The sequence below is a fragment of the Phodopus roborovskii genome, unplaced genomic scaffold, assembly GCF_943737965.1.
Source record: "Phodopus roborovskii unplaced genomic scaffold, PHOROB, whole genome shotgun sequence".
In the NCBI taxonomy this organism is placed as follows: Eukaryota; Metazoa; Chordata; class Mammalia; order Rodentia; family Cricetidae; genus Phodopus; species Phodopus roborovskii.
Window position 1 is genome coordinate 10579371 of NW_026125059.1, and position 142366 is coordinate 10721736.

Consider the following 142366-nt stretch of genomic DNA (forward strand, 5'->3'; position numbering starts at 1 on the left):
CCAGGCTGGCCTTGAACCTAGAGATCTACCTACCTCTGCCTCCTGAGTGCTGGGATTAAAGGCAAGCGCCACCACCGCCTGGTCTTGTTATTATATCCTATTTTATTTTCTTATTCTTCTTGTGTGCATATATATGTGTGTGTTCATGCCACAGTGGACATGTGGAGGTGAGGGGACAACTTTCTGAGTGGATTCTCTTTGACCTTTGTGTGGGCTCTGGAGGTCAAATTCAGGTTCCAGGGTTTGTGCCGTCAAAGGTCTCTGCAGAGCTCAGCTAGCCTGGAGCTCTTGATAATCCCTCTGCCTCACCGCTGCTCCTGGCTTCTTGTTGAGCCTTAAGAGAATAAAGGAGGAAGCCTGGGAGATGGATGGGTGCCTTGTGGCCTGACAGGGCATGGCTATTCCATCTCAAAAGTAGGGAAGCCAAAGCCTAGATTGGGCTTCACCCCACCTCCATCCCAGGGGAAGAATGTGACAAACCCAAGCCAGACCCACTCCCCAGAGGCAGCTCCTGACCCTCCACCCTTGGCAGGAAGTGGACATGGGGTGAGCTTGTGTCCCTCCGTGGCAGAGCCCTCGTGCATTTCTGACATTTTTGCGTCTTGGGACAAAGGGTGAAAAAACTCAGATGAACCGGACTGCTTCCTGGTGGAAAAACACTGCGGACCCCGGTGGGGATCTTCCAGCATCGAGCCCGGTCTCACCTCCGACTCCTTCTGCCCCTGCTGCTGCTCGCTGGAAGGATGATAGAAAATTCAGGCTTGGGGACCCAGATGTTGGGGCTCAGGGACTCAAAAACTGAGTGTATAGAGTAGGCCATCCATGTTAGCTTCACCTTTGCTATCAGAATCCTGGAGTGAATATAGGTGAATTGATGTGTTGGAGCATTTGGCCACTGTCCCTGCCCAGATCCCACGGTGACTCCTAACACCACCGCCAAGGTTGCCCAAAGTAACCTGACATAGGCCCAAGAGTCAGACAGACCTGGCTGTGACACCAGTCTTAGCCTGCTTCCTTATCCTTGGGACGTCAACAGGGAGCCTGTCACCACAAGGTCTGCATGAGAAAGTGGCTGCTGGCTTGGTGCACACAGCTGGCTCTTGGAGGTTTTTCTGGCCAGATAGTCTAAATAAATACAAATTTAGTTTCAACTATGAGTCCCGTCATCCCCTCTGCAAACTGGAATGGGTGGCTTTGTATACATGTCTATTGGCATATGAATCACACATAAATAATAGTGGGTTTTATTTTATTTTATTTTGGTTTTTCGAGACAGGGTTTCTCTGTATTGCTTTAGAGCCTGTCCTGGAACTCTCTCTGTAGACCAGGTTGGCCTCGAACTCGCAGAGATCTGCCTGCCTCTGCCTCCTGTGTGCTGGGACTAAAGGCGTGCGCCACCACCGCCCGGCAATAGTGTTTTATTATGGCATTTTCATTTTCACTGTATACAATGTGTTTTGTTCATAGTCTGTCCCCTTCCACTCTTGCTAACCTTTCCTACCTAGCTCTCTGTTTCATTTTCATATCTTTGTTTGTTGTTGTTTGTTTGTTTTTGTTTTTGGCTCAATGTGCTCATTATGTGCGTGACCTCCTTATGAGCGGCTACCCCAGTGAAGAAGATGTCTTCTTCCTCAGCAGCTGAGAGCTGCCACAGATCATCAGGGAGGGACCTTGTGACTCCCTCCCCTGGGTCTCCTTGTGTAGTCCTGGGTGGCCTAGGGCCTGGAACTTGCTATGTAGACCAGGCTGTTCTGAAAATTAGCTGCTGTGTCAGCAGGGAGAGCAGTGGCAGGCTGGAGGCCCCTAAAGAGATGAGGGTTTCCCAAGGGCTTTGCCAGGGCCACCTGGCAAGTGGGTCAGAAGCCAGCCACATGGCTGGGTATGAATCCAGCCAGCTGGGCCTTTGGGAACTGTGGGATTCCATGAGCTGAAGCCCCCCTCCCCACACCCCCAGTGAGATCTCATTAAAGATTAGCTGCTGTTATCGTGGTGGCAAAGGCTGTGGTGACAGAGTGAGGAAGCCTGTGACACGCCTCAGAGGGCATCTGGGAGTCCCTCAGTACTCAGCCCAGCAGCCGTGGACCTCACATGAGATCAGACCAGCTGAGGCAGTGGGCCTGTGAGGAAGTCCACAGGTCTTTCCACCACCACCCCCCACCACCCCCCACCCCCCACCCCACCCCCCACCCCCACTGCAGCCAATCCCACATCTGGAAGCCTGTGTAGAAGGGGCGTTGCCACCAGGTCCTTGGACCCTTCTTCCCACGGGAAGGTAGGAAGACAGATGTGCACTTCTGAGGTCTGTCCCTGTAGGTCGTAGACCGCAGAGGGGTTGACTTGAGGCCTCTGATGCACAGGTAGAGAGCTTGGTGGTTTCAGCCCAGATTTGGGGGTCACGGAGACTCTGTTCCTGGAACCCCTGCACAATTAGGGAACCTCGACTGCACCATGCAACCTGGGCCAGTTAGCGCTGATGCTGGAGGTGGCTTGAATGAGGTGGGGTTCCCAAAGGCTCGCATATTTGAATCTTTTGTTCCCAGTTGTTGGCTGTTTAGGAGATATTAGGAGGTGTGGCCTTGCTGGACAAGGTGTGGCCTTGCTGGAGATGGTGTGTCACTGGGGGTGGAGGTTTCAAAAGCCCACACCAGGCCCAGTCTCTTTATCTATCTGCAACTCGGATCAGATGTGAGCTCTCAGCTACTTCTCCAGCACCATGTCTGCCTTCCCGCCACCAAGCTCCCTGCCGTGAGGATACCGACTCATCCTCTGAAACTGTAAGCAAGCCCCCAGCTAAACGATTTCTTTTATAAGTTGCCTTGGTCATGGTGTCTCTTCATAGCAATGGAATAATGGAAGAGTAAGGAAGATATACTCTCATGAGGGTGAGTTTTTAGCTATACAATGCTGTTGATTTGTTTGTCTTTACCAAGCCAAGTGCAGACTGTGGGCCACAGTAGGCCCCAGGCCAATCATGCAGGGCGAAGGCAGAGCCCAGGAAGGAGGAGCACTTGGACACACCCCCTCCATGCCCTCCTACAGGCCTCTGGGCTAACCCTGGCCACGGGCAGATTTAGCCACTGGTTCTCTGAGGCCATAAGAGCTTGTCCAGTGGAGTGAGAATGTGGACTTCTTTCTCTTGTGGGCCTGGAGCTCAGTGAATAGGCTAGGCACGCTGGCCAGCGACCCCAGGAATCTTTCCACCTCTGCCTCACCGGCCGTGGGATTACAAGTGTCGGCCACATGTGGCTTTCACACGGGTGCTGGGAATCAAGCCTAGCCCCCTGCCAGTTCTCTACGGACGGAGCCATCTCCCCAGCCATGACAGGTCTTTTCTGTGAGAAAAGGTCTCAGGATGTAGCCTAGGCTGGCCTCAAACTCACAATCCTCTTGTACAGGGATGACAGAGTGACGGTGTGCCAGCACACCATGAAATATCGTGTAATGTTCATCGAAATGACGTGGGACTAAGAAAATGCTCAGCTCTAACAGTGAGCCTATAGTGCAGGAGGTGCTTACGCCTTGCCCAGTTTAACTTTTGTTTTGCGGGGTTGAGAATGGAACCCAGGGCTGTGATCATGTTGAGAGCGCATACTTCCGCTGAGCTACAGCCCCTGCCCAATTTTAGATGAGGTGACACAGTCAGAAATCAAGCAGGCAGCTGGTCCAGTGGTTATGAATTAATGAGGGTGTGTGTCTTCCACTGAATACCAGATGACCCCACAATTGGTGGGTTTGGGCACACATTTATTATCTCATGCTTTCTGTGGGGCAAGGACAGTGCCCCTGGGTGTGGTACTTCAGGGACTATCAGGGAACAGGGGTCAGTAGAGGCTGCTCCCCAGCTCTCTTGAGGGAGGGTTGGGGTTACATTTTCTGCCACTATGATAAAATACCCTTACAAAGGCAATTTAAAGAGGGAAGGGTCCATTCTGGCTCACAGTTCCGGGTACACTCCTTCATGGTGGGAAAGTCCTGGTGGCAGTGTGTGAGGCAGCCAGTCACAGTGTCATCCACAGCCAGGAAGCAAAGAGAGAGGGAGAGAATGCTGTCCTCAGCCTTTTATTCAGTCGGGCCCTGGCCCCTGGGAGGGCGTCCTACATTTAGGATGGATCTTCCTACCTCCTAACCTAAATAAGATGGCCACTCACAGGCATGCCAGAGGCTTGCCTCATGGGTGGCCTTGGATCCAGTCAAGTGACAATGTTAGTTTTCTGTAGGCTGCAGGTGCTATTAGTGTGTTGCCCTCAGGGTATCTTCAGCATGGCGGCCTTTGTTCTATTGAGCAAGCCTAGGAGAAGGAGGCAGGTAGGGATGAAGGGAGAGGGAAGGTGCTGTGTCACACCTGGTTCAACTTTTGTGGGGTTGGGAATGGAACCCAGGGTTTGAGCATGCTAAGCACCCACCCCCACCCCACACACCCACACCCACACACACACACCCACACCCACACACACACACACACACACACACCTCCTGAGCTATAGGTCAGCAGGGAGATTACCATCTCACGTCTCTCAGTACTGAGTAGACTCAGGGCTTTGCCCTAGGCACACACTTTATCTCTGAGGACATCTGCGGCCTTACATCTTTATAGATAAGTATCTTACTTTGTAACTCATGCTGGCCTCTGATTTTCAATCCTCCTGCCTCAGCCTCCAAAGTAAATGGGTTATCGGTATGTGCAGCTGCACCCTGATAGAAACTCGCTGCTTCTTCTGTGCTAACTTGGCAATGTTCTAGCTGTTAGGTGCCCCCCCCACACACACACATCAGGAAGCCACTCACTGGGGGCAGAGCCCAGGTTCAGAGTGGTTTGACTTCAATGCCTGTTCTCTGTGGAAGCTGAGGCTGCTGGTCCTCATCTGTGGACACGCTGTCCAGCTCGACACAGTGCTTGGCAGACCAACTGTTGAGGACCCGCACTGGGCCTTGAGTTTAGTCGGCTACCGCAGGGATGTGCAGAGAAAGCTATCTGCTACCTTCCTGCCTTCCTTTCTCTCTCCTCGCTTTCTTCCCTGCAACCATCTGGCATTTCTCAGATGCCAGCGAAGAACAAGGAACAGGGAGACTATATCCAGTGTGGCTAATTTCACCCTTTGGCTCAGGCAATGCTCTGTTCCAAACTCCCCTTTGCTCCTTGTAGCCCTCCCTTAGGTGGCCGTGTGTCTCAAGTGGGGAATTGGCACTTCATGGCAGGTGGCAGCTGGGAGAGAGGTCCCCTGGCTGCTGGGGAGGTGTCAGGGGTCACACCTGGTGGTGACAGCTCAGTTCACTGGTAGCAAAACGCACTAGAGTGTCTGAGGGTCTTTCTTTCTGGAAACTTCCGCCAGGCAGGTGGTGCCTGGGTCCCCAGAAAAGCCAGAGGGAGGACAGTAGGTGTTTAAACTTACCTGTCATAGAGGCTGTCATGTGTATAGTCCGCCATAATCCTGTTCCTTGTGTGTGACAGTGGACATCTACCATAGTCCAGGGGTGGAGAGGTGAACCTGAGCCAGGGGCCCTCGGGGGCCAAATGAGCAGTGGATAGCTGATGAGGCTAGCATGCGTTTACATGCCTATCAATGTTCGGAGTGCATCCATATATATGAGCACTAGTGTGTTGACACATGTGCACACGTGCTCCTGGGTGCATATAGGTGTGAGTATTTGCACTCCGGTGAGCATTCACCTGTCTTGCATGTGTTCCTGTGTACATGTGTGAACAAATGTGTTTGTGTGTACTCTTGTGAGTATTCACACGTGTGTCTGTAAGGCCTCATTGGCTCCCAGGTTCAAGGCAGTCCATCCCCAGCATGCCTGGGGAGCCCCACCATGAAGAGCAGGAGGAAGCAGATCAAAGGAGGAAAGGACAACAGGGAACCCTCTGAGAGAAGGCCTGGCCGCCGCCGCCTTGGTCCTGGAGACACACAGCAAGGGGGTAGACTGACAGGGGAGGCTGGCAGGGGCAGGGAGGAAACTCTAAGGAGCTAAAGGTGGAGCCGCTATCCACTCCTTAGAATGCCTTTCCCTCTGTCTGGGCAGCCTCAGTGCTGAGGTCCAGGATGCTGTGGCCAGAAACCTCCGTCAAATGACTATAGGGACTAGGCAAATGCCCAGCCTCAGTTTCCCCACCTGTGTACTGGGGAGAACGAGATACTCAACCTGTGGGACTGACAGGGACTGACAGGGTGAGTCCCAAACTGAGGGTGGCAGTTGCTGAGGACGTCATGGCAGAATGAAGAAGTTAAGGTCTCAAACACTTCCCCTCCCCATCACCCTAGTCTAAGACCATCTAAGGGAGAAGCCAGCACACCAATGCTTGGCTGCCATGCACTGTGGCTGGCATCCTTGGACAGTCGACATGGTGGGCAATGTCGGTGTCCCCAATTTCACAGAATAGTGAGAATAAGCTCAGAGAGGTTAAGCGACTTGTCAATGGTCACAAAGCAATAAAGTGGCAGGCTGGGCTTGTTTCAGGTCTGACCCAGGAAGCCCTGCTGTCCTGGTCCCCCTGGAGAGGGCATCTCTTAGAGCCAGACATCAGGCATTCTGTGGCTGACTGCTGGAATCAGAGCTGAGCCTGGCCCTCACATTGTCTGAGTAGGAGCTAATGTAGAAAGCTGGGAAGTAGCTCCGGGTGGGGGGTGAGGGGGTGACAGTCCCCTCGAGAGATGGGTGGGTGGGAGAAGACTTTGTCTACTGATGGTTCTTTATGGCCCAGAAGCCAAGGGTAAAAACCACTGGTAAAAGTTTTTTGGGGGGAGGTAGGGTGAACGCATGGAAGATTCCATACTTTGTTTCTTAGACTCTTCACGAGAGCAGGGGTCATTTGACCACAGAAGACTGTGAGATGTTCAGGTGTGACAGCACAGACCTGTGATTCCAGCATTGAGAGGAAGACAGAGGCAGGAGAATGGCCAGTCTGAGGTTAAGCTGGGCTACACGATGAGCTTTTAAAACATAGACAAAACAACAGCAAGCAACAAACATCCAGAATGTTCTCTTCTGCATTCCAAGAAACGGATGTCCTTTTAAATATGCATCCTAGGCCTCTGGGCTTGTCAGATTAAAGGGAAAATCCACAAAGCTGTGACCATTAGCTCGACCCTCTCTCAGTCACTGTCCTGGAGCCAGACTTGCTATTACAAGCTAGGAAACCCAGAATCATACTGGAGAGGGGGGGGGGGAAGGGAGAGATGGAGGAGAGAGGGGCTGCAAAGTGGGGTCTTTTATCCTAAGAATTCTTATCTATTAAAAGAAAGGTTATGCCAGGCATAGTAGTTCGCTCTGAGGCAGGAGGATTGCCCTGAGTTGAAAACCAGGCTGACCTACATACTGAGCTCTTGGCCAGTCTAGGTTATAAAGCAAGACTCTCAAAATCAAAAACAAAAACAACAGCCCCTTCGTAGTAGGTATTACAATGGAACACAGAACCCCTTACAAACCCAAACCCAGAGCCTATCTCAGCACTAACGACCTGAAGTAACAGTCTTCGCCAGCTGGTACAGCAACCTGAACCAAAATCTCTCTGTGATCCTATGAGCCTGTGAGGGTAGAAGACTGTAGACGAGAGTTCGGTGGGTTGCACAATCCCAACCTCGGCCTGTCCACGTTTTAAGAGTTGAGATAACAGGAAGTCAGGGCTCCGGGGCTGCTGGTGCTCAGAACAGGCCAGCACACCTCAGAACAAGTGTTCAGACTCCAGGATGCACAGACATCCACAGGGCACATTGGTGTCCTCTTTCACTGTGAGGGTATGAACACAGGCAGTCAGCTGGGCAGACCCCCACTCTCAAGCGGGCAACGTGGCAGCTCTTCCATCGAAGAGAAATCGGCTTTCTTGGAGGGAAAACAAATTGCTGGGATCCCTGGGACTCCTATTCTTCTCCTCAAGTATCCCCCAACCAGAGGGTAACAGAAGGGGTCCCCACTCAGCTGCCCTATGACCTGTGCTGGAGGGAAGGTGGTCACAGTGGACCACTGCTGAGCTAGCGCTCTCTCTCTCTCTCTCTCTCTCTCACACACACACACATACACACACACACACACACACACACACTGATGAGAGTGTAAGAGACAAGGGGAACCCTGTGGACGGGCTGCCGACCCACGGGCCTGGGGGGAGTCTTGGTGCCTGACCCCGCCCCTTGACTACTGTGTCTACTACACTGACCCCGCCCCTTGACTACTATGTCTACTACACTGACCCCGCCCCTTGACTACTATGTCTACTACACTGACCCCACCCCTTGACTACTGTGTCTACTACACTGACCCCGCCCCTTGACTACTGTGTCATCTACACTGACCCCGCCCCTTGACTACTGTGTCATCTACACTGACCCCGCCCCTTGACTACTGTGTCTACTACACTGACCCCGCCTCTTGACTACTATGTCTACTACACTGACCCCGCCCCTTGACTACTGTGTCATCTACACTGACCCCGCCCCTTGACTACTGTGTCATCTACACTGACCCCGCCCCTTGACTACTGTGTCTACTACACTGACCCCGCCCCTTGACTACTATGTCTACTACACTGACCCCGCCCCTTGACTACTGTGTCTACTACACTGACCCCGCCCCTTGACTACTGTGTCATCTACACTGACCCCGCCCCTTGACTACTGTGTCTACTACACTGACCCCGCCCCTTGACTACTGTGTCTACTACACTGACCCCGCCCCTTGACTACTGTGTCTACTACACTGACCCCGCCCCTTGACTACTGTGTCATCTACACTGACCCCGCCCCTTGACTACTGTGTCATCTACACTGACCCCGCCCCTTGACTACTGTGTCCACTACATGCGCATCACCGTGGGTGAGGAAGAGGACAGCCAGAGAAAATCCGTGACACCTGGGCTGACAGCAGCCTTGTATGACATGCTGAGTGTGAGGTCCAAGAGCAGACGGGGCATCCCCAGGAGAGATAGGGTACACTTGTAAAGTCAGGACTGCAGAGGCCCAATCACACAGAAACAGATCCTGGCCAGGATCTGTTGCCTTCACATCTCACTGAAGCCAAGTCTTCACGACATGGATGACAACCTTGAGGCTCAGGGAGGGGAATTAACTATACTCAAATCACACAACCAGGGAACTGTGGGGGCCAGGGTGAGAAGTCCACCTGGGAGCTTGTGCTATTGACCCCGTGGAAGCCCATGAGGGACACTGTGAGCAGGGGTGCATCTAGGAGAAGAGCCCAGTGAGCAGAGATGTGTCCAAAAGAAGCTGGAGAAATGCAAGGTGAGGGTTCTTATTGCTGGAGGCAGCATGCCCCAAGGATGGGAGGAGATTATAACCCTACCGGTGAAGCTAATACCCAGGCTTAAGCCCAGGGGTGACCCAAGTGTGGCCTAGCAGCTTCCAGAGTCTTGGCACACCCCTCTGAGCCACACTGAGAGCCACGTGGAATTCTAGTACAGCCTGGTGCCTGGTACGAACACCCTGATTTTACTGGTGTGGCCAGTGGTGATGATTATTGATTGCACGCGGAACTTTACTTTTCTTCTTTTTGTGGGGCTGGAGCTGGAAGCTGAGGCCCTGCTGCGCTGTGTCTTCTGAACTGGGCTGTGACCCCAGGTCTAGGAAGTTTATTTGCAAATCTATTTGGTTTCTCTTTTCTTTCCTGAATGTTCTGTCTTTGGGGCATCTGATGACCAAAGCAGCTGCTCCTGGGTTGTTTGGGATCCACCCACGCTTCCCTGGGGTCTAGAAGAGGCAGGAGAAGGGTCAAGATTGTGGCTGATCCTTTTCCGCCCCCACAGTCAGCTTCAGGAGCCTCCTAAACTGTCAAGTCTGCCGGGACCGCTGATGGGAGAAGCAGGTGGAAGAGTAAGCCAAGGATGGATGGAAGGACGTGGTTCCATGGAGGCCTGGCAGGCAGGAGACCAGGGCAGTGTGTAGTGAAAGGGGCCATGCAGGGGCCCGGCAGACCCAGGACCCAGTTCTAGCACCAGGGTTCCCCCGCTGAATTTCACTCTAGTGAAATTCAGTGCAAGCTCATTGCCTTTCAGAGTTTTCACCACACGGGCCTCGCCATGGACCACAGCTGTGCTGCATGAGCCCCAGGGAAGGGTAGATACACCTCTGCCTGCACCCTGCTTTCCCCCTACCCACCTCTTCCATCCCCTCCCCCCCCATTGCCCTGTGATCGCCATTTCACACTCTGTCCTGGGTTTTCAGAGACAATGATAACAGAGGTTCTGAGTCTGAGGAGGACAGCATGTTCCTAAAGCTCTTTGTCTCTCCAAGTGTCTTCAGTAGGGGGAGGGTCAGGTCACTTAGGACACACAGGGAACATCTTCTGGCTTCAGTGAGGTTTGTTTGTATTCCATGAGTCAGAAATTCACTCAAACAAAATTCTCACCCCTGTGGGTCACCCCTGTGGGTCACACCTGTCAATGCCAGCACTTGGGAAGTACAGACAGGAGGATCAGGAGCTCAGGCTTGGCCTGTGTTCTGTGAAGCCTTGTCTCAAAATAAAATAATAATAATAATAATAAATAACAAAACAACAAAAACAAGGTCTGGAGAGATGGCTCAGCAGCTAAAGGCATTGGCTGCTCCTGCAGACACCCGGGATTTGATTTCCAGCACCCACTTGGCAGCTTGCAACTTCAGTTTCAAGGGATCTGACACCCTCTTCTGGCCACTGCGGGCATCTGCACACACATGGTGTGCATATACAAAGAATCGTACATACACACAAATGAATACAAAAAAAAAAAAAAAAAAAAAAAAAAATCAAAACCCAAAACTAAAATTTAGGCTAAGAAGGGAAGAAGGGCTACATTTATTCCACGGAGCTATAAATATTTCTTTGGGATAGAGAAGACATTGAAAGCCCAAAACCTCAGCAGAGTTCATCAGAAGAACAGGTAGTTGGTTCAAGCAGCTGGGGGCGTCTAGGCGTAGGGCAGGTGTGTTGGTCAGTTTAACTGTCACCTTGACACAATCTAGAGTCACCTGGGAAGGGAGTCTTGGTAAATTATCTAGGTCAGGTTGGCTGGTGGGCATGTCTGTCGGGACTATATCCATTGTTAATTGAAAGACTCAGCCCACTGTGGGTGGCACTGTGCCCTAGGCAGAGAGGGTCCTAAGCATAACAAAAGAGGAGAAAGCTACCCGTGCAAACAAAGCAAGGGTCTGTGGCGTGTTCTCCCGCTGCTCTCCACCGTGGCTGTGGTGCCTTGAGTTCCTGTCTGGACTTCCTGCAATATCCTGGAATGTAAACCAACTACACCCGTTCTTCCCTGTGCTGAACCTCCTCAGGGTGTTTGTCACGGCAAAAGGAACGAGACAGTGGGTTTTGAGGGAGGCTTCCTCAAGCCACTTGTAGCTCACTGGAACCCGGAGTCCCACAGTACTCTCTCCTTTTGTGTGTTCCAGAGTGGCCACCGCATCCTCAAACCCTGGGCTTTTGTCTCAGGGATGGACTCAGTTGGTATGCCCTTACATTTAACAAGTCTTTGTCCCGCCAGCTCCCAAAAAATGACATGGAAACTTTTTATTTATTAATTATGAAAGCTCAGCCTATAGCTTGGGCTTGTTCCTAACTGGTTCTTATAACTAAAATTAACCCATTTATATTAATCTACATTCTGCCATGTGGCTTGTGGCTGTTACCTCTCCCTCTGCACATCCTGCTTGTTCTACATCTCATGTGGCATCTCTACCTTTCTCTTCCCAGAAGTTCTGCCTATACCTCCTGTCTAGCTATTGGCCATTCAGCTTTTTATTACACTAAGCACAGCAATACATCTTCACACAGTGTACAAACATCCCACCACACTTTCCTGACTCCAGAGCCACATTTTTGAGGGAGGAAGCTAGACATCTAATGCCATGTTTGTGAGCAGTGAGCACATGGCCTCTACTGGGTCCAGTGACTACAGAGTGTTCAGTTGCTGGTGACAGAATGAGAGGGACATTTGCTGCTTCATAGTGGAGGCTTTGAGTAGGGGTGCTGGCAGGTCAGTCCCCCTCAGCCAGTGAGTCCCCAAGGACCCTGAGATGCTTACCTGCCTTGTGGTCCCCCAGGATTGTCTTCTTCCTCGATTGTAGGAAAAGTTTAAGCTCGGTTTTGTTTAGAATGTTGACTTACAGGTGGCCAGTAATCCCAGCACTCAAGAGGCAGAGGCAGGCAGATCTCTGTGAGTTCAAGGCCAGCCTGATCAACAGAGTGAGTTTCTGGACAGCCAGGACTACACAGAAAAACTGTTTCAAAACAAACAAACTAATAGAACTGACTCCTGGGTAGTCCTAAGGGTTCTTTCCTTCTCATTCACTGTTTTGAGACCTCATTTCACTCTTAGTCCAGGTTGGCCTCAAGCCCTTGTGTCAATCCTCCTGCCTCAGTTCCCTGAGTGTTGGGATTGCAGGCATGAGCTGGCATATCCAGGTCTCAAATATTTATCTCTGGTTCACACACAAGTGCCATTTAGACTCTGGTTCAGGAAATGTTTTAATCACTATCCTCGAAAAGGCAGTCAATAAGCACACGCCCATCATCACTAGGACGGGCCGAGGGTCCATGTCAGATGGCGGTCAGCAGGCTGGCTTCTGCAAACAGCCACATTCTTTTATTACTTCCACACCAGGAAAAAGGTTTGATCCTGTAATAGTGTACTCGCGTCATCAATTGGGCTGGAAGAACTTGTTTGGCTAAATTTAGAACCCACAAGGAGGTCAGAGTGGATACATTAAGAGCCTGACTTTGATCCACTATAGCTCCTCCTGGTGAACTTGTCTGTGAGGGCCCTGGAGTCCATGAGTGCAGCGTAGAATAGGATCTTGTCTCCTCTACCCGTGGGGACTCTGCTGGGGAGTTTGGCTCCCACCCTAGCTCTGTTACTTTCAAAGACTGGAAAGGACAATAAGAACTGTCCATAGGACGATGGCCAGACACATTTCTATTTATTTATTTGAGTATATGTGAGTGTGTGTGTGTGTGTATGAGTATGTGTGTATGGGAGAGTGTGTGAGAATGTGTGTGTGATAGAGTTGTGAGAGTGTGTGTGTTTGGGTGTGTGTGAGCGTATGTGTGTGTGTGTGAATGTGTCTGCCATGGCTCTAATGGAGACCAGAGGATAACTTCAGGTATCAGTTCTTTTCTCCTATCAGGTCACCAGACTTGGTGGCAAAGTGCCTTTGCCCTCTGAATCTTGCCAGCCTCAGACTTTTTCTTTCTTTATACTTATTTTATGTGTATGGATGTTTTGTCTGTGTGTATGTCTGTGTATCATATGCATGTAGTGCTTATAGAGGCCAGAAGATGGCATCAGATTCTCTGGACCTGGAGTTATGGATGGTTGTGAGTCACTTCCTGGGTGATGAGATTCGAACCCTGGTCCCCTACAAGAACAAGCACTCTTAACTGCTGAGTCATCTCTCCAGTTCCCCAGACCTTTCCTTTTAAGACAAGGTTTTGATAACAGTGCAGTGTGGTGATATATTGTTTATGATCTAATAAAGCTTGCCTGGAGATCAGAATGCAAAGCTAGTCACAGCCATAGAAGCTGGGCAATGGTAGCACACAACTTTAATCCCAGGACTCAGGAGACAAAGGCAGATGGAGCTCTGTGAGTTCAAGGTCACTCAGGGCTGCATGAGAGTGAATAGGTCTAAGAGAGAAACAGAGCTCACACCTTTAATCCCAGCACTAGAGAGAACATAGAGAGCTCAGTGCAGTCTCAGGAGCAGTCTGAGATGTGGTGAGGAGCAGTGCAGTCTGGAGATGCAGTCCGGGTTGGGTGGGTCTCCCCTTCTGTCTGAGCTTTGTTAGAGGTGAGAGCTCTCTGGTGGCTTGGCCACTTTGCTGCTCTGGTCTTCAGTTTGAACCCCAATATTTGTCTCTGGGCTTATATTATTTGAGCTACAATGCAGGCCTGTCATGACTTCCCCATCCTCTTGCCCCAGGCTCCTGAGTGCTGGATTTTATTTATTTGCTTATTTATCTCTTTTAGTTTTTCTAGACAGGGTTTCTCTGTGTAACCTTGGCCATCCAGGAACTCACTTTGTAGATCAGGCTGGCCTTGAACTCAGAGAGGTCTGCCTACCTCTGCTTCCTGTGTTCTGGGACTAAAGGTGTCCCTGTTGTGTTGGATTATAGATGTGTGAATCTGGCCCTGTTTTTTACTTACTTCCCCATGCTTGCCTGCTTTTCTGTTTTGTTTTTGTTGGTGTTGATTTGGGATAGGGTCTTATTATGCAAGCCGGACAGGCTTCTAGACCAGGCTGGCCTCAAACTCACAGACTTGTCTAACTCTGCATTACAAGGGCTGGGATTAAAGGCATGTGCCACCAAGCCCAGCTGTACTTTTCCCCCATCAAACCTGGGAAAGGACAGAAAGCAGAAAGCGGGGTATTAGGTCAAAAGAAAAGGCAAGGGTAACCTAACTCCTCCACAACATCTGAGGACATTTCAGCAGGGCCATGGCTAAGCCACTCTTGTTTCCTGGCTGCAGGCTCTGACTGTCCTCTAGCTGATAGCTTACTAGTGGGAGTGTGCTCTGTGGATGAACACACACACACACACACACACACACACACACACACAGAGCCCACGCAGACAGAGACCGCAGGCAGACAAAACCCAGCCATAGCCAAAACTCTGCTAAATCGATGTATGCTGTTACAGCCACAGCTTTCCAAAAAGCAGAGCTCAGTGAAATAAATATTTTTCCTGTGAGAAGAGGCTCAATTCTGTGAGTTCAACAACCCAACTCGTTCCAGACTTGCTCCCAGCAGCTGGCGTCAGTGTGCCCATCTTGATGTACTTAAAGTGCCCGGGCGAGCACAGAGCATTGCTTCTGTGCTCTCCCTCTCTCCACCACGTTTCGGGGGCACTGGGTGGGACAAGAGTTGCTCCTGGGGTGTGATGTCTAAGCCTTTTATGCTCCTTGCCATTTCTTGGGGTCCTGACACCCTTTTCCTGATCAGTCTGCACTCAGTTTTTCTTTTCAAGATAGATAGGTTCTCAAGTGATCCAGGCTTGCCCGGGATAATCCGGAACTCCTAATTCTCCTATGTCCACTTCTTGAATGCTAGCATTGAAGGTGTGCGCCACCACACCCGGGATGAAATGCTGGCCACACTATCCAGGGCTTTGTGCATGCTGGGCAAGCACTCTACTAACCTAGCTCTACCTCCAACCCACCCCTACCAATTACAACAGAGGCTTGGGCAGGTGAGGTGACTCGGTCGGTAAAGCTGCCACCCCTGACGACCCCTGATGACCCCTGACAACCTGGGTCCAATGGAATTCAATACTAGGGGAAATTAAATTAGGGACATAGAGCCAGGCATGGTGCTCACCTGTTAACCAACCCCCACACCTGAGTTCAAGGCCAGCCAGGGCCACATAGTGAGACTTCGTCACATAAAACAAAGCAAGCACACCAAAAAAAAAAAAATTAGGAACAGACAGGGTGGGACAGGGTGGTGACACCTTTAGATAAGGGACTGGGAAGGCTCATGAGAAAGTGGTAGTTAAGTCACATACTTCAAGAGAGATGGGAAGGTATTAATTATCAGTGACTCACCGCCCCCTAAGTCTCTTTCCCAAGGATCCTTCAGGGTTGATCGTGCTGGTTCGAAAGTCTCTTTGTGGTTCCTGTGACTGCAGATACCCATGGTGGCTGGTGTGTGCTGGATGCACTCTCTCGGTGTCCAGGGCTTGCTGTGAGAAGATGCTCACCCAGCAGCGACACCTAGCCTTCCAGGTCACATTTATCTGGGGAAAGGGAGCTGACATTGGGAGCCATGTTGACCTGGTAGTGCTAGACTCGTGAATGTGTCATGTGAGTGACTGCTGGGGCTCCTTCAGGTAGCTACAGGCCTGCTGGTTCTCAGCCTGGCTCAGGAGTGAAAGTGATGGGTGTGGCCAGTACCCCTGTCAGAAAGGCTGGGAGGAGAGCTCTGCCCCTGCTCTGACAGGACAGAGGCTGCCTCTGGGACTCATCTCTGAGGAGTTTGTACTGTCACAGGTGAAAGCTGTGCCTGGGCATGGTGACCCACAATAGGAATCTTGGTATTGGGGATGCTGAGGCAGGAGGATTACTGAGAGTATGAGGCTAGGCTGGGTCTACAGAGTGAGACCCCATCTCACAAAACTAAAGGGGAGCAACAAGGGGATCACGCAGCCCCTTACAGATGGAGAAGCAGCATGAGCTGAGATGGGGTGAAAGGTCAGGGGGCACAAGGTCAATGGTGAAAGGTAAGGAGTCAAATTCAGGGGTAAAGGTCAGGGGGACAAAGTCGGAAGGTATGAAATAATACCTTAAACTTCTTGTTTTGTTGAGACAGGCAGGGAGGCTTTCTCAGTGTAACAGCGCCGTTTGTCCTGGAACTGGCTCTGTAGATCAGGCTGGTCTTGAACTCACAGAGATCCACCTGTCTCTGCCTCCCAAGTGCTGGGATTAAAAATGTGCACCACCACTGCCTGCTTACATTAAACATTTTTAAAAGAACCGCCCACCAGTTAAAAAAAAAAACCTTTATTTAAAAAATGGAGATGTGGGCTGGAGAGATGGCTCAGTGGTTAAGAGCACTGGCTGCTCTTGCAGAGGACCTGGGTTCAATTCCCAGCACCCACATGGCCGCTCACAACTGTCTGTAACTCCAGTTCCAGAGGACCTGACACATGTGGCAAAACATCAATGCATATAAAGATAAATAAACTTTAAAAAATGGAGACGGACACCAGTGCACGGTTGGTTGGTTGGTTGGTACCCGTTCCCGAGTGTCTCCATCACACCAGTGCACGGTTGGTTGGTTGGTACCAGTTCCCGAGTGTCTCCATCACACCAGTGCACGGTTGGTTGGTTGGTACCAGTTCCCGAGTGTCTCCATCACCCATTGACACTTTCACCTCCACGCCCTCTTACAGTCACTGTCTCGTTTCTTCCCTGCTTTCCCAGGCATCACTCACCTTTTTCTGTCCCCATGCTGGAGCTGTTACAAGTAGTTTTCCCACCAGCCTGGTCCTGCAGCTGCATCAGCCCCAAATAACTCACAGAGATGCTGTATTAGATACAAAGCTGTTGGCCTGTTACTAGAGTTTCTTATTGGCTAGCTCTGTCTTAAATATTAACCCATTTCTATCAATCTAAGTGTTTCCACGTGGTCTTATCTTACCAGAGAGAGGGCCCAGACCTTCCTTCCCTAAAGTCTCTACATCTTGAATCTCCTCTACTACATCTCCTAAAATCCTCCTTGTCTCCTAGTCCCACCCATCTTGCTTTCCTATTGGCCAACAGAGCTTTATTCATTAACCAATAAGAGAAACATATTTACAGAATGACATCTCCCATCAGGGGGCCTCTCATGTAAACATATGACCAGCTTGCCTTTTGTGTCTGCTTCAAATGCTCAGGGTTTTACAAGGTCCCCCTGCTATTTGAGTCACAAGTTTAACACTTGGTTCCTCAGTGGGTGCAGAGTATTTGGGGTATAGGGCTGGGCTATCAGAAATGGTTCCCTCAGGGCACGGCTTGTGAGTTACAGCTGCCTGATCCACCAAGATGTGAACAAACTGTACAGCAAGCTGCTGTCACCATGGACCTGACACCAGCCACTGTGATGGACTGTACCCCACACCATGGTCGGTCTCTCACTGATTCAGCTAGGCTAGGTCAGTGAGCTCTAGGGACCCACCTGTCTCTTCCCCTCCGGTACTGGGAACCCAGAATGCATTGCTAGAACCAGCTTTTTATGTGGGTGCTGGGGATCCAAGCTAGGGCACAGGAACGTCACTGACAGCCACGTCCTCAGTCAGTCCTGCTGCAGCATCTGTTGTCTATTCCGTTACACAGCTGAACCTTGGCCCGGAGTGTAGACAGTCTACACTGTCTTATCCATCTGCAGCTGAGGAACATCTGTGTCCTTTTCGTCTTGGATGCTGTGGACGTTTGCTGGAGTGTGAATTCTACTTGGTCTTAATAACAAAACCCGGAGTTAGATATAGGGGTTAATGCCGCTAGTTCTTACCGCTACCGAATGGTCAGACCATTGGGCGATCCTGTCCCTAGGAATCCTCAGACTGGATGCAATGGGTTCCTCTCCTCCTGTCTTATGGTCCTCTCTCTCTCAGTCATGTCCCTCCTGTCTCCATCTCCCAAGCACTGGGAGTAAAGGTGGGAGCCACCACCACCTGGCCTCTATGGCTAATTAGTGCTTGCTCTGCAATCTGGTCTTCAGGCAAACTTTCTTTGTTAAAGCACAAACAAAACATCACCACAGTTTGTGTCTCTTTGGCGCATCCCTACTGGGACAGCTGGGGTCAGATGGTTGCTCTGAGTTGCCTGGATTCCAGCCTTGGTCCTGTGTTTGTCTCTCCAGAGGTGTTTTAGGATTCTCATGGCTCTTCATTCTTGAAGCACTTTCTATACCCAGTTTTAAACACGGGTGGGCCTGGTGATTGTTGTCTCCCATAGAGGGAGAAAGAGGGGTCAGGAAGACCTCAGAGTGTGAAGCCTGAAAGAAGTCAGGGGTGTGAGGGGCCTGGGGAGGCTGCATGCAGGAAAGAGCTGGGAGACTGGGCTGTGCTACATGTTCCAGGGTCAGCCTCTGCCTCCAGGGGCCTCAGACAGGCCGCAGTCTAAGGAGGTTTGGCTGCAGAATGCTGCAAACTCAGTGTTCCAAGGACAGTTGGTGTAAAGGGGCCAGCGGTGGGCACCGGGCTGGGGCTGTGTTGATGGACTCTGAGTGGTGCTGATCTTATGTGCTCACTCAGGACACTGACCATGGCCATACTTTCTGTTCCCCCCAGGAGGGAACACTTCTGCCCTGCTTCCCTGTCAGGCTGTGGCTCTCTGTGTGGGCAGCCATGCCCAGCTCTGCCTCCCATATGACCTTCTCAGGTGGTTTTTAAAATTTTGCAAAAATTTATGCCAAGAAGTAGTGGTGCACACCTTTGGTCCCAGCACTCAGGAGGCAGAGGCAGGTGGATCTCTGAGTTTGAGACCAGCTCGGTCTACAGAGTGAGTTCCAGGACAGGCTCCAAAGCTACAGAGAAACCCTGTTTCGAAAAACAAAAAACAAAACAAAAAAAAAAATTAAAATTATTTTGTGTGTGTGGGTGTTTGTTTTGCCTGCATGTGTACCAAATGCCTATTGCCCCTGGAGGCCAGAAGAGGGAGTCAGATCCCTTGAAATCGGAGTTAAAGACAGTTGAGCCATTGTGTGCATGCTGGAAACCAAATCCAGGTCTCTGAAAGAGCAGAGTGCTCTCACCTGATGAACCATCTCGCTGGCCCCTGAGTAGAGATCTTGCTTTCTTGTTTGCGCCACCGCTGCCCGGCTACTGAGTAGAGATCTTAATTTTGGAACTGTCTGTACTTGTGGGCCTGCAGGCTGGCCCACTATGGGTTACACCACGCCCTAGGCAGGGGGTCCTGAAGTGAATGGGCGGGGAAACTGAGCTGAACACAAGCATGCCTGTACTCCTGTGCGCCTGACTGGATGGGATGTGACTAGCTGTTCCAAGTTCCCGCCTTGATGTCCCCACATGGATGGGCTGTAGCCAGGAATTGTAAGTCAAACAAACCCTTTCTTCCCTAAGTTGCTTTTTGTTGGAGTGTCCTGCTTGTCACAGGAGAAGAAATGGAACTGGCATGGTCCCCATCACCTCCATAGTAGTCCCCATCATCTCCGTAGTAATCCCCATCACCACCATGGTAGTCCCCACACTCTATAGTAGTCCCCATCACCCCCATAGTAGTCCTCATCACTTCCATTGTAGTCTCCATCGTCTCCATAGCAGTCTCCATCATCTCCACAGTAGTCCCCATCACTCCCATAGTAGTCCTCATCATCTCCATAGTTGTCCCAATCACCTCCATAGTAGTCTCCATCATCTCCATTGTAGTCTCCATCATCTCCATAGTCATCCTCATCACCTCCAAAGTAGTCCTTCAGCTTTTGGAGGCTCCCATATCCTTGACAGGTGCCCCTGGGTCTCCAAGGAAGTCCCTCTCATCCATGGAACCACTGTCTGGCTTGTGTTCTTTTCCTGTAGCGTGGTTTCCATGCTGTGTCTAGAAGGGATAGTCTCAGGCACAGCACACAGCACAGCAGTGGGGATCAGGGACTTCTTTTACTTGCTCAGAACTTTGTAGAATCAGATGAGCTCTACATCGGTGCGTCGTCCTGAGGTCCCAGTTCATAAGCTGATGTCCTCACTCTCTAGGGTGGTGACAGTGCTAGGACAGGGGCTCTTTGGAGGTGATGAGGGCTGGAGGGTGGGGTCTCCCTGAATGGAACCAGTGTCGTGAAAAGAGAGGTCCCAGAGAGATGCCCCCAACTACACACACACACACACACACACACACACACACACACACGCGCACACGTATACATGTACACACACATACACACATACATACACACATACACACACACATACATACATACACATACATACACATACATACATACATACACATACATACATACACACACACATACATACATACATACATGTTTTTCCGAGACAGGGTTTTTCCTGTAGCTTTGGAGCCTGTCCTGGAACTAGCTCTGTAGACCAGGCTAGCCTCGAACTCCCAGAGATCCACCTGCCTCTGGCTCCCAAGCACTGGGATTAAAGGCATGTGCCACCAACACCCAGCTTATTTATATATACTTTTGATCAGTAGGACTGCAAGTGTTGGTGCAACTTCCTAGCCTATCACCTGGCTGGTGATGTGCATAAAGTAAGATGACACATTTGAATTTTTTTAAAATTTTACTTTCCTTTTTCCATATGTTGCAAATGTTTTTCCCTTGGATTTACTTTTTCCTTAAATAGTTCATTCATTTTTATTTTACATAGCTTGAGTGTTTCGGCTGCATGTATGTATGTGCTTAGCAAGGCTAGCCTGGAATTCATTACATGGCTGAAGTTGAAATTCTGATCCTCCAGCCTCCGCTTCCATAGTACTGAAGTTACGGGCATGAGTCTGGGCTTTGTGTGTGTGCGTGCGTGTGTGTGTGTGTGCGCGTGTGTGTACATGTGTGTGCACTTTCATGTGGAGGCCAGAGGTCTACCTCGGGTGTTCTTCAGCTGTCCCTGTATCTTTCTGTCCTGGAGCTCATTGGTTGGACGAGGCTGGGTGGCCACTAAGCCCTGGTGAGCAGATCCCACTTCCTGAGCATCCAGATTATAAGGACACTGCCACCACACCTGGCAACACCACCACCACCACCACCACCAAACCCATGTCTTCTAGGGATCAAATTCAGGCCAGGAGTAACTTACCCACTGAACCATCTATCTCCCCAAGTCCCCCACCCCCTGTCCCCTACCATGTAGCCCCTCCTGGCTGGCTTTAGTCCTCCTGCTGCAGCCTCTGAGTGCTGGGATTGCATGCATGCACCCCCACACTGGTTCCTCCAGAGAATTCTTTCATTGTCTCTCTACTGCTTGACAAGCATGTGAGCCCAAAGGCCACACTTTGTCTCCTAGAACCCACCCTATTGGGCTCTGGTCTATCATTGGTTCAGGATCCATCCAGCCTGGGATGCTCCAGCCTCGGGAGGCTGCGGCTGAGCCTTGGCCTGTGGTGAGGCTTATGCTTCTGTCCCCAGTTCACCTTCTAGGAGCACAGCTCTGACAGGCAGGCGGAGTGAGCCAGTGGAGCCCACATCTGCAGGCCCCTGGCCAGGGCTCTTGGCACCCACAGCAGCCCTGCCTCCCGTTAGAAGCCAGGCCCTCATTGCTCTCTCTGGAAGGGAAGGGTCCACCTCCTGCCAGCGGAGGAGGAGGGGCTGGAGGGCATCCATCCCTTGAAAGGCATCCAGGAGATGGCCAGACTCCAGCTCTCAGCTCAGCATTTGCAGGAGCTGCCACTGGGCCAAGGGGATCCATCTCCTGAGGCAGGAAAAGCAACAGAGTCCAGGGTATGGGATCCAAACAGCATGTGGTGGGCAGGAAGGGAGGGGGTGTGGGCTTGGCACGGGTGTGGCCCAAGCAAGGGTCCTTACTTGCCAGAGGGAGCCATCAGGACAGCTCAGTGATCACATGTCTGTGTGTGCCACACTCCAGAGCTGGCACACAGCTGCCTAGCTCCCGAGTCTCCCATACCCAGCAAATGGAAACATGACCCCCTTCTGATTCCTTTATTTGTTCCTTTTTCTTTCTTTTCTTTTGTTTCTTTCTCTTCTTCTAATTGGTGCTTTTGTTGTTGTTTGTTTTGAGACAGGTCTCATGTAGCTCAGGCTGGCCTTGAACTAAGCATGTAGCTGAGGCTGGCCTTGAATTCTTCATCCTATTAACAGGCATGTGCCACAAGGCCTGGCTACCACTAAGGTCTCATGTATGCTAGACATTCTGCCACTAAGATATGGAGACTCATAGCCACCCACCTTTTAATTTTTATCCTGGGACAGGGTCATCCTACATTTCCCAAACTGTTGAATCCTCCTGTCTCAGCCTCCAGAGTAGCTTGGATTAAAGGGTGGGCAACAGACCCAGTTTGACTTGTTAATCTGTTGTTGTTGAGACAAAAATCTCACTCTATAACTCAGCCTGGCCCCAAACTCATGAAAATCCTCCTGCCTCAGCCTCCCAAGGGCTGGGATCATAGAATATGTGTGTGTGTGTGTGTGTGTGTGTGTGTGTGTGTGTGTGTGTGTGTGTGTGAGTTTTGAGACAGAGTTTCTCTATGTAACAGTCCTAGCAGTCCTGGAACTTACTTTGTAGACCAGGCTGGCTTTGAACTCACAGAGATCTGCCTGCCTCTGCCTCCTGAGCGCCGGGATTAAAGGCGTGCACCAGCACCACTCAGCCATTTATTATAATCTTATTATTTTAATGTGTGTAGATGAGTGTATATTCACACACAGCATGGTTTACTTAGTGAGTTCCAGGCCAGCCATGACTTCTTAGTAAGATCTTATCTAAAAACCCAAACCCAAACAAAACCCTTAACTCTGCTCACTTGGCTCCCTCCACCTCCTGCCCACCCGGACCTACTCCATTTCTTCACATTTCCTGAAGTTTTGCTGGCACAGGACTGCAGGGACAGTGGCCCCCAGGTGGGTGGGCTGGGAGTCATTATGAAAGATTTTGCTCTAACCCAGGGGTACAGCCCATGGTGGGTGAGGGAGGCATATGCCTGTCTCGTGAGTCATTAGCTGTCTTCAAGAGCCCCAAATTCTAGTTTGTTCCCAGATGTCATTTTTCTTTTCCACAGAAACTCAAATCTTAGTAACAGGGCTGAGGAAATGGCGTTGTAGGTTAAGCATATACAAGGATGGAGACCCTAGCTGGGAGCCTCAGAATCCAAGTCAAGTCAGACATGGCAGGGTTCTTCCTTGGTCATGTCAGTGTTCCTGTGGGGAGATGGGAGCTGGTGAGCCAGCTGGTACATGGCAGCCATGAGACCCTTTCTCAGACAGAGTGGAAGGGGAGGAATGGAACCCGAGGTTGCCCCTTGACCTCCACACTCTCTTGTACTCTCTCTCTCTCCTGAATGGATATATCTCTTCCAGTCGGTGGCTGTTCCTCTGCGAGCGAACCATTGTCTTCTGCTGATTGCCATGCAGCTGCCATGCATTCCCGACCAAACCATCTCCCAGGAGACCCAGGCAAGAATGTTTGGCAAACAGGGGACTAATTGATAAACAGTTCGTGGTCCACATTCTAGCGTCCTTAGAATGTTCTGCAATACTTTGGAAATTCCAGGATTATGAATTCAGTCCAGGCTGCTCAGCCACATACATCTGTCCCGCTCTTGGGACCCACCAACCTCACTCTGGGCGTGGGAACAGAGCGTCATCCTTTGGCTGGGCATTTCTCCCTGCTGGTGAAGCAAGGATGCAATACTGAAGGTGACCAGTAGGGGTCTCCCTTGATGGAGAAGAGGTTTGCGCTCTAAGGACTGGGGAGATAGATAGCCTGAGCGTTTGCCCAGCAGATGTAAGGTTCTAGGTTCCAACTCTTGCACTCCAAAAACAACACCCACCCACACACAGGGAGAGAACGCTGAGTTCTATAAAATATTCTGTCCCTTTGGGAGGAAGTCACCCTGTTGGGGAGGTGAGTTGACCATCTGGCGTAGTCTCTGAGAAGGAAACGAGAGGAGAGGAGGAAGACTCTGCTGTCCCCACTTCCAGGGCGGCTCTTGGGCTAGGATCCAGGTCCTGGACCGGCCCCTGTTCCTTCAGGAGCCAGGATGAGAGAGAAACATCTCACTGGACTTGAAAGCCAGAGCAGGCTGTCTGCAGCTCTCGTGACTTGTTTATTATGGAGCGACCAGATGGCTCATCTCTGGTTGAACCCTTGGCTGCTTCCCGGGCTGTGAAACAGTCTTGGTCAGCAAACAAGCAGGTTGGCTGGGGAGCTCTGGGCTCCGGAGTGTGGGGACGCGGGGCACTGGGGCACTGATGGCTGGCACAGGAGAGTGAGGATGAGGAACAGCCAGGCCCCGCTCCCTATGGAGGTCCTTGTCCACTCTGACCCCCTAGCACAAACCCACTCAGATGGTACCTCTTCAGGCTGGGTGGGGATGTGAGCCCACGGGCTGAGTCCCGCTGGCCTCACAGTGGCTAGTGTCTGCAGAAATGGTTGTCTGTCAGTCTTTTAATTACTGTGGCAGGACCTGGTGGTAACTTCACATGTGAGGATGTGTGTGTGCACATGCACATGTGTGTTCGTGTATGAGTGCAGGCATGCATATGCCATAGCCCGTGTGTAGAGGTCAGAAGACACCCTCAGAGGTGGCTTTCGCTGTTGTTCCTTGCTGTGCGAGCCTGGCTTCTGAAATTCCAGGGATTTGCCTGACTCAGCAATCCCTCTCACTGCAGGAGGTCACCGCCACTGTAGCCAGGTTTATGTGTGTTCTGGGGACCCGGGCTCAGGTCCCCACACTTCCACAGAGCACACCACGTGCACTGAGCCATCTCCTCAGGACTGGTGACTTATATCTGAGAAGCAGAAAGGGACATAGGTCAGTGGTAGGTACTGAGCTCCTGACTGTCCTGTCCTGCTCCTCCATGAGTCGCTGTAGAAGCTGGCCTTTCATGGAGGAGCTGCCAGCCCTGATTTTGATTTTGCAAACTTTTTCTCCTACTCTTCCTCTTCCATTTTTCCGTCTCCTTCTCTTCTTTGAGATGAGGTTACATGTAACCCAGGCTGATCTAACTTGCTGGAAGTTCCCATCTGTCTCTGTCTCACAAGTGAAGGGATCACAGGCTGGTGTGCATCACTACATTTGGCTCACAACTTCCTATAATAAGAAATAGCAATCAAAGGCTGGGCGTGGTATCACACACCATTGATCCCAGCACTCGGGAGGCAGAGGCAGGTGGGTCTACAAAGGTCTCCATGAGTTTGAAGCCAGCCTGGTCTACAAAGCTAGCTTCAGGACGGCCAGGCCATTACATAGAAAAACCCTGTTTCAAAAAACCAACCAACCAAACAAACAAACAAAAACAAAAACAGCAAAATGGGGGAAAAAAGTACCTAACCAATGTACTTTATCTATTAACATATTAACCAATTAATATCCTCTGCCATGAACACTTAGTGTACATACCCATGTTGTCCCATCTCATGCCCTGACAAAACCCGGGGAGGGGGAGGGACGGTGATTATTTCTTTGCACAGGAAAAGACTCGAAGAATTGTATTTTTTTTTTCTTTAGAAAAACAGATGTAAAATATCACATTCCTAGTGTCTAAAGTGTTCCTTGGGAACTTTTGAAAAAGCAATGTCTTATTTTGTATGTAGCTACATGTCACTGTACCGAGATAACCTCATCTAGAGTTTAATATTTTTCCAATTATTATTACTGCAGGCGTGGCACACATACATGGGGTGTGTGTGTGGTTAGAGGACAAATTCGTGAGTCAGTTCTCTCGTTCCTTTATGTGAGTTCCAGGTGAAGTTCAGGTCGCCAGGCTTGGGTAGCAAGCACCTTTACCCCCTGAACCATCTTGCCTGCCCACATTCAAGGCTTTCCTTTGTTTTCCGTGTTGATACTGGAAACCCAGGGTCTTGCAGATTCCAGACAGTATGCTGAGCTAGCCCCTAGCCCTATTTTGGCTTATTTTTAGTCACTCTTGTGCTCCTGTTTGTAGTCCAACACTTAAAGCATGAAGGATGGAGCCCAGTGTGGTGGCATACACCTTTAACCCCAGCATCCTGAGGCAGGAGCAGGTGGATGTCTGTGATTGGAGACCAGTCAGGTCTACATAGCAAGCTCCAAGACAGCCAGGACTACATAGAGTGAACCTGTCTCAAAATACCCCTTACAAGCTGGGTAGTGGTGGTGCATGCCTTTAATCCCAGCACTCAGGAGGCAGAGGCTGGAGGATCTCAGTAAGTTTGAGTCCAGCCTGGTCTCTACAAAGTGAGTTTGGTTCAGAATAGCCAGGGCTACACAGAGAAAGCCTGTCTCAAAAGACCAAAACAACAACAACAACAAAACCAAACAAACAAAAAAGCAAAGCCACCATCACCACCACCACCACTACCAAACAAATATAAGATAGAATGGGCGAGGGGGTGGCCTGGAGAGCTGGCTCAGCGGTTAGAGCACTGGCTGTATCAGAGGGGCCGGGTTTGACTTTCAGGCCCACAGGTGGCTCAGTAACTTCAGTCCCAAGGGATCTGATGTCTTCTGACCTCTCTGGACACAAGGTGTCCACAGTGTACAGAAAAAAAATGTGCAAAGCACTCATACGTGTAAAATAAAAAGGAAGTTTCAAGGGCTGGGACTGGACCGGCCTCCTTCTGCTGCTCCAGTGCACACCCTGGAGGTGTTCCCTGGGATTTCCACCTTGGGTGATGATGCTCTGCAGGTAACTGCTTTCTAAGCAATGACAGAATTTACAAACATCACCCCCTTATCAAGGAGGGTGTGGCAGCGGTGTGCATCACAGTCTGAGGGCCATCATCACCTGGGGAGCTACCAGGATTCCTGTTAAGATTACCAGGAAGCCTCTTGCCCAGAGTGTGTGTAGTAAGCCTGGTGGATGGTTTTATCTATATCTTCTGTTGTTCTGCTTTCGATCTTATGTGACTTGGTTTATCTGTGCGGTACTGGGACTGGAACCCAGAGCACTCTGCTTCTGAGCTACATTCCCAGCTAGTGTCTACAGTCGCATCGGCTACTGGGTGGCTCAGGGTGAGGGGTGACAGACTGGGACTTTAGTGAGTCTGAGAAGAGGGGACTCTCTGGATGTGATTTCTTGCAGGGGACAGGAGGTAGGAGACTGCTGGCTACAAAGTTAGAAGGAGATGTAGGTTTTGCCAGGGTACTCTGCCTCTGTGGCCCACAGGGAAGAAGCTTGTCCACTCTAAAACACGGGAGGGAACAAGGGGGAGCTTGGTCACCTGTGTCTTTTTTAGGCTTGTGCACATTCATGTTCATATGGATGTGTTTGCACCTGTGCACGTGTGTGTGCGCACACACGTGCACATGCGCGGGAGTCCAGAGGTTGACCTTAGAAGTCTTCTTCAATGTCTCCACTACGGCAGTGAGGACTGAACCTCCACGTATTCAAGACAAGCACTGGACCACAGAGCTACCACCCCACTCCACTCCGCATCTTTAACCCGAACACTTCCTTCTGGCCTCGGCCATCCCTCTACACCACATTCCAAGGATCCCATGCTTTTCCTCTTCAGGGACACGCAGGGGCTGGCTGTTCCCTTTCCCATGCTTGGCCATGAATGGCTGTGCTCATACTCCGTAAAGTGGGCAAGACGCTGTGGTAGCCACTGAGGGGGCCCACCCGTCCACCCCTTAGTGAGTCTGTGAGTTTTTGAGTCAAGGGTCGGGCACAGACTGAGCAGGACAGAAAAGGTGTCAGAGCTGTGGGCTGTGCTGGGCAGAGGAACCCTCCCTGGTCCTTCCTCCCATGACTGCCATCCTGGAGGGCAATGCAGTCAGGGGCAAGGCTGAGACAGGAGCTCTGCTCTGCTCCAGCCAACACCTGTGTTTAACACCTGCCAGACACAAACACACACGCAGTCTGCTTTAAACAGGAATTATTTCCTTAAAATAATTCAGCAACCGGGTGTGGTGGCACAGGCTTGCCACCTCGGCATTCAGGAGCCAGAAGCACAGGAGGACAGCGAGTTAGAGGCCAGTGGACACTGGATCAAAAAACAAAACAAAACAAACAAACAAACAAAAGCCAACAAAATCAAGCCACTGCCACCCCAAAACTCAACAAAACCACCAGTGAAGCCAGCCTTTCTCTCTGTGAGCTTGACCCCCAGAAGCTAGGCTTGGCAGCATGAAGCTGTGACCCCAATTCTGGCAAGGCAGAGACAGGAGGACTTCTGGGGTTCACTGGCTACTTAGTCTGGTAGAATTGGCAAGCCTACTACAACTGTATGCCCGGGGCCTGCATACAGTAGGTACTCAGTACATGCTGACTGTGGAGGTTTGAATAGCTGTGGTCTCCATATGTGTTTGAATGTGTGGCCCCTAGGGAGTGGCACTATTAGGAGGTGTGGCCTTGTTGGAGGAAGTGTGTCACTGTGGGGGTGGGCTTTGAAGTCTTACAAGCTCAAGTCTGGTGACACAGTTCACTTCCTGTTGCCTGTGGACTGAGATGAGGGACTCTCAGCATCTTCTCCAGCACCACGTCTGTCTGCACGCCACCATGTCCCACCATGATGCTAATGGACTGAACGTCTGAAACTGTAAGCCAGCCTCAATTAAACGTTTTCCTTTATAAGAGTTGCTGTAGTCATGGTGTCACTTCACAGCAATAGAAACCTAAGACACTGAGCAAGTAGGTGGAAGGAGAAATCTCGGAAATATCCTTCAATTTTTCATTAAATCACTACTAGGCCATGCCCAGAGGTGTGCATGGAACGGGAACGGTCCAGGCTGGGAGCAGAAATTCTTGTGAAGGATGCAATGAACCCTGACCTACAGATAGCCAGATAGCCAGAGTCCTCAGTAGTGCTCAGGCAGAATGGGGGATGAGGCATCTCCAGCCAGGGCTCGCTTAAGAGTGTCTCTGGAAAGAAGTGGCCTCAGCCAGGAGACCTGAAGGCTTAGAGGAGGCTTCAAGGGGAGACTCTGGGGAGGAGGGAGCTGGCAGAAGGGAGTGCAAAAGCCCAGAGGCTGCCCCAGTGGAGGGCTTTGATGGAGCAGTGGCCCCACTCAGCTGGGGAGGAGTTCAATTCTTCCTTTTTGCTCTTCCAGGCAAGTCATGTGAGCATGCGGTAAAATGAGAGGCTGGTTCCCTCGGGCCCCCTCTGGGTCAGACAGTCTGGTTCCAGGGTGTTGTGCTGGGTCATCCATGGCTCTTGTTTAGGCTCATTCCCATCCGGGTCTGATTTACCAGTTCCTCTCAGGCTGTACCAAGGGAGCTATTTCAGAAACTCCCAAAGGCAATTCAAGCCCTGGCCATCATTTAGGGGAGGAAGAAAAGAGCCACAAGTGAGGGGCTCAGTCATAAAGGCCGCCCAGCCCCACAAGCCTGCCACGCTAAATATAGCCAGTTTACCTCGAAATGAGGTGAAATTGCAGGTTTCTGGTGGGTGGTGACGGTGTGTGTGTGTGTGTGTGTGTGTGTGTGTGGTGGCTGTGGACAGAAGTTCTGCTTCCTTCCTCTGGCTTTACCTGAGGGCAGAGGCCCAGGACTGTCCCCAGGGTCTCACAGAGTTGGAGAAAGCAGGTCCACGTGAAGCTGCCTTCAACTTGTCTGCAGGGTCCAGCGGAACCGGCTGCCAACCTGAGCCAGGCAGCAAGGGGCAGGACGGAGGAGGTTACCCTGTGTGCCAGCAAAGGTTTGGGAACTGTGGCTGCTGCGCCTGCTCCTCTGCTCAGGGGTCCCGTGGGTCCTGGCTGCTCACCTTGCCTCCTGCAGACAGCTGGCTGCCCAGGGCGGCTCAGAGCCACCCAAAGGTCCTTCTGCATAACCAGGGCCTCCCTGTTTCCAAGCAGCAGCTTTGGGGTTAATGCCAGCCACAACAGAGGGAGTTGGATGGCCAAGGGATCTCCAGGGGTCTCCAGGGCTCCCAGCCACCCACCTTGCTTCTCGTTTTTGGTGCCCCTGTGTGTAGTGTGCAGTGCCCGATGCAAGCATCAGGGGTTCTAGAACATTCCTTGGGGTTTGTCAGCATCTCCTTATGCATTCTGAGCTGACCCATCCTAGTCCAGGGAGCCCAAACCCACTCCTCCCTCTCCCCCTTGGGGGATTGGGGAATAGCCTTGCCTGGCTGGCCAGGAGGGGATGCTGCTGGGTACACAGCTCAGTTGCTATGTGTCCAGGGCCCTTCCCGGTCCTTCCTCGGTTCAGGTTCTCCCTCCCCTTGGCTGCTGGGTCCTGTGTGGAGGGCTCTTCAGGGCACTTGGGAGGTGAGTACAGCCCCTCTCCTGTGTAAGGCCCTGTCTCAGCTCCGGGGTTTTCTGTCAGCAAAGGAGGCGTTCTTTCTTTTCTGTTGTTGGTTTGAGACAGTGTCTCAATCTGTAGCTTTGTCTTGCCTGGAAGTCACAGCAATCCTTCTGCCTCAGCTTCCCAGGTGATAGAATGACAACTTCAGTTTCTTTTCATTTTAAAGGTTTATTTACGTGTACGTATGTGTGCGCGCCTGAGTGCATGTGTGTGCACCATGTGTATGCAGGAGCCCTTAGAGGTCAGTGAGAAGAGGACGGTGGGTACCCTGAAACTGGGGTTACAGGCGATTGCGAGCTGCCATGGGGTTCTCTGCGAGAGCAGCAAGCGCTCTTAACTGTTGAGCCATCTCTCCAGCCCAGGCTGTTTCTTTATCTAAGAGAACTCGTCTTGGGATAATGGACCAAGCTGGTCCAGCACAGGCAGGGGAGCAGGCTGTGAGGCCTGTGGTGTATGGGAGTCACAGGGGCATGTCTGCAGCAGGGCTGGGGATTGTCATCCAGTGGACGCTGGTTCTGTGACAGTGTCCTTGGTGGCTGGGGATGTGCCCTGGTGGGCGGAGTGTTTGCCCAGCATCTCTGTGGCCTCAGGCTCCGGCACCACATCAATTGGGTGTGTGGTGATGTAATCTCAGGAGGTAGAGGTGGGAGGGTTAGCCTTAATTACATCGGAAGTCTGAGGCTAGCCTGGGCTACATGAAACCCAATTTCAAAATGGGTAAAATGAATAAGGTGTCCTAAACACAAGCACACCCTTTCAGCTCCATTAGTGCTGAAGTGGCTGAGCTGGGCGAAGGTGACAGATGCATGTGGTCAGAAAGACACATGACCCCATCTAGTCCTCCGTCTGCCCTTTGCCTACGTTGCCTGCTGGTTGTTGTTCTAGGGGGCTGCTGGGGCAATAGGCGATAGGCTGAGCTTGTCTTGTGTGTCTCAATCCCCTGAGGATGAACTGGGGTCTTCCTGGTGCACTGAACCCCCATAGCCACTTGAGGGAGCCTCATCTCAGACAAGGCAAGTCTATGGTTCATCTGTGATGACTGCAGGATCCAAGGATTCTGGGGACAAAGGGTTCTGACAACAGCCCCGACCTAGAGACCCCAAATAGGAGACACCCAAGAAGGCTGCCCCAGAGAGGTGGCCAGGGGCAGAGGGGAGAACTGGCCAGGAAGCCAGCCCATAGGGCCAACACACAGGTCTCTGAGCTGCTGTCCCTGTCACAGGGAGATGAGTGGGGTCCTAGGGCCTAATATGCTGATCTGTAGGGAGCCCCCTCAGGGGGACAGTGGAGTGGCTGTCATTGGCCTATAGGGACCCCAGCCTCCCTAGCCCTCAGGGGGACAATGGCTGTCGCTGTCAGAGACCAGGAGTGTTCAGCATCTGGACAGAACTGGAATGAGGCTTTGAGGACCCCAGGGTGGCCCCCTCCTGACTTCCTCTTTCCCTGGCCCAGCATTGGGAGAAGGTGGCAGCCCCTCTGGACTGGGCTGAGGGCAGGAGCCTTGGTGGGTTGTTGGCACTCAGCAGAAGGAGAGGCAGTCTAAGCTGGAGTGTTCATAATTCCCACTGAAAGCCAGGAAGGGATACCAGTGACTCAAATGCCCCCCTGGACTATCACAAGTCAATGGCGGGGGCAGGCTGCGTCCCCAGTGATGGCACCTGGACGCCAGGTGAGACACATACACTTCTGGGCTCCAAGCCTTGCAGATCCCCCACTGGGGACACAGAAAGTCTTCGCTGCCCTCTGACCCTCAGTTTCCCCTACCTGTGGAGATGAGCCATCAGTTGCTTCTGCTCCTTAGGAGGTAGCGCGGATTGACTAAGGGGGGTTATCTGCTGCATTTATCACAGGGCTCCACGCCTCCTCATATTGCCTCAACTTCCCCATTTGTGGACAGGAAGCACAGTGGCCCCCGGCAGCCAGCAGGGACTGAGCAGACATGACTGCATGTCCCCTTCATCAGTGCAAGAAGTTGTTCCCTCCGTCCTTTCAGGAGGACTCTCGTCCCCCCCCCCCCCCCAGTACATGCACAGGCACAGGCGCACACCCTTGTACACGGGGAACTCCCAGCACACCTTGTTCTTGGTTCCTCCGAGAACCTCTGAGCCCATTTTATAGTTGTGACTACCAAGGCCCAGGGCCAGGCTTTGATTGGAGCTGAGACTAGCTTTGAGCTTCAGATGCCTTCCTGTACACTGTGCCATGGGGTGGCGCCGTGGGATAGGAGGCAGACAGGGACGGTCTGTAGAACTGCACGGGCGTGCGGAGGCGCAGCACGGGCATGCAGAGGTGTAACATGGACGTGCAGAGGCGTGGCACGGGGGCCTCTGAACCCAAGAGGGATAGGCTCTACACAAGATGCAAGACCAACGCTGGCAGCCGTGGGAGCCGTGCACAGGGGCTGCGGCATGCCGGCGTGTGGAAGTGGAAGAGAGACCGAGGGATAGAGCCTCCGTGGGTGGAGACGATCGTAGGTTGTGTGTGGGCATTGGAGTCCCTGGAATCCTCAGACTGGCACCGTCCTGGCTAAGGAGCAAAGTATGAAACAGCAGCAGCAGATATTTAGGTTAGATACGAAGAAGTTTCCGACTGTCCATGCTAGAAGATGCCGGCTCGCCGTGCTGTGCTCCCCAGGGATGTGGTGCATTTTTCCATCTGGAGACGGTTTGGAAAAAAGAGAAGGTAGCCGGTACTCTGTGGGCTGGCCTCACTGTAGCCTGGATCTGAGATAGGAGATGAACCCACGTTCAAAGCAGCTCTTGATGTCTTTGTCTCTGTTGCTTCAAATCCACCCCGGTTCCCTGCTACCTCTCCCCAGCTGGGAGGCCAAAGTCCTCGCTAGGGGACCCGACTCTCCAGGGACCTGTGTCTGCAGCCCCTCCAGCTCTACTAGGGGTGGCAGCCCTGCCCTATTTCTGGGTTGCAGCTGGTCCTCTGGTGCCACAGGTCCTTTGCCCACGCTGCTACTGTCTGTCTGTGCACTGAGTGTGTCCAGTACAAAGCCTGCGTAGAGTAGGTGCCTAGTGCTGGCTCTGCATGTGGGGGAAGGGAGAGCAGAAGGCTGGTGGGCTCTGCATTAAGATGGCCAGAGGCCGGGCTTTGAACCCCACAACTGTCACTTGCTCCAGGCTGCCCCAACACCCCCGTCCCCGTGCAGCTGCAGCCAGGTCCTATATGAGTGGAGGCAGGGCCCACGTGTGCTCTCTAAGCTGTCGAAAACTGTCGGGTCACTGACTCTCCCGTCCTTTCCTCTCAGGTGACAGCCATGTCTGTGAGGTTGCGCTTCCTGTCTCCTGGGGATGCCGGGGCTGTGGGGAACGTGGGCCGCAGTGCCTCCTTCGCTGGCTTCAGCGCACAAAGCCGGAGGGTCTCGTAAGTGTCATGGGGATGGAGGGCGGGGTGGGGGTGAGCACAGAGCTCAGCCTGGGACATCTAACTGTGTGGGGTATGCCTGTCCCTGGAGGAGCTTGCCATTTCCCACGAGCCTGATCTGTATTGTCTTGCTTCCATAGTCAACCTGCTGAGCTCATCACCACTTGGCAAATGAGAAAACAAGCTCAGAGAGGTAGCACCACTACTCCAGGGTCACACAGCAAAATGTCTTCCCAGTTGGCCTTAGCCTCTTAGGGGTGGGGTATGAAGGAATGTTCTTCCTGTTTAGTAGCCTGGATGATGGGGCCACCTGTCCTGGCTGTGACCTCAGGCAAGTGACTTCACCTCTCTGAGCGCAGGTTTCCTCACTTTTGAACATGGGAGGGGTGTGGCTGCTGTTGTGAAGGGGAGTTGACACTGGGCAGGCTGCTGGCCCCAGTGGCTGCACTGGGGACTGGGGGTGACTTCTGATGACAGCAGCTGGCTTAGCACTGTGGGCTGGCCTTGAGGACTAGGCCGTGCCTGCCACTCCACCCAGTCCCCCCTCCTCTCCCGATGAGTCCCTTCTGCCACATGAGCTCAGGCCCGCCAGCCCAGGTTCCATGGTCTTAGTTGAACACTGAACAATCCCCAGGGCCCAACCTCCCGGCTGGACGTGCCACGGCCAAAGGCCCCAAACAACACCTGAGCAGACGGTGGACAGGTCCCCACCAGAGTGGGCACAGAGCCTGGCTGATTGGTCAGCTCATCCATAGCCAATTTCCACGATGCCACACACCTAAGCTTGTACTTAAAGATCTCAGCAGCCCCTCAGACCTCGAGGCCTGGGTTAGCTCAGCCTATGTTCCAGCCACTCTGGCCTCTCCTGGACCCTAACACATGCTGTGTCCCAGCCGAATATTCCTCCCTGGCCGGTTCCTGCTGTCACAGCATGTCCTAGGGAGGACCCCAGGCCCAGCCCATCAGGTGCCTCACACCCACCCAACAGCCACCCTGTGAGGCCACCTACAGGTTACCCTCTGTCCCTGGCCTGCCCCATCTGAACTCTACCCGGAGGAGTTCGCTGCCAAGGCTGTGACACCTGTCTCAGCGGGTCCCCGAGAAGCCCTCCTTCCTCAGCAGACATCAGTGGGGAGGGACCCTGGCCCTGCCCTGCTTGATTCTCCATCAGGGGAACAAAAGCAAACAATTCAGCCATGGCTAGTGCTGTGCTGGACCTAGGAGAGGGAGGGTGCAGAGGGGAACATGTCTCCTGAGGGCCTGAGGGCCAGGGATGGAGAAGACAGCAAATGCAAAGGTTCTGAGGTGGTGAGGGGCAGCAAGCAGAGAGGGAGGGGACACTGAGGGACACATCCTCAGTGTCAGGGATCAGTGAAGGCTTAACAGAACTTCTGGGTGGGAGAGAGTTCGGCAAAGACCTATGGTGATAGGTCCTAGTCACTGGCGATGAGCCTTGGAGAGGAGAGTGGGTGCCTCTGTGAGGAAGACACACAGTAGGTGCTACATAAATGCTGCGGAGGGAGCATGCAAACCAGAGGAAACCTCGTGACACTCACATGTCATATTTCCACACCCAGAATGCCCCACATCCATGGGAAGTGTCCCCTCAAGCCCCATGAGGACTTCTGTCCAAAAGTCCCAAGGGATCCCCAATGGGGCTGCCCCTGGAGAGCTGGAAGGTGGGGGTGATTCAGTCCCGTTAGGATACCTGGGCTCACAGCCATCGGCCAGGTAGCTGCAGTGTCCGTGTGTGAACTAGAGAAGTGAACTCTGATGCTGTGAGGTCCTGGGTTCCAAGGCTGCTTGGGCCCGAACTATTGCGGTCCTGGGTAGCCCCCATCCAGCCTCAGCCTGGGCAGTCCCGTTTAAGATGCATAAGGTTGACCATGGTAATAGTGAAGAGGCATAGCTGGGTTTCTTGTTTGTTTTAGACTTTTTTATGTTCCAGTGTTTTGCCCGAGAGAGAGAGAGAGAGAGAGAGTGAGAGTGTGTGTGTGTGTGTGTGTGTGTGTGTGTGTGTGTGTGTGTAGTATCAATCCATGCAATGTCCATGGAGGCCAGAAGAGGGCGCGGCATCCCCTGGAACTGGCCTTACAAACAATTAAGAGCCCCTGTGTGGTTGCTGGGAATCCAACCCAGGTTTTCTGTAAGAGCAGCCAGTGCTCTTTATTAACTGCTGAGTGGGGTCTCTAGCGCCTGCATGGTTGTTGGGTTTGTGTTTTTTCTTTTTTCTTTTGTTTGTTTGTTTTGTTTTTTGTTTTTGAGATGGTTTCTCTGTGGAACAGTCCTAGCTGTCCTGGAAATCACTCTGTAGACTAGGCTGGCCTCGAACTCACAGAGATCCACCTGCCTCTGCCTCCCAAACGCTGGGATCAAAGGCCATGTGCCACCACCACCGCCAGGCCTGCATGGTTATTTTTAACTTCCTTTCTCTGTCCATCTCCCTGGTGTCTGACACTGGTTCGACCTGGATTGGGCTGCAGGCTTAACCTCTGCCTTTGGTTCTCAGATTTCTCACCAGGCTGAGGCACAACCACAGAGGTGAGGGACTGCATGAGGGTGGGTGAGGCAAAATGACCCTGGGCAGCCTGGCAGGTGTCACTCAGGGTCGGACACCCCTCTGCATTACCCCTACCCTGCCCCGGCCCTTTGACTAGCCAAGGCTTTCTACCCACAGACACAGAATTCACTTGTGGAAGTTAACTGATAGAATTGCGTACTAAGGTATGAATGGTTGCTATAATAAAGCCATTTCCCTTCTCTGTGGGTGGGACAGCTGTATCAGGCGCCCACAGTGGCCCAGTAGTTTCCACCAGCAGGCGCAGCAGCAGCTTGGCATCCAGGGCTGTCCTCCCCGGGACTGTCGGGCAGACGCCTCTGAAGCCAAGAGCTGGGTGGGTCATCAAACTTGATTTTAAACCACCCCTGGTATCAAAAGTGGGACAGTTGGTCTGAAGCTTGCAGAGTTGAGCCCTAGCATGGTGAGGCTGTCACTGTCCTTCGCCACAGGTCACCGGGCACAGGACCGTGGCCAGCCTGGTTGACGGGCATGCAGTCAGTAGTCTACGTGGTCAGTCCAGGGACTGCCCTGCCTGGAGGCTGGGGTAGGTTCAGCATGTGACCAGACCCTGCCCAGGCATGGTCAGCACAAGGCTGGGGACAGTCATGACAGGCAGAAGCTGCCTGATTGATGGTGAGTGCTGGGTACTAGGCTGCACGTGCCTGGAAGCCTGTCTGGCAGGCCTGGGGCTGTTTAATATTTACTGAGTCCTCCTGGAGCAGGTGACACATCCACCCCCAGAGGCTGCTCCCAGCCCTGTGACACCAGCCAGCCATGTAGCATGTAGTCTCATTTCAGCATCCAGGCTGCGCTGTGCCAGCCCTCGGAGCCACTGTCCTCAGAGGCTCAGAGACAGTGCTGGGCTTGGAACCTCAAGAGCCCAAGGCAGGGGGAAGGGGTGGGCGGAGGGGCACACCTCCGGGGACTGTGGACCCCTGAAGTGAGCTGCAGCTCCTCCCAGAGCCACCTCCCGCCTCACTGCCCTCTGGCTGCCTGGACTCTCATCTGTCTGTCAGAGGCCTGCTTGTCCCCTTGCTGCAGTGTGGCCTGTCTGTGCCTGAGATGGCAACTTTGTGGAGGGCCCGGTCCAAGAGGTGGGTGATGTGGCCTTGGGGGAGGGGGAGGGGAGGGGGAGGGGAGGGGCTTACAAAGGTTATTCGACTACAGTCTGTGAATACCAGCACTACAGCAATGGTGGCGTACCCTCTCCTAGCCACTATGGGGGAGTTGCCCCTCCCTGCCCACTTTGCTTTCTCTTTTCTTCTTTCTCAGCATCGGGTTCTATCCGATAGGCTCGTTCCAAACTTATCTCTTCAACTTTGGCACACATGTGGTGCCTGCTGTTTACCAGGCACTGCCTGGCGTCCTTTGTATTAATCAGCCTGTGGAGTGAGCCCTCTCCTGGCAATCCCAGCCCTGGACCCCATTTCACAGAGAGACAACCGAAACCCAGAGAGACTCTGTCACTTACCTAGGGCCACACAGCTTGGTCGTGGGAGAGCCAGACCCTAATCACACCAGCTGGCCTGTATCTCTCAGGGTGGGCGTTTGTTTGTCTTGTTACTGCTCTGCCCTGTCCTAGCCCCTGGAATGGTGGTCACCGTATAGCAAACGCCTGCTAAGTGATGGCCATGACAAGTCACGGGGCTTCTTACCTTCCCTCTAGGAAACTGAGGCTGAGTGGGTTAAATGCCCAGAGCTGCAGGGCTGGGGTTTGAACACAGGGGCTGAGTACAGGCACAGGCCCCAGCGGGTTGGTATGTGCTGGGCTTCAGGGATTCCGGGCGTGGGTTGGTCCCAAATCAGGGTGACAAGCAGACCTGGCTTGAGTAAGCTGCGTGTCTGTGTTGTGTCTCCCACATGTGGAATGCTCAGCATCTCACCCAGCCGGAACAAGCCTAGTGGCTTTTCTCAGGGCTGAGGAAAGCCCAGAGCCATGTCCCTGTACCTCGCCCCTGCCTGGCTCACTGGCTCACCACCCCCTGCCTCCAGCAGTAGACTGTGACTCTCAGGGGGACCCAGATCACCAGGGGCTGGCTGCTCAGTGAGCTCCTATCTGGACAGGCAAGTCCTGAGCTCCTGGTTTCTAAAAGTGCTCTTGCGATACTGAGGCAGGAGGATTGCTGTGAGCCTGAGGCCAGTCTGGGTGACAGAGTGACACCCTATTTAAAAAAGAAAGAACAATGAGAAAAGGCTCAAGGACTTCAGAAAGACCCTTAGAAAGGCTGTCTTCAGTGTGTGGGTGACTCCCAGAAGTCCAGAGCCAGCAAGCCACAGAGGCAGACGGCCATATGTATGCATTTCTAATAAATGAACCCAACTGTTTATTTTACAATTATGCAGACAAGCTGCCATGTGGCTGGGGCTGGCCTTGAACTCTATGTTGCTAATGACTCCCTTGGCCTTCCGAGCCTCCTGCTTCTACCTCCCCATGCTGGGATTAGAGGTCTGTACCCCAGGCCTGGCTGTACCTCTGTTAAGGCAGGGTCTCATGTGGGCTTTATACTCCTGGCTCCCTAGTTAGGGTCACAGGTGTGTACTTCCATCCTCAGCGAGGAGGGTTTGCAGTCTGGCTGACCAGTCTGTAGTGAGGGACCATCTTGTACCCCATGCCTCGCATCCCATGCTCTGTGCTCTACCTCCTGCTGGGCCCTCCTGTCCTGGAGCAGGGTTTGGGATGTGGCCCTTCCACCCACATCTCTGTCCTCCAGCCTTTGTGGCCCTGGCCTTCCCTGCTTCGTTCGGTGCGGCCACTGTTAGCTGAGCATCTGTTGCCCAGGCTGCCAGTGCAGGAGAGCCTTGGCCAGGATGCAGTTGTCCCATCAGCTCGCATATAAAAAGAACCTACTAATGACTGGCCAACACGAGACAGTCACAGGCGACAAAGCAGAGGCTGGAGCACACGCTAGCACCCAGGGAAGCTGCTTTGACTAAAGGCAGAAGCTTAAATAAGTTATAACTGCTCAGGCACCCACGGCCGTGAGTGATGGGTCTGAAAGGGGGATGCGGTCTTCCCTTCCAGGCTGCCCAGGACCTTGCTTCTCTGCCCTCACGATGCTCAGCCAATGGCCACTCCCTGTCCCTGGAGTGGGTGGAGCTGTGGAGACAGCCTAGTGGCTTCCCTCTGAGAACCAACTTTGGTTTTTTTCTTTATGTGTGAGTGCTCTGCATGTCTGCCTGCAGGCCAGAAGAAGGCACCAGATCTCATTACAGATGGTTGTGAGCCACCATGTGGGTGCTGGGAATTGAACTCAGGACCTCTGGAAGAGCAGCCAGTGCTCTGAAGCGCTGAGCCATCTCTCCAGCCCCAAGAACCAACCTTGTGGTGGTTTCATCAGGTTTCCTCTAAGATTGAAGCCCCGAAGCCGCCACAGTGAAAACCACCAGGAAAAGTCCAAGGAGGGCTGGACGCAAAACTGAAGCCTGCACGCCTGCTCCTCCAGCCTCAGGAAGAGAAAGCGCACACGCACGTGTGCAGACACACACTGTCCTGGCTGATTTTGTCACGGAGATAACATAGACTTCCTTATAAAGAGAAATGTATTCGGCTCACAGCCCCAAGTCACAGGAGGGAAGTCCAGGCAGGAACCTAAGGCAGCTGGTCACATGACTTCTGTAATCAAGAGCGGAGAGAAAGGAATGAGTGCATATTGTCTGCCAAGCCTTCTCTACCACAGTACAGGGCCCAAAACTAGGGAATGGTGCCGCCCACTTTCCGGCTGGCTCTTCCCACATCAGTGAAGGCCACCAAGACAACATACCCACTGACAACCTGGTCTGGGCAAGCCCTCGCCGAGACTCAGCTATCTGGTGCTCATACATGATGTCGCTTTGACAGTTACAACTACCCATCGCTGTCGTCACTCTCTCTAAAATCCACAAGTGAAGGAGCAGATGTGGGGGCTGCCCTGGGGAGGGGCCACAGGGGAGGTTGGAGCTGAGCAGGCAGCTGCACCCTGCAGGAGCCCTGGGGCTGGGATTCAGCCCCTCGGTGCTTGCTGTTTGTGTACTTGGAGTCTGCCATCATCACTACACCCTCCCTGGAAGCTCCCTTCTCTTTTCTCCTTCTCCTTCTTCTTCTTCTTCTTCTCCTTCCTCCTCCTCCTTCCTTCCTTCCTTTCTTCTTCCTTCCTTCCTTTTTTTTTTTTTTTTTTTTTTTTTTTTTGAGAAAGTGTTTCTCTGTGTAACAGCCTGGCCATCCTAGAATCCACTCTGTAGATCAGGCTGGCGTCGAACTCACAGAGATCCACCTGCCCCTGTTTCCTGAGTGCTGGGATTAAAGGCATGAGCCACCACTGCCCAGCAGGAGCTTGTTTTTGATTCTAAGGTTTGTGACTGTCCTCTTCATCTTCAAACCCAGGCCTCCCATTTTCCAGATGGAGAAACTGAGGCTCCAAGAACCTCAGCTTTCTGAAGAGCACACAGCTTGGAGGTGATGGACGTGGAACCCAGCCAGCTGTCCTGACTCTCTGTCCCCTCCCACAGAAAGTCCATCAACAGGAACTCTGTGAGATCACGGCTGCCGGCCAAGTCCTCCAAGGCTTACGGGACACTGCGCAAGGGCTTGCTCTGTCTGGACCCCCGGCCACAGCAAGTGAAGAAGATCTTTGATGCTCTGAAGAGAGGCCTCAGGTGAGTGGGGAGAGACAGCGGGCAGGCAGGCAGATGCACTGAGATGTCAGTGGCGTAGGCACAACAGTCAGCCATGGTCCTAATGGGACTGCTTTGCACTGCCTCGGCCACAGCAGCCACAGGGCAGGAAGTAAGTTCCTTGGGGATAACGGGAAGGCCAGAGGCCTCCAACTTCAGGGACCCTAGGACAAGAGAAGCAGGGCCACAGCGTGACATGGAAGGGGCAAAGGGGCAGTGCTGCAGGGCCATGTGAGCTGTGGAGGCCTTCGCTGGCCATCTTGAGAGAGCTGGGAGCCATGGAAGGTCCTGTGGGCTCTGTGGTGAGGGAGAAGGCTCCACGCTTTCGGCTCTGGGCCTCAAGACCCACACTCGGACTGTTGGGGCTGGTGGTGGGCTTGTTGCATGTGTGTGGGAGGGTGAGAAGGAGACAGGATTGGTTTGGGTCACACTGGGAAGGATGTGGGGTTCAGGCGTGGGAAGGAGAGAGAGGAGGGGGTTCCAGACACGACAGACAGCAGCAGAGATTTGTCTTTATTCTGAGCAGGGGTAGGTGGATGTCCCTGGGCTCCAGCCCTGTGAGTGCTGAGTGTGGCCTGAAGGAGGTGCTGGTGTTCCAGCTAGGAGAACACAGGCCAAGTCAGAAGGGAAATGAACAAGCCCATGTGGGTCCCTCCTCTGTTGAGGCAGCTAATGTCACTGTCAGTCAGAAAACTGACCTTGATAAGATAAACAAGGGGAGGGGTGGTCCACGCTGTGGATGCGGCAGGACGCGGCAGCTGGAGGGACACACCTTGGCCCCACAAGAGAATGGCCTCTGGAGGCATTTTCCACATATAGTGGCACTAAGTCCCCAAATGTCAGAGTGGAGGGCCACACCCACTTCACCCTGTCTAGAGCCCGCCCTGGCCCAGGAGCCAGGAGATAGACGGTGCCGTGAAAGGAGAAGGTTTTCAAAACTCTCTCTGGCTTAGATAATGCTCTCAGAGTAGGAGAGGTTAAGGCCCCTGGAAGGTGCTGGAAGGCCCTGTGTGGGCTGTAGACCCTGTGGAGACAGACAGGTGTGTGTCTTTAGCCTCCCGCCCTTGAGGAGGGAAGGGACCTTGAGAAGGGCTGGCCTGGCTCCCTGCTTCCTCCTTATCCAACCAGGACACTGCAAACCCTGGAAGCACCCGCCCTTCTTATCTGGGGCAGGGAGGAGGGGCAGAGCCCAGCCAGTGTGGTGGGACAGCCAGCTGCCCTGAATGAGCCCACTGTAAGAGTCAGCCCAGCCCTGGGTTGTCACTCGAAGGGACTTCTGCCGCTCAACATTTCACATGGCCCTGGATCTGTGGTCTCATCCCCCACCCCCGCCCCCCGTCTACTTTAGGGAACATCTGTGTGAGCAGCAGGCTGAGCTGGATTACCTGTGTGGACGTCACAAGGACACCCAGAGGAGCTCCAGGCTGGTGAGTGGCCAGGATGAAGCTGGGTCTCCATCCCAGGCCCATGGCATTTGCAGTGAACTTTCCCCTCGGGGTTCTGGGAACTGTCAGGCAGGTGACTGCAGAGCTCTCTCTCCTCTCTGTCTCTCTGTCTCTGTCTCTCTCTCTCTCTCTCTCTCTCTCTCTCTGTGTGTGTGTGCTCACATGTGTGTGTTTGATAGCCCCATCCCTCAGGGCGTGGCCATCAGACACACCAGAGCCAGGCAGTTCATGTGACTCAGGAAGATGGCCATTTCTGTGTGTCATGGCCCTGCTCCTGCCTCAAAGTGAGCCTGCATGCCACGGTGTCCAGGGTGAGAGTGGGTTCATAGACTCTGGGTGGTCGCTTAGCATATCAAAAACCAAAACAGCAAAAAGACAGCATGCCCGGTTAAATCTGATTTCAGACAAGCAAAAACTTGGTTGCTCTAAGTCTATGACCCTGTGAGGTGTGTGTGCCAGAAGCTTAAGTCCCGAGCAGGTGCCCTGTACTTTACTTCCAGCAAGGGACCCCTGTCTGATACTCTCTCACTCATCTTTAACTTGGGGTCAGAACCCAGGTCCCAAGTCAGGTCCCGCGACCGGCCCTTGCTAAGCCAATTAAATCCCTATAAAAAGTGGAAAGCAGAAAAAGATGTATTCAGTGTGTTAAGAAGAGGAAGGAACGGATCCGGCCTTTGAAAGTATAAATAGAGGCAGGGACATGCACATCTAAGCAGCCCCAGCAAGGCGTGGTCCCGCCCACCACTGTGTCTGGGCTTCAACCTCACCCTGTAGTACTGTGTGGAATTTCTTGGGAAGACAAGTCCCCCGTGTCAGCCTGCAGCCCTTTCCCTTGCCTGCATGAACTTCCTGAGGTATTCCCGCCTCGCTGTTATCTGTTGTTTCAAGTTGGGTAGGCACATTGAAAGACACACCTTAGACTGTCTTCATTTCTACAAAGCAGATTATGTCACCCACTGCTGCCTGGGGGAAGTGTCCCACGCCAGGAACAAAATCCCTGGGCTTCTCCTCACAAGCTGTGTCCCCGTGCCCCCCCCCACGCCGCCTTATGTAGGGCCTTCAGTATGGGCTTGGGAGAATGGGAGGAAACAGTGGACTGTCTATTCAAGTGTCACCCAGACCCCGCTGGTGCAAGCCCAGCCTCACGTGGGTGTCAGCCACACAGGAAGGCAGGGCCTGGCGAGCTTGGCGCCTCCCTCCGTAGGCGCCTGGGTGATGGCCATAGTAGAGGGAGGGGAAAGGCCGTCTAAGATTCCGCCCATTCCTAACACCACCTCCCCCAGGGAATGCCGCCGCCCCCACCACCTGCCCCTTCCCTGGGGTCTCCAAGTCTTCCTGGGGCAGACAGTGTATGAACAGCGGCACTGCCTGATGCGAAGTGACACTGGTGTCACGGAAGGGGACACAAGGAGGACAGAGTGCCTGGGCCCCACAGGGGGGGCTTTATGGTCTCTAAGACTGAATCAGAGCACCTCTTCAAAATCGCAGCTCCTTCCTAGTGCTTCGTCTCAACTTTCTAAAAGATTTATTTATTTACTGTGCACGCAGTGTTCCACCTGCAAGTCAGAAGAGGGTGCCAAATCTCGTTACAGATGGTTGTGAGCCACCACGTGGCTGAACGCAGGTCCTCTGGAAGAGCAGCCAGTGCTCTTAGCCTCTGAGCCATTTCCAGCTCTCACCTCATTGTTTAATGTCACATTTATTTCTTTATCGGTGTGAGGAAGGGGAAGGAGAGCAGGAATGACTGCCCCAGTGCCCCTGTGTAGTCAGAGGACAACCGTGGGCGTCGGCTCTCTCTTCCCACCACGTGGCGCCCAGGCGTCGAACTCAGGTCATCAGGCTTGGCAGCAAGCTCCTTTGCCCATGAGCCATCCAGCTGGCCCAGTGCTTCGTTTCTTAGCTGAAGTTTCACTTTTATGACCTTGCAGTCACTCATGTACTACTACTGCTCTCCTTGTGACAAAATGCCCGGCACAAACAACATAAGGGAAGCATTCATTGTGGCTAAAGGCATGGCATCACGAGAGTCAGACAGCCCCTTGTGTCCGGGGTCAGAAAGCAGAGAGATGGAAGTTGCTAACTAGCTGGGCTGTTTCCTTGCATGTAGCCCAGGACTCCAGCCTCTGGGATGCTACCAATCTCATCTAGGGTGTGTCTCCCCACTTCAACTGCCCAGTCTTAGAAACTCCTTCCCATCCAGAGGCTAATTGTTTTCAAAGCGATTCCAGACACAGAATGTCAAGTTCACGGTCGGTATTGACCATTTCAGTGACTGATGCCCATTTTACATAGGATGAAAGGGAGGTTCAGAGAGGTTGAGTAACTTGCCTGGGGCACACAGGAAAACAGTGCCAGACCTAGAATTGGCTTGCCCACAATGCATGCATTAAACTCATTTTCCCCCTGGGTGTCTGTGGCCATGAGCAGGGCAAGCGGCAGGCATTGGCGGTTGTCCTTGGAGCTCAGGTGTCCGTGATGAGGGCTCTCTGGGACTCTGATGCCCTTTCTCCCTCTGCAGGCTTTCTACTATGACCTGGACAAGGTAAGCCCATGTCCCTGTGAGGTCTCCAGGGTGGGTAAGACTGTCTGAGGTGGCCTTCCATCCCAGTTGCCCTTGGGTAGAACACTTGGGCTTCCTCTCATGTTACGAGCAGGCGAAAAGGCCGATGTGAACCTCTCTGAGGCGGGAGCCCAGCGCTGTGATCCTGGGGAGGGGTGGAGTGGTGGGAGCCCGGCCCGGGTGCTTCTAAAGCAGCTTTTTCTTTTTCGGGGAGAAGCAAACACGCTTGGTAGAGAGGCACATCCGGAAGGTGGAGTTCCACATCAGTAAGGTGGGTGTCCTGGGCATCATGGGACGTCATGGGGGTGACAAGGGGATTAATGGGGGCATCGTGTAGGTGCCACAGGGAGTCATGTGGGTACTCTCGTGAGTCAGGGAGAGCCATGTGGTGTCGCCGGACATCATGTGGGTGTGACAGGGCATGGCGGGGGTGTCAGGCTGGGTGGTCACTGGTAGCTACAGAGAGGTGGGGTAGACAGTGCTGCAGAGCTACAGTGACAGCAGGGGCCTTAGTCCTGGGGTTGGGGCTCTGTCACTGGTCAGTACAGAGGGCTTGCTGTTTGGTCTTGGAACACTCTGACTGTCCCTATGTAGATAGGAAGGCAGAGGCTCAAGCCGCAGGGATGTGTCCACAGTCCCCTAGCAAGTCCCTTAGGCTTGCTTTCTCTTCCTCCCTCACCCTCCTTCTTCTGGAGATAGGGACTCACTGTGTAGCCCTGGCTGTCCTGGAACTCATAACACAGACCAGGCTGGACTTGAACTCACAGAGAGCTGCCTGCCTCTGCCTCCTAAGTACTGGGATTAAAGCCATGCACCAACACTCCTAACCTCTTTTAGGCTTTCCTTTTCTTTCTCCCCCAGTTTCTCTGTATAACAGCTCTGGCTGTCCTGGAACTCACTGTGTAAACCAGGCTGACTTAGAACTCAGAGATCCCCCTGCCTCTGCCTCCCGAGTGCTGGGATTAAGGCAACATGCTCAGCTCCTTTGGGCTTTCTTAGTTTGCAACTGTTTACATGAGCTCACCTTCCTCCCCAGACCCACAGGGGCAGCTGTCATAGCTCACTTTCCATTCCACAGCTGGGACTCAGGCTGGGGGGAGGGGTGACAGTCACTAGTGTCTACTGTGCTGAGAGTATGAGTGATCCTAGGTGCTAGGGTGCTAGGTGGTGGCTTAGAGCCATGAGTACCACAGAGTGAGGCTGGATTGGGGACAACTAGGGACCATCTAGGGATGGTGGTCCCTTGGTGTGGCTCACAGCCTGCATGTCTGCTGCAGGTGGACGAGCTCTATGAAGGCTATTGTATCCAGTGGCGTCTGCGAGATGGCGCCTCCAATATGCAGCGTGCCTTCAGCAATGGCACCCAGAGCCGCGCCTCCCGTGAGAGCCTGCAGGAGCTGGGCCGCAGTTTACAGGAGTGCATGGAGGTGGGCCAGCCTCTCTGCCCCTGCCCCTGCGCTGGGCTCCCGGTGGAGGCTGGGGCTAGGGCTGGCAAGTGACTGACTCACTCGTGGACCTTGCAGGACATGTGTCTCATAGAGGGGGCCTTGGAAGTTCACCTGGGCGAGTTCCATGTCAAGATGAAAGGTGAGCGCCAAGCCAGGCCCGGCTTGCTATCAGTCCTTCCTAGCTGCCTGGAGAGCCTGCTGAGGGTGGGCGGTGCAGGCCAGGGCCCCGAGGCCAGAGGCCTTGCCCTGATTGTTCACTTCGTGACAGCAGGTGGGCTCTTTGCTCTCTGAGGGATGCTATGACTCCCTCTACTCCCTTGAGCATCAAAACCTCCTATCTCTCTCGTGTTGCCAGGCACACCCTTGTACCCTGGGGTTCCCATGGTCCCTGGGCAGGGGTGGAGAGGAGACTAGCCCATTTCTGTGTTCCAGGCTTGGTGGGCTATGCACGCCTCTGTCCCGGAGACCAGTATGAGGTACCACCAGGAAGGTCCTGGGAGGGAGGTCCCCGGGGGGGCAGGCAGTGAGGGGATTCCCCTGGGGCTGCCTTTGTACCTCTTCCTGTGCCTCACCTGCAGGTTCTCATGCGCCTGGGCCGTCAGCGGTGGCGGCTGAAGGGCCGGATCGAGCCAGATGACAGCCAGACCTGGGATGAGGAGGATAAGGCCTTTGTACCCACAGTGCATGAGAATCTGGAGATCAAGGTGGGGTAGGGCCCAGGGTGGGACCTAGCTCCTGGGTGCTAGGCTCAGACACCACATCCCGTCCCTCATGCCCAGGTGACTGAGCTTCGAGGCCTGAGCTCAATGGTGGTGGGTGCCGTGACATGCGACATCGCTGACTTCTTCACAGCTCGCCCCCAGCTTGTGGTGGTGGACATCACTGAGTTGGGCACCATCAAGCTGCAGCTGGAACTGCTGTGGAAGTGAGTGGCTGTTGGGCCATCGCTGCCCTCACCAAGGCCACCCCAGCTCCTGGTGGTTGGGGGGGAGCAAGTGTCCCAGGGGCCTGATGCACTCCAGACCTGTTCCTGCAGAGACTCTCTGTCCTTGCCCATCCTCCCCCACGCCCCCCCCCCGTCGCCCTGAATTCCAGTCCCACTTTTGGGCACACGGCAGCACCAGGGTCCTTTCTAGGCATGTGTTCTTGCTCAGTCCCCAGGGGACTCCCCTCTGCAGGGTTCCCTTTCACTGCCTCCTGTCGTCAGCTGTCCCGTCTCTCCCAGGCCACGGCTGAACTGCTCACCTGAGGCCTTCCCTCCTCTGGGCCGCAGACCTGTGCGGTCCAGGCTCAGTACAGCCGGGGTTGGGTATGGGGCGCCTTCCTACACCACCTTCAGGAGCACGTGCTCTTTAGAGTTTTTGTTGTCAGCACCTTGCATTCCCAGGGTGCCCTGCCCTGTCCCCAGAGCGGGTGTGGCAAGGTAGGAAAGAGCTGAGAGCACAGTCCAACCCAGTCACCTAGGATCCCCTTAAGTGCATGCTACAACCCTAGACCGGCCACTCAAGTCCCTGAGTCCTGCTGGCCACAGGCGCCCTTGGGGAGTGTTTGAGGGAGGGGACAGCAGGCCTCTGAGCTCTAGCTCCTCATGGTGCGTTTGGTGCATTCTAACCGAGGGCCATGCTGCCTCCTCGCCTCTACCCTGAGCCTCGCCCACTGCGCTATAGCTTGAACATCACTTCTAGCCGACTTGAAGTGAATTCAGTTCTGGCCCTGCGTATTGGAGGGGGCATTGGCCCAAGCAATTCCCTGTCTCAGAGCCATCATTTGATTCCACGTAAATAACCCAGCCACGCCCCAGCTGGTGGGGGGGTTGGGACGGTAGCAGAGCTCATACAGACAAAGGTTACTTTGAAGGCCAAGGCAGCTGGGTCCCATCTGAGTCCCTATGGTCTCTGCTCCCCTCTGTAGCCCCTTGGACTCTGAGTGCAGGCTGGTGTCACCCAGTCCTACTGGCAGGCTCTCCATGGGCAGCAGGAAGGGCTCCCTGTACTCCTGGACACCACCCAGCACCCCCAGCTTCCGGGACAAATACTACCTGGTAAGCCAGTCTGTTCCCAGTAGGGTGAGATGCTCTGGGACTGGGCAGTGAGGGGCGTGGCCTGCTTGGGGGCTCAGTCTTTGGGGCTGCAGGGCTGTGTTGCTCAATCTTCTGCTGCTTGAAGCCATGGGAACTGGGCTGGGTCTGGGCCTGTGGTTTGCGTATGTGTGGAGGGTATCCTCTGCCCAGACATGGCCTTGACCTCATCTTGCTGGGGAGATTTTCTTTAGTTTCCAGGAGTGTGATCTGGAGCCACATACAAGAAAGCAACTTTCCTTCCCCCCATGACCTCCAGGGCCAAGGTCCCCTTGGTGGCAGGGCCACCATCCTCTCCTTTCTGCACACATGGGGGGGGGAGTGGGGGAGGGGGTACTGAGAGCTGTGTACCCTCAGCATTTCTCTTGGCATTGTGCTTGGGACGTTCCTTCCCTCACTTACAGGGACCATTGTTAACCCCCCCCCCACACACATATACTGTTCCACACGTGACTGTATGTTTACTCAACAGACATGGAGGTCATTTCAGTGCTGTGCTGTGATAGCCACAGGCCACACGCAATCCGCAGTGAGAGCATCTCTCCCAAGCTTGCACCCATCCACGGTCCCAGGTCCCAGAGCTTGTCCCTCTTTAGGTGTGGACATCAGCACACAGAGGGGAGACACAGGACATCTCTCCAATACAGAGACCGGAGCAGTCGGGAAGGGGACCACTGTAGCACTTAGGGTGTCCAGGGACGTGCTGCCAGAGCAGTGGCATCTGAGTTGGGACCTTCAGTGTTGAGGGCATGTGTGTAGTGTAGTTCAGGCAGAGAGCACGGTCAGCACAAAGGCCCTGAGGCAGGAGCATGGCGAAGATGAAACAATGATGACGTTGAGGTTGTGGGCAGTTTGAGAACAGGCATCAGCCGTACTGGATGCCAGACCGGCATCACCATGGGCACCTGGGCACATAGGGGTCTCAGCTCAGTCCCGGGGTGGCTGCTGAGGTTGCTCCTGCGTCCCCTCCCAGTCTGTCCTCCAGCAGCCAGTACAGCAGGCCTTGCTGCTGGGTGGGCCCAGGGCCACCTCCATCCTCGGCTACCTGTCTGACAGTGAACTCCAGGGGCCCCGCCTGCGGAGCCGGAGCCAGGAGCTACTGGAGATGGACTCCTTCAGCTCTGAGGACCCCAGAGACACCGAGACCAGCACTTCGGCATCCACCTCAGATGTCGGGTTCCTGCCCATGCCTGTGGGACCCAAGGCTTCCACAGAAGAGGGGACCAGGGAGGAGCCCCCACCCGTGGGCCTGCTGCCGGGCCTGGCTCACCCTGCTGGGAGTGTGCTTGTGGAACAGCCTGGCTGGAGGGACTTGGGAAGGGAGAGGCTGGCCCTGCTGCAGGATGTCCCAGTCCACAGCCCCATGGTGCCACCGTGCCAGAAGGGCCAGGAGGAGGAAGATGTGGGGGACGGAGTGGAGAGGCCTGTGCAGGAGGTTCTGGATCTGCTGCGCTCTGCCGATCCCACACAGCCCCAGCTCCGGGAGCTGGAGTACCAGGTCCTTGGCCTCAGGGACCGGCTGAAGGTATGCCCACCCTGTACTGGACAGCAGTACCGCTTTGCTGCCGGCCTGAGGCCTGGGAGCAGGTGCAGGGCCCAGCCAGCCCATGCGAGCCTCCTGGCCTCACCCCTCGGTGACCTGGGTGGGCAGAGCCTTTCTCCTTCTCAGTTTCCCCATGTTTCAAGGCCTAGGAGGAGAATACCAAGGGGAGGCCGGAGCGCACAGTGAGTAATTCGCTCCTCATCCAGTCAGAACCTGGCTTCATTGAGAATTTTCTGGTGAGGGTGGGTGCTCAGGGCTGTAATTTAGGCCTAAGAACTTTGGGCCAGACAGAGCTGAATGCATGGAAGGCTCTGCAGCTACCTGCCATACTCGTCTGTATGGCCACCCAGAACCTTCAGCCGTCACTCAGCCAGAGGAGGACGTTCTCCGGTACCAGCCACCTGCAGGTGCTCTCAGAGCTGCTGGCCTGGACGGATGGCTTTGTTGCCATTTTTAAATACACAAAATGAAATGTAGATCACACACTAACTTCTATAGGTGTTGAAGAGCCCACACTTGGGTATGACACATTTTTGCTCAGAGCTATCCAACACAGCTCTTCAAAAATTCTCTCTTATTACTAAGTTGTTTTGTTTTATTCATTCTTAAGCTGTACCTCACACCAGCACAGCTGAGAACACCACTTCCCATGGTCTACCTAGCCTCTTAAAACAACTCTCCTGCCCGCCTACCACCTTAAAAAGGTCCTGCCCACTGCTCCAGGGACAAGAATTTGAGGAAGAGTGCCACCTTGTACTGTCCTAGTGTTTATGTGTGGGACAGCTTGAGCTGCAGTCACACAGCTTCTGTTACACTCCTGTATTTTGAAGATCACACCCATGCTGTATGACCCTGAAATAACACAGCCATTCAAAACACCAAGAAGACACATCTCTTTCCTGGAAAACAGCTAAGGACAATAAAAACAAAAACAAATGACAGGCCCCACCTTCAGCTTGGATTTGAAAGGGGAGTCAGCACACAGCACCCCTAGACTTCACTTCTAGAGAAATAGTCTTGTTTTGCTAAGAGGCCCAAGCTAGCCTTGAACTCCAGACCCCTGTGCTTTGGCCTCCGGAGGCTGGAAGGACAGGTGTATACCACCATGCCTGGTTAACTTCCACACATTTATTACTCTTTACATATGTGGTATTTCATGTGCAAACAAACATGTGTCAGGTGCTCTTGAGGCCAGGTGAGGGCATCAGATCCCCTGGAGCTGGGCTTATAGGAGGTTGTGAGCCACCATGCAGGTGCTGGGAATTGAACCCAGGTCCTCTGTGAGAACAGCCAGTGCTTTTAACCACTGCACCATCTCTCCAGCCTCACACACATATAAAGAGGCATGTGCATATAGCTATACACGCTCTCTCTCGAACGCCTGTGCACGCACTCGATCCTCTCCCTTATTCTGCTGAGACTCATCTACTCTTGAAGACTTGTGTGCAGCCCCTGGAAGGACACACAGGCTCTGCTACTGTCCTTTTCTGAGGGGGAAAACAAATTCAAGTTGCTCAGTGTGCTCAGTTTGGGCTGAGGGTGATGGAATGGCTGCTCTGCCTCCCTGCGACTGCCATCCTTAACCCAGTCACTGTCACATGCAGAGCGCTGGCAGGGCCCCAAGGGTAAAGCCACAACACCATCTTATAAATTCGCTGTCTTTAGGGCTGGGGAGACCACTCACACGGTAGCATACTTGCTGTGCAAACAGGAGGCCCTGAATTCACCCCCCCAGGACCCACATAAAGAAAAGGCAGGTTTGGTGACAGACACTTCAGTTCTGGGGAAGTGGAGACAGGAGGCTCCCTGGGGCCTTGATGGTCAGACAGTGTAGCCCAATTAGCAAAACACAAACAAATTAAAAAAAAAAAAAAAGAACCAAACAATAAAGCAACACCCAAGGTTTCCTTGCATGGCCCCTCTGTACACACACACACACACGCACACGCACACGCACACAAGTACACATGTACAATATGCACAACACACACACACACACACACACACACACACGCTGAAAAAGACAGTTTTTAAACGAAAGTGTACACGTGGGCCTTGTACTAACTGTCTGGGAGTTTCCAGTGAGGCCTAGGGGCCATGGCTCAGTGTTTGCTAATTTGCTGACATAACTACCTCAACTCCTGAGAACCTACCTTGTCCATCTGTGTCTGTGTACATACCTGCACACACGTGCTTGTAGAGTTTTGCTTTAATGGAAGTAAAGTTTTTGTGGTCAGGCCTATTATTTTGTTGCTGCTTGTGGAATTGGATTTTTTTTTTTTTTTTTGTCTATGGGCTCAGCTTCGAGCACCCATTTCAGGTTTGCCGTCTTGGCGGACTAGGCTTGGGGTGTGCTTGGTGTGGACTGAGGCCTGGTGTACTGGATTCTGGAGGGTCCTGGGCCTGCAGGCAACCCTGGTTTGGAGAGATCCCAGGGTGACTTGGCCAGTGGCAGGTAGTGATTCCCACATGCCCCCTCACTCACAGCCCACCCACAGCTTCTGAATCTCCTCAGGGTTTCTAGATTTGCTGAGAAATGAGCCACTGAGCCACTGGGCAGCAGCTTAGGGGCAGGTATCACCTGGGATGGAGTGGCGCCTCCTTGTGGGGGAAGCCCTGCCCTGCATGTTCCACACTTGGGCCTCTCTCCCTGTGGTGCGTCCCATGGTTGTAGGGGACGAACACAGAGGACCTTCAGTCTGTCTCTCTGGTGACCTTCCTTTGTCTCAGGCCACGGTGGGGGGCGGGGACACTGGAAGTGGCACATTGCAGGCTCAGTTTGCTGGGCTGGCCTGTGCTGGGGCCAGTGTGTGGAGCTGGGCTGTCACATCCTGGATGACTGTGACGGGGCAAGGCCCTCATCCCGGTGCTTGTCCACAGCCCCGAAGGGTGCAGCCCGAACCCGTGTCAGTGCAGAGCCTGATGGACTGTATCCTTGAGAGCTTTGCCTTTCTGAACGCCGACCTCGCCAGCGATGAGCTGTCCCTGTTCGGGGGCTCTCAGGCTCCTGAGTGAGTGCACACCGAGTGGGGACATCTCTGGGCTGCCGTAGCTCTGTGCTAGTCTCTCGAGTCCTTGGCCCTGCCACGTGCAGTTTTACTGTGCATGGCGCCTCCTCTCCACATCACTGTCCCCACATAGCAAGGCTTTATGACTACCGAGGGGATCTCTGGCAACAACAGCAGCACACAGCAAAACCCTGACCTTGACCTCAGTGGCTGCTACCTGACCAACCTCCCCAGTAACTGCTTTGCCCAGAGGTCTCTCTGGAACCCCATCCCTCTTCCTTACCACCCACCCTGATGGCCCAAGGCCACTTGTATCCTCGGAGAGTCTCCATTTCATCCTCTCAGCCAGTGGTCCCACAGGGAGACTGACTCCAAGTCTGCTACCTTCCCGAGTGTATTCAGTCAGTTGGCCCTCGGTGGGGTTCAGCTTTGCCCTGTGAGCCATGATAGCCCCACCCTGAGTCTGGGCTTCCTGCCCATTTCACAGAAGAGCAAAACAAGGCTCTAGAGACCCTGCTCTCCACACCTGTTTGACTTCCAGCCAACTTTCTCCCCCTTCCCTCCACTGAACCCTGCACCTGGGCTCAACTCTCTCATCTGGAGCTCTGGGGAGTGGGGACAGGGGAGGGGTCCCTTTGCTAACCCAATGGTCACTCAGTTCTTCTGTCTCCTCAGGAGGGACAGCCCCCCGCCCCCTCGGCCATCACTGAAGGGGTCACCCAGAGAGCTCACAGCTGGTGCCCCTGAGCTGGACACACTGCTCACCGTCCACCTTCGAGTCTGCAAGGCTTTGCTTCAGGTGTCCGGGTGGGGCTTGGGCAGGGTGGTCACTTGGTTCAAAGGTGGCAAAAAGTCCAGGGTCAGGCGAAAGGAGACCACCCTGAGAGCCCGTGCCATGGAAGCTCCGTGGCAGGAGGGGAGGAACGATGTGGGGTCTCAGGAAGCCAAGCCTTGAACCAAGAGGGCAGTTCTGGTATACATGCATAGGTGCCACACCAGTCCAAACCCGCTCAACCACCGGAAGCATCCAAGCTGGGCTACGGTACTCCCAGGGGTCCAAATGCTGTGAGATGGGTCTGGCACACTTCCCTCTTCCTACTGCTTTGTGATGCTTGGCTGGTCTTGGGCGGGCTGACCCTGGGGGCTCAGCTTAATGAAGAGGAGGGAGCGTAGGTCATAGTCTGGAAGCCACCTCTAGGATAGGGCAGCTTGAGCAGCTGGGAGCAGATGTGTGCATGCCAGGCTAACCTGAGCATCCTGGCTGATTCTAGAAACTGGCCTCGCCTAATCTGTCAAGGATGGTCCAGGACTGCCTCCTAGAGGAGGCAGTGCAACAAAGGCAGGTTCTGGAAGTGCTTTCCGACCTTGACTGTGAGCAGGTTAACAAGGCCAGGTCGGTTGAAGAGAGTAAGTAGCAACCAGCCACAAGCCCAAGGCCTTGCCTCTCTGTCCACTGATGGGTGGGTTACACAGGCTTGCACACTGTGTCTCTGTAACTGGGGAGGCTGCTGCCTGGGTCAGTGGAGCATTTCCCACCCACATCCTGGTGTTTCCTCCAAGGAGCAGTGGCTGCCACCTCTCTGGGAGCCCAGCTTCCTAGTTCATCAGGGTGGTTGTGAGAGGCTGACAGGGACACAGGCCTGCAGGAGGTCCCTGTACGGGGTCCCCAGCCCTCATTTCTAACCTTGGGTCCCGGTACAGGGGTTTCTGGTGCCTGTGGCTGCCCCTGCCCAGGCTGCTGAGCAACTGTTTGCCCTCAGTCATCCCACAGGCTCCTCACAGGAAGGCTGGCCTGGCACTGTGGCAAGGCTGCACACAGCCTGGTGGAGTCCTGGCTTGCCCTGCCTCCACACTCCTCAGCCAGCTCAAGAAGACGTTCCTGCATCGAGTCAGAGGGAAGTACCCAGGCCAGCTGGAACTAGGTAGCGTCCTCTGTGCTTGCCCTGTCCCACAGGAGTGGTGGTGTTGCCCCTGGGGTCTCCTCCCTTTGGGCCACCTGTAGCTCAGTGCATGTCTTCACTGCCCTGGCCCCTGGGAAAGCAGACTGTGAATCCCTGTGCCTCCTGCCGAGCCTTGGAGGGTTGTTAGAGGAGGGTGTGCAGGCAAAGTGCCACCCAGGTGTCCTGAAATCAGGCCGAACCCTTCCTGAGGGCAGCTGTAGCATTTTCCTATGGAGCACATGAAGGGTGGCGCTACCGAGGGTAGCATGTGAAGTCTGCCAGTTCTTCCCATCCTCTGGGCTGTTTATCGTCATGCGTTTCCAGAGCTCTGGGTCCAGGACTCAGGATCCACTGTAGTGGCTACTGGCTAGCTGGTACATTTCTTTTCTCTGTCAGTTAAAGAATTAAAAGACAGGAAAACAGCCCAGAGCTGAGTGAAAGTGGACTTTATTGGCAAGTGGTACCAATTCCTAGTGTAGAGAAGGTTCTAGAAGCATAAGTCTGCTGACTCTAAAGGGTCTCCCTGGGTTCCTTTCCCAGAGTCCCTCTTAGCTGACAGGAACCTGTTTATTCAGAGTCCAGATGTGACCTCAGGTCTGCTCATGACCCCTCCCTCTGCCAGTGTGCCGCAGGCTCTTGGAGCAGGTGGTTGGCTGTGATGGGCTACTGGCCACAGCAGGGCTCCAGGAAGAGCAGATGGTCACCTGGTTCCAGTTCCACAGCTATCTGCAGCGGCAGAGTGTCTCTGATCTGGAGAAACACCTTACCCAGCTCTGCAAGGAAGGTAGGGCCTGACCATGGCAATGGCCTGGAAGGAGTTACAGCATAGCCTGGGGGCTTTGTCCCTCCTAGTTTAGGCTACCATTCAGATGGCATGCAAATCTCTTTGGAGCCATAAGAGCTGAGAGAGGGAGACGAATAATAGGCCAGAGCAGCCCCAGGGAGAGGAGCTGGGAGCCAGGAACTCACTTCTGGTTTCTTTTTGAGTCAGGGTCTCATTGTGTAGCCTAGATTGACTTCAAACTCTCCATCCTCCTGCCTCAGTCTCCCAAGTGCTGGGATTACAGGTGCGCACCACGGCACCCAGGCAGGCCAGTGGTTCTGTTTGTTTCAGGGTGTGTCCCATCCATTTCTACAAGTGTCTGTTGGTATGTGGTGATGCCCCTCTGCCTTAGAGTTGCCGAGTCTCCACTGATGGTCCCTGCCTCTCTCTTTTCCAGTTACTCTCATTGAGGAGCTGCACTGCTCAGGCCCAGCCAAGGCCTTGAAGAAGCTGCATGGTAAACGTCTGGGCCAGCTGCAGCCCCTACCCCAGACTCTTCAAGCATGGGCCTTGCTACAGCTGGATGGACCCCCGAGGGTGTGCAGGGTTGCCAGAGCACGCCTGGCCAGTGCTGCCAGGAACAGGCGTTTCCGGGAAAAGGTGTGGTGCATGCGCGGGCATTCTGGCTGGGTGTGCAAGAGCACAAAGTGGGTGTTGGGGCCACACTCACCTCACCAGACTGGAGGTTGAAGTGTTTTAAGAGGCCTGATCGTGGGGCTGGAGTCATGAGTGCAGAGGTTCTCAACCTTCCTAACACTGGGACCTTTTACATGGTTAGTTGTGTTGTGATGACCCCCCCCCCAACCATAAAATTATCTAACTGCTACTTCATATCTGTAGTTTTGCTACTGTTATGAGTTAGTTGTAATGTAAGTATCTACCATGTGACCCCTAAGGGTGCTGAGACTCACAGGGTTAAGGGTACACCCAGCACCGGCTCACAGCCTGGGCTAGGCTCTCAGTCCTGCGCGGCATCTGAGAGGTGCTTCTAAAAATCTAATATTTATTTATTTATCCATCTGTTTACTTATTTATTCGTGAGTGCTTAAAAATCCACTATTTACTGACTGATTGTGTGTGCACTCTACATCATGAGTCTGGAGGTCAGAGGCCAGCCTCAGGGAGTCCGTTTTCTCTGTCTACAACATGGGTCCCGGGGCTGAAATTCAAGTGGAGCTGGTGTAATGATACATGCCTTTAATCCCAGCACCTGGGAGGCAGAGGCAGGTGAATCGCTGTGAGTTCGAAGCTAGCCAGGGCCACACAGAGAACTGCTGTCTTGGGGAAAAAAAAAAAAGTCTTTGCGGAGTTCACTTACTAAGCCAGCTAGTAATCTTGGGCTAGGCCACCTCTGGGCGATACACCTGGCCAAAGAATGACAGGTCTCACCCCAAGTTTGGTTTAGAGAAGAGCCGAGTTGGGGTCACTGCTGCATCTGCAGTGTTCAGCCCCCTGGGGACCTGCCTGCCCTGACCTCTGACCAGTTCTGCTGCCCCACCCCCACCCCCAGGCTCTCCTGCACTACACCAACGCCTTAAACGACAGTGATGCCAAGGTCCAGCAGGCGTCATGCATGGCGCTGCAGCAGCTTGGGGTGAGTCTTCCCTAGGGGTGAGGGCGGCTGCAGCAGCAGCAGCAGCAGCTTCTAAATGCTTTCCCTGGGAAAGGATGGGAGTGGGCTGGTAGAGGGTGTCACTAGCAGCCACAGACTTCAAAGCTGAGGTCCCCACACCAAGGGACTCCCTGCCCAGTTCAACGTGTTTTAACTTTGACAAATTCTTGTAAATGAGAAAAAGACAAGATACGGAAATGTGAAAGCTGCCTGTCACCCTAGCCTTCAGCAGAAGTGACTGACTGGCCACCTCTGGCACATTTCCTTTTTTGCTTGTAGGAACAGAGCACCCTGAAATTGCTATTAAATATGACTTTACAGGGACAAGGGCTACGTGCCTACAAGCATGAGGGACTGTGTGGAACCTCAGAACTCCATAAAAAGCTCTAAGTGGTGGCATAGGCTTGTGACTCCAGAAGCAGGGGATTCCTGGGCTGGCTGGTCAGCCAGCCACCATAGCTTGTGAGCTCCAGGCTAGGAGAGATCCTATCTCAAAACATGGGGTGTGTGTGTGTGTGTGTAGGAATGTGTTCGTGCACAGGTATACTCACACAGCCACAGGAAAATGTAGTTTCCATGCACTGGGGGGGGGGGGAAGAACAGCCAGGTGTGGTGGCACATACCCGTGTGCTAGCCTGGGCTTCATAGTGAGACCCTGTCTCATAAAATAAACTCATACATGCCACCATGAGCATTTTTTGTAAATAAGGTTTCATAAACCCCACACAGGGGTCCAGCTCATCTTGCTGGGCTAGATGACACAGGGTTGCTGCATACCTTCCCCACACTCCCATGGTGGAAGGGAAGGGGATCCTGTGAGTTCACTTACATCCCTGCTGGGAATCCACCTTGTGTAACCCTATTGCTCTCTCGTGCATGGGAGTTGACTCAACATAGGGGAAACCCAGCACTTCCACTTGCTCAGGGCTGCCCCGCCCCCCCCCCCCCCCCGTCCTTGGCGGACCACCTGCTGAGGCTCAGGTGCTGGGCGAGGAGGAGGTCCTGTGGGAGAGCGGTTTGTGGATGTGTGGCAATCAGGCCCTGGTTCTCCAGGGAGGACAGTCAGGGCTCAGCAAGTCCCAGAAGACAGCAGGGTTTGTTAGGACAACACACAAGCTGATGGCAAGGCCTGCACTGGGGTGTGGAAGAGATTCCCAAAGGTGTCGCTGAAGGACCAGGGGCAAAGGAAGAAGCCTGGAGGCTTCTCAAGAAAAGGACAGACAAGGCCCCAGGGACCGTGCCAGAGCTGGCACTGCAGGGGTGACGGTGAGGTCTAGTGCTGCCTGCTTGACAAGCCCCTGCCTCCTGACCTCACAGGGCATCGAAAGTGTTGAACAGATCGCCAGCCTGTGTCGGTCTGACCTGGAGGCGGTGCGAGTGGCAGCCCGGGAAGCGACACTGTCATTTGGTAAAGTGCGGCCAGACACCCGGTCCACACAGCTCAGTGGGGTCCCGGGGGGGGGGGGTGTCCCAGGGCTCTGGTGACACCACCTCAGCTGTCAATACCAGCAGCTAGGGACCCTGCTGCAGGCCACCCGTGCTTTGCAGCCCCTGCTCAGTTCAGGGTCCCTTCACAGGGGGTTGACAGCCATTGTTTTTACACGTTGTTTATGGCAAATGGAAGGCAGGGGCAAAGCCAAGCTAGTGCCGGGAGACCTCTGACTAGAAGGCTGTTTTAGCTGTGGACTGTTTTCAGTCAACAGCAGGGGCAGGGGACTCCCCAACCACTACTGCCCTGCCCCTCTAGATACAAGAGCCCGCACAAAGCTGGTGACAGACATCTGTGTGTTCCAGGTGAGAAAGGCCGTCTAGCTTTCGAGAAGATGGACAAACTCCAGTCAGAACAAGAAATCTACGAGGAAGCAGATGTTGAAATCACAATTTTCTAAGAAGCTGCCCAGTGAGCTCCAATCCTGTACCTTTCTTCCTCGATGCTGCCCAGCTTCCACAGAGCCTAAGTTTTGGATCAAACAAATGTGAGCTGGTCAGGATGGCTGCCTGAGGTCTGGGTCAGTACCCAGCCCAAGGGCACAGGGGTGTGTTCACAGAGCAGGAAGTAGTGTGGTCTCCCCCAAATGCTGCTTTGGCCTGTCTTGCCTTCCGGGGCACAGTGTCAGGGCCAGCTCGAGCTGGCTGCCATCAAGGATCTAAGACAAGGTGAGGCTCGGAGACAGACATGCTGGGAATGTGAGCTCGCTGTACGCCCTGAACTGGTCTGGTAAACATGGGCCGAGACCACGAGCCAGGGGCAGGCTCACTTTCTGCACATGACAACCTGCCGCCCGCCCACGAGATGAAGTGCTTCAGAAGTCAGAGCTGAGGTTTTCACTGAGGTAGCTATGTGTCTGAGATGTCCACGAGCACTGGAGTGGCTCTCAGGGTGGACTTAGACATCCCATTTAGACTCATGTGGACCATGTGTGCTGACTTACCTTGGTATTTATTTGCCTCATTCACGTCCATTTTCTGAAATCTCAATTAAAAACTCTGTAGTATATGTTCACTTACTGCCAAGTACATTATAAGGTTGTGTCCTATAGCCACATGGGAGAGGGTGTGGCCAGGGCACATCGGGGATCCTGCCCACTCTTGATTCCCATCATGGATGGCTACCCTCCTCTGTGGATACTTTGAGGACGGCCCAGACCTTTGCCAAGCCTTTCCCCACTGGATTTGTCCCAGGTACATATCATACTGGTATACTCTGTGAAAGTTCAGACACTATTTTTCATAGCTGAAACTTTCAGTTGGACAGTAGGTACGGTCCTTCCATGGTTTTCTGGCTCCAGGACCACAGTGGGGACCACTTACTGCACAAGCAATGGGACTCCCTGAGAGATAATAGGGCCAAGCTTGCTTTCTGTAGATCAGGATGGCCTTGAACTCAAGAGATTCACCTGCTTCTGTATTCCTGGGTGCTGGGATTAAAGATGTGTCGTTGAACAAGTCTGAAACGACTCTGAAACAGTCACCTGGGGACCCTACATGCTTAGTTAGTCTTGTACACGAACGGGAGGCCACACTGCTTTTTGGGTCTCATTTCCATTTCTGTCAAGTATACATCAAATGTGGCTTCATGGATGTTCTGAGACAGGATGACCATGGTGCGTGACAGGCAGCTGGCCGAGGCACAGTATGGAGCCTGAAACAGGGATTCCAGTGATACTGTAAGTCTTGATAAAGTATTCCAAGGTGCCGAAGGGTGGATTCCTGAAAGGACACAGCGGTGGAGGCCCCGAGGACCCCAAAGCTCTGCAGCAAAGACAAGCTGGCCAGTCATTGACACACACAGCCCAGGGCACGCTAACCCTACAGGGCAGACATCTACTTCATGCTGGCAGGGAAGGACAGATGGCTGCCCATCCTGGTTCAGGTCCATCAGGTAAAGAAAAGGGAAGCATTTCACATCTACCTTCTTTAAAAACATTTATTGTTGCAACTAAAATGCAGACCCATTAGTGATATGGCAAGTTGGAAACGGTGCAGTCCGACAGTTCTGTGAGGTCACAGAAGACCCTGAGACACCCCACTGGGGCATGCACCACCCCACACACCTGCAAAGGTACTATACCGGAACACTTTTTTGTTGTTGGTTTTTATTTTTGTAAAAACGGTTTAATTCCATGGCCATTTAAAAAAAAAAAAAAAAAAAGTACGACCTGCTGAGTAAATATTGGCTTAAGGCATACAGCAGCTTGCTACCCCCAACACAGGCAACGGGGTGGAGAATCCTGTTCTCCAGGACATCCACCTAGAAGGCTACTGTACACACCCCACGACTACAGACACAGCCCACAGCTAACTGCTCCCAGCCTGGACCCTGGCTGTGCCACCTCCCCAGGCTCTGCGGGCAAGGCCACCACCACTCCCACCAGTGGCTCTGTGCTGGCTTCTCTGGGTGAAAGGCAAAATGTGAAATGCTGGCAAGAGGCAGTTTGGAGTTCCAGCTGCCTTCGCTTCTATTTTAAAAAAGCCACCCACTGTGGAGGTCTTAAATCCCCTCACAGGAAGAGTCGTAAGCACCATCGTCAATCGCTGCCAGGCTCAAGAGTGGCTCCTCTGGGCAAAGTGACCTGGGCCAGTGATGACAGCGGGCTAATTCTAGGGACTGTCACCCAGGCTGTTCCCAGGAGAGTGCTTCCCACACGCCGCCTTCTTCCAATCCTGGCTTGCTCCAGAAGAGTGTGAACTTGGAATGGAGGGCTGATTCCAGAGGGTGGAAGGGCCCTGCTTGCCTAAGTGTCCAGGGAATGAGGTGCGAGTGTGGAATGTCTGAGGTGTGGTGGGGCTCGGTGGGGCAGGCCAGGGAGCCTGGAGTGTCCTGCCAGGAGTGAGGCAGTATCTGCACTGGACAGCACTGTCCCCACACAGAGTGGTGACTACTCAGCAGCAGCCACATCTGGTCAGAGGATGCAGAGGTGGTTGGACATGGGCTGACAGTGAGTGTGCACCTAAGCCCCCAGGTCAAGCACATGGCACCACCAGGGCAGACTTTGTGTTTTCTAACTCACAGGGAAAGCTGAGGCTGGGAACGGGGCCTACGAGGTCATGGGGAGAAAGCGCAGCCCTCATCCTCACACATCATGTCAGTAGCCACAGGGCCTTTACACACGGCCACACTGTTCCACGTCCCTGAAGACTGCTCCCATCCCCTACAGCTCCTGCTCCTGGCCCCCAGCCCTGTCAGTCTTGCATTCCTGACTCAACCCCAGGACCGATCTGATACTGTACTTGACAGAGCCCTGGGTACCAGGCTTGACATGTGACATTATCAGTTTGACATGCTCATGCAGTTGGGTCACCTTTGGGAAAGGTGAATAAATATGAGTGCAGCGGTTTCCAGGGAGGGGCGGGGCCTCAGCTGCCTCGAGCCAGTCAGTGCCCTGCCCCTGCCATCGCCTTGCACTCCTCACACTGGCCTTACTACTCCAGGGGCGGAAGCACAAGGGAAAGGCAGAAAGAGAGATGCATGGCTGAACAAGCATCCTTTGCAACTTGCTCTGCGGGACAGGGCCCTCCGTTCCTTGGCCACTGTGGCCTGCAGCTGAGGCTGGAGGGTAAGCTGTGCTGCTGGATAGCAACCTCATGAAAGCTCGTGCTTGGATGCATCCACAGTGCCCACCTTCCCACAGCCTCAGCCACACCAGGTCCGGAAGCAGCCATGGCAAGCGCTCGGTGGTGTTTTGTGAGTCCTGCCTCTGAAAACCACCACTCCGGAGAGTCTCTGTACTTTGCAAACATTATCTGATGATGCCTTCAAGGATGTTCACTGGGACAGGACTGAATGTTTCAGAGGTTGGGAACAGCCCTGCCAAGTGGCTTCCATGACACCAAGGCTCCTTCTATCAGTCATGCTTGCACCTCAGCAGCGTGGGCTCTACCACAGTGGCGCTTACTTTCCAAATGAAATGAGAGCCGCAGGATGATGCTGGCAGCCATCTAAGGTGAACTTGACCCCGAGACAGGCCCCTCGGGGGAAACCCATTAAAGGAGTATGGTGGTGAGGGCTGGGGCATCAGCAAGATGGCTGTCACAAGGTCACGTACGTGTGTGTGTGTGTGTGTGTGTGTGTGTGTGTGTGTGTGTGTGTGTGTGTGTGCGCGCGTGCGTGCATATGGATAAGGATAAGAATGGAAATGTAGCAGAGGGACACCTGAGCAAAGCGGAGCTGGCCTTGCTGTTTAGAGCCAGCCTGTGCTGTTGCTCTCCTCATAGCAGGGTGGCTTCGGGGCACCTGCCAGCTCAGGGTACACAATGGCGGCTGTCCAAGCCAGCAGGAGCTTTATATTCCTGACCATTTGGGATCCTTCCCCTGGGAAATCAATGTAAATTATGGATCCGATCTTACACCAGAGGGCACAAAAGAATCTCATCGGTGCCTAGCGTCTTTTTTTCCTCCCACAAATAACAAAATCCTGCCTTTATAAATGTTAAAAACAACAATGTGTTGTAATTTCCCCCCGAAAACAAACAGACAGAGAAAGGAAGGGGAAGGAGTGAGGTGAGAGCGAGTGAGTGAGAGTATTTGGCATTTCCCTCCACTTCTCCTCAACAGGTTAAGGCCCTGAGATTAGACTGTTCTTGGGACCATGGGGCTCCTGCAAAGCCCAGTGCACTGACGCCCCTCCTGGGGCTGGCCCTTCCAGTTCCACCGCAGGCTTGCGAGCTGTTCCCCACACTGGGTCAGACGTCGCAGACCGAATCCTAAGCTGGGCAGCAGCAGTGCCCACCACACTCCATGCCTCACTGCGGTCTGTCAGTGAAAACATACCCGGTAGCAGAGATATGCACCCGTCGCCAGGACTGTGGCCATGCACACATTGACCAGGAAGGGTTTCCAGTGAGTTGGCCATTGTGCCTTTTGTTCCTCCTCCGCTGGGGACAGCTCTTCCTTGGTGGGAACAGATGCCTGGGCACCTTGAAGACCTCCACCCACCATCCGTTTTCTAACTTCAGTGTCTTGACTCATGCTGGGGAGAGGGGAAGAGGCCGGTTATTTATTCACCTTGAGAGGATTGACTATAACCATGGGGGAGTTCTGGAGAAACAAGGCCTCTGCGCTGTGCTGGGTGGGAAGACCAGAATAGCCAGCAGCCCGCTTGTCTTCCTGCCTCTGGGGACCTTGGGCAATACCTGCAGCCAGGGCTGGGTTTCATTCCAAGATCAAGTCAGCCAGCAGCCCACAACGTATGTGCTTTATCAGGAATAGAAGCTCCCAGCTCTACCTAAGATGCACTCAGCTCCATATCCCAGCTGCAGAGAACACGGCTCCCGTAGTCCCCGCACACTGGCAGCTAGCTCTGTGCCTTCTATGACCAAGGATGCTAGGAGGGGCAGCTAGCCTGTGTTCAGAGCTCCGGGTGGGTCCTACTGAGTGTGTTCACACCTCAGAACCGCCCTCCAGGAGGGCGACAGTTGCCTCCGGAGCTGCCTCACTCCTCCTGGGGTCACCACAGTGCCACTTCCTGCAGGCATACATACTTTTCATGCTCTACCACACAACACCATGTGCACGCCCCTTTCTCCAAAGGGAGGGTCAGCAGCACAGACCCTGGACATGTCCTACTGTCATCTCAGCACGCCACAGGTATCAGCGGGTGCTCAACCATGTTTGCACCAGGGTAAGCAAGCACGCGGCAACACCTGCCCGGTTTCAGCACTGAGCAGATCAGACAAGCACCACAAGGTGGCACTGGAACCCATTAGAACCTATCATTGCATAGGCACACCCAGGGACAATGGGCACTTTCTGCCGGGATAGAGGCAGTATCATTTCTCAAGCATGCACAAACACCTCCTGAACCTCAAGGTGTTCAGTGCCTAGGTGTGTTTATGGACAACAAGCTCCTTCCTTTTACCCCCCACCCCCACCCCAAGCCAGGCCCTCCATCACCTGTTCATGCTATGCATGGCATGTGAGGAGTCTCTGCCTTCCTCTCTGGCCAGGCTGTCTTCATTCTCGCATGTCTCCTCGCTCACCCACTGGTGATTGGAGAAGAGTTCCTTGCACTTCCCATTGTGAGGCTCCAGGATGCGTTTGGGTGGCCGGGGAGGTGGGGGGACGTGCTCGGGTGGGGGCTCCAGGTCCTCGTGGGAGAGCTCCTTCCACTGATCCTGAGAAGCACAGCATCAGAAGCCCATTAGCACTTGCTCTGGGTCTCCCCAGGTGAGCAGCCCACAGCTCAGCAGCAGCTCTGGGCTCCTTGGCTCCTGGCAATTATTCGAAGATAAACTTGTTCACTGTGAGGTAGGGTCTCAGGCAGGCCATGGACTCTTGCTGTCTTCCCTCTATTTCCAAAGGGCTGGGACCACGGCTGCACCATCAGAGTCTTTAGGGAACCAAGCAGCCTACTCTTCCACTCAGGTTCTGCAGAGTAGCTGGCAGCAGAAGGGAGCTACGCCCTTTGGCCTCTAAGAGCTGGAGCTCCCTGCAAAGCTCAGAGCCTTGATGGGCACGCATAGGCTATAAGGTCCATCCCCAGCTAGGAACCGAACCCCGACACCAACACACACATGCTGAGCAGGACAGCACTGACCTGCACTGAGGAGTCACCCATGATAAACTTCGCCCCCTCAATCACAGCCAGGTAGGAGAAGCGCAGCTGGTCTGCCGTCTGGATGAGCCCCATGCGGTACCTGCGCATCTCCAGAAGCACTTTTTTGATATCCACAGAAGAGGGGTCTTTCCTCTTGTCCATCTGCAAGCCAGGGAGACTGGGTCAGCCAGGAAAGCCACTGAGGAGTGGTGGAGGGACTCCAGGAAATGGGAGAAAAATGCAGCAAACCCGGGACCCGGGACCCTTTGGACCAAGCTGAAAGAACTTAGAAGAGACCTCAGGGACTTCTAGGATGCCCGGCTCTTGGGAACTTGGGTGCACCCTGTGAACAAAGCTAGAAGGCAAAGGCCACACAGAGCATCCCCCAAGGAAGGGTGCCCATGGACAGTGACAGAAACTGCAGGCAGCAGGGTGGGTCCAAGCATGCGTCCTTTCTTCCTGGGCTTGTAAAGCTTCCTCACCAGCAAGAGGCAGGTGTCAGCCAGACAGAAGGTCCCCGACCTGCCGATGCCAGCACTGCAGTGTACCACGACGGGGCCATACTCCGGGCTGAGTGAACCTGACTCTCGGACTTTAAAAAGGAAATTGAGGAAGGAGGCAGGCGACTCAGGAACTCCAAAGTCAGGCCACGTGGTGTAGTGGAAATGCAGGATCTCCCGGGACTCCTGGGTCTGAAAGAGGGAGACCTGCGGTTAGGCTGAGAGCATCGATTGCTCAGGTCCCACATGAGCATCAAGTGACTTCCTACCCAGCCTTCCTCAGTGTGCACTGGCTTGATCTGGCCACAGCCTTACTCAGTGGACAATCCTGTCATCTTTCTGTCCCTTCTACACCCATGCACATATGGCCACAATCATTTTAGCCTGAATGTCTCCATGATGCCACTGGCACCCTAAATCTCAGAAGGTGGGAGGGTGGGGGTGGGGGGCTGGGGGTGGTGGTGACAGCAGGTATAAGGTCTGGGTGGCTCAGGGAGACCCCCTGGGATGGTTCAGGATTTGGAAGAAAACATGATTAATTCAAGTCTCCAAAGATGGATTGCCAGGAAGGCAGCTGCCACACAGGTGCAGCATCAGCCACGATTCCAGTGGTGACTGCCTGTGGGTTTGCCATGGCCTCATTCACCTCAAGGACCACACCCACTCACAGAACTGTCCCCCAGTGCCCTGTAGTTGAGCAAAACGAATGGCCTCCAGCACAGCTTCAACTCTGCTCTTCCCCAGATGACCCGGGATTTTTACAAATACTTATTTTGGGGGTGCCGTGCCACATGCTGTGTGCACATCTGGAGGTCAGAAGAGACAACTTGTAAGGTCACCGGCAAGTACCTTTACACACTGAGTTATCTCACCTGCTTCGCAGTCCTTCCTTAGTCCGTCCATCCGTCCCTCCCTCCCTCCCTTGGTTTTTTGAGACAGGGCTTCTCCGTATAGCTTTGGAGCCTGTCCTGGAACTCGCTTGTGAGCCACCACTGCCCAGCGCATTCTTTCTTTTTTAATCAAGACAGGGTTTCTCTGTGTAGCCCTGGCTGTCCTGGAATTTACTCTGTAGTCCAGGCTGGCTTCAAACTCAGAGATCCACCTGCCTCTGCCTCCTGAGTGCTGGGATTAAAGGTGTGTGCCACCACCGCCACCCAGCTACAGTCCAGTACTCTAAAAGGAGGCCACTGTAGGCAAGACCCCCGAGGGCAGGTACCCAGAACTACAGACAGGGCCAGCAGTCTGAGAGAGGACAAGATGGAGATACAGACGCTAGGCCTGATGATACCAAGGTGCTGTCTGGCTGTAACATACAGGAGGTCCCTGATGGGAGAAGTCATTCTGTAAATGTTTCTTGTATTGGTTAATGAATAAAGCACTGTTGGCCAATAGGAAAGCAAGATAGGTGGGACTAGGAGACTAGGAGAAGAGAGGAAGAAGTAGGGAGGAGTTCCAAGATGGAGGACCTACAGGGTAGGATGCCAGTCTCTCCGGTAAGATAAGACCACGTGGAAGTACCTAGATTAGTGGAAATGGGTTAATAATTAAGACAGAGCTAGCCGGTAAGAAACTTGTAACTGGCCAACAGAATTATATCAAATACAGAGTCTCTGTGTGTTATTTGGGGCTGGTGCAGCAGTGGGCCCAGGCCGGCAGGGAAAAACCTACTCATAACAGGTCCCCGCTGTGGTACAAACACAGTGTGGTTACTAGACACAGGGTTTTGGGCAAAGCTGGCATCTGAAGACTCTGTGGCAGCTTTGCCCACCGCCCTGCAAAAGCAAACACCACTTGTACGCAGTGCAGGGAGGGAGGACCTTCAAATATACTTTACGAAGTGGTTTAGGAGAAAGTATGCAAAAAGAGTCTTCTTTTAGTCCCTACAAAGAACATGGGTTCGTCTCCTACCATCCTCTTCCCATCCTTTTAAAAGGACTCTGTTCTAGGCCCTAGAAAAGTCCTAATGTTCAAACCTTGAGCTGGCCTTGTGTTTGCAACCCCAGCACTCAGTCAGCACAGTAAATGTGAAGCCAGAATGGGCTGCTAGTGAGACCTATCCTAGTACAAGCAAACCAGCCCTGAAAGCACATCCCTAAACAAAGCCTCGACACTCCTCCTGTGCTCTGCTACCACACACTTAGAGTGCTCGCTCTGAATTCTGTTTCCCTCAAGCGGCAGATGGTTCCCAAAGATGATCAGAAATCACCCTCAAAGCCAGGCTGGCAAACGATGGAAAGCATTAGACAGGGCCTATGTCCCCAACCCCGACCAGTGACATTCTAGAGCTTCAGGGATCTCATCCCATGCTCCAGGCTTCTCTGCTTGGTCATGACAGGGCCTTGCCCCTCTCTATACTCCAGATACCTGAGCTAAGTTCTGGAATTGGTCTTACCATGAGCACGGAGCCATGAGGAATCTAAGAGAAAGTTACTGTCACTCTGCAGCAGACCCCAACCCTTCCCTATGGCCCCATAAGCTGTACTCTAGTGGTCTGGCCATTACCCCCAAAACCCCTTTGCCTCTGGATCCCACATACCTTTTAACCTCTCACCCATGACTTCCCAGAACCCTTGCAAGCTCGAGTCTGAAACTAGAAGAAGAAAGACATGGGAGATGTCCCTTGGTCCTACTCTAGCAGTCAGCCAAAGTGGGCCAACAGTAGCTCCACCATGCCTGGGACCCACATGGCCTCCTCAGTCACAGCTCTGTACCACGAGCAGAGCTTCTGTTGCTCCTAACTCTAGGGTCTTGTCATGCCCAGGCCCTCCTCTTAGTAAGCAAGTCTACCCAAGACCTGGTTAGAAAGTCTCAGCTGCAGGAGACCTGGGCAGCGGGGTGAGCATCCTTCCCCAGTAGGCCAGACAACAAGGAAGGCGCAAGCCTCCTGTCACTTCTCTTGAAGGTACCGCTTCAGCCCTCCAGTCCCACCGGCAGAGCAGACCACTCTCAGGTAAGAAACTGCCTTTCCCCTTAGAACTGTGTTAACTGGTGTCAAAGGTGAGGGCGCGCTGGGGAGGGGCTTGTCCCACTCTGTGTTTCATCGGTGCTGGGGACTGGCTCCTACACAGCAAGCCCTGCTCACCACGGTGTGGAGCCACACTACCCGGGGCTCAATTCCTGGGAACACTGCAGCTGGAACTAGCACCCGAGGAGGACTAAGGAGGAAGCCAGCCAACAATTTCTGCAAGACGATGCTCGCGCCATACTCACGGCCAGGTTTTCCAACTCCAACTGTCGCACTGTGTAATATGACTTGACATCTTCAGAGATCAGGGTCAATTTCAGGTTTGTGTCATCAAAGACCATCTCTTTTTCTTCTTTCTGTGGCCAATACTGGGCACATTTTAACTGGGGAAGAACAACACTAGATTACTCTGAGTGACTGCTACATGGGACAGGAGCCTTGGAAGGCAGTCTGCTAGCTTTATGATGAATCAGAGGTCAGGTCTGCCTGTCCCGGTAGCTTTGTGGCAGGGCTCACACTTCCCACCCAGCAACTTATCAGCTCAGCACAGAGGGCTCTGGTCCTCGCCATGAAGTAAAGCCACACCACACAGAAGCCGTGCCCCTCACAGATGCCTTCAGTATGACCAGAGCCCCATGAAGAAACCCACAGCCACAGGATGGAGGGTTGGAGCCTTGTCAGGCTGAGGGGCTGCAGTCAGCTGGCTAGAGGTGGGAACAACTTGCAGGGGCTCACTTCCCGTTTGGTTCCGTTCAGAAGGTACTCCTGACCATATTCTGGTAACTTCAGAAAATACTTGATCTTGATCCAAGAGCTGGTAATTACAGTTTTTGATGAACTCAAAGATTTGGTCTGGGATTTAGGAAAGGAGATGGGGCTGGATCTTTGTCTCACAGATCCCTGTGAACTAGGTTCAGGGATTTGTACGGTTGTCCTGTGGCAGGCAGCTGTTCTGGGTCTCCAAGGCAGGACTGATAGGGTGTGTAGGCAGAGGAAACCCAAAGAAAGACCTTGATCCTCCCCAAGGAATGCAGTGAGTTGCTCTTTGAGACAGAACACAGAACTCGCATGCCTGACCTGTTCCAGGGCTAGCCCAGTCTGCTGGGAGAGATGCTCTCCCTCTCTCTGGGTGGACGGATGGGGAGAGCATGGAGGGGAGACCCTGAGCTAGGGATTCAGAAGAGGGGATGCTTAGGCTACCAAAAGCAAAGCAAGATGTCAAAGAGGCTCTTCGGAGAGAAGCTTCTGATGGGTGACAGGGTAGACAGTATCTCAGGGAAAGCAGGAGCGATGACAAGGAAGGCCAGAGCACAGTGGCGGCCCAGAGGCCAGAGACGTCATCTGGGGCTGGGAGGAGCCAAGGCTGAACAGAACTGCAGAGGCCTATTGGTCCTGCCCTTCTGGGGCTCAGTGTTGTTCCCCAACCAATATAAAAGGAAGCAAGGGCCTTACAAGGCCAAGAGGGAAGGAGACTTCCAATCCCAGGGCAGAAGCCGAGAGGGCTTTCTCAAGAGCTTGGTTTCAAGGTTTGGCCTGCTCAACCCATGACCCATCCCACCTTTGAAGACCAGCTGGAGGGGTGGGCCCCTCAGCACGGGAGCACATCCTGACACCTTTACACAGAAGCAAGGTGCCAATGACCGCACGGAGAGACTTGAATGAGTCACTTATCCCCACAGTCAGGCCCCAGACCACCACGCTAGGGTGGGCACTCAACATGAGTAGGGAGAATGCCAGGGGCTGTCAGTACAGAAGACGGGTGGGCAGCCTCACCTCAGAGGCAAGGCGGGCAGACTCTAACCTTCACTTCCACAGCAGAAGCCCAGAGCAAGCCTGACAGCTCTCTACTCTAAGCAAAACCTATCTATGACTTCAGAGGCATTCTGGCACACAGCCAAATGTCCATCAACCAACATTTAATTAGGTGTCTATAGGAACACACTCAACTCTTGTCATTTCCCATAAAAACTTCTGTATTAAACACACAACAAAACAGAACAGCACACAATCCCTATTTCCAGTTAGCTGGTGGCACGCACACACTGCCTTGATCGGAAGCCTGACTTTTACTGGAAAGTGAGCAGGCCATCACTGGGTCTGATACCAAAGCCCGTTGGCCAGCCCCGGACAGGAAGGTGGCAATGTCAGTATGCTGGCATCCCAAGTTTAATAGTCATTTCCACCATGAAGCCTGAAGCTCACACAACAAAGAGCCAGACAGTCTGAGGAAGAAGTTGTGACGGTCAGTGCTGTCTCTCTGACAGGGTGGGGCTTGTTTTCATCTCCAAAGGATGCTAATACTGACAAGTGAGCAGGTCTGAGAGCTAAGGATCCTAGAGTAACAAGTGCCTGAATCCCAACTCCAGCTCCCACAGGGTTTTATGAGAGAAACAGGCTGTGTTCTGGAACAATAAATTGTATTCACCTCGCTGCCTCCCACTGTATAAACAACAAAGTCCTGCACTTACACACACACAGACCACAGTGCCATGTCTAAGGTAAGTTTCAAATCGCACTAACAAGAAGTCTGGCTGCCCCTGGGTCACCCCAGTCTAATGCAAACAGCCTATAGCATAGCTGGTTTCATAAGCACTAAGTCCATGTATCAAAGGCAGGAAGGTAGCTCCTACATGCCTTAGGGGAAAGAGGGCACAGTGCACAGAGTGCACGTGCAGTCCAGGGCTTCTGCAACCAGCTCTCCCGGGCTGGGGATGGCTGGGACTAGGTGAGTGGAGCAGCAACATGTACCATCCTTGTCATCCACCCACCCCTGGGGTTCTGGTGTGCATCCCACACAAAGCACACTGTCCCAATGACTCTAAGGGGACAAAACAGTTTTAAAGGCCCACTGCATGCTGTCATGGGAAAGAGCAACCAGCGAACCAGCTGTGCTTCCAACAGCTACCACAGGAATCTTGGGGAAGGTAGTCACAGTGGGTCTACTTATGGCAAGCCCAAGGTGCTGAAAGCCAGACCTGGTGGCAGTTATTCAACTACAGAGCAGTCACCATTCCTTATAATGTGACACCAGCTGCTAATGCAAACTGATAACTACAACAATATACTTACATGTATAATTATATACATAAGCATGTGTACACTTTAACACATGCACAGTAAACCCTGCCACATCTGGTGACTTATAAAAAAGGGTTTAACATTTTATTTACTTTTTATATGCATGGGCATTTTGCTGGCACATATGTCTGTATGCCATGTGCTTGCCTAGTACCCATGGAGGTCAGAAGAGGTTGTTGGAACCCCTGGAGCTTGAATTACAGGTGGCTGTGAGCTGCTGTGGGTGCTGGGAATGAAACTCGGGTCCTCTGCAAGAGCAATAAGCAGTCCTAGCCACTGAGTTCTCCCTCCAGCCCCCATATCTGATAATTTTGTCATTTTGTCAACTGACCATACCGGCTGCCTCTGCATCTGTTATTACCATGTTCAATAAAAACAGGAGGCGGAAACCACACAACCATAAGGAAGCTACCATGAGTGACTGGGACCCTTGTGCTCTGTGGGTGGGTACAACTTGCTTGTCCTCACTCTGTGCACCTGGTCCCACCTTCGGGTGTGACCGCTGTCTCTGGAGGGGATGGAAAGATTCTTTGGCAACCTCATGTTCTCGAGAGCTTGAGGAAGCTAGAGCAGCAGTGAACAGTCCCCACCTGAGCAACAGACAGTACAGCAGCTGTGTCTGGCAAGGCCCAGGACACCCCACTCTCTGCTCCTGGCTATCGTTCCGGTTGGTCCCATAATCCTCAGCTCATCATTTCCAGGGACCTCACTCTCTGGGGCTGGAGAGTCTTAAGTGCCAACCACGTCCACGGAGGGAAGAAAGAGCTTCTGGATCTGCCCCATGCTGGTCTTGGACAGCACTTAAAGCCAGTCCTCAGTGCCCATCACAGGAATGGGAAGAGGGACGGGATGGAGGACTGCTTGTTTGATGACGCCCAGACCTAAGATACAGTGTCACCGGCCCAAAGAACGGGGTAAGAAACAGAGGTCTGTCTGGGCTATGGTTTGGGGAGTGGGAGAGAAGGGCCCAGGAGGCTGGTCCAGCCACTCAGGGTCTGCCGGCCGCATCAATGACTACCGTCAGAGGTGAGTGTGGTGAGACCCGAGTAACACAGACCACTCTGGAAGTGTGAGACAAAAGGGGCTAAAAGCAACAGGCTGAAGGGCAGGGGCAGCTGAAGGGACAGAGCTGAGGGAGATGTTTCCAGAGTTGAGAACTACAGTGCCACGTGTCCTGAAGTCAACTCACCAGCAGAAGTTATGGTGGCACATCAAACCTGGAAGCTGGTGTCCCACAGCTCTGCAGAGCCACCTCTGCCTACAAGAGGCATAGTCTGAGCAGACAAAGGTGGGCTTGGTAAAGACTCACTACACAGGCAGCACAAAGAAAGTATAGCCACTAAGGCAGACGCCTGCATCAGGCTCCGCAGCTCCCGGACTGCTGCTTTCTCTGTAGTGTACTTGATCTGTTTGTACAAATGTGTATTTACGTAATGTTTACCTTTCTTTTAAAATAAAAAGGTGCCACGTAAAGGAATTAGGAGACAGAAAATGGGGGGGACTAGGAGCCTGATGGGAGATGTCATTCTGTTATTGGTTAATGAATAAAGCAGGGTTGGCCTATAGGGAAGCAAGATAGGCGGGCCTAGGAGACAAGGAGGATTCTGGGAGATGTAGTAGAGAGGAAGAGAAATGATGGACACAAGAGGAGTAAGAGTTTGGGACCCTCTCTCCAGTAAGATAAGACCACGTGGAAACTACTTAGATTGATAGAAATGGGTTAATATTTAAGACAGAGCTAGCCAATAAGAAACGCTAGTAATAGGCCAATGGTTTCATAACTACTACAGAGTCTCTGTGTGTTATTTGGGGCTGACACAGCCGTGGGACCAGGCTGGCAGGAAAGTAGTGCTCCTAACAGGAGCTTTATGGGCTGTGTACGTAGACAGTGGCAGCAAGGGGCTATGGTGTGGACTTACCGAGCCTTTCTCCATGATGCGGTTGAGCATGACCACACCCCTGCTCTTCTGCTCCCACACCATCTCCCAGAAGTGCCCACATGTGTTTGGCAAAGGGCCCTGCAAACACACAAGACACACACTGTACCACACACAGTCAGCCAGTGACAGTGTTTGCAGGTTCAGGCAGAATGGCTGCCAAGACTGCTGTCCTATGGTCAGTCACCCAGACCCACATCCCATCATGGGGTAAAAGGTCACCTTTGCACCTCAGCACAGACTGCCTCTTGATCTGGGCTGGTGGCTGAGGGGCTCTACTGGGCTCCTTGCCTAAGAGCCGGTGGGTACAGGACAAGGCTCCTGTGTAGGTGAGGGGCAGCACGGGGCAGGGCCCCCACTGTGCTCTGGCAGTTGCAACCTTTGCTTTAACTTCAGGCAAGTCCCTCCACCTCCCTCTGCCTGCTTCCCCACAGGCCCGCTTGACTGAGCAGCACTGGTTCACAGGCTGTATAAGCAGCAGCGGTGCTGTGGGTGAAGGGCACGACACAGCACCCAGAACAGAGCGAGTGCCCAGGACAGAGCGCACTTTCTCCTTACAACTAGTACTGCTGAGTCTAAGCATGGACACTTGAGAGCTGGAACAAGGAACATGGGGGAGGTGGCCTGAGGGCATGGCTAGCACCTGCTGAGCAGGGAGTCTGCCCAGGGATGGTGGGTGGTGATAGATGAATGACAAAAGCATGACACAGAGCCAGCGGGTGGCAGGTAGGTGTCCAGGGTATCTGATGGCCACCTAGGTCCTTCGTCCTCTGGACTGCACAAGGATCCAAACCCTCAGCACCACCACGGGTACAAGCTGCATGCACCCTGCAACTCACCAGTTATGCTCCTATCCCCAAGCGCCACCTAGCTCTCAGTAGTTTTCAGGACCTAAGGGTACTCGGTCCAGGCTTTGAGATGAAGGGCAGCCCTACATCCCCTGCTCTTTCCAACCTCCACCTTTTGCAACACAAGGCCACAGACAGTGGTTTCCATAGGAATAGCACTGAACTAAGGAGGGAGGGGTTCTTAGTTTGTGATTTGGAAAACATTTGTGTCTCCCTGTCAGAAACACTCCTTTGGGGTCAGACTATTTTGAGTCTCTCTGAAACCCCTAGGGCTATAGGAGCCATCTCTGAATGCACATGGTGTCACCTTGCACAGCAGAATGTCACAGGTCCCACAAAATTGCCCAGAGCCTGGGGTTGGGGTAGAGTAATGCTTGAGTTTCTCTTTCAGTCTCTCTAAACAGGGCCTAAGTCCAGCCAGGCTGGCCTGTGAGATTCACTATGTATCCCCAACTGGCCTTAAATATGTGGCAATTCTCCTGCCTCAGCCTCTCAAGTGCCCGGATCACAGGTATAAACCACAGCACCTGGGTCTAATAAATGCTTTCTGTTGTTAGCAGTGGGTTTTTTGTGGAACATGGAGGGCTGGACTCAGGGCCTTACATGACAGGCAAGTAAGTACTCTACCACTAAGCCCCAACCCCAGTCCCTTAGAGAAAAAATGCTAAGGGCATTACATATCCTGTAATGGGTCAACACCCATACCAAGTCTTTCTGAGCTCAGCTACAGATGAATGGCTGAAGCCAAGAATGCTGTATGCAGATTCTCAGGAAGTTACTGGTGCCTCAATCTCTCAACAGCAGGCCCTGCCTTCCTCAGGAATCTCAGGCAGCTGCCCACTCAAACAGAGGTGCTGGGAGGACCCTTCCTGGTTGCATCTGGGAAGGCTGGCCCAAGATCCACAGGACTGAAGACAGCCTAGTGAAACTACACATGCTGACTGGTCAGGGTGGGAGGTGACGGTGGGGTGAGGTGGAGGGGACAGAGGGGATGGGACAGGGACACACCTGGGATGCTTCTGGTCATACAAATTGGCATGGGACAAAAAGGGAGAAGGGCTGTGATGGATGAGTGCTGGCTCTGAGTTCTGACTTCATCAGGATTTGATTTCCAAACAACAGGCAGAGCTGTCATGCTCAAACACCCTACAGCACAGGCTATGTGATAAGGAATGGCAAAGGAGACTAGGATAGACAGCACATGTCCTTTTACACCAACCTGTGGGTAACAGGCTTAGAATGGAGAAAACAATTGAGACTAAGCTTCCATCCTCTTTCCAGATAGTCTTCTGGTCACATACCATGAAGTTTGTTACATGATGCCCATCACACTTTCTCAGAAGGAAGCCCAGAGCTGTGGGACTTTTAAGAGATGTCACGTCCTCAAATGAGGCCCAGAAGAACACTGGAAGGCACAGAGGTGCCCGGCTGACTGCTAACTCTCTCAGTTGCTGTCAGAAGCACTCAATGCCAGGTCACATGACCAGGAGACCTGGCAGCTCAGTGTGTCACCTCCCAGTGCCCGGGAAGATGCTGTGACCACACGGAGTCTGAGGGAGCATGCTTCCTTTCTTGCTGTTTTCTGGTTGACGGAGAAGCATGAATGGAGAAGCCTAAACTTCTCAAGACCATGATGATCTTATCTGATCTTATCTGATCCAAACTCTTAGGTGACAAGAAAAAAATAGTCCAGACAGCCTGTTACCTGGGTGAGAATATAACTCCTCTGGGCTTCCTCCATTTTTATCAAACTGGCATTGATGTAGTCATTGTCTTCCTGGTGCAATTTAATCCGACTGTGATCAACTGAAAGACAAAGCAGAGCTGGGTCAGCCGGGGTCCAAGTGCCTGCATTCCATTCTAAAGGGAGGCAGAGAGGGCCCACAGCCCGGAGAGCACGCACCACAGCAGGGCAGGGCAGGGGCCTCACTGTTCAGGTGACACTAGTCATCTGTGGGGTGACTGGCATTCTCAAGACAGCTGAGTACCAGAAATGTCACATTCCGTAGCAACAGCCATCAACTCCAGACCACGCCCTCCTTGGGAAGGCAGATCCTTTCAAGTGACAACATCACCCTCCCCCATCCAGACCACAGCAGTCCAAGGATCCACTTCCTGGTGCCTAACACAGGTTCCCAGGGTAACATCAAGGCTCTAAAAAGGAAGCAATTTGCCAAGAACGGAGGCATCTCAGGCAGGACCGACTGATGACTTGGCCCAGGCCTCTCAAGCACTACAGAGAGAATATCCACCTACAGCACAGCAGCAAGCCATGAGCAATGAAGTGACTCAAGATCTTTTAGACATTATGATTAGACACTAAGAAGGGGATTTAAAATGGGTAGTGGTGGCACACACCTTCAATCCCAGCACCCAGGAGTTCAAGGCCAGCCTGGTCTACACAGCAAGTTCCAGGACAGTCAGAGTTGCTTAGTGAGACCGTCTCAAGGGAATGGGGGCAATTTAATGAAGTAAAAACCCTCTCACACAGACATAATCTAGTAGTAACAGACTCGCTAGGGAACTCTGCCACAGACTCTGGACAAAGCACCATGCTTTTGTTTGTTTCCCTCACTACCCTGTCATAAGAGCAGGGGCTCCCAAGGGCCACCCTGTTCTTTCTGCTACAGCATAGCGGAAAGCGGTCAGGATAAATCACCTCTTTCTCGAGCCCAGAGGGAAAGGGAACAGCCGAGACCAGACCTGAGGCTTCTGTTCCTGCCATTTCCCATTGCCAAGGTCAGGAGATAACTGGGTTACTCTTAAGAGGACCAAAAAGAAAAAAGCCAGTAGGTAGGTGGGTAGACAGACTGACTGGCTGAGCCCACCAGGCCTGGTAAACACTCGCCTATAATCCCAACACTTGGCAAGAAGATAGGAGGATCTTGAGTTCAAGGCTAGGTTTGGGGGTAGAGAAAGTCTGAGGCCTGTCTGGGCAGCATGAACCTCAAAGAACAAACAACAAAACCCTTGTGTGAGTGGTGACCTCAAGGGCTCCAATAGCACCAGCTGGCCTTGGGCAAACTCTTCGTCTTGTTAACTTCCTTGCTGAACACAAGCAGGTTTAAAGAGGGCTGTGGGGTGTTCAGAGTCTGCACACACAGTGCCAGCTCCATAGCCGTGGGCACCAGCTGCACTCTAAGCTGGAAAAGTCTTTCACCTTGGCCCTTCTTTCCTGCACCCATAGCCTGAACAGAAAGCTCCTCCTCTTCTAGAGTGTGCAGAGAAAAAGAGAGACAAGGGTATGACTGGGGTTCAATGCTGAGACTAACCCCATGTGGGGACACTGCAGCTGCGGGCCGCCATCTAGGACAGCTGACGGATACCCTTGGGTACCCTGGCAGTGGTAAAAGGGGACAGTCTCACACAGTCACATTGCTCTCCAGGGGTTTTCACTATGTCACTTTGTTTTCATAAACATCTCTGATGTCCCTCTGCCAAGAAGTTTAAAATAGCAGATGCTGGGGTACAGGCAGTCACCCTCTACCTAAGGACCTACGTGTGCACTTCAAATGGCCCATGTTTACCAAATGCACACTCGAGGGGGCACTGGGCTTAGTGAGTTATACTGCTGTTTCACCTTCACACACTCCTGCAAAGTAGGTGTGACCCCCATGTTACTGACAACCAGAGCTACCAGGGTGGCAGGCCAAGAGGCACAGCTTGTGTTTCAACCCTAGAGTTACTGTATGTCTCTCCAGGAACTTGATCAACAGCCATGTCGATTTGAGCAGACACAATCCTTGTTGAGGAATAATGTCTACAGACTTCAAGGATTCCTGGGTGCTGAGGGCAGATTCAGACCCTGAGCCCAGTTCTGGCTTTTCTTGTTTTCCACACACTCTACACATTTGGTTATTTACTCTGAAGCATTTCTAGACGAGGAGCCAGGCAGAAGGGGTAGTGGGCACTGCCAGTCCTAAGCAGTGAAGCCAAGGGCAGTGAAGCCAAGGGCCAGCTGGATCTACACATCTGGTGGAGTGGAGCAGTGTGAACATCACTGTGGCTCCTAACCGGGCTGACGGCCAGTGGCATAGCTGCTGAGTCACCCCCAAGAGGCCGTACACTAAGCCCAAGCCACTGCACTTCAGGGAGGAAAATGACTCACCACAACATAGAGCTAAAACGAAGGGCTCTGAACCACCAACATTTCCAGAAACTGGAGCCCCAGTGTCTGCAACAGTGAAAGCAAGCTATGACGCTGCGTCTCCGGTGCTTATCACAGGAGACAAGGAGGTCACACACAGCCTCTGCCCCACCCTGGACAACGGCAGCCTGTAACTGGGAAGTGTGCGTGGGGCAGTGGGAACAGTGGGTACTTACAGGGGCTGACATCTCGGTACCTGTTCCGGTTTTTGTTCTTAGGAAGTTTCGCCACTCTGCATGGGAAGTCACTGGCTTCATGTCGAATATCCTACAAAAAAGGAAGACGAGTTTTCGTTTGGAATCTACACCAGGAATTTATCCAGACAGTTAACGGAGCATCAGAGATGAGCCAGGCACTGAGGGCAGAACAGACAGCAAAGAGGTACATACTAGGTTACAGGAGCAAAGCATGCCGAGCAGGCCCAGGCCTGGCTGGGAGGCAGGAGGAAGGGATGCACTACTGAGGAAGGCCAGCTAGCAGAGGCAAGAGGGCTTATGTCAGGAACAGTGAGTGGGCAGCGGGAAAAATGGCAGATGGCTGGAGGATGTGGTGGGCAGGCTAGATCTTGAAGTGCTGGAATGTCAGGCCTGGGAGTTCCAACTGGAACCTTCTGGAAAGGAACAAGGCAATAAACAATCCACCATCCAACTGCTGTCTTTGGAGGCAAACACGCCCCTGCATGAACGAAGCAGCTTCCTCCTGCTCAGTGGACCACACAGGCCCACCCTGCTCTTGCTGGGATGCCACAGTCTCGGGGAACAATCTGGAGCAATCTGCTTGTTCATTAGCAATGGTAAGCGCATGTGCACTGTGCATGTGCTACTACCATGAAACTGTATATCTACAAACAGTTTTACCTCTTGGCTTTAGGGTTGGTAGACTTTACCACAGTGAAGAGGGGATAGGAGAAGAAGCCATGGCGACAGCAGTCCACAAGGTGGAAATCAAACAGTTCAGCAGCGGGGAAGCCCCACACACCCCCAGAGACATGCAGGGTGTGGGCAGCTGTCACCTTGGAAGGGCGAGACTCCTAGTTGGGAGGTGGATGGGGCCCCCTCTGAGCGGGCTAGATGCCACTACCCGCCTTCCTCAGCTGCTATGCCGGCTCTTACCTCTGCAGCAATCAAAGGGTGACTTATGGAAGACTCAACCAGGTCTCCAGACTAGCGGAAGTTGCAAGTTGCGCAGCGTAAAGAGAGCGACTCACTAGACAAGCTGTACATGCCCGAGCTCAGGCCCTGCCTTCTTTGAGATGCTCACAGGGGGCCGCAGCTCTACTTCCTTTCCAGGTGGGAGGCCTTCAGGTGACCTGACCAGACAGCAGGAAGCCCCATAGGGTTCCAGCATCTGGATATGCCTGTTTGCTTGGTGCTCTATCTACCTGCCTGTGGGCCTCTACTCTCCCTGATGGCTCATCTAACAGGAAACAAGGGCCAGGGAAAGGGCCCTCAGAGGACACAGACTGCAGAGTACAGAAAGCCTGAAAATAAGCTGTACACTCAAACAGTAAGATCTCATATTCAGCAATTAAGAACAGGATGCTATGTCACACCAAACAAAAATGTCTTTTGTAAATGTAAAACAAAGTAGCAAAAATGACAAGCTCAGTTGAAAAGATAAAGAAGTCCTCCCATCCCCCTACAGCCATTCCAAAGGAAAGCCAACGAGAGCAGCCACATCCCCTTTTCCAACAGGGTTTCCAGCCCACTGAGAAATAAACCAAGAAAAGAGGGGAGAAGAGACAAAGTGGGAAATGATGGCAAAGGAAACTTCCATGGAAACTGAAGGCTGACAGACCCTTCTTGGCCAATATGACCAAGACAACAGTGTCAACAGCTTGACTTCTCCAGCACACAAACTGTGACACGTCAGTCTACCCGAGGAAATGAGACCTGAATCCAGCCAACAGGGGATTCCAACTGAGACACCAGGCACAGGCCTTAGAACCTAGATGACAGCCATGCATGGCAGGCCCACAGATCCACCTGCAGGACAGATGCCTCCAGTTGGATGGCTCCCTTAAAACCTGGAACCGAGAGAGTCTGAACTGTTCACAAAGCTAGTATGGAAACCATGGTGACGGCACAAGAGGGCTCAGTGCCAGTCATGGTGTTCATGCACACCTGTTATCCAGTACTTAGAGGCTGAGGTAAGACCGCTGTTGAGTTGAGAACAGCCTGAGCTATACAGTGAGGTCCTGTCTCAAAGAACCAGAAATATATCAAGTGTGGAGGTAGATGCCTTAAACCTCAGCACGCCGGGGGCAGAGGCAGGTGGGTGTTTGTGCCACTCAGCCAAGTGTTCTGTACAACATGGAAGCATTTCTGTATGGTTGGACAGACTTTTATGTCTGTCTACTTCCAAAAGAAATAGATATATCAAATTAGGGAGGATTGGAGGCCAGCCTGGTCTACATGAGACCTTGTCTCAAAACAAAACAAACAACAAAAAAATAAGCAGAACAAAAGTTCCGTATTTTGGGAAGTCCATTTTCACCACTAGTCAAGTTATCTCTTATATCCAATTATTATATTCCAACTTGAACCAACAGTTTACACATCCTAACTTGAGATATCTATTTCTTTTGGAAGTAGACAGACATAAAGCCAGTCCGACCATAAAGAAATGCTTCCATGTGGCACAGAACGCTTCGCTAAGTAGACCAGCAGCCCTGGCTTTACCCTATTTGCTCTAGTCCCACACAGTGAATGTCTGCTTTTGACTCCATGGTGGAATGCTTTCTTGCTTAAAACTATCTGCCACAGGGAAGGGCAGGGAAGCCTTCCTGAAAGCAGTCAGGTCTGTTCAGAGTGAAGCCCTCAACTCTAATTGCAGACCTGCACCAGGGCAGGTCCTCAACGTAACCTGCTGACTGACCGAAAGGATGGTGCTAATCCCGTAAGTGTGCAGCTTCGGACTCCACACCAGTGCGCTGCTTCCCGGCACAGGGTGGAAATGTCCCCGAGGGAGCAAGCATCCGAGAACACCCCCATCAGGCCCATCTTAACTGCTACAGAATGCATGCTCCTGGTCTTTGGTTTGGTCTCTGCAACTGTCACACACAGCCTCCTGACAAGACAGTACCAAATTAGTTACTAACACAAGATACTAAGGCAGAGAAGGTGGGTGTGCTGGTATACCTGTAATCCCAGCACTTGCAAGGCTGAGGCAGGAGGATGGAGCGTTCAAAGAAAAAAAAAAAAAAAAAAAGAATGGGAGGAGAGTAATTTTCTTCAGTGGTATAGCCATTGGTAAAATGCCCACTCCAGTAAGTAACCCCCACTCAGGCTCATGTAAGCAACACAAACTCAGGGAACCACAGAAAACAAACAACAACAACAACAAAAACCCAAAACAGCCCTGCATGTGGTTATATATTGATCATGAGCTAATAAAGCTTGCCTGGAGATCAGAATGCATAGAGAGCCACAGCCATAGAGGCTGGGCAGTGGTGGTCCCATACAAAAGCCAGGAGGAGGGTCTCTGGGCTGGCAATTGGTCTCCAGCCATGGCGAGAGGAGGGCGCCCCAGCCAGTCAAGGGAGAGGTAAGAGCTCTCTGGTGGCTTGGCTGCTTTGCTTCTCTGACCTCAGGCAAGCTTTATTAGGTCATAAACAAGGCATCACCACACTCCAAAACACGAAAGAAAGTAGGAGGGTCTTTTGGGGAAGCTGGGTCAGTAGGAGGCAGAGAGGGTAGAAAGCAGCACTGAGGGTTGAAAAGTATGTCAAGAAATTAAAAAACAAACTGCCCACATTTGAGCAAGAAGGATAATTTATGATGTGTCTTGACAGGTGCCCTGAATCCAAAGGAAGGAAACTTCCAACAGCACCTGTGACCTTTGGAACTCCAGGGACTAGGAAGTCCTTGTCACTGGTCAATAAAGGCCTTTCTCTGAATGGCTGTCTGATCTGAGGTGCCAGTGGAAGCTCGATTCTCAGAAAATAGTCAGCTGAGGGACTGAACAAAGGGCAGAATACCAGACAATGTGAACAACAGGCTAGCACTTCCTGGAATCCAGGAGCAGCCATGACTGAGGAGCGCCCAGAGGTGGTGCTTGTGTCGGGCCAGCTCACCTATGGTGGGTGTAAGTACCCAAAAGTAATGACTGCGGAGCACATCTTACTAAGTCATTATAAACGAAACTGAAAATTTATGTTAAATAAAGTACAATCAAAACCCAGAAATCACCAGAGACTGTCTTTTGAATGGAAAACAATACTTTTATAGCCCAGGCTAGCTAGCCTTAAACTCCCTTTGAAGCTGAGGATGGCCTTGTAGTAATCTTCCTAGTCTCCCCAGTTCTGGAACTGTGTACTAGCATTCCTGGTTTACTGGGCATTGGGGATGGAGCCCAGCTCTCATGAATGCTACCCCCCCAGGCTGCTTTACTCTTCACACACAGAAGCTAACAATACAACATACGACAAAAACTTAAATGGTGTAGTTTAACGGCACCTGCCTGGTATGCATGAAGCCCTGGGCTTGATTCCCAGTAACACACACCCTTAATATATTTCTACTTTATTTATTCATTCATATAATAAATATGCAAGAGAGGTATGTACTTGATGTTATCATATTTTAATATAAACTACAGTACTTAAACAAGAGAATATAAATTAGCTATCAACACCAAGCCAGTTTTTATTTCTTAAAATGTAAAGGTTTATTCTAATTGTGTCTGTGTGTACGTACATGTGTGTGCATGTGTGTTGTGGATTCAGGTACCCACAGAGGTCAGAAGAGGATGTAAGATCCCTTGGAGCGGGACTAGGTGGTTGTAGTCACCTAGGTGGGTGACTAGGAACCAATTGGGTTATTCTTTACCACTGGGGTCTCTCTCTCTCTCTCTCTCTCTCTCTCTCTCTCTCTCTCTCTCTCTAGACCCTTGGTTTTAAATGACCATAATGAATAAAACTAGATGTTATAAAGAATATCTGCCCCGAGACTCCCAGAGCAATGACAGACTGAGGAAGGACAGACATGCCAGGCAGGGAAGCACAGGCTACAGCAAGCCCTGGACCAGGGTTAGAACAAAAGGTTGTGGAAATGACATGGGGAGGCGGACTAAATTGTGCTGTAGAGCTGTCCAAATAGGAACAAGAGCAGCAGTGGATACTCCCTAAGCTGGGAGGGAACCCTGCTGGGGACAGCAGGCAATTTCACTCTCTGAGCACCCTCTGCTCTGAGCCTGAAGCACCAGCCAGTCAATTATATTTAGAAAAACCACAGCTAGTCTAGGCTGAGACACAGATGAGAAGCAGCAGAAATGAAGGCCAGGCTTCCCACTGAACTGGAGCGGCTCTAGCAGACAGCCGACGCTTCAGCTAGAATACAATCTGTTCACACAGTGAGCTAAGGACTGGAGCTAAGGAACTATGGACAAAGAAGGCAGAAGTGGGGAGTCTCCAGACAGTCAAGGCTTAGGAGGCTGAAAGGGACTGACTGCAGGGACAGGTATCCAGGCTTTTACAGCCATGCAGAAGCACGCGTGCACATATGCATGCTGAAGATGCAGAAAAGCAGCAATTTCAGAGCTTTAACAGGGTGCTGGGTAACAGCCTCTACTGCTGGGACAGCTGTTCAAAACACCAAACTCTTAAAATACCAGCAGGGATCTCTGTCACTGCTGCTGACCCCAAGATGTTTACAAGAACAGGCCACTGTACACAATCTCATTAACAATGACTCCTCGGTCCCTAAGGACTGTATTTTCAGCACTTGAGAAGCCCAACTGTGGCTGGGGGTGAGAGAAGCCTGGTTCAAGGCCCTGTAGTGGGTGGCTATGAATGAATGACTTAATGCAGGCAAATGAATTTGGCCTTACACTGTATTTTAGAAGCAGCATTCTGAGTTCAAGGCAGCAGGCCGCAGGTGCTGGAGCTGCCAATCACCTTACAAGAATTACAGGAATAATTAGGATGACATGCCCGCCTTAGACTCTCAAGTGTCCCTGACTTTGACCCTGATTTTTACAGCCCCTGATACAAGCATCTTTTTAAAATCACTTATGTTTTCTGTTAAATGTCATGAATTTCACCTTGGGCAGAAATCAATATGGAGAAAATGATTCAGACTTACAGTAATTGATGTCAATCAAACATATTGGAAGCAGTATCTACTGAAGTGCTGAGAACCACAAAACTGTTCCCGTAAGAGAACGAGCTAAAAAAATTGACTTTCACTTCTGTTTTGTTTACCTTCTGCTTTCCATCAGGCCAGTAAAACTTCACCCCAGCCCCTGGCTGCGTGCCGGGGGACAGAGGGATAGTTGACTAACAAGGATTTGGCAGGCGTCTGCAAGAGCAAGGTCCACAATTTTCCTGGCAGGAACCAGGCTGCCCACCACATTTCCTCCTTCCAAGGTCCCAAGGGAGAGGCAACATAGGACAGCAGTGAAATCCCTGCTTTGAAATGATACAGCTCTCCTTACACACCAGAGGGATGCTCCCTGCAAGCTTGTGAGTGTGAGTGAGCAGAAAACATTAAAATGAAATGGTTTTGGTTAAGATTTTCCCAAGTACTTGGAAAGCTGTGGGGGCCTAACCAGAACCAAGAGAAAGGCACATGCACTACTATCACTGGCCAAATGAGTGTGCAGAGTATCTTCTAGATGCCACACACTTTTCTGCCTGCCATGAAAGGGACCAAGGATGAAGGAGGAACAGAGAGGGAGGCATGGCAATATTCAAAGCACTGAAAGGGACGGACCTGTGAAGCCACAAAAATAAAATCGCAAGCTGAGGCAGAGAGGCTATGTGACTTCCCATGAGGAGACAAGGGTGAGGCTAACACAACCCTCCTTCGGCTCATCGGGACATGTGCTCAGACCTCAGCTGCTCAGCCCTGCATGGGGAGGTGGAGGTGACCTTTCATTCCCAGGTAGAAAACAGGACCATGGTTCTGGGCATGGTGTGCACAACTGTAATCAATCCCAACAAGTTCATGAGCTACACAAGAGGACCCTGTCTCAAAACCAAGTCAAACCACGAAGTATATTACTGGCTAAATTCATTACTTTCAACATTTAAAAAAAACCAAAGGTTAAAAAAGAATAGGGATATAAAAATGCAAGAAAATCTGGACTGGGTGTAGCTTTAATCCCAGCACTTGGACACAAAGGCAGGTGGATTTCTGTGAGCTTGAGGCCAGCCTGGTCTACCTAGGAGTTCCAGGACAGCCAGAGCCACATAGTGAGACCCTGTGTGGTGGGGTGAGGTAGAGGCAGGGAGCAAGAAAATGTAAAGACTAGGGGCTGGGGTAATGGCTTAGGGGTTAAGAGCACTGATTGTTCTTACAGAGGAACCAGTCTGCTTCCCAGCACCCACATGGTGGCTCACAACTGTCTGTAAATCCAGCTCCAGGGTGTCTGACTCCTGGCTACGGAGGGCACTGCACACAGGAAAAACACCCATAGACATAAAAAAAAAAAAACTTTAATGGAAAGGAAAAAACGGGGGTGTTTTGAGACAGGGTCTCACTGTGCAGCCCTGAAATTCACTATGTAGATCAGGCTGGCCCAAAACATGTCCTGCCATTGCCTCTACCTCTCAAGACCTGTAGGTATATCGGTGTGTGCCACCTTCAGATAGGCATGGTTGTCCTTGAAGTGAAGTTACTCCACTCTAAGTCCTAGAGGAAGAAGGGGCAGAGTGGCTCTGGTTCACACCCTGCCCCATATTTAATTCACTTGTGTTCCTCAGGAGGCAGAGACAGGCGGATCGCTGTGAAATCAAGGCCAGCCTGGTCTACAGAGTGAGTTTCAGGACAGTTAGGCCTGTTACATACCCAGAGACACTCTGCTTCAGAAACAAAAAAAAAAAAAAAAAAAAAAAAAACACAAAACAAAACAAAAAAAAAAAACAAACAAAAAGATATAAGTAAGTTAAACTGGCTAGGTGTGGTGGCACTCCCCTTTAATCATAGCACAGACAGACAGGCAGATTTCTTTGAGTTTCGGGCCAGCAAGGTCTATACAGTGAGACCCTGTCTAAAAACCAAACAAGCACATACACAAAAGCCAAGCATTAAAACTGCTCCAGTTCAAGTTCAATAAGTCAACTGGGGGCAAGGCAGGGGTGAGGCAGGGTGTGGGAAGGAGGGATCAGAACACCTGCTGCACAGGTATGAGAGTCTGTCTTTGGATCCTGGCACCCAAGCAAAAAGTTGGGTGTGGCCACGTGCTATATCAGCATTCTATCTGGGAAGAGACAGGAAGACCCTGGAGCTTGCTGGCCACCAAAGGTGCTGATGACCTAAGTTGGACCCTGGGAATCCAAATGGTGGAAGATAAGAACTCCCACAGGTTATCTTCAAGCATGTGCTTGCACGTGCACACGAACACACACACACACACACACACACACACACACACACACACACTAAAAAAAAAAAAAAAGACAGCTATATTCACATTCCAGCACCAAGCTCATCCTGGGCTACGCAGCAATGCCCTGCCTCAACAAACAAAATAAGCAATGAACACAGCTCCATTCAGAACATGATTGCAAACACTCCATCATGGAGCAGGAAAGCCTTGAATCTGTGCACCTTACCACTTTCTCAACTGTGCAGTAAAATGAACGATTCTTCAAAGGTCTGTCCCTCGGGCCCTTCCATAGAGTGTGACTCTAGTCCTTCTTAGAGATGAATACATCAAATATATTTTCTCCAGTATGGTCTACAGAGTGAGATCCAGGACAGCCAGAGCTACACAGAGAAACCCTGTCTTGGACACCCCTCCCCATATATTCATAGTAATATATATGTTAGATAGTATACAGTATGTATGTATGTATGTGTATATTATATTTACTTATTTATTTAATTTGCAATGGGGACAGGCAGCAAGCCTTCATTGATGACCTGTGATCACCTGCAGAAGCTTCTAGAGCTGAGGATGCCGGCCCTTGCAGCCAAGTCACTCCCAGCCCCCTCAGCTCCTGTGGCACGAACACCCTCTGAAAATGTACACGCTACTCTTCCCCTACAGCCTGAGTTGACAGTAAAACAGGTTAGCAAGAGACAAGGAGTCCTAAAACCCAAGGTGGAAGAGGAGTTCAAGACCAGGGATGCCACACACCACCACACGAGGGCTGTGGCCCCCACTGAGCTGCAGGTTCTTCTGAGAAAGCAGTGAACTACAGTCACCTGTGCTTACTGGAGCAGCCGTGTATGAAGTCATGAACTTACCACCAGTTTCTGTCCTTGCCTTCAGCTTGGGTCAGTGTTGAAGGGACAGGTGGTTCTGCCAAGGTCCATGTCCTCAGTGAGGGGGTAGACCATCTGTGGCCGCAAGCTCACTGTGCTGAGCAGAAAGCATGTCAAGAGTATGAAACTGAAAGTAATGTCTTTGAAAGTGCCTGCTGGGCAGCCCTCTAGGGCAGAAGACTGGTGACAGGCGCCTGTCCTTACAGACTAAGGCTGGCATCAATGGTAGGAAACCAACTAAATCCCACGCTTGAGGTGCTCAATGGAAACTGCAGGCACAGGGCCAGGACAGCAGGGGCTGCCCTTTCCCACAGCATGCTCAGGGACTGCACAGCATCACTCTGGACCCTTGCACACAACAGTGAGCTTTGGCCCAGTCTGTAACAAACAGCACACACAGTTGCTAGGCCTTTTGCCTCTGCTTTCTAGACAGGGGACATACTCTTGGGCACAGCTCAGTTGAGGGATATGGATTGGGATGCATAATATCACAGGCAGCAGAGAGAGAGAGAGAGAGAGAGAGAGAAAGAGAGAGAGAGAGAGAGAGTCACTAACCAAACTCACTGGCAGCACCATTCCCCAGCTGCCACAGAAGGCTCAGGGGTTGTGGCAGCAATGAGTAACCTCCAGTTCTGTCGTCTGAGGAGCAGCAGGGTATGGGAGAAGTTCCTCAGATCAGGTCTCTGCCCAGTGCTATGCCACATAACCGCCAGCTCTGACAGGCACATTCCTTAAGACCACATTCTACACAACTAGATTCTAGGCTCCCTACAGTGTCCTGCCCAACAGAAAATGAGTGGGCCTACAATGGTGACGTCAAGATTTCCACAGGGAGCCCCGAGGCATGCCGGTTAAGACGCCAGCAGGGCACACAGCACTGGTGGCACTGAGTCACTACCTGCTGAGCTCTCCTTGTTGCCTGAGCTGACAGGGGGTTCCCAGCCCACACTGACTGCACCTGCTGCTGAGGCCCCACGCATCTCCTGGCCTTGAGGTTTTACCATCCTTCCTAAATTGAAGGTGGAGGTGGCAATGATTCCCTTCATTCTTAAATAGGTTCTGGCTATGATGCTAGGATTCATTCCACATCTCAGAGAGAGGAGGAGTGACACCCGAATAACGTTTGTAACTGCTGCCTCCCTCCTGAACACTGGGATTAAAGGATACTCCACCATGCTGATGGCTGGGAGGGCACTTTCTGAAGACAGAAGTTTTAGCCTGTAATCCCAGTATCTGGGAGGCTGAGGAGGAATGTGTGGGTTCCAGGACAGCCTGGGCTACGTGGGAAGACGGTCTCAAGTGCATTAATCACTATCACTAAATACACATATGGATGCACACACACATCTGGCCATGTTCTCCCTGCAAAACCATGCTGGGGCTTCACGGACACACGGGTGGGGAGGAAGGGTGGAAGGAAGTCTATGGAAACCTGCAATGACCTCACTGAAACTTTAAGAAAAAAAATCTGAGTGGAAGAATCCAGAGCATAACAGCTCTAGTGAGGGACCACAGTGACAGGGGTCATGAGTTCTCCACCATTCTTCTACAGGGAGGACCAAGTACAATGCAAGAAAATATATTCTTTTTGTTGTCATGTGTTTGTTTTTCAAGACAGGGTTTTTCTGAGTAGCCCTGGCTGTCCTGGCACTCACTCTGTAGGCCAGGCTGGGCTCAAACCCAGAGACCCAGCTGCCTCTGCCTCCTGAGTGTTGGGATTAATGGTGTACATCATGAACTGGTTGGAAAATAAAAATTTTTAACAAGGGTAAAAGGTTGCATCAGGACTTGGGGTGTATACATACTGTACCCAAGATTATCAGCTCATCGAAGAAAAGTACTTAACACTTAAAAAGCCTGGATAAAGAAAGGAGCAACTCCATTTCCCCAGAGTGGTGTGTCAAAAGGCAAAATGCTCAGAGATCCACTCTTAGGTCATACTCCTGCCCATCCTCCCTGGACTCTCCTTGAAGTCACGTCTAAGGAAAAGGCATAGGCTACGCCCCAGGCCCCACTGAAGTGCTTGGAAGTCCCCTGGAGCAGCCCAGGGCCTAAGCTGCTCGCCACAGACCCTACTTTTCCTTGCCAGCACTTATCTCTGCAGCTTGCCCAGGCTCTCTCCTCTCACCTCAGACACAGCATCCTCCTTAGAACATGCTCAGCCACTGCTGTCAGAGCAGTGTGAATGACTTAGGAGTCCACCTAATGTACTTGAATTTGCAGGTGATGCTCAGCATGCCGAGAGGGGAAGGGCCCACTGGCTGCAGAGTAACTGTCAGCAGGGTCCTTAGAACCCTGTGACTGACTGACCCCAGAAACAGGGGTATCCCATCTCACATGCACCACACTGGGTGGGCCATGAGATAACAAGTATGCAATTAATCCAGAGGACCCCCCTTAAACTGGCTATAAGCCTGCGGCCTCAGACACCTTATGCCTCAGAGAAAAATTGTCCTACTGAGCCTCCTTTTCCTGGGGGATGAAAGGGAAAGGGATGGTGTGCAGTTAACACCTGAAAGTTACCAGAGGTGACAAGTCCACAGGGGACTCCAGGCCAGGCAGCAGGAGCACCTTGTGTAAAGGATATAAAAAGCCACAGCAAGACAACCCAAATCCCTGTAAAGTTTGATGACAGCTAGGGAAAAAAGAGGAATGAAACACTGAGTGTAAATGTTCTGGAGAGTTCAGCAGGGGCAGCAGAGAGCAAGAGAGCACCTGTCCCCTTTTCCTAGCAGAGCTGCTCTTTCTGGAATGAAATTAAACCCTCCATGTGACTATGCAAAGAAAAACTGCAACTCTGGAGCCTCAGTGCAAGATGACAGGTGTGAACCAGCAGCCCGGTTCTGGGACATCATTTCAAAAAGCCAGAGAGAGGTACCAGCCTGCAATGAGAGTACATTAAAGGCACGGTGGCTTTAGGTGTCAAGTAAGATGGCCAAGGCTAGACAAACACCAGGGTTCGAACCTCAAACTCCTCAGGCCTCCCCAAAGCAGGACAAACAAGGATCAAGGGGACAAGGCAGAGGAAGGAGCCAGCCCTGTTACAAAACACCCTCCAAATAAAAGGGTCATAGCCATACTTCAAGAATGCACTAGACCCAGGTGGGACTGGTGCATGTCTTTAATCCCAGCACTCAGGAGACCCAGAACTCTGAGTTCGAGGTCAGCCTGATCTACAAAGCACATTTCAGGCCAGCCAGAGCTACACAGAGAAACCCTGTCTTGAAAAACCAAATAAACCAAAATAACTAAAAAAGAAAGACAGTACTAGAAAATGTACTGGATCTTATGGACACGTGACTTCCGGTATATTTTTATGAAATGTGCTGTTTGCATGGGTTAGAGGCTGGATACAGAAGAGATTTCTTGTACTAAGAGGCCTTTTTCAGAGAAACTTGCCACAGGCTGGAGAAGACCCAGGCTCATGGGGAGACAATGGCCAACAGCAATGTGCTGCTTATAGCACAGCTTCTACAGCTAAAGCCAGCCCCTCTGAGACCACAACTATCAAGTGGAGAAAAGTCCCAGACCCTTCCATGGCACTGTGCCAGACATATTTAGGACCAATGTGGGCTCCTGGGAAACCAGTCCCCTCCGGCCCCAATGGACCCTCCTTGGTGCAACACTCCCAGGCAGGACTCTTCAGAAGCAGTCCATCAAAGCTTCCCTCTGGGTTGACACAGGTGTTCCCATCCTTTGACAAGTGAGTGCCAGATGTCAAACCAGGGGCCAAATGCTGTGTGAACTAGCATTCACCAGCTAGTTTAGAGCAGCTTCCCAAAGACACCTTGGCCAGCTGGGGTCACCAGCCAAAGCTCACTCAGACCTGGACAATGTCTGTTGGGGCACAGGCCATTTGTGGGTGCAGGAAGGGGGTGATGAACACTGAAGTGACAAACCAAATTGTCACAGGCTGCCTGCCAGTCCTTGTCCCAAAGCTCCAACTCCCTGCACCCAGTAAAGCTCAGCAGAGCCATCGGGGGACTGGAACACTGCTTCCCGGAGTACCCAGTCACTGCCCTGGCTGCACTTCGTCTGGCACAGTGCTCTTGGGAACTGGTGGGTAGGAAGTGCCTGTGTGGTGCCATGGCCTCTCATGATGGACCCTGTCTGAAAACTGAGCTTAAGAAACGACGTGGAGGGCCTCTAAAAGTTGCTATCTTGTGCAATGTGATCCCCAGGGAGAAGAATGACACCAAGTTCATGCACGTCTGTGATGAATCACCTGGGCTCCACAGCCCTCACAGCAGCATTACTCGTGGGAACCCAGCAAAGCACTTAAAACTGCACTAGGCTACCACAAAAGGCGGGGGAAGAGGGGAAGAGGCCCACACCTGGGAACCCAGCACTCATGAGGCAGAGGATCTCTGAGTTCCAGGACAGACTCCAAAGTTACACAGAGAAACCATGTCTCAAAGAAGAGGGAGGGCCGCCTCCAGTGGTTTAGGAGCCTGGGAAGGGGTCTGTCTGTAGTCACAAACCCTCCAGGAGGAACTCCAGTGATGGCCATTCATAAAAACCATTGCCAAGTGAAATCATGTGACAGAAACAGAGCCCCTCCGGTACCCTGCAGGGTTACAGCTACGTGCACAGTATGCGCTGTGCCCTCCACTCCCTGAACTGTTTCTACAGGGAAACACAACCAGAGCACCACCAATCTCTGAGCTCCCGAGGCGTGACACATCTGTGGAGAGAACTGTCTGGACTTGCATGCATGCTTACCATTCTGACCCTGTGCCAGCTAAAAAAAAGTCCATCTGAACATTGTTTTGTGAACTGATCCAAGTAAAATTTAAGGTGTTGTGCATCGGGTAATAAACAGGGAGCCTCGCAAGCCAGGTATCCCATGACACTAAGGCACCGCACAGCTTTTAACAACGCCTCTCAGCACAAGGACATTTAAAAACTGAAGGATGCTTATCATCCATTTTTCAGTGTTTACTCGCAAGCCTCTGTGACTATGAGCCCCTGCTTACTTCTGCCATCCTCTTCAATGGGCACTGTCAAAGTGCAGAGAAGTAAACACACAGGCAGACAGAAGCCATGGCAGACCAGAATGCCAAACAAGCATCTTATGGCTAGCTTACGGCCCGTGAGGCATTCTAAGGAATACTCAGGGAGAAGCCACAGAGCTGGGTTACCATCTCCATGGCTAACATCACATTCTAATCTTCCTATAGGGGAGCAGCCCTAAGATCCCCCATGTCTGCAACTCCTGGTGGTCACAGCAGTGGCTATGGGAAGGGGACGGCAGTACAAAAAGCAGGACTGTGGGCGGGGCACCAGGAGCTCAGGTACTGCCCAGCCCAGCCAGCTGGAAACCCTACAGCTTCTATGTCAGCCCTGTGACCGCCCTGTCCTTGAAGCCTCAGCTCTGCTCTCATCTGCCCCTCCTCTGCCCTTCAGCCTGAACGCTAAGGAAGGCGTTTCCGGGCTTCAAAACCGTCTTTAAACAGCACTAAGGATTCGGAGGCTTGGCCTTGCTGGCCGGCACATCAACGGTGGACAGTGTCTGCTCCCTTTACACTCAGCTACTGGAAAGACAGGAGACCTGAGGCTGCAGAGCAGCACACAAGTCCAGGGTGCTGGCAGGGAGGGCGCCTGCTCCTGGGCCATTCGTACAGGGGCTCTCTGACTGAGTGGCTCTCCTCTGTGTCAGGGGTTCTGCTCACGCCAAGTGCAGACGACCACAAGTGTCTTTGTTTTAAGCTCAATCACCTCCGCATGGGAATCCCCTTGTGACAGATGCACTGGGGCTCAAGCAGCCCGAAACAACCTCCTGCACTGGAGCGCAGGCTGACAACTCCAGGTCACTCCTGGGCTTTCTGGTCTGTTTTAGGCCTTCCCTCTTCTCCACTCAAATCACACCCCACATTCCGTAAGCTCCCAGGGAGAGGGAGTCCAGAACCACCAATCACTGACTAGCCTTCAGGACTGGACAAGGACAACACTTCAAGAAAAGAGCCAAGATTTCAAATGCAGATAAACACCTCACCTGCCCAGAACTTTTGCTGGCGCTTTCTGGCAAGATCAAGATCTCAGGAAATACCAAACAAATGAAAATGCAGAGATAACATAGGCAAAGTGACCTAACCCTGACAACACACGCCTCCCCTCCTCTTACTAGCTCTCAAGTTTAGAAGCTCCCAGCCACAAAATCATATGCGAAGGGAGCTGCTTCCTGGAGGCTGCCGGCAGCCTGACTCAGCCCCTCACTTCCTCTCAGCTCAGCCCAGCCCCTACCACTGCCATCTCTCCCTGGGCCAGCGCCCTAGAACACAAAGCTGGGATGGTAGGGCCTGTGCATGCCAGGGACATGCACAGGAGGAACTCAGTGCCATCCAGCATCAGCATGGCCTAGTGGGCCCTCTGAGGAGGGGCATGCAAATCTCTATGAATGTCGCCACCGAGTGCATACAACTTTCCCTCAGAAGGGCTTCTAGGCTTGGTGCGGCTAAACTAGTATGCATGCACTTAACACAAGGCTGTGATCCTAGGCCTCCCTGGTGGCTAAAGCACATAGGAACTTTCTATGTGCTAGGCCCATGACTGAGGACTAAGACACAAACTTCACAGTGAGTAACCAACCATCAGTCACAGCACTGGCAAGGCTACAGCACAGTCACAGTGATGCTGAGGGGGAGCCAGGCACCGGACTTGGATCTGGGAAAGGCAGTCAGAGGTGTGGCAGGAGAGATGCCTCAGTGGCACCTGGGAGGAAGGAGAATTCTCTCTAGGGAAGGCAGGTGGTTCCAGGAGGGAGACAAAGTACATGCAAGGTTTCACAGTGGCAGGATCATCTTAGAACAGGAAAGAACTTCCCAAGTTGCACCCAATAGGGGGAGGGCAGAAAAGTGATGTGTCCAGTGATCCGAATTCAAGGCCTCTAGTGAGCGGTGGCTGGGGCAACATCTGGGAGTTAAAGAACAGGCAGACACACTCAGGAACCAGGCCCAAGATTAGCAGAGGTAGAGATAAAGAGAAAGGGAGACGCTGTGGAAACCAAAGACGATGTTCAAGAAGTACTAGGGAGCTCTGGCAGTACTGCCAGACGCACGGGGAGGGCAATCCCAGCCCCACAGTGACAACGGTCAAGAACACAACAGAGCAGGGCATAGCTGTGTACGCATGTCTTTAATCCAAGCACTTGGAGGCAAAGGCAGAGGGACCTCTGTGAGTTGGAGGCCAGCCTGATCTACAGAGCAAGTTCCAGGACAGCCAGAGCTATACCGAAAGGCTTTGTTTTGAAACAAACAAACAAACAAACAAAAAAAAAAAAAAAGAAAGAAAGAAAGAAAGAAAAAAAGAAAGGAAGACAGAAAGAAAGAAAATAAAAAAAAGGAGAGAGAGAAGAGAGTGTACAAGCAAGCAGACAGAGGTCAACCACACTAAATGGTGCTCAAATCAGGATGAAGTATCTCAGGCAGAGCAAAGCGGAAGCTGGCTAGCAGAGAGGAGGAGCTCCATGTCAGACATTATGTCAGTAGCTTGGGAACATGAAGCCCAGCTTCCCTGTGCCAAGGAGTAACTGGAAGGTGAACAATGGGCAAAACACTAATTTACTGCAAAATTTACCTGCAGCTACACGACTCAGGAAGCTGAGGCAGGAAGGCCTGTGTTCAAGGCCAACCTGGGCTGAAAACAATCTGTGCTGTATTACATAGAAAAACCCCATTTCAAGAAAAAATACAATAGTGGCTGACCATGATCTCAGGGAAATAGCAAACCAGCTGGAAATCTGGATGTAGGAGAAAGCCAGAAGAGGGAAGTAGATAAGTGAAGGACCATCAACAGGGAGCCGTGGGCGCAGGAGCTGCAAGGTCTAGGCTTGGAGAACGTCAAAGGCTGGGGCAGTGTGGCAGGAAATGTGGGCCATAAAGTTCCCAGGGGATGAGACCAAGACACTAAAATGTCCCAGGAGTGGTGCAGCAGCCCATTGGGAGGGAGACAAGACAGGCCCCGAGTCAGGTAAAGTAAAGGGACAGAGAATGATGGATAGGAAGGACATGCTTAAAATACAAGTAGCACAAGCAAGGCCAGGCTAAATTCCCTGCCCGGCATGTACGCAGACACATGCACACACCTGCACTTTTGTAACCCCAAAAGGTTTCCGTCTCCTGGCAGAGGATAATCAAGAGACTGAGCCTGACGCTGAGTTTGTACTGTGCAAACTCAGTCCAGTGTGTGGCCACGGACAGCTGTGTCTAGTGCCAGTGTGTGGCCACGGACAGCTGTGTCTCAGCAGTCAGGACCACAGGCTTGGGACTACGAATGGCTTTTCTACTCTACTACTGTTGCCCACACATGTGCTCTAAGATACTACTCGGACATACATATGATGGCACAGTAAAACCTGACAGGGACAGCTACCACCCAAGGCACTCCACCTTGAAGACAAACCAGGCCCTGCTTGTTCTATGCTGTCATCCACCAGCAGGGAAAACCCTCTCTGAGGTCTTCAAGCCATTAGTAATCAGCTGCTTGCTTCTGTCCTGAGAATGCATCTTGGTGTGTAACACAGACTGGACTCAAACTCACAATCCTCCTGTCTCAGTCTCCCAATTGCTGGGACTATTACTTGAACTTGCAGAGGATATGGCTTGGTGGTAGAACCGTGGCCTGGCATGTAGAAGCTCCGGGATTCATTCTCAGCTCTGTACTGTTTATGTACACTCGCGCGCATGCACACACACACACACACACACACTGCAATGTGCTGTGGCTTGAGCTCTGGGGCTTCTCCTACACATAAGCTTCATTACCAGAATTAAAAGGATGAAAAAAGGGCTAGGAATACAACTCAGTGGTATAGCACTAGCCTTGCATGTGAGGCCATGGGTTCAATTCCCAGCACCATCAACACCTGCAAAGTAAACAGCTGGTGTTTTCACAAGGATGGTGTCTGCAGATAATTAGTTTTGACTGTTTCTATGTGGTTAGGAGTTTGATGACTGTAAATAGAAAACTGGCAGTAATCAGTAAGCTATCCACAGCTACTAGAGATAATTCTTGTTTTTAAATTTACTTAACCACAAAAGTCTCATAAGCTGTAATCCTATCTGAAGGGTTAAATGCCTAAAAATGAAGTCTGTGGCTTAGCCATTTAAGTGTGCTGACAGGCAGGCATGGAGGAGCTTCTACCTGAATCCTGGCTCTTAAGAGGCTGAGGCAGAAGACCATGAGTTGCCCACCATGGACAATATAATGAGACTCTGTATCTAAAACACAAAAGTAGGGGATTGGTGACAATGCCCAGCACATAAAGATATTTTGCCACCAAGCCTGACACCCCGAACTTGATTCCCAGGCTCCATGTGGTAGAAAGAGAGAACCAATTCCTGCAAGCTGTCTTTTGACTTTCACACACACAGAGAGGCAGATATACAACACACACACACACACACACACACACCCAGGGGGGGGCAGAGACATAAAGGCACAGATGCATAAGACACAGATATAGAGACATGCATACCCAAATACAAAAGCAGAAAGAAGGTTAAGGATACAGCTCAGGGGTAGAGTACTTGCCTAGCATGTACGAAGCTTAAGGTCTAATCTAGACTACTGTAATAACAGTAGATGATTATCACCAACCTTCATTTATTTAGATTTTTTTTTTTTTTTTTAAAGGCAGGTTTTCTCTGTTCTCGCTGTTCTAGAACTTGCTTGGTAGACCAGGCTGGCGCCCAACTCAAAGATCCACCTGCCCTGGGATTAAAGGTATGCAACTCAAATGTCCAAAGATTTTCACAGATTTTAAATCCTCTTACAAGGTACTAGAAAATCACTCAAAGAAAACCATGTAGATAACAAAAACTACTAGTAAGCAGACCACATGATAGAAGCCAGCCAACATCATTAAAAATATCCCTTAACAGCCACAAATAAACGAGACCTTTATTCTCAGTGCCTGTTGCCAACCAGGGCTGACCATGTGCCTTCAGCACTCAGGAAGACAGCTAGTGTCTGAAGAGTCAGTTGACTTCTTTAGCAATAGGAACTTAGACACCACAGGTTGGTCTCAAACTCACTGTGTAGCCGAGGCTCCTCCTGCCTCTACTTACTCAACACTGGGATTCTAGGCATGTGCCACCATGCTTGGTTTACGCGGCGATAGGGATCAAACCCCAGGCTTTGTGCCCACTAGGCCAGCTAATCTTCAGGCCCTGATTCCTCCTGGGAGTCTTTATTCTCTGTGCAGGCAAGGCTACTTTATCACAATGGACACTGGTGCTCCTGGCTAGTAATGTACACGGACATGTGGAAGAGCCACTGTGCACTGTCTTTAAATGCTGGCACCTCCATTACATCACCCCGACAGGGGACAGATGAGAACACGACAAGGGAAATGCGTGTGAACACATATGAGGAGACAGGAGTTACCCTCTACCTGGGTTCTTGGCATCCATCCTATCACTGTGACCCTTCTCCGGACTACAGGCTCTTAAGGGCAGGCAGCTCTCTGACCCCCACTGGCTGCTGTGCACCTGACAAATGAGCTAAGTGGGCCAGCACAGGGGTTAGGTCTAGAAGAGCACCAGAGAGGAAACCCTGAGTCCTAGCGCTGGCCCCGAGCTGAAACTGTGCCCTCTGTCCAGTGGTGGGCAATGCTCCAGTGAGGAACTGGTTTTGTCCTTCGGGGACTCAGCTTTGTGAGACAGGGAAGGCACAAAGCTCAGAACAAAGAGCCCAACTGTTTCATCGTGTGAAGAACTGCCAGTAACCATGGTCTGCTTTTTCTTGTGGCACACACAGTTCTTGACTTACAGGTGTTGCAGAGAAAGCTTGTCCCATCCTTTGCTCAAGGGGACTGTTGTTGCTTTTAATATTCACCCACCTTGCAAGTCTTCCAAGGTTCTCTGACTTCATCTCTTGACACTTGACACACAGCACTACCTAACCACGCCACAGAGCAAGCGAGGCATTGAACCAAGCTTCTAGCATTTCCCAGTACAAGCACACTGGGCAGATTACTCTTTTCATCAGTTCCCATAGGGCCCATTGAATTTAACTGCCAGCTTGGTCATTAAACACGATTCTTGGAAGTCAAGCACGTAGCACAGGACTGCAACCCCAGCACTGGGGAGACCAAGGCATAAGGAGATGGGAGGCTGTTACGGGTCACACAAGGAGACTGTAAAGCACACCACACGCACTCAGAAAAAAGTTCTTGGAAATAGCTGAACATAGGACAAAAATATAACCACACTCAGTTGCCTGTGGTGGAAAAATGGTGATGGCAATGACGGCTTCCAACTCCCTTTAAAGCAGCAGGGGTCTAAGGAGGGAGGGAGGGAGGGAGGCAGGAAAGCTGCCACTGTAGGGGGTGGTCTGATTCTGTATTTTGCAGTCAGAGGATCTCCCTTAGGCCACATCTTCATCCTTCTGCTCTGATTTTGTTAGTGACACCACACCAACCATGTTCCAAATCAAACACTGTGTGAGCGCCAGCACTAACAATGCACTTGAAGAAACCTGACCTGCCATGCATGACTCAAGGCCTAGGGGACCACAACACACAGCACCCAGGACAGCCAAGCCCACGCGACTGAGGCAAAGTAAAGACGGCAGACACAATCAGTGACTTCTAGGTAGGAGGTTTCAAAGCCAGGCAAATCCAATCATCCTGATGTCCCAGGGAGGCCATGCATGTAGGAGCTCAGGCAGTGGCCGCACCAGCAGTACCTGGGAAGATGGACTGGAGTCACTGGGGAGCTGGTGAAGAACACTGAGGCTCACAAACACGCCTTATTACACACCAACCACTGGAGCACCACCCACAGCCCTGTGTGAACGCACTGCGCAGAACCTGAGCTCAAACAGAACTCAACAGGGTGGGTACTAGGCTGAATAAGGCTGGGGTCTGATGACAAAACCCAAAAACGGCAACTTCAGACACAAGAATGTCAAAAGTTACTTCATTTACCATTTAGTAATTTATAAAACATACTGATTTATAAACCTCAAGGGGACAGTCTCTTATTTCTAAGGAGGAATGGAAAGTTCTAACTGGAGTACTGTGAAATCTTAAAGATTATGTCCCTGTTGGAGACGAGCAGAATCGTGAAGCTGTCACAGTGATGCCAAACCCCACATAAGGGCACAAAACCTCCGTTCTTCCAGAAATGCCAGACCTCTTCTAGTGTGTCAAATGACTAGAGCTGGGGGGAACCAGGTGCAGGGCATGCTGTCAAGCTGGTTGCTCTCACTCTGTATGCCACAGGTTGGACCCCAGGCAACTCCTCAGAGATGCACAGCAGCCTGGTGTGGAACCTGATCTCAGTGCCCCTCGTCTTCGGGGAGTGCCTGCTCAGGGTGGACGGTGAAGGAGAACCTGGCAGTCGAGACTAAAGCTTGACATGCTGAGGCCTGTAAGAATAACCAGAACCAAAGGTGAACAATGCCCATAATGCCTGGGCAGCTAAGGAAGGCCTCTCAATCAGCCAGCAGAGCCTGAGTGGTACACTGCTCTCTGGCCTTTGATACCCTTGGCGAGAGCTGCACACTTCAGACAAAGAGCAGAGTTACTTGCTGGGGCAGGAGGGTGTCGCTAGGCAGATGAATCGGTGTGGAAACAATCTCCCCAAGCTCCCACTGGCAGCTGCCTCAGAGCACGGAGAAGGAGGCAGCTTCTGAAATGGAGCCAAGGGTAGAACATAAGCAGTGTCCTACATTCAAAATATGTCTTTCTAGAAAGTGAGCCTTAATGGTGAAGGGCATAAAATGAGCCGTGAACAGGAGACTAAAATTAGCACAGACCACGAACACACTCATCACTTCCTTCATGATCAGTCTACAACTAACACCAGCATTAAAGACATTTGCAAAAGAAATGTAAGGAAAGCTCAGATCTGACCCTCCTCTGCCCAGAAGGGACCTGGCCCCTGGACACAGAACAGACAACCGCTGAAGGGTGGCAACTGGATGACCTGAAGGTGAGGCACCGACAGCCATTAGAGCCTGATTTGCCCTGTAAATAAACAGCATGTTCCACACGGTTCTTCAGCGGTTAGAGAACCGCCACCCCCCACACTGAAGACAGGAAGTTGTGGAAGATGGCCCACACCCATCTCCAATCGCATGGCAACAGTAGCTGGGATATGCCATGCTCCTTTACCTCCCTAGGCCTGTCTACTAAGCCAGGCACTCCCACCTTTCAAAAGCAACATCTTCCAATAGCTTCACTGAGAAGGCATGGTGGTTGCCACCAAGGGGGGAGTGATTTGCAAAGGAGGCCTGGCTGAAGAGCAGCCCTTCACAAAAAGCCACTTGCTTGTCAACCTTTGTCTTCTAATGATGGTGATTCCCTCTGTACCATAATTGCTTTGATCAATTTTGTGACAGGTTTATTTGGGGGGTGAGGAGAGGTGATTTAAGTTCACAAAGAAGAAAGCAAGAAAGCAGAACTTGTTGTCTGCTTCTGGCCAGTTTCAATGCAGTCACTCAAACTGGCAAAGCATTCTTACAAGCTGGGAGAATAGCAAATGTGGGCAGTCCTCTGCACTGGCAACAGACTTAATAATATACTGCCCATGGTGCTGATGCTTCTCTGATTTACCCAGAAGAAACACAGGAAAGACACAGTATCTAGTGCACACATAACCTGGTGGCCAGCCTATCTGGCAGGCACACTGTGCTTCTAAATAAGAAGCATGGCACACCATGCTCCTCAAGCTGGAACATTGAAGTCTGAAATAGCAGGAACTAGCCTGTGGCCCAGTCTGCACTCTCTTTTACTGTACTTTGTCTGCATAGAGACCCTGGTGGTTTGAGTGTTCACTGTCCAATCCAAGGTACTATGCCAAAATAAAACAATAGCCTACAGGCATCCACAAAACTTAGCTGATGCTCTTCCTGAAACTGCCTTTGGAGTGGTTTATCTCCGTACCCTTTACCAAACTATGGACACTGCTGTCTTGTGTGTGTGTGTGGGGGGGGGGGAGACAGTCCGGTAACAATGGCAATCTAGAAACACCTAGACATAGCACATGATTAGAACACAGAACCCTCTGAAACCCAGCTTCAAGAGACAATGGGTTCTCAAGTTCAAGAGAATTGTGGCCCTGCTGGTGAGGCTAAACCACCCCCTGTAACTACAGCTGCCCCAGAGATGTGGCCTCATGTGACTGACATAGCTTCTTCCTTAGCTGTCACAAGGCTCCACCCACCTGCAAGGAGCCTTGCATAGGAGAGCAATCACAGCAGGGTTCTCACTCAAGCTAGTGCTGACATTGGCAACAACCAAAGTAATACCTACACAAGAAAACGCCTTCCTCACGGAAACAGCAGGAGCTGGAAAGACAGGCTGCTTTCTCAGAAGACTGCAGTACAGTGCCCAGCACCAAGGGCAGCTCATACCTTTATCTCCAGCTACAGGGGATCCTACGCCCTCTTCTGGCCAATGTAGGAACCTGCACATACATATGCATGCCTGCACCCATACCTCCAGACAGAAGACACACACACACACACACACACACACACACACACACACACACACACACACACACACACCTTGAAAAAAAGCAGTAGCAGCAGCAGCAGCAACCACCACTGGTTGTTCCCTCACAGCCCCCTCCTAAGTGCAAAACCCAGCAGCACAGGTCTGACTCAGGGAGGATCTGCTTTGCTTTTATCCCTCTAAAGACCCTGCGGGGATAGCAGAGCAGTACACGGGCAGTACAGAGGGGCAAAGCCACAACACAGCAAATGCTTAGCTGGGGGTTACTGACATGCACTCAATGCAGTTCCTTTATTTGTTCAATGGAATGAGGCTCTGCTCAGAAGTGACTCGATCTGAGACAGCTTTAGGTAGCCCACCTCTTAAGAGAGCCCCAGCCATCTGGGATGGACATGTGCATCACTACAGGGAGTTCCAGACCAGTCTGTTCAGAATGAACAACAGCAAGCTGGTGGCTAGAATTTGGTCATTTTTTTAAAGTGAGCTTCCTCCTTGGGAAGAGGTATGATTGGCAGTGAGATAGCCCGAAAAGTAAAGGTACCTGCTGCCAAAGCTGCAGACCTACATTCCATCCCTAGGACCCACAAAGTGGGAGGGGAGAACCAACTTCCTCGGGCTTTCCTCTGACTTGGCACATGGGTGGGTGGGCACACAAGTAAATAAATGTAATACAACTTTAAAAGGAAATGGTATGCCGACAGATTCACTGAAAAAGAAACGAGGCACAGGAAACTACTTCCAGACAGAGATGTGGCAAGGAGCCCCTCTCTCTAATTAACTAATGCATCTTCAGAATGTGACTCTGGGAACCCAGTTTTGCTCTGCTCATCCTCCCTGCAAGAGCCACCACTCAGCCACAAAAGCCACAGACACAGCCCAGGCTTCTCCCTATTAACAAAACAAAACAACAAAGACAAAACAACCCCAAAACAGCAACAACAACAACAAACAAATCAAAACTTCAGGTCTGGCTGAGAGGAGGAGCTGGGAACATGAGACCCTCTGGCCTCCAAGCCCCTTCAGCGGTGGCTCAATAGGAGTTCCTGACATGGGCTTGGATGACGGTAAAGACATGAACACGTGTATTTCCAGAGAAAACCGAGACCCACCGCTTAGCTCACAGGTTGGATGCTGACTCTGAGTGCACACTGAAGGAAGGGCTGAGCTCTCGAGCTCTCAGCACTCATTACCTAGTGAATGTTGTGATCTAGGAAACTCTAGCCACTGATTGGATGGCATTTGGAGTTGAATCACCACACACAAGGCTGGACAGCACTCACTCATGAGAGCATGGTTCTTTCGGTCTACACTGTGACCTGAGCTAAAGCCACAGGAGCATCAGACTCGGGCTTAGACTCTGGCTAAGGGGGGAAGGCCTCCTGTGAGATGCAGTCCCTGTGCCAGTTTTCAGACACTCAGAATCTACAGACTGTCAGCAAAGGTTTGGGATGTGTCAGACATGATGGTACATGCCTGTAGTCCCAGGAATTCAGTGACTGAAGCAGGAGAATTGTGAGCTTAGGGGCAACATGAACTACATAATAAAAACCTGTGTGAAAAAAAGGGAGGGACTGGGGTCAGGTCAGTTAGCAGAGTGCTTGCCTAGAGGGCCTGCAATTCACTGCTCACCACACCACACATGTGTAATCTGGAGCTGCGGAGGGAGGAGGTAATGGTTCACGGTCATTTTTGATACTCAGCAGCCTGGGATGCCTGCAGCCCTGCCTCTAAAGGAAGAGAAGAAAGGCTGCTGAGGTGTCCAGGAAGCATGCTGGGCAGAAGGCTGTGGAGCAGCAGGGTGCCTCCACAGAGGGCGTGGTTCTGTCCAGTGGTGGGGACTTAGGTACTTTCTCCTGGGCCAGCACATGTGTGAACTCTCATCCTATTCAAATGAAGCTCAGGGCACATATGGGTTCTTTCTAAAATTACAACAGAAGGGCAACCGCCCCTCATGCACCCTGCTTTCGTGAACTCTCAAGAGTCAGTTCCTCTGTCTTTTACAGGAAAACCACCCAAGCATTGTCTCAAGGAGGGTGCCTAACTGCGGCCAGCTACTCACTTTCCCACGTCACTTACTCCAGGAGGCCCCCTTAGTGAGAACCCTGAATGTCCCTTGAGGGAAAAAAAAAAAAAAAAAAATACCAACTCTTCTAAGCTGTTAGTTACACTAGCAAACCTCTACATGTTTGAGCCTAACCATACGACCTGTACGGATGTCTGCAGTTTTACAGGGTTATGTCAAGAACAGTAAGAACTTTTTATTACTTGAGGTGAACTTAATAATCAGTTAGTTCAGGATCATTTTACAAAGGGGAGGGGAAAGTAGAGGAATGAAGAAACAAGGCAGAAAGATGGGACCCATTCGGCTCTAGATGAGGCTGTAACATACTGCCAGATAATGATGTACAGATTAAGATACATGGGATGAGGATAAAATAAGGGTTATATATTTTATTCTGGGAGAAGTCACTTACATGAGAAACCAATGACCCGCAAGTTCCCGCTCCAAGGATCCTCACCCGACCGGAACCAAGAGACCAAGCTGGGGTCTGGAATCCCAGACCTAGCCTCCCACAGGTCATGTCTGCACCTGTGACCACGCCCCAATGGGCATGGTCAATGCAACAGGTGTGGGCAGGGTGGATATCTCACTACAGCCAGACACCGGAATTATCAGATGAGGAGGATGTTACATTCCTCTTGACATTGAGATGGACTAGTTAAAGGCTGAACAATACTTGCCTTTACAAACTGTGTTTGAAAAACACAAGACTTGGTAAGGCTGCTGACAGAGAGCCATATCTTATTTCCCAGAATTAAAAATTATTTGTGAATCATCTACACATAAAACCTCTCTACAGCAGTGGCCCAATAAGAGGAGCTCAACAAGATTAAAGAGAAAGCTGTAGCTGCTTACTGAACACCAAGGCCCTGTCACACCCCAAGCTCCTGTGAGACAGGCAGAAAGGCAAGATGTACAGCACAGTCAGCAGCTGCCCTGTGAAGCCACGTGCTGGCAACACCAAATCATTGCATTAGGTAAGAGCTCAAAATACAGCGGCTTCCACCCAGGGACCCTTATTATTGGGCCACATGTGGGCCAATCTTCCTGACGCCATCATTAGCCTGGGACAAGGGACGATAGAAACCACAGCCACTACATCCTTAGGCAGCCCTGTCCACCCGGCACTTGTGGGAATACTTACTTTGTGCCAGGTTTATGCAATAGGGTGCCATAGTCAGTGCCCTTGGGAGACTCGAGCTCCAGCGCCAGACCAAAATCTAAAGAGGCAGCTCTAACAAGCAATATTAAGTAGTGCACAGGACCTAGAACAGAGTTCCACTCAAGGAGGCACACATTTGAGCTGGAAGATGCAAGCTGGATGGGCAAGCTAGAAAAGTGTGAGCAACAGTACAGAAAGAAAGCCTTCTGGGCAGCTAAGATGGAAGCCACAGGAAAACAATGGTAATTGGATACCAGCACTGAGTGTGGATCTTAACAGGTGTTACGGAAGCCAAAAGCAGTCACACAGAAGTGACAGGCTCAAAGCTATTATTTTTGTTTTTTTTTTTTTTTGAAACAGTGTCCCTGTGTAGCTCTGATTGTCCTAGAACTCACTATGTAGACCAGGCTGGTCTCGAACTCACAGAGATTTGTCTGTCTCTGCTTCTGAGATTAAAGGTTAAAGGTATGGGACAACAGACCTGGCTTCAGAGCTATTGTTAAAACAAGTAAAGTCAGCCAGGAGATGGTGGCACATGGCTTTAGTCCCAGCATTCATGAGGCAGAGGCAGTCAGATTGCTGTGAGTTCAAGGCCAGCCTGGTCTACATGAGTGAAAGCTGCAGAGTCTATGGGAAGTGAGTGAAAATGGGCTAGGAAGACAGTGCAGTGAGTAAAGTTCTTGTTATACAAGTGTGAGGATGTGAGTTTGGATTCCCCAGAACACAGGTAAATCCAGACACAGAAACCTGCCCACAACCTAGTCCAGCTACACGAGCCGGCAGAGGAGAATCTTTGGAAGCCCATAAGCAGCTGTGAAACAGGTGCCGTTACAACAAGATCCAAGAGCAAAACCCAGCACCCAAGCCTGCCCTCTGACCTCTACGTGGACACTACAGCACACACACATGCACAGGTGCATGTGCACACAGACTGGCAACCAGCTTGTCATCTCTGCAGTATGAAGAACACACAAGTGTAGGCTTATGGGCACTTAGACCACCAAGATGGGTGACAGAGTGACTAAGCAATGGAAGGTAGGGAAGGGACTACTCAAGTCAAGCACTCCAGCCTACTCAAAACCCACTTGGGGCACTGCAGGTGCAGATGTCATCCCAGAAGCAATGACTCAGACTCCAGGTTTCTACAACATGCCAGCAGCCTTCTTGCCAGCATTAGCTACTGCTGGGAATACTGCATCACTGCTGCAGGGAAGAAGGGAAGGCATGCAAAACACACACGCGCGTGCGCACACACACACACAGAGAGAGAGAGAGGGAGAGAGAGGGAGAGAGGGAGAGAGAGAGAGAGAGAGAGAGAGAGAGAGAGAGAGAGAGAGAGAGAGAGGATCCTGCAAGAAACTGGAAAAGGGACAAAGGTGTGTGTGTATGTGTGTTGGGGGGATGCTGAGTATAGTGGCTCAGGTCTATAAGAGAGGAACAGCAGCAGAACAGAGTTCAGGCTGGGCACATAGCAAGGTGCATCTCATAAAATACCAAACAAACAAAACCCTCAAGTGCCAGGGAGGTGGCCCAGGGATATAGTGCTTGCCTAGAGTGCATAGGTACCATTCCAGCACCACTAACAGAGAAATCAAAGAGGAAAGGCAATTAATTACCTCAGGAGATTACCATCCAAAAAGCCTTCACAGGGAATTTTTCATTCATTTCAATATCAAAGCTCAGTATACCAGCATTTAATTCCATTTCTCAATAAATACCAGGTCCTGTGGTTCCTACTAAAATGCAAAGGTAGCAGGCAGGCCAGGAGCCCAGCAGAGGGATCTATCTGATAACTCAAAACCATTTGCTTTTCCCTGTTTTCCCCACTGTCCCCAGCTGCTATATCAGACACTGAATGGGTCCCAGACAGCCCAGGGTCAGCAAACAAGGGGTGCATCCTTCCTGGCTCTTCTGGAGCTCCCTGTTAATTTCTTACCAGCCCAGACAATTTCAAAGGTCTCACACCTTCTCAAAGTGTCCATCAGAAACCTAAATTTAGTTCATGCAAACCAGGGCAGGCAAGAACATTTAGATCTCATGGGTCACTCAAAATGATGAGAACTTTCCAATCTCCATGTCATATACCCCACCCCACCCCCACATCAAAATGAATTACGGTGTGTGGGTCTTTCTTTTCTACATAAACTATAGCCACCACCACCACCCCCACGCACCTTCGAAGCCAAGGGTGTCTAAATAAGCATTATTGGACATGTATCCCTTGGGAGAACAACAGTATCAGCTGCCTATACCAGTAAGGAATTTTAGGGCACTACTGATATAACAGGACTTGAACCCAGTCACACAGTGGGTTGTATTTTAGTATGGAGGCAGCTATAACAGAGTCAGGGGGACAGTGCCCACCATACACAGCCTGCCTGCAGAGAAGCTGCCTTACCTTTGAGTCAGCAACAAATCACTGGAAGAGGCAGGGTCAAAGCCCTGACCAGCAAGCCGCCCTTCCAGCCACTGAAGGAGAGCAGTGTCCCTAGTTACTCCTCCCATGCAGTCAAGCCATGTTCTCTCACTACAACATTTGCAAATTCTGAATGCTAGAAAGTGATTCTCACGGCTATTTGCAAACAACCCTGACTCTACAGGTCTAAATGGCTGTCCACATCTTCAGCAGCTTGTTAGCAGTAAAGATGAGCCCAGGCTCCCTCCAAGAAGACTTGGTGCCTGACGATGTGCTTTCTTAGGCTGCCTCCTTCCCCAGCACTCAAAAGTCTACTTCACCTTTTGTTCTCTGCCCATTTGTTTCAGGGCCTGTGCAGCCTTTGGTCTAAGCAGAGGCTACAATAAGGAGAAATGATTCTACTGCCTTGCTCACATGGCTGTAAGCAAAGCTACACACTCCTTCCTAATTATGACAAACTCAAATAGGTCTGCGGATAATGCTGCCCTCATTTTGACACACTATCAAACATGCATTAAAACAAAATGAACAAAAATCCATCCATTTTCTACCAATTTCTTCACTACCATTTCAACACATTTCTTTGAATCCAAAAAATCATGGTTTGCTAAGTTGGCCTTTACGTGATTCAAATTCTGGTCTTAAAAACTGGCACAACTGAAGCTAGGAGGTGGTGGTGGCAGCCGCCTTTAATCCCAGCACTCAGGAGGCAGAGGCCTGCGGATCTCTGTGAGTTCCAGGACAGCCAGAACTGTTGTTACACAGAGAAACCTGTTCTTGAAAACCAAACCAAACAAACAAAACAGGTACAATTGTAAAATAAAGAGCTACTTTTAAAATATAAAACAAAGATGCCCCACCATACCCATTTAAGAAAATATAAATATTCACACTAGGAAAGCCCACGGTGTGGGGGCAGGGGACTACTGGAAACAAGCTGTAGAGACGCTGCTATCTTATTAACTTGTGGGGGGCTTGAGTGTGGTAGAGAAACTGGAGAACAATGAAGGAAATGATTTCAAAGCCAGCTCACTCGGAGCCAGCAGCATTTTTAACACAGCTTTAACAAGGCTGAGATGTCCGGGCAGGCCACTCTGACCTAAACGTGTAAACGCAGCATTCTACCATAACTTATTTATGATACAAAAGTGTTACCAGATCAGTCTATTTCAGTATTAAAGATCCAACTGTCTCCACCTGGGACGGTCTGTCTGGGCAAGAACTTCCACACTTCAGGGTGACTGACATGACAATTTCCATTGATGTTACCCTGGGTTCCTCATGCATTCAATCTGATATAGAAAAATCTGCCCACAGATCTGACTCCTTAGTGGAATCCATCCAACTCATTCAGGGACTAGACCTGGAACATAAACGTTACTATTGATCTCTCTACTTACACAGATTACACTAGCTATAAATATCAGTCCAAGAGAAGCTGACACACATCACAGCCCAAGTAAAAAGAACACTGTCAAGCAATCTGGAAATCAAGGCCACCCAAAAAAAGCATTCTGTCTGTCAAGCACATCAAACAGGAGCCTGAGGCTTTTTACTTTTCTATTTTACTCAAAATAGATTTCAATTCTCCAGCTGATGGGTCTCACCCACCGCCTTGTAAACCTTAAAGCTGAAAGCAGAATATACTGCCTGCACCCGTTAGACGGGAACAGGATCTATTTTGCACATGCTTATTTAAGATGCAGGGTGAGTGTGGTTTTGGTTAATCCTCACAACCCCCGCACTGACATTTAATCGGAAGACTTATTTTCTTTAGAGGACTTAGTTGCTTGTAAAGACATCTTTGTGTTTTCAATTCGCTGTTTCATAGATAGAGGAGGGGGGAAAAAAACCCCTACTTTCACAATATTTTATTTATGTACCACCAGTCATCCTCAAGCGGGACCGGATCTCAGAAAACAGGACCATCTCAGACCATGATCAAAGGATAAAGGACACTCATCGAGGAACAAGGCCATTTAGAGGGTTAAAGCTATCTCATTTCCCTGCCTGGAAGGAAAAAGTTCCGCAGCCCAAGGAATGGGTCCTGTGTCCCCCTAGGTTAGTCGACTAACCTCATGGTTTGCCGCTCCTTGTTCTGCTCAAAGACCAAGCCTCCTCCTCTAACAGTCCTGCCGTAATCCCCATCTCCAAGATAGCGGGCCCTTTGGGTACAGCCACCCCTCCCCACCTTAACATGTCTTTCTCTTCCCAACACTTGTCACCAGCTGTAACGATCCATATTTGAGTGTCTGTGCTACTCCAAGCCTCTTTGGGGGCAGGGTAGGTCTACCGTAGCGTTCAACACACACCATCTCCCGTGCCTAGCGCCGAACAGAGTCCAACTCACATCCAACAAATGAATGGACAGGAAGGGGCAAGGGGGCTGTCATCCTGGGTCCTGCACGACCGCACACCGAGGCCAGAGCAAAGGAAATGTGCGGGGGATGGGGTGGGGTGTCGGCGAGCTCACCTCCCTCCCCGGGAGACAAAGGAAGAGGGCCTGAGGTGGTCCGGTTCAGACAAGGAAGCAGCGGGGGTGTGGACCAGTGGGGACAAAGGGTGGCTGGGACATGTTGGGGTCGGGGTGGGGGTGGCGGCTCGGGAGAGGACAGGAACCACGGAGAGATGCAGGCGGGTAGGGGTGGGCGCGCGAGCCCCGTAAGGGGTCTAGACGGCGGGGCCGCGCGACTGGGGTCTCCTGCGCCCGGAGGGCCGGGGAGGTTGCGCGGCCTAGGGGCCCCGGCTCCGCACCTGGTAAATGGCCGCCCAGTTCCCGGCCTTGTCGATCTGTTCGAACTCCTTCTCCATCTCCATGGCGGGCCAGGCTGGCTGCCCGCGTCCGTTCGGCCGTCCGCCCCGCTAGGCCGTGTCACTCTGCGCCCCGAGGCCCGCCGCCCGCCGCCACCGCAGCCCCAGCCTCCCCAGCCGCGGCTTCTGCATGTCAAGCCGGCAGCCGGAAGTACGCACCCCGCCTCGCCGCGAGCTCCGCCCTCTGTGCGGAAGGACCAATCAGGTCGCGAGGGGGCTGACCGGCACTTCCGAGGGGGCGGGGACAGGGCGGAGTTTAGTGGAAGAGGCCTGAGCCCGAAGAAATGACCTGATGCGCGCGCCGCTTGCCGCTTCCCGGGTTCTGCGCTCCGGAGGGCGCGCGCCGGTTGCCGAGGCGATCCCCGGCGGCGCGCCCATGGCGCGTGGGTTGAGGCGGGGTTGGCGGGATCTCGAGTTCGAGGCTCAAGTCTGTCGGTTGAGTCACGCGTCGAAGGCGTGGCGAAGGCGTGGCGGTTGGGGGGCGGGAGCGGCATTTCCTGTCCCATTCTTTCTGTTTTGTTTTGTTTTTTTCCAGGGTTTCTCTGCGTATCCCGGGCTGTCCTGAAACTCGCGCTGTAGACCGGGCTGTAGACTCTGACTCACAGAGGCCAGCCTTCCACCCAAGTGCTGCGATTAAAGGAGTGTGCCACCACTCCGGGCTCCCTTCTTATTTTTAACTCAGGGTCGCACTATTCCAGGTTGGCCACCTAACTTGCTGCAGGGCCAAGGATGGATAATCCTCCTGCCTCCACCTCCCACTCCTTGGAATCACAGGCATGTATTGCGGGGGATGGAATTAGAGCTCCGTGCGTGCTAGGACTTACTCTGCTGGCTGAGCCACGTCCCAGCTTCTTGTTGTTTTGGACTGTGAGTCACTCTGTAGCCCCAACTGGCCTGGGATTCACTATGTAGCCCAGGCTGGCCTTTTAACTCATCGATCCCCCGGCCTTAGTCTCCCAGTTCCCTGCGTTTGCCTACACCAGGCTATCCACTTTGTTCCCGTGATACAGGAGAGTTTCAGGAGATTTCTACCCAGGCAGAATAAATGAATGGGATCTGTGCTAGTTTTCTCTCTTTCCACAGTATCAAGAAAATACTGGTTAGATATGGTGGTGATTGCCTTTAAACCCAACACTCCTGATATAGAGGCAATGGGTCTCTTGAGTTTGAGGCCAGCCTGGTCTACATGATGAGTTCCAGGACAACCAGAGTTACACAGTGAGACCCTGTCTCAAACAAAAAGCAACAAAAAAGGAAAATCTTCCTTGGGGTGACAGTGGCTCATAACCATCTGTAACTCCAGTTTCAGGCCCTCTTCTGACCTCCAAAGGCACCAGGCACATGTGAAACCATACATGCAATAAAATATTCATACAAATAAAATTAATCTAAAAATATTAAAAAGAAAGAAATCTCCCTTAGGAGCTCATCCAGGCACACATTCTCGGGTGTGTTTGGACTTCCCAGGGTGAGTACTGAATGTTGATTCTGATAACTGGGCTCTTTGAAGTGTAAGAGAAGGGTGAGGTTTCCTCCTCTGAGAGTCTTCACTGGAGCCTGGAGTTGTTACCATGCAACCTGGGTAGCATACATGACAGAAAGGAAGACTGCATTGGATCAGTACCTGTGCTAACTAGCTCCTGGTGCGATATGATAGAGTGAATTCCAGCCTTCTCTCGGGAAGCTGTGGTAGGTGCTGCGCCTGGCATGCAGAGCCCCCATTTCCGTTTATTCACCACAACTACCCTCTCATAGAGGCATTTTGATTCCCAACCTAGAGCTGTCAAGAGCAATGCACAGAGACAAGCCTCTTGTCCGAGGCCCATTGCTGAGCTAAGCTAGCAGCTGAACATACCTATAAGCCTAGGAGAAGCTAAGGCAGGAGGATCACCCAAAATTCGAGGCCAGCCTGGCCTGCTTGCTAAGTTCCAGGTACAGAGTGAAAACCCTGTCTCAAAAAGCCATAAACAACCGCAGTTTGGCAAATGGAGAGGGGGGCTGGGTTCCAGCCTGACCTTCAGAGGATCGCTTGCTTAGGAGCCAGGCTTGTGGTGGTGGTGGTAGTGGTGGTGGGGACTCTGGTTCTAAAGTTCCATGATGAAGCCTGGGGTAGATTCCTAGTAAGCACTGCATCTTGGCTTTCTCCATTGTAAAAGGGGGATAATGTATGTGCCTCAAGATGGATGGGTGGTAGCCCATTCACCTAATCCCACCACTCAGGAAGCACAGGCAGGTGGATCTCTGTGAGTTCAAGGCCAACCTGGTCCACAGAGCCAGTTCCAGGACAGCCAGAGCTACACAAAGATATCCCCACCCAACAGAAAAGGAAAAGAGTGTGACTGCCTCATAAAAAGTGGGTGAATAATGGGCTTAGCAAGGGACATGGTCACTATTTAAATATTATATAGGTAGGTACACTAATGTTTTTCATAGTACACATGCAATTTGAGGTTCAAAGACAATCTCCCATAGTCTACATTCTCCTTCTATTGTATGAGACCCACGGATTGAACTCAGGTTGTCAGGCTTGGCAGCAAGCAGCCATACCCAGGGAGCCATCTAGCCAGCCCATTAATCCTTGCCGGATAAAGACAGCTGGCCTGATAAGCAATACCCTTAGAAATAGAAGCGCTCCTGTAAGAGAAAATTAAAGTTGACTATTCTGGTGAAAAAGTTGGGACCCCACCCTTGGAGGTTGCCTGGTTGAAGCTGTTGCCTACTTGAATGACTCTGAGTGGTGGGCTCCTCCTGTCCTTGTGGGGCACATATTTGAGGAGGAGCCCCACGGAGTCTTTCACCCCTGTATGCAGAGCTCACTAGATGAACGATCAAGTGCCCATCCTGATCCCCGGATGTGGCCCAGTAACTAGAACCTCATGTCCCTGTCTTTTTTCTTTTTTTGCATAGCCCAGGGTAGAGCCCAGGGGCCCGCATGCCAGGCAGTCTCTCGAACCCTGAGCAACATACTCTTCCCTCTTTTTACTTTTTATTTGACAGTTTCACTAAAGTGTCTCCTCAGATCTTGAACTTGTGATCCCCTGCCTCGGCCTCCTTTGTAGCTTGGATGAAAGGCTTGTGCTGCCAGGCACAATCATTGCTGTTCACAAGGTCCCAGAGTTTACTGGCATGGTGGCACTCCTTCTGATGTCCCAGGCCACTTCTCTGCTTCCATGTCTAACAGGCTATCTTTCTACAACAGTACCCCTCTTTCACGCAGTCTCTCTGGCTCCTCCTGTATGACAAACCTCCCTGTTTTGTTCTGTAAGAACACTTGTCATGTCAGGATGGCCGAATGGTCTAAGAACACTTGTCAGTGAGTCCCAACTGATGTCCCTGGTCCAGTGATCCAGATCCCCTCCCCTGACTCCAAAGTCAATGGCATGCAAAACTATTTTCCCAAACAAGGTCACACTGGTGATGTGACTTTTTAGGGGCCCCACTTAACCCACTGAAGTGGCAGATGATGACACCCCATCAGAAATCTTAGCCCTGGAGGAGGGGCTGAGTCTCTGGGTGTTTCACATCCACTCTCCACACATCGGCACTGGAATGGTCATGCCTTCCTGATGAAAACACTGACAAGGCTTCCTCATTCTACTTAGGAAAAAGCCTGGCCCAGAGAAGGAGAGGTGGCTTTGTGCTTAGGAGCACTTACTGTTTTAACAGAGGAACTCCATTCAGTTCCCAGCTATAGTGGCTCCCAGCTCTAGTGGCTCCCAGCTCTGTATAATTACAGTTCTGGAGGATCCAATGCCTCTTCAGGCACACGCACACACACACATAAATATGTGTATTTAAAAAAGAATAGCTGAACAGTGGCAACTCATGCTTTTAATCTCAGAACTCAAGAAGAAGAGGCACGTAGATCTCTGTGAGTTCGAGGCCAGCCTGGTCTACAAGGAGGTGAGTTCCATTCTACCACAGGAACTTTGTGCCACCCAGCCTCTGTGTGTCTTCTCTCCCTTCAGGTCTCAAGCTGAGTGTCACCTCCCCAGGCAGGTCTCCTAACTGCAGTTAACGCCTTCTGTTTTATTTTCTGGCTTGTCCCTTAGCAGAGCCTCTCTCACTAGGGTGGAACCTCTGCTTTCCCATGTCCCAGCACCTGACATTTGCTGGAAAGAGAGACTCCGATGCCCCTAAGTGCCAGCTTTCCCCGAAGCCTTGTGGACAAAGCTGGCCCTGCCAACCTAATGATGATGGTGGCTGATTAGAAAGTAAACAAGGTGGCGGGTGTCATCATGGCTAAATCGGTTTCTGGTCAGGCAAGCCTGTGAAGTGCTCCAATGTTCTTACTCGGATTCTTGGCTTTCCCTTCGAAGATTCCACTAAGGGAAGAAATTAACACTGCAAGCTGACCTTTTAATCATCCCGGGCTTGTGGGTAGATTAGGACAGCTGTTGTTGAAGCATGGGGCTGTTGTTGACCCCTGCCTGAGTGAGGTCAGAAAGTGGCCTTGACAGTAGTGGCATTGGCCTATTAGTAGTGCAACTTATAGCTTAGGATCCAAAGTAACAGTCAAGCTCTAATGTTGCTTCATCTGGGAGATCCCTACTCCCAATAACTCCCACCCCCTCCCTTCGCTACGTGCTGTAATGTGTTTGTCATCATCCCTTGACCACTGACTGTAAACTTTGTTAATAAGTGGGGCTGAGCTGTGTTTCCCAACACCATCTTCCTTGAGCTGGAAGTCTGCAAGTCATTCTCCCCAAACCCTGAGCAGTCCTTAGAAGGTTCTAGAATTCAGGATGACAAGGGCTTCTTTGTCTCTCATAGACTGAGCCCCCTTGGAATGTCCAGCACAACCACCCAGTGGGAGCACATAGGCAAGAAGGGTGTGGCCCAGCCTTCGAGCCTCAAGACTGGATTTCCTAGCAGAGTTAGGCACCTGGATTGCTTGCTGAGCCAGTCCCTGAGGTGGAGTACCGATGGGGGAAGTCAGAGAGCCGGCATGGGAGGCACAGGCTCCAGCCCTCAGCTGTCTGGGCATCAGTTAAACTCCAAAGTCCCTTTAAGTCCCTGGAACTGTTTGACTTTCTCAGGTGTAGACAATTGCTGCAGAGACAGAGTAAAGAGGAACAATCGATGTACATCCCAGAGCCAACCATTGGCCTGGATCGGAGAGCATGTGGCTGTCACATCAGAGTTTCCGAGGCCAGAGCCTGGCTCTCACAGCTTGTGTGCCCAGACCAAGTTTCTTAACCTCTTGGTGTTGGCCTAGATAATTTCCTATGAGAAACCCCAACCGAAAGTGGCTTTTGCAAACTGGGAAGTTTTTGGCTCATGAAAATGGGAAGTCTAAAAGCTGCTTGCTTCAGGCACAATGTGATATAGGGGCGCAGACGACATCACTCTGACACTGGCTCCTCAGCCCCTTCTCTGCTTGCCCTGTGCTGGCTTTGGTCCTGAGTCAGCTCTCCTGCAGATGGCCTGGGATGGCCCAGCAACCCCCTCTCCCAGCACATACCCTGGCATGAAGTCTCCAAGGCCCACGGAGGGAGGGACATGTGTCAACACTAAGCCAACCTCTGTCCAGAGGAGAACTTGGCAGATGAAAGAAGCCAGGCTTATGGGGTCAATGATTTAACGGAGTTCATGCAGCCGGCAAGGCTAACGCAGGCTCTTGAGTGTGGACCTCTAAGCTCCGAGTCCATGTTCTCCTCCAGAATGTTGTACAATCTCCCCAGGAATTCCCATGAGCTCTGAAAATAGCACAAGTGGCTTTGAGAATGCCAATCATGGTGACATCTATTACTTTAAAGACCAGGCGTGGTAGCACATGCCTGTAATCCTAGCACTAGGGGGTGGAGGCGGAAGGTCCAGAGGTTCAGTGTCATCCTTGACCATCTAGAGGGTTCAAGTCTAGTCTGAGGGAAATTAGACCCTGTCTTGGGGGGAAAAAATTGTTTTTTTTACAGTTTTTTTTTTACAGGGTTTTTAACACTGTGAAAGTCTATACTATTAGAATCCCATCTGAACTGCAGCACAGAGAAATTAGGCAACTTGCCCACCGTTGTACAGGACTTGAACGCATGGTTCTGAAGTTATGTTCATCTGCAGTCTGCACCATTTCAGGAAGGGAGGCGACCTCACCCCAAGCTCCGCCCCACTCACATCCTCCCTGGGCTCTTCAAAGTCTTCAAGAGACTCTCCCACCACTCCGCCCCCGGAAAACATTTCAGACTTGATTCCAAGCCATTATAAATAAATACACAAATATAATCCCAAGCTGGCTGTCTCTTAAGAAAAGACGGGAGGAGGAGGCATTTAGGGGAACTGGGGGAGTCACGTGTGTGCTGAGAAAGGCAGCAGAGAGGCATGGGGGCGTGGTTCTAGGAGGGAAGTGGAACCCAGAGATGGAAATGAGGTTTGGCCTCCTGCTTTCAGTAAAGGTGGGGTCTGGGAGGGTTGCTAGAGGCCAGGGTACTTCTCCACCATCCCTTACAGGACCAGGGCACTGTTGTTGCCCAGATCGTGGTTCTGGGTATGAATCCCGGAGGCCTTGGGCAAGCCAGTTCCTCATCTCTCCAACACTCAATTTTCTGTATTACGTAAGGCAGGGAAGCATTAGCTAAGCGAACCGAAGCATCAAGCGCTGGGCTCCCTCAGGTTAGCAGCGAAGTCTGCGTAAATTCGGTTCTTGTGCTATCAAACATGCAGGTTACTAGCAAGCTCTGGAAACTTCATAATGTATGCTGTAACTAAGACCCCTGGGGGTTTCATCCTGCTGCTGTGAGCAAGTGGGGCAGACTTGACCGATGTGTGCACAACTTGTACAACCGCACAGACCTGGCCCCCAGCCTGGGCTGGTTGTACTTTCATTATCTTGAAATTGTAAATCACCTTTTACTTCTTGTTTTTTTCTTTTCAGTGTTGGGGATTTGAACCCAGGGCCTTGTGCATATTAAATAAGAGCTATACCACTAAGCTACATCCCCAGCCCTCTCCAAATAGCTGGTCTTCGAGGGGTGATCTTAAATGGTCACATTCTTGAAAGGTGTGGTCTTAGTGACTCTTCTTTTGTCTCTGATGGAAGTCCTGGCAGAAGGCAGAAGCAATTTAAGGGACAAGAGGAACTTTTGTTATTGTTTACTTTGTTGTTTTTTTTTTTTTTGGTGGTGTTTTTTTTTTTTTTCAATACATGATTCCAAGGAAGAAAACAATACAGTCCATCATAGTGGGAGAGGTGTCCTGGAGAGGATTCATCCTAGGCAGTGGGAACTTGGGGATGGAGCTACTCATATCCTAGCAAGTCAGGAAGCAGAGACAGAACCCCGAAGCATGGCCTATCCAGATGGCCTCATCCGGACTATAGAGAAACATACAAGGGTGGAGCTGTATGCCAAGGGCTTTGGCTGTCCCCGCTGCCCATGGCCTGGGGTAGGCAGGGTGGGACCTTTTGTTTAATCATGGTGTGGGGGGTGGCAGACAGGACGAGGGAGGCATAGAGCAGCCTCCACTGGGGGACGCAGGCAGGCTGCCACAGATCAGCAGCTAACCATTGGACTGTGAGGCCAGCAGGAGGGCATGCAGGAAAACACTTCACATGGACCCAGAAGGGGCTTGTGGCCTTGTGGATAAAACGGTGGACAATTTTACTGCTTGGTTCCTTTTCTACCTTGTGTGTACCATCTGTTACCCTGAAAGCTACAGACAATTATATTTGTAGTCTTTACGGTTTCATCTGAGCTATTGGGTCAGATCCTGATTGGATCTAATATCCGTTCTCTTCCTCTCTTTCTTTCTCTCTCTCTCTCTCTCTCTCTCTCTCTCTCTCTCTCTCTCTCTCTTCCTTTCTTTTCTCATACAGATGGGTTTGAAGCTACACACTGGCCCATCCAGTTAAGGACTACAGTTCCCAGCACCCTTTGAAGTTAAATGTACTACTTCATTCAGTACAAAGGTTATGAGTGGACTTTATATGATCCGCTTTTAAATCCTGACCTTAAGGTGGGTGGGCATGGTGTAGGAGACATATGGTCATTTGTTTGTTTTTGATACAAACCTTGGCTGTCCTGGAAATCACTCTGTAGACCAGGCTGGCCTCTAACTCACAGAGATCTGCCTGTCTCTGTCTCCTCAGTGCTGGGATTAAAGGCATGCACCAACATCACCTGGTTTGGGAAATCGTTTTACTCTCTCTCTCCAGTCTGCTGCTTGGAATGTAATATACTGGGCACAAGTTTGAACTCTGCAGACAAGAGCTAAGTGGGAGGATGAAAGAGAATGAGATAGAAGGATCTGTCTGAGTCCCATACTGACCACATAGCTGGTTATGTAAGAGAGACGTCCAAGCAACCCACAAGCAGCCATGGAGCCTAGTTCCTCTCACTGAATGGTTTCCAGACACATGCTCATTGTAAGGGTGAACCCTGCTGCAGTCAGAGAGCTGGCTAGGTGGTCAAGAGCACTGGCCGCTCCTGCTAAGAACCTGGGTTCCATTCCACACACCCACACGGCAGCTCTCAGCTATCTGTAACTCCAGTTCCAGGGGATCTGATGCCCTCTTCTGGCCTCCATGGGCACCAGGCACACACATAGCACACAGACATATATGTAAAAAAAGACAAAAACACTCATACACATAAACAAAAGAATCAGTGAACTTTGCTTCGGCTCTCTCAGTCAGGATTCTAGTCAGTAACTAAACCCATGCTATTTATTCTCTCACTCCAGCCATGTTGGGTGGTGGCTGTTCAAGGAAAAGGGCCAGGTCCCACTTCCAGAGCCAGGTAGCCTGCTCCATAAGGTACCCAGGGATGGGAGCAGCACCCTGGGGGGTTGGTAAAGATATGGGAGACAAGGGCAGAGGGGCCTTAGGAACAATGGTCTGTGTGGCGCTTGTCAGACAGCCAATAAAAACAGTCCAACCTCCCCCAAGATCCTGACCAGCTCTGGAAAGACCCTAGCTACAGTCTCAAAGCCCCAGAGCCCTGGAATTATAGACTAAAGGAGAAGCTGGAATCCAGGGGGCAGACGGGCTTGAAACAGGTACCCCTTCCTCCCCATATGGGCTGCCTACATCCTCACCTCCCTCCCCCTCTCCCCCAGCAGAGGTTGGGGATAGGAGAGGCCCCTTCCCAGGGCTTCTTGGCATCAGAGCCCGGACATGTCGGCCAATGCTGGGTGGGAGTGGGAAGCACACAGGGCTGAGGGCTTTTCTTGGGAACGTTGTCTGCCCCCCCTTGCAAAAGAGACCCACAGGAGGAGTGGGATGTCACTGGGTGCCATGAAAGAGAGAAGAGAGGAAGCACCTGCAGGCTTTACAACAGCAGAGGACAAACCCGCTAAGTCCGTCCGGGTGATGGAGAGCACAGCCCCTTCCCATTGTCTACAGTGTGCAGTTGGCTCTTTGGTTACTTGTGGCTGGCAGCGTGATAGTGTGGCCTCTGACTTTTTTTTTTTTTTGAGTCAGGGCCCCAGAAAGCCAAGGTTGTCCTTGGACTTCTGAGTCACCTGCCTCCACTACCTGAGTCCCTGGGATTGTCACAGATGTGTGCCACCACACCTGGTTTGTGTGGTGCTTAAGCACCCAACCAACGGAATCCCCAGCCCCAGCCCCCCGTGACTTTTGCCTTTGACCTCTACCTCCCTCCTGGTACTCCATCTCACCTCAGCACCCCTAGCCCTGGAAGTTAAGAACCCTCATTTGGAAAGAACCCAAGTCGCCCTGTCCCCATGCCCTTCTAAGTCAGAATCCCCCTCACCGCTCCTGAGTTCGTCATTTCAGGAGATCTGGGTACAGAGGCCTAAAAACAGAACTCCAGCCTTCGAACCTAGGCTGTTCCCATGGCCCTTCTCTTGGAAGTGAGACTCGGCCTTGTTAGAAGGCATCAACCCTGTGGGCACAGATCTCAGACAGGATCTGGGTGAGAGGGGGCGTCTCCCAAGCTCCCAGGTGCTTGCTGAATGAATCTAAGAAATGAATCATCTAAATCCAGCTTAATGAGGCCCTGAACACAGCCGGCTCCCCTCCCTCATCCCCCCAGCCTCCTGTGTCATCCAGGACAAGCTAGTTCTTGCTGAGAGTGAGCAGAAGGAAATGAGGTCAACACCCTTTTCAGTTCCACATCCCGCTTGAGTCCCCCTTCCCCTGCCCTCCTCAGCTCTGTCCAGGGCATCTTAGGAAAAGGAGGCAGGCAAACTGTAAAGGGGGCTCGGGAACCATGGATTAGCATCCAGCCTTTGGGCCGGCACTTTTAATTTTCTTCATTTCTTTCTGATTGCTGAGTGACATGCTTCATGGCAACACCTTGGTGTGCTCTTTGCTGCCGACAGTCCGTGCCGATAGTCTGGTAAGCATATATGGATTGGCACAGGGTCGCCCATGAAACCCAGAGTAGCCTTGAACTTGAGGCAATCCCCCTGCCTCAGATTCCCATGTGCTGAGTTGACAGGCATCTGCCCCTACACCGCCTTGTCCACCACTTTCCGGACCCTGCGTTTTCCTTGTTTATCCTAGGCACCTCCCCAACCCTGTCATTTTCCCTTTGTGGGGTCATTTGCCATTCTCTGGTGCTCTCTGTCTCTGTCAGACATCAGGGGCCGGTCCCCTCTCTCCTCACCAGCCACACTGTGTGGTCCAATCCCCATCTTTGGACACGACTGAAAAACAAGTCCTCTCCCCACAGGCATTTCTGAGAAGTCTGGCTCTGTTGTCCCTGAGCTCTGGCGTGTCACTTGTCTGTTCTTGCTCTGAGCTGTGGCTGATCCACTCCCAGCCTCCTCCTGCCCTCCTCCGGAATGCTTTCAGGCCTTAGGATGTGGCTTGGTTGGCAGAGCTCGGGTGTAGCATGTGGGGAAACACTGAGTCCGGCCGCTAGCACCAATGTCAGTCAGGCCTGGTGGGGCACGCCTGTAATCCAAGCCCTTGCGAGGTAGAATCAAGAGGGTCGCAAACTCAAGCTCACCCTCCGCTACATGTTGAGTAGGAGGCCAGCCTGGACTATGTGAGACCCGGCCTGTAGGAAAATAATGACAGAGGCTTTCTTTTGGCTACGTTGGGTTGGCTGCAGCTCCCACAACCTGGGGCTTTGCTTCCCTGCAGAATGAGTCGCGCAGGGCCAGGTGGCCACCGACCCTGCAACAAACCCACCACAGCCCTCTCATCCCCCGCAGTCTCCCTGTGGCTCTGTGGCTGGGCACTTGCTCAGGCCCCTGAGTGACTGTTCCTTCCCCCGGGGCCCTGTGGGGAGAGCAGGGCTCAGCCTTCGGGAGCACCCCATAGCATCTAGTGCTGGTGACATGAGACAGGGTGTTCACCAGCTCACCAACCTGCTCCACAGGCAGACAGATGACCAGGGAAGTCTCCCAGAATCCCTCGAGGGACTGTTTCACTTGACCAGTGAGAGGCTGCTATAACATCCCCTCCTTGCCTCGGTGTCTTCCACCACCACTGTGGCCTCAGGCCCCGTGCTCCCATCCAATCACGTTTTAGAGGATGCAGCGCCGAGAAGTTCAGGAGTAGCCTCACCTTTCCCAACTTTCTGTCAAATGTCTTATTTTGAACTCAGAACCCAAACATTCCTGGCACCTTTAGAATAGCAACATCTAGTCCTGGACCTAAACAAGGTTTGAGATTCCTATCCTGGGTTCCGTGCTTTGGGCTAGGTCCCTTGCATAGATGTAAGATGAAGGTAAGGGTCCCTGGAGTTTCCCAGGCTAAGTTCAAAAGTCACCAGGGCCAGCCACCCCTGCAAGCCCCATGGAGAAGTCATTAAGCAGAATGTCAGCCTCCTCCCTTTCCTGTGGTTCTGATAAGTGAGAGAGTGTATGCTGGCTCTCCTCCCTGAGTCCAGCTGCACTGGAGAAGGGGGACCCAGACAACATGCAGACAAACTCTGAACCAAATCTGAGGTTCAAGTTCTCTTCAATTAAAAACTTAAAAATATGATCATGTGTAAATGATTTTATTTTCTCCCTTGACACAGGGTCTGGTCCTGTAGCTGAGGCAGGCCTGGATATTTCGGGCAGCCCAGGATGGCTTCATACTTGAAATCCTCCTGCATGATGTGTGAGTGTATGTATGTATGTGTGCTTGTTCACACATGTGAATGGGGATGGTCAGAGGACACCTTTCAGGTGTCAAACCTTGCCTGTCTGCCTTCTTTGGGACAGAGTCTCTAGACCTCTTTATCAGCCAGACTAGCTGACTCACAAGTGCCAGGAGATTGTCCTGTTTCTGACTCCCTCTTTCTTGTAGGAACAGTTGGATTCTAGCTGCATGCACTATCAACTTCAGCTTTTATGTGAATTCTTTGAACCTGAACTAGGTCATCAGGCTTTCAAGAGGCAGGCACTGAGAAATACCTCCAGTCCTGGAAATTCCTTCTTAAATTAAAAGTACACACACACACACACACACACACACACACACACACACACACAAATAAATACAGTTTGAAGAGTTTCTACAAACTGAGCATGCTAATGTAACCTGTGTGTGTGTGTGTGTGTGTGTGTGTGTGTGTCTGTGTGTGTGGTTCCCGCAGAAACCAGAAGAGGGCATCAGATCTCTGCAGCTGGAGTTGCAGGTGGTTGAGTTGGGTGTGGTGTGCATGCTGGGAACTGAACTCAGGTCCTCTAGAAGAACAGGAATCACACCTTTCTAAATCACTGAGACATCTCTCACCCTTCAAGGTTTTAAACGTTGAGATTTGAATCTGGAGAACCTGACAGGTTGTGGAATCTGAGGGAGGTGGGCGGAAGCTCATTCCTTCAAGGTTGCTTGTCTTGGGGCCTAGCCTGTTTTGGGGCACGTTCACAAACTCCAGGCTCTGGGCTTGTAAGATCCAGACAGATACTGAATCTCTCCTCCCAAGATCAAGGAGGACTCGTGAGCACAGAAAGGCTGTGTAACAGCTGGCTATCCCCTCCAATTCTGCTTCTGCCACCTCAAACCCTACTATTTTTACTTCTGCCCAGAGGGAAATCAGAGGTTTCAACAGAGAATATTAGGTACCAATTACTATAAAAATAAAATTATCTCATGGGTACACCTCAACAAGTTGGGACACATTACTAAGCCGGTCAGACTGTGTCATCACTGCTCAAGTTCACATCCTCCCTGACAAGTTGATGTGATCCTTCTCTGTAAGATGAGAGATGAAGCTTCCAAGGGGCCACAGAGGATGGCTGTCGCCAGGAATCTGGTGACCCCAATAGCACTAGGCTATTTTTGCCCATTTGTCTAATTCTCATCTCTTGATGGGTCTTGTGGTTCTTGGGGGTGATGGGGACAGTGCCGTGTAGCTGCCTGAGACACTGTCCCTTTGTGATGCTGGCTAGGTACTTAGAAGAATCTGGTGCCAGGGTTGTAGTGCAGTTGATAGAATGCTTGCCTAGCGCACACAAAGACCACAGTTCTTTCTCCAATTTGACAAGAAACTTAAGTAGTGGTGCACATCTGTAATCGCAGCCCAAGGGAGGTGGAGGACCAGAAGTTCCTGGTCATCCTTGCTACATAGTGAGTTCAAGGCCAGCCTGAGATAGAAAAGTCTCTCTCCCTCCCTCCCTCTCTCTCTCTCTCTCTCTCTCTCTCTCTCTCTCTCTCTCTCTTCCACCCTCCCTCCTTCTCTCCCTTCCCCACCTCCCCTCCCCCTCCCTCTTGTGATTCCGGGCAGGGTTTATCTGTGTATCCCTGGCTGTCCTGAACTCAATCTGTAGACCAGACTGGCCTAGAACTCAGAGATCCGCCTTCCTCTGCCTCCTGAGTGCTGGGATTAAAGGCGTGTGCCACCACCACCAGGTGCCCTGGTGCCTTCATTCTATCTACCAAGTAGAATTCTCTGAGGTCAGTTGCCTGGGATATACCGGGGTGTGCACAGAAAAACTCAGCCCATGCTGGTTTTGGCTGCAGAGCTCACTGGAAGGCCAGGACCAAGGCTGATGGGTCTAGAAGTCTGAGAGAGCAGTTGGGAAGCCAAGGTCCCTCATCTTACCCACTCTACCACCCACCTGTGGGTTTACCCAGGAGCCACTTCCTGTGGCTCCTGCCACTGTGATTGTGAAATTGGAATTTAACATATTTTCATTTGTCAAAATGTCCATGAGGAAACCCTGCTGCCAGAAGTCCCTGAAATCTGTGCAGGTCTCACTGGTTCCAAACTGCCTTAAGCTAGTGCACCCTAAACCCCTTATCCAAAAGACACCACGGTGGGTTTTAGCTTCAAGGAGCATGTGACAAACATAGGAAGACATTTTCCTAATTAAGATTTATTTTAAATTGATATGTGAAAATATTAAAATGGAAGTATTGGTTGGACTGTGTGATATTTCCATACATGTCTACATTGTACAATTTTGAATCTACTTGACTCTATCTGTCTCCTTAGACAATATCTCTTTTTTCTCATTTATTTCTTTTGTGTGTACAAATGTACGTGTATGTGTGGTATATATGCATGTGTATGTATGTATGTGAAAACAGGGTGATGTGTGTGGTATGTATATATGTAGTGTGTATGTGATACATGTATGATATATATGTAAGTATACATGTGTGGTGTATGGTATATATGTGTGGAGTGTGTATGGTTATGTGTTTAGTGTATATACATGTGTGTATATATATAATATATGTGGCATATGTATGTGATATGTGTGTGCTGTATGTGTGGTAGTGTGCGTGTGCTGTCCATGTGTTTACGTATATGTATATCATGTGATGTGTGTGTGTGTGTGGTCTGTGTATGTAGTATATGTGTGTGTAATGTGTATGCATGTGTATGTGGTAAGTAGTATGTGTGTATAGTATGTACATGTGTGTGTTGTATATGTATGTGTGTAGTATATATATTATATATGTATATGTGATGTATATGTATGTATGTGATGTGTGGTATATGTGCTTACTGCTTGGTATGTGTATGTAGTGTTTGCATGATGTGTGTGTGTGATGGATGTATGTGTGTACAGTGTGATGTGTGTGATATATGTATGTGGTGTGCTTGTGTGTGGAATATGTGCATGTAGTGTGTGTATGTGTGTATGTAGTGTGTGTATGTGTGTGTGGTATGTATAAATGTGTATTAGGTGTGTGGTGTGTGTGCATGTGTGATGTATGTAGTATGTGTATGTGTGGTGTATGTGTGAATGTCCTCCCCAATTCCTATCATCAGTGTGCCACTACAAAGATCATTTGCTTCCTCTGAGGCCTGGTTGGTTTTTATTGTCAATTTGATACAGCCAAGAGTCACCCGGAAAAGGGAGGGAGCCTAAATTCAAGAATGCCTCCCTCATATTGGACTGACAATGTCTGTGAGGAATTGTCTTGACTGACTGATATAGGAGGACCCAGACCACTGTGTGAGGCACCATCCCTATGTGAGAGCCACTCAGTAAACAGCCCTACTCCACTCCCCCACCTCTCCACCCCCCCCCCCCGTCTGTGCTTCAGTTCCTGTCTCCAGGCTCCTGCCCTGACTTCCTTTGCTGATGGAGACTTTCCTCTTGAGTTGCTTCTGGTCAGTGTTGTGGGATATTTTGATCACACTCTGACACTCCTGAGACTAGCAATAAAGTAAAACCTTAATCAGAGGGCCAAGGGTTAATTCAACTGGCCAGAATTAACCATAGAGTTTTTGGTGGACCCATATTAAGATAGAGAGATACAGGAAGGAATAGGGAGGGGCTTAGAAAGATTCACGAGCCTTTTCGATCTGAAAGTGTGGAGAATCAGGGTCAGCTGACAGTTCCTGCATCCCCATCTGGATCACCAGGTTTTTAACCCCAATATCTGACTCCCAGGTTTTATTTAATAATAGAACAATATAAGTAATCACTGCATTTGTTGTCCAGCATGTGGCAAGATCACACTGCGGCTTTTAAAGTCATCACTTCTCCATGTTGCTGCGGGTACCAACTTCCATTGTGGTTTCCCAGCAACAGCCACTCTGGGGGCTATGCTCCCCAGCCCCAAACACTGCAGTCACAGCTGCACACCAGCTCTAGAGCCGCCAAAGCCAGACACTGGCTCTGTTATCGGGGCAGCCAGTGCCCTCCCACACCTTGTCCTCCCTGTGTGGGCTTCTCTTACCCTCTTCTTCCTGAGTCTGCTTTTCAGGTTTCAGATCTGGTGAGACACCTGGGACTTCTTAAGGGGGGAATTAGGTTTTATTTTCTAAAAAGTCTATCCCATGTTAACAATGGAGAACAATATTATGGTGCAAGGTGTTAGGACTCTGTATGGTTCCACAATGGATGGTTTGAAAATGGAAAAATTAAATGAAGAGATAATTAACTTAGCTAGGATTGACATAATTTCAATTATAATGATTAGTTTGGTAATTCATGTTTTATCCATAAAAAGTGGTTTGATACTGGTACCAAATATGAAAAATTGACTGATAAGATACAATCTAGGACACCAATGAATGCAACTAAGAAAAATATTCACACACAGAGGAATTTCGAGCAGAACCTATTACACCACTAAATTATGAAATTTAAGAGGAGCAGCCCTAAGTTATTAGAAAACCAACCTTAATTCATTCAGTTACCATACAAGAATGACCACCAGCTGATAGGCACCCCTAAGGCTATGCAGATGTTAACTGGGATCCTGTAGAAATGCTGTATTTGAAGAGATTTAAGGAAGTGATTATTTCATGTGGTGTGCATTCACCCTTTGTGAAGCAAATGTTAAATTCACAGGCAACTTGGAAAAGAATTATTCCACAAGACTGGAGAGACTTAGAAAAGAATTATTCCACAAGACTGGAGAGACTTAGCTACAGCAATACTGGAAGCTGTTCCTCAGTTACAATGGAAAACATGGGGGAGAGAGGAAGCTAGGCTCATAGAGCAATGAAGTAGGGGTAGAGGTATGAAAATTTCTCAAGGCCAGCTTCTCCGTGAAGAAGGCCAAGGTGCTGATTCACAAAGACAGTCTACATTTGATGATCACACCTTGGCTCTATGTCATACTGCAGCTTTGAATGCTTGGAAAAAAAATTGAAGAATCAGGAAAGAGGACTGAGTCATTTACTAAAATTATACAAGGCCCGAAAAGAACTTTTCACTGATTTTTTTTTAAACAAAGATTGACTTCAGCTATAAATAGAATGATATCGATACAGAAGTTAGACAAGTATTAATTGCTTCTTTGGCCTCTGAAGATGCTAATTCAGATTGCAAAAGGTGATTAGGCCTTTAAAGGCCAGATCAGCAACAATAGATGAGTTGATTCAAAATACAGCTGATACGGGATCTCCCATTTATGATGATACTTGGCTAGGAGAAGTAATTTCTAAAAATTTTAAGAAAAATAAAAAAGGTTAGATGTTTTAAGTGTGGTAAACAATGTCATCTGAAAAAGGGATTGTAGGCAAGACATTCTTAGAAACAGTATTTTTTTTTTCTGGAGATAATCTAAACAGAAGGCCCAGGCCTGCTGGAATATGCAGAAGGTATGGCAAAGGCCGACATTGGATTAATGAGTGCAGATCAACATGGGGCAGTCAAGGTGACCCTTTGACATTGGGAAATGCCTCTTGCAGGCATCCATGTCAAATTTGGTTCAATAATTCCCTGTCAGCATTGGAGAAACTCCTCCAAGAGTAATTAAAAGACTTAATGCCTGTTGTTAAAAACTATACTGTTCTGAATGGCAGAACATCTTTCGCAATAAAACACAATTTTAAGGAGAGATCATAAAACAAGTATTTTGGCAAACTTCTATAAATGATCAAATACAAAAACTAAAAAAAAATAAAAGAAATGAATACATGTAATTGTAAATTTCTAGACACAGACTCAGATGTAACAATAATTTCACCAAAATCTTCACATTCAGATTGGCCTTAGGGCAAGAAGTACAAGGAGGGAAAATAAAGCCATATGCAGGTTACATAGAAATGAATTTATGGGGACATGATTTGTTATAGCAATGGAAAACACAGGCAACATTCCTCCAATCTCAGAAACAAACCATGAAATAAAGAATGCTTCTAAGAAAAATGATGAAAGGTGTTATCAAGAACAATCACAGTCTGTTCAAGTTGTACATAAGTTGGTCATAACAGATGCTGTACCAACAGCCCTGCCTTGAAATGGTTGACTGACAAACCGTGTGGGTGGAACAAAGGCCTTTAACATCAGAAAAATTACAGGAGCAGCTAAATGCTCAGTGTATTGAAGAATCAACCAGTCCTGGAATTCTATACTTGTTATTAAAAAAGTATCTGGAAAGTGGAGAGTGGTAATAGATTTGAGAGCTACTAATTAGGTAATCCAGTCCATGCACTCTTTGCAGCCTGGAAATTCCTTGCCTTCTCCATTATCTAAAGAATGGTCTATTATAATAATTCATTTAAAATACTGTTTTTTTTTAAATTATACCTTTACAAGAACAGGATAGAGAAAAGTTTGCCTTTACAGTGCCTACTTACAATAGTTCCCAGCCTGTTAAAAGGTATCAGTGGAAAGTTTTTCCACAAGGGATATTAAACAGCCCCATCTTATTTTGTAAAACATCCATTAAAAATAATTCATAAATTTTCTTCAATCTATAATGTACCATTATATGGATGATACCTTACTGGTTGATTCAAACACAGAGACCTTAGAAAAAAAGTGTTTGATGAAATAAAGAGAAGTCTGCCTTGTTGGAGTTTACAAATTGCTCCTAAAAAAATACAAAGAGGAGATTCAATTAATTATGTAGGATTCTGGATAAGTTTACAAAAAATTCAATCATAGAAACTACAAATCAGGAGGTATCAATTACAAACTCTTAATGATTTTCAAAATTACTGGGAGATATTACTAGCTATGGCCTACGATTAGATTAACTACTCAAGAACTTAGTTGTTTAAAGGACTTAAATAGTGCAAGAAAATTGTCAGCTGAGGCTGAGAGAGAATTGACTTTGGTAGATGAGAAACTATGGGATGCATATATTTAGGGCCCTGCATGGACCCCCGAAGCAGCTTGAGCAAGCCTGAAGCTGTTGGCTGGAACATCTTGCCCTGGAGTTGTTATTGGTACTCTTCCTGTTTTGCTAACACACATCTGCTGGGGAGGAGCTAAGCCTGATAATTCTGTTGTTTTCCACTGTGCTGTGAGTCAGTATATAAGCCCACCCCATTCCCTCAATAAATGGCATTCAGCATTTGGCACTTGACATTGCTGTTGAACAAATGACCCACTGTCTTGTCTCTTATTTCAATCTCTACACCTTTGTTCAATGAGTGGAGCAGATCATAGCACTGGTGCTACACATAAGTGGATTGCTTGGGTCCAGAGCTTTATTATCTCTAATAAAATGAAACAGTTTTTTGGATATTTCAACATAAAACATATTACAAGTATACTACACAACCCTACAGGACAAGCTATTATAGAAAAATCTAATCACATTTTAGATTTCCTGGGATAGATTACACAATGCTTTATTAATTTTGAATTTTAAAAATGCTACTGAGAAAGAAAAAACATCTGTGGAGAGACATTGGATAGTAGGAAAAACTGCTGAATTCAATCAACCTATAAATTTTAAGGATGTGTTAACCTCAGAATGGAAACCAACATATGTTTTACATTAGAGAAGAGGTTTTGCTTTTGTTTACACAGAATAAAAGAAGCTATGAATACCATCAAGATGGATAAAGATTAGATTCAAACAAGAGAGAACTCTTGATTAGGAGACAGTGTAGTCATTCAATCTAAACTAACTTATTAGACTAACAAATGCCTTTCATTTGATCAAATATAACTTGCCAAAAAGGAAACGCCCCAAAGTTAGGTTTGGGGCAGGGTTTTGTTTTTGTCTTTCCAGGAGAATGAAGGCAGCCACTGGACTAAGAAATCTGAAGACCACTGGACAAATGAGACATCTGAAGAAAAAAGACAAATAATCCAGAGAAAATATCACAAGACAGTAAACTGACCTATTGGTATATTACATGCCCAACAGGGTAAAATTTCATAAATCTTCTCAAATGTTTGTTTATGCTGATCTCTACAGACATATAAAACAATTAAAATTAAATAAATTAAATAAATACAATTAAAAATTATAGCTGGTTTTGGAGTTGGAACATGGCTCTCTCCTTCCCTAAATCCAAGCATACTTTTTAAAAGAAAATTCAAAATTTCTGTCTCATGCCAGAAGAACCACCTGGTATGGGTCAGAAGAAAACCAAAATTAAGAGACTATTCTATAGTCACTAATCTCATAATCCTGTTTTTATTTTGATTCTTTAAAACTTTTATTAAGATATAAATATTATCTTAAATTTTGTAAAATTGTTACGTATATTTAAACTTTCTGTCATGATATTAATGGTCTAGAAATGGACTTCATCTACCTCCTTGTATGTGATTTTAGGTTTGCGTCTGAAGCAGGTAGCTAGGAATTATGCTTGTGCATTTTGGATGTGCTTAATAGATGTGTTCCTTTAACCTCTCAAGATCTGCTACATGTGGTGGTAGACACCATTAATCCCAGCACTTGGGAGGCAGAGGCAGGCAGATCTCTGTGAGTTCGAGGCCAGCCTGGTCTACAGAGCTAGTTCCAGGACAGGCTCCAAACAATAGAGAAACCTTGTCTCAAAAAAAAAAAAAAGTTTAAGTTTTCTTCAGAAAACCATGACCATTCTAAACAGGTACCACCCAAAGATGAGCTTTGGACAACAAACTTCTCAGGACAATTTCAAGGACTTCTGATAAGCCTTGTACTTTCTCATCACACTGAGACTGGACAACAGCTATCTCTTAGAGGACTTGATTATTATCTCAACTTTCTCAGGGTCCCCAGGAGATATCATTAGCCCAAGACAACAGGAAGTAACTTTTAAGATTATGATGCCCACATTCCTAAGAGGTGAATTGTGAAATATTCCTTTATACTGTGTGAATATATGTCACTGTGATTGGTAATAAAGAAGCTAACTGGCCAAAAGCTGGACAGGTAGAGGCTAGGCAGGAGTATTAAACAAAAAGAGCACAGAGAAGAGGAGAAGCCTCCGGAGTTGAGAGGAGATGCAGAGGAAGCAGGAGATGAAATTGCTGCACTGAGAAAGGGTACCAATCCCGGCGGCAGAGCATAGAAAAGAATATGGGTTAATTTAATATCTAAGAGCTAGTCGGTATAAGTCTAAGCTATCAGCCAAGCATTTACAATTAATCTCTGTGTGACTATTTCGGAACTGGCTGGTGGGACAGAAAATCCACTTTAGTGAGATGGGTGGTTTCTGGTCATTCAGTAGATATTTGTCATTCTTAGGAGGCATTGGTTGCAAGTTGTTACTGGTCATGGTCAGGGAAAAAAACTAAGCAAAGGAGGTTAGATTCAGGAATCTCTTTCTGAAAAGAAAATAGGGGGATATAGGAATGATAGAATAAAAGAGTAGATTATTTAATCTACTTTTAAACTGAAAAGCAACTACTAGCCTTAAATATTTTCCATTGGTATGGGTTTTTGTATATTGATACAAATTTAAGGGTATTTTTGTTAGAACATACTGGATGTATGTTTTTACTCTTGTTTAAGGCATTGTACCAATGCAGTTCTTTTAAAAAATGTAAAGTGCTAGTCTTAGAAAGCTATTTAGGGCAGTAAAGAAATACAGGTTAGTATTAGTCATCGATAACAATCAAACTTATAGTTATTTTAGATATGTTTCCAAGGTCAATCAGAGACATATTTTAGATAGATGATGGTTTCCAAACACTCCAGGGACCTACAGGATATGACATTTTAATGTTTGAATAACTAAGGGCTTTTCATGACAGAGACACACATTTGTTCCTGGCAACACCAATTTACTTCAAAAAAGGATGACGGGCATCAAATATCCTACATATGGAGTCTGTTTTTATTGGGCTAAGCTAGCCACTGAGCAAGAAACTGTCCTTGCCTCCACTGCTGACAATATGCTGTCCGAATTGGACAAACACAGCACAAAAAGAAGGTGACCACCGAACTTTGCCAAGACAAGGGTGGACAGTCCTTAAAAGTTCCTGCTCCACAGAAAACTCTGTCAGACACTCTAGGCCTGTAGGCTGAAGAAACCATCCCCAGTGTTGCAGAGGAAACTTGGGTGACCGTCCAGGCAGCCAGCCATCTCTGTCATTTCTATAGTTTGGGAAGTTGTTTAATGTGCACTTCCTGTTTATTCAGATAATATTATATACTTCTCCTGTCTTTAAAAGAAAGAAAGAAACTCACGGGAGAGGCATAAAAGATACAAGATTGAGGGACATTAAAAATTTAAGTTGTTTATCAAGAAAATTTTTGAAGGTCAAAAAGATATTTTTAGTATGGTAATACAAGTTATGATAGAAAGTGTCTTAAGTATAAAACTTTGGACTCATCAAGATAGGATAGATAGTAGAGTAGTTTCTCCAAATTTGCAATTGGACACTGTGAATGTAATTCTTAACAGATAATTATTCTTATTGTACACATTTTTACTTTGTTAAAGTAAAACACCTTTCCATTTTATTTAGACAATACCTGGTAATTGTTTTTATTGAATATAGTTTTATGGTGTTAGAGTTAAAACCTTGCCTTTTTATCTAGACAAAAGGGGGAAATGTTGCAGGGTATTTGTACTCTGATACTCCAGAGCCTGCCAATGAAGTTAAACTTTGGATTAAGATAGACTCAGGAGGGGGTAGGGAGGGACTTAGAAAGATTCTCAGGCCTTTTGATGTGGATGTGTGGAAAGGCAGCATCTGCTGATTGCTCTGCCATTCCTCTTTGTATCTATCAGATTTTTTTTTTTAATTTTGGTTTTTGAGACAGGGTTTCTCTGTAGCTTTGGAGCCTCTCCTGGAACTTGCTCTGTAGACCAGGCTGGCCTCGAACTCACGAAGATCTTCCTGCCTCTGTCTCCCGAGTGCTGGGATTAAAGGTGTGCTCACCACTGCCCATGAAGGCTTTTTAAAAAATAATTATTTATTTGCTTTGTATGTGTGTTGTCTGAGTGTGTATGTGCACCATGTACATGCAGGAACTGGTGGAGGCCAGAAGAGGGCAGCAGATCCCCTGGAACTGGAGTTGTCTGCAGTTGTTGGCTCTTGGTGTAGATTTTGGGAAACAAATCCATGTCTTATGTAAAAGCATTGAGCATTGTGCAATTTCTCCAGTCAAATTTAGAATATGTATATTAGAATTATTATTTATGTGTACACACCCATAGAGACCAGAAAAGTACCAGATCCCTTGGAGCCCCCAAGTACAGACAGTTGTACGTTGCCTGTACGGTGGATGCGGGGTATTGAACCCAGGTCCTTTATAAGAACAGTCATAACCACTGAGCAATCTCTCCAGCCTTTAAAAAAAGCCATGGTTTTGTGTACTTTAGACTGACCTCACATTTCCAACAAAGCTGAGGCTGGCCTTGAACTCTTGACCCTCCTTCTTCTATCTCCCTAATGGTGGGAATACGGGCATGTATGGTGCTGGGGCTGACTGCTAGGCAGGAGGCACCCTACCTGCTGAGTCACATCCCTAGCCATGAAGCCTGTGAGTGACAGCAGAATCTCAGGGAGGGGTGTGGGGGAATCAAAGACGCATCCGCACACCTTGTGACACACCGGAATCCTCACTTGCCAAGGGCAATTAGCCCCGCCTCACGTGGGCCAGGCATATTGCTGGGTACAGCAGCTGGCAGGAGTCAGCCACTGTGTTCAGTGCAAATTTCTTTTCAGAATTCTGTTTTGCCACCCTGAGACTCAGAGTTCAGAGACTGCTTGGCTTAGCCTTGGCGTGGCCAAGGTCACATGCGCGCTCAGGACAAAGCTTTAACAGGGACAGCATTGCCAACCCCAGCTTCTCGAAAAACTAAACCTCTTTGGTGGTATAGGAGGGGACCACCATTGACTCAGGGTTGAACTTCCTTGCAGACACGCCCCTTACGGAAGAAAGAGGCACCCTGGGGTGGGACCAGCTGTAAGCACAGGCTGGCCTAACGCCGAACTGTTCAGGACGTCCTTCTTCCCTTGTGCGGGGCCCCATCTCCCTGGATATACAAAGTCAGTTTCACCGACTTCAGTCTGGGCTATCCTTGACCTTGACTTTGTTCTGATTAACAGATCATGGAGATGACATTGGGTTGGTTCTTAACTCCTGTTCCTTCAATCCCTAAGCGTTCATGTGCGGGGTCTCAGTCACTCCCAACCCAGGCCATAATGATGTCAGCTTCATTGGCACTCTGCTTAAGACAAGCTCCAGAGTCCCCAAGTCTGAGAGGCCCTCCGCTGAGCCCGGAACTGTGGGTGGTGCCAACGAACAGCTTTTTCTTTGTAGAGATCAGGCTGGTCTAGAACTCTTGAACTGATTGGACCCTCCTGTCTTAGACTTCTGAGTGCTGAGACCATAGACCAGTGACATCCTCCGCCATGCTGTGATTTTTAAGCCCTCATATTAGTTTGCTTTCTATCGCTGTAATAAACTCATGACCAAGAGTAACCCAGGGATGACAGGGTTTATCTCATCTTATACTTGCAGGTCACAGACCGTCACTGAGGGAACTCAGGGTAGAAACTCGAGCAGGAACCTGGAGCAGAAACCATAGAGGAGTGTGGCACATGCTCATACATACATACATACCAAAAAAAAAAAAAAAAAAAAAAAAAAAATCCAAAAACCAAAAAAAAAAAAAAACCCCAGAAAAAACCACAAACAAACCAAAACAACAACAAAAAACAAAAAACAAACCCTAACAACAGCAACAACATAAAACCAAGTTACTTTTATATTATGTGTATGAATATTTTGTCTTCATTTTATGTATGTTCACTATATGTGTGTCTGGTGTTTTCAGAGGCCAAAGAGGACATCCAATCCTAGGAACTGGAGTTAGAGATAGTTGTAGGTTGCCGTGTGTGTTGTGAGCCAAAGCTGTTTCCCCCTAACAGCAGAGTTATCTTCTAGCCCCTGAGCTAAATCTGTTAGCTTAGGGGAGGTGCAGCCCACAGTGGGCTGGGCCTTTCCACATCAATCATCAGCCTCTGCAATTTCTCAAAGACCAACGGGATGGAGGCAGTTCTTCAGTGTGAGGTTCCTTCTTCCCAGGTGACTCTTGGTTGTGTCCAGCTGACTCTTCTAAAAATGTGTTAGTTTTCAAACCAGGGCAGCCTGTAACTTTAGATTCTGTTTGCCATGCTACAACCCAGCCAGAACAACACATCTGCAGGATTAGAACACTGCCATGTGCATTTAACTTGGATAGCTTCTTTTATACTTGTGCCTGTGTGTGTGCATATGTGTGATTGTAGGTGTGGAGGTGCAGACTCATAGGATACCCTTGGGTGTCAATCCTTGCCTTCACCTGGTTTAAGACAGGGTCTCATATTGCTCCTGTGTGTCCCAGGCTAGCTCACTTGAGCGTGTCTGAGCAGTCTCCTGCCTCTGGTTTCTATCTCAACACTGGGATTACAGGCATGCACTGTCCAGGCTGTTTTTACACAGTTTTGAGGATCCAAACTCAGGTCCTGCTGCTTGCAGGGTAACCTCTTTACCAATGGAACTGTCTTCCCTATCCCTTTGACTTTTATATATATATATTTTTGAAACAGGATTTATCTGTGTAACAGCCCTTGCTGTCCTGGAACTCACTCTGTAGACCAGGCTAGCCTAGAATTCACAGCGAACTGCTTGATTCTGCCTCCTGAATGCTGGGATTAAAGGTGTGCACCACCAACACACTACCAGGCCAGCTCTGTATCTCTGCTTTTATTTATTGAGACAGGGTCTGACTATGTGGTACTATCCTGGAGCTGGCTATGTAGACTACAGTGTCATCAAACTCTCAGAGATGTGCCTACCTCTGCCTCTAAGTGCTGGGATTAAAGGGCTGTGCCACTACATTTAGTGACTTTTAAATTAAAATAAATTTTTAATAAAAGCAATAAAAACATTATGAAAATGGGGGGGAGAGACAAGAAAGCATTATCTCACAAGGAACAGGGGTTTCGCCATAATCACCATTAACATTGAGTTGGTAGTCATCCACTGATTTTTCCTATGTTGACATGCATCTCGTCTGTCTGTCTGTCTCTGAGTTACCCAGTCTGGGCTTGTGACTCGGATGCTTGACTGAAGGGACTAGGCTCAGGAGTTTCAGTGGGGGAAACCACCACTGAACCACCATAAGGCTCCTTTTAAACATCAGGCATGGAGGTCAAGGTCAGAGAGGGTGACCTGAAGAAGGAAGCTAGCTTAGAGACTGGAGGATGCTAGATTTGGCTTTGATGATAAGGATGGGTGTGGACACAGCTCTGTGCAGCACTTGCCAGCAGCTCTGAGACTCATTCTCAAAGCCTCCCTACCCGGTCCCCCCAGAGTAAGATCGTGGGATGTGGCTCTAAGCCACTGTGTCTGAGACCATCTGCCTGAGCAGCAACTGACAGAGTATTCTATCTGTCGCCCCCTGGCAGACAGGTGAGGAACCGACAGACTGGAGCTCAGATGCACAAGGGGGTTTCTTGGGACACACAGCATGGAAGGACTGAGGCCTGCCATCCACGCTTTACTGAGAAACACCACAGGGGCTCCTGGAAACAAGCAGACTCTGCTTTCTTGGCCCTTTGATTATTTTTTTTTCTTTCATCGTGTTTCTTGGTAGTAACACTGGAGCTTCTATGGAAATCACTATGGTTGTAAGATGAAAACCAGTGTTGAAATCACAGGGGTCACTGGCTCCTCAGACAACTCCGCCAATACTGTCACTAAAGATTTCCCTTTACAGACACAACACCCAGCTTGCTCCAGGGACGGCATGGTCCACAGGGCCCCTGGAAGGTCTGCCTGGATTTCAACCATTGGGCAGACTCCTGCTTCAGAAACTTTCAGGACTAAACATGGCCCACCCATGAGGGGATCAGGAGCTGAAGCAAGCAGGGTCCTTCCCCCTGGGTAGGCTGTCCACCAGCCGAGCTCAAAAAAGGTCTTTGTGGCCCAGCATTTCCCCAGAGGGCTTTGGCCTTGACCTTGTAGCTCCCCGTGGGTGTGGCCCCAGAGGTTCTGTCTGATCACACCCTGCCACCCAGCTCCCTGACCGCTAACCCTGACATTTGCTCCACAGTGGCCCCTCAACTGATGAAGCCCTATAGAGTGCTTTATTTTTTGTTTTTGAGATAGGGTCTCACTATGCAACCAAGGCTGGTCTTGAACTCTTGAACTTCCTGCTCCAGCCTCCCAAGTGCAGATGTCTTATACAGGCACTACCAGGCCTGGTCCTTTACTAGGCTCTTACTCTGAAATCGTTCCTTCACTTTCTCTGTGTGGAAGCCAGTGTAGGCTGCCTTTCTCTATTGATCTCTACTTTCATTTGTTTATTTATTTTTGAGACAGGGACTCACTAGCTCTGTCTGGCATGGGACTCACTCACAGGCTGGCCTCAACTCACAGAATTCTTCTGCCTGTTTGCCTGCTTCTACCTCCTGAGTGCTAGGGTTAAAGGTACACACCATTATGCCCGGCCACTTAAAAAAAAATGTACTTGTATATGTGTGTGTGGGGGCACGTGGTTCGCATGTTTTAACTTCATTAAAAAGTAAATCTAAAATCTACAGCCCAGACTCTATGCCCTGTGTGGCTGAGCCCACTCTGCCCATAGCTGTCCACTGGATCCTGCCCCAGGGCCTTTGCATGTGCTGCCTATGTTTAAATGGCTCTTCTTGCCTTCTGTGTGCTGATGTCACATGGATGTCATCACGGAGACAGTCCCTCAGGGATCTGGCTGGGGTCTGAGCCCTCGTGACCTGTTTTTATGCTCCCCTCTGTCTTTCTTATTTGGCTCTTGCAACAGTTCTTAAACGGGAAGGCTGTCCCTCCCAGAAGACATTTGGCAATGTCTAAAAGACATTTTGTTTATCACGGTTGTGGGTGTGGGTGTGGGGGGAGTTGATACTGGCATCCAGTGAGTAGAGGCCTTGGACACTGAACTTCCTGTCACACACAGGTCAGTTTCTACCACAAAGAAATAATATCCTGGCAGGCCAGGAGGTCAGCGGAGCTGAGCTGAGAAACCCACAGGAATCTGTGATCTAGGTTCTGCCTCTGGCCCCCTCCTTTCTGCTAGCCACCAACTCTTCCATCAAGTATCTAGTTGCCTGGCGTTGCTCTCCATGCTTGAGCTGAAGCTTGACGGACTTTAGAAAGGATCTTTTTTTTCTTTTTCTTATTATTTATTTATTTATTTTTGAGGCAGGGATTCTCTGTATTGCTTTGGAGACTATCCTGGAACTAGCTCAGTAGACCAGGCTGCCTCAAACTCACAGAGATCTATCTGCTTGCCTCTGCCTCCCGAGTGCTGGGATTAAAGGCGAGCGCCACCATGCCTGTCTTTAGAGAGGATTGTTAACGGGGACACAAGAGGTTCTTCTGTTTCCATCTTCATGAGTTTCAAACATTGGGGGGGAAATGTGTTAAAAGAGAGATGGGGGTAGAGAAACAGACAGGAGAAGGGAGGGAGAGGGAGAAGAGACATTTCATTGTCCCTTCTATAAGCCCCAACTTTCTCATCTGCAAAATGGGAATTGCACAATGACATTCACCGTGCCCACGATGCCAAGCGCCCTGTGCTCTGCAAATGGTGGTCTCTTACCCCTCCCCCTCTTCTCTCTTTCGCTTTCTGTGACCCAGGTTTAGCCCCAACCTCACAGAGATCAAGTGCATCTGCCTCCCAAGTGCTGGGGTTACAGGTGTGTGCCACCACGCCCGGCTGTCAACTTCCAGCATGTGGCGCCTGTCCCTTTTGTCTTCTCCTCCTTCCTTGTATTTAGAATTGTTTTGCTCTTTCTGGCTGTTGGAGTGCAACAGCCTAGAACACGGAAGAAAAAGACTTCACCTTGCATCTCTGCAGCCTCCTCCAGCTGGTAAGGTGATGGTCTGTGCAGTGTGGAAATCCCCCAACCCTGGCCCTGAAGGTGGGAGACTGAGGACCTGAGTTGGGATGACCAGTGCCCACAGAAGAAAGCCAGGCGCTGGGAGACAGAGACAGGAGGATGGGGTGGGGCCCTGCCTAGTCGATTAGTGAGCTCCAGGTTTAAGGAGAGATCCTGGCTCAGAAAGTACCGTTAAAGCAGGGCGGTAGTGGCACATGCCTTTGATCCCAGCACTCAGGAGGCAGAGGCAGGAGAATTTCTGAGAGTTTGAGGCCAGCCTGGTCTACAGAGTGAGTTCTAGGATAGCCAAGGCTACACAGAGGAACCCTGTCTCAAAAACAAAACAACCAGACAAATCTTAAGAGCAATTAAGGAAATCACCCCCATTGACCTCTGGCCTCCACATGCACAAACACGTGTGTGCTCACACACACACACACACACATACACACACACACACACACACACACACACACACAGCAGTCCACACCAGGCTGTTTCTCACTAACACTCCCCTGCTTTCCATTTGGGGCTCAGGCTGTGGTCCAACATCCTTAAGCAGACTGTGCAAACCCTGGCAGCATCAGTCACAGCCTTAGGGCAGGACGCCGGGCTCCTTTGCAGTGTTTCTTAGAAAGTGACTCTCACTGGAACAGAGTCCTCGGTGTTGTCCTTTGAGTCTCTAGCCTGAGGCACCTCTCCCTCCTGTTGAGAGGCTTTCTGGGAAAAGTCAGTTGAGTTAAAAGTTGGCAGGAAGCAATCAGCTTGGTTCTGTACTTGCCTTTGTTAGAGGATGTTCCGGGGAAGATATCTGTGAGTAAAAAGGTCAGGTGTGCACAAGAGGTCCTGAGTTGGGTGTCTCCAGAACCCCCACACAGCCTGGCATGGGAGCATGCGTCTGTAACCTCAGCGCTCCCACACGAGATGGGACACGACAGTCTCCAGCAGCTAGTGTAGTGTACAGAGAGCAGCAAGCAGTAGGCCGGATCTCCAACAGGACAGAAGGTGGAGACGGACTCCAGAGATTGTCCACATGCGCACTGTAGATGTGCGCTCAGACTGGTACACAGGAAGTGCATTTATAGACACACAAATGTACACGAAGACCCAAAATCGGGGCCGCAGAGATGGCTCAGTGGTCAAGAGCACTGGCTGCTTTCTGTAGCATTCCCAGCAGCCACATGACAGCTCCCAACCATCTGTAACTCGCTCAGTTCCAGGGCATCCGACGCCCTCTTCTGGCCTCTGTGAGTACTGCACTCATGCGGCACACAGACACACATGCAGGCAAAACACCCACACACACAGAATTAAATGAAAAAACTTAAAGTAAAAGCTGTAAAAAAAGACCAAAAATGTCCCCAGCACTGGGGAGGCAGAGGCAGAGGCAGATGGATCTCTGTGAGTTCGAGGCCAGCCTGGTCTACAGAGCTAGTTCCAGGACAGCCTCCAAAGCAATACAGAGAAATCCTGTCTCGAAAAACCAAATTAAAAAAAAAAAAATAAGATCAAAAATTTCTTCTGTGATTCTCTCCACTTTGTAATGTGAAAGTTGAGAGCGTAGGCTGACTCATGACCCTGCATAACAGCAGATTTTGTCTCTCAAATTCTTTTCCCCCCATACAGTTTCAGGTCCTCTCAAACCGTGAGCCAGCCAGAGTCTGAAGCAAGGGTCCCCAGGCGACTTGTGTTCTCAGTGAGTCAGGGGCTCTGGCATCTTGGTAATGGGGCCTGAAAGGACACGAGGCAGGTGTCAGCTCCCAGGATGTCATTCACAGTCTTGTTTTCCTCACCCTTTTGGTCAAGGATTTGGTCCATTTCAGGGTCTGTAAGCTGGGTGTTCACAGGGCCCAAAGAAAGTCATGAATGGGGTGGTAGATGATTTCACACACTGCAATTCCAGTACTTGAACAGCTGAGGCAGGAGGCTTGCTATTCAAGGCCTGGGCTATGTAGTGAATTTGAGGTCAGCCTGAGTTGGGACTAGGTCTCAGTAACAACAACAACAACAAAATAAACAAATAAACTAGAGCAATGGCTCAGGGGCTAAGAGCACTTTCTGTTTTTCCAGAAGACCTGAGGTGCCCGGCATACATCAGGCTCAGAGCCACCAGCTTCAGGTGATCTAGCACCTTCTTGCAGCCTCTGAAGGCACCGCACTAAGGTGCACAAGCCTACACACAGGGCCACACATACACACAAAGATACATCTTGAAAAAAATAAACAACAAACAAAACGGAGAAAGCAGGGCTGAGGCTCTGCAACAGCTGGGGCCTTGTTCGGCAGGTCTGAGGCCCCGGTTTGGTTCCCGGCACTGCAATCAACACTCAAGGCAAGAGGGAGGCCTCTTAGCCTCTCACCAATAGATATTTGATAACTGCCTTTTCTCCTTTTCACTAGAGTGGTCCTCCCTCTTACCCCCCCCCAGGAGAATGACTGAGGAGACTTAGTGTGGAGCTAGTAATTTCCAAGGTGTCTCCCCACAAGGGGTCCCTTCCCCC

General features: G+C 50.8%; 2 protein-coding genes across 6 annotated transcripts; one reads left to right on the top strand and one right to left on the bottom strand.

The window, feature by feature from the left end:
• Positions 1 to 33597: 33597 nt before the first annotated feature.
• Ripor3 (RIPOR family member 3) lies at positions 33598 to 59333 on the top strand. Of its 3 annotated transcripts, none has more exons than XM_051185817.1 (21): positions 33598 to 33725; positions 40771 to 40917; positions 42284 to 42362; positions 44899 to 44922; positions 45158 to 45211; positions 46218 to 46367; positions 46464 to 46527; positions 46821 to 46864; positions 46967 to 47092; positions 47168 to 47313; positions 48300 to 48429; positions 49439 to 49990; positions 52889 to 53019; positions 53692 to 53815; positions 54288 to 54423; positions 54777 to 54938; positions 55579 to 55740; positions 56177 to 56379; positions 57290 to 57373; positions 58709 to 58799; positions 59186 to 59333. In XM_051185817.1, the coding sequence occupies exons 1-21, from the start codon at positions 33619 to 33621 to the stop codon at positions 59278 to 59280; spliced, it is 2811 nt and encodes a 936-aa protein (XP_051041774.1). In that variant the 5' UTR covers positions 33598 to 33618; the 3' UTR covers positions 59281 to 59333. The 3 variants fall into 3 exon arrangements, with proteins under 3 accessions (XP_051041774.1, XP_051041783.1, XP_051041786.1); XM_051185829.1 differs by lacking the exon at positions 33598 to 33725 and adding an exon at positions 37298 to 37379; XM_051185826.1 differs by lacking the exon at positions 45158 to 45211.
• A 1467-nt stretch (positions 59334 to 60800) lies between these two features.
• Ptpn1 (protein tyrosine phosphatase non-receptor type 1) lies at positions 60801 to 111422 on the bottom strand. Of its 3 annotated transcripts, none has more exons than XM_051185842.1 (9): positions 111252 to 111422; positions 79079 to 79169; positions 76461 to 76561; positions 73890 to 73988; positions 69138 to 69275; positions 65910 to 66119; positions 65428 to 65589; positions 64785 to 65005; positions 60801 to 63861 (listed from the first exon to the last, which is right to left on the bottom strand). In XM_051185842.1, the coding sequence occupies exons 1-9, from the start codon at positions 111405 to 111407 to the stop codon at positions 63648 to 63650; spliced, it is 1392 nt and encodes a 463-aa protein (XP_051041799.1). In that variant the 5' UTR covers positions 111408 to 111422; the 3' UTR covers positions 60801 to 63647. The 3 variants fall into 3 exon arrangements, with proteins under 3 accessions (XP_051041799.1, XP_051041806.1, XP_051041816.1); XM_051185849.1 differs by lacking the exon at positions 111252 to 111422 and adding an exon at positions 110973 to 111172; XM_051185859.1 differs by lacking the exon at positions 111252 to 111422 and adding an exon at positions 79292 to 79349.
• Positions 111423 to 142366: the final 30944 nt, after the last annotated feature.

Bases quoted from the DNA above. Each gene is read 5' to 3' on its own strand.
- Ripor3 (XM_051185817.1), top strand. From the start codon at position 33,619: ATGTCTGTGAGGTTGCGCTTCCTGTCTCCTGGGGATGCCGGGGCTGTG. The intron at 40,918-42,283 runs GTGAGTGGGGAG...CGTCTACTTTAG, and splicing joins GCTCTGAAGAGAGGCCTCAG to GGAACATCTGTGTGAGCAGC. The intron at 46,865-46,966 runs GTACCACCAGGA...CCTCACCTGCAG, and splicing joins GTCCCGGAGACCAGTATGAG to GTTCTCATGCGCCTGGGCCG.
- Ptpn1 (XM_051185842.1), bottom strand. From the start codon at position 111,407: ATGGGCGCGCCGCCGGGGATCGCCTCGGCAACCGGCGCGCGCCCTCCG. The intron at 73,989-76,460 runs GTAACAGGCTGT...GTGTGTTTGCAG, and splicing joins GGAGTTATATTCTCACCCAG to GGCCCTTTGCCAAACACATG. The intron at 63,862-64,784 runs GTGATGGAGGGC...CCCTCTCCCCAG, and splicing joins GCCATGCATAGCATGAACAG to CATGAGTCAAGACACTGAAG.